Source organism: Bactrocera tryoni, unplaced genomic scaffold (assembly GCF_016617805.1).
Source record: "Bactrocera tryoni isolate S06 unplaced genomic scaffold, CSIRO_BtryS06_freeze2 scaffold_101, whole genome shotgun sequence".
In the NCBI taxonomy this organism is placed as follows: Eukaryota; Metazoa; Arthropoda; class Insecta; order Diptera; family Tephritidae; genus Bactrocera; species Bactrocera tryoni.
In genome coordinates this window covers 734-131,982 of record NW_024395815.1, presented here as the reverse complement: position 1 = coordinate 131,982, position 131,249 = coordinate 734, and the positions used below count along the sequence as shown (strand labels likewise).

At 37.0% G+C, this 131,249-nt stretch overlaps 8 protein-coding genes across 8 annotated transcripts; 7 read left to right on the top strand and 1 right to left on the bottom strand.

The window, feature by feature from the left end:
* Positions 1-31,778: 31,778 nt before the first annotated feature.
* Positions 31,779-48,739, bottom strand: LOC120779400 (flotillin-2-like). Its single transcript, XM_040111597.1, has 3 exons — positions 48,706-48,739; positions 41,189-41,376; positions 31,779-31,931 (listed from the first exon to the last, which is right to left on the bottom strand). Exons 1-3 carry the CDS (start codon positions 48,737-48,739, stop codon positions 31,779-31,781), a joined length of 375 nt encoding a protein of 124 aa, XP_039967531.1.
* Positions 48,740-60,706: 11,967 nt separating this feature from the next.
* On the top strand, positions 60,707-62,672 carry LOC120779405 (glucose dehydrogenase [FAD, quinone]). Its single transcript, XM_040111603.1, has 2 exons — positions 60,707-61,085; positions 61,149-62,672. Exons 1-2 carry the CDS (start codon positions 60,707-60,709, stop codon positions 62,645-62,647), a joined length of 1,878 nt encoding a protein of 625 aa, XP_039967537.1. The 3' UTR covers positions 62,648-62,672.
* A 7,203-nt stretch (positions 62,673-69,875) lies between these two features.
* Positions 69,876-73,020, top strand: LOC120779404 (glucose dehydrogenase [FAD, quinone]). The gene is made up of 3 exons (XM_040111602.1): positions 69,876-69,934; positions 70,005-70,390; positions 71,413-73,020. Exons 1-3 carry the CDS (start codon positions 69,886-69,888, stop codon positions 72,976-72,978), a joined length of 2,001 nt encoding a protein of 666 aa, XP_039967536.1. The 5' UTR covers positions 69,876-69,885; the 3' UTR covers positions 72,979-73,020.
* A 4,087-nt stretch (positions 73,021-77,107) lies between these two features.
* LOC120779402 (glucose dehydrogenase [FAD, quinone]) lies at positions 77,108-79,318 on the top strand. Its single transcript, XM_040111600.1, has 3 exons — positions 77,108-77,959; positions 78,017-78,859; positions 78,927-79,318. Exons 1-3 carry the CDS (start codon positions 77,282-77,284, stop codon positions 79,305-79,307), a joined length of 1,902 nt encoding a protein of 633 aa, XP_039967534.1. The 5' UTR covers positions 77,108-77,281; the 3' UTR covers positions 79,308-79,318.
* Positions 79,319-86,221: 6,903 nt separating this feature from the next.
* Positions 86,222-86,685, top strand: LOC120779401. The gene is made up of 2 exons (XM_040111598.1): positions 86,222-86,510; positions 86,579-86,685. Exons 1-2 carry the CDS (start codon positions 86,222-86,224, stop codon positions 86,683-86,685), a joined length of 396 nt encoding a protein of 131 aa, XP_039967532.1.
* A 5,307-nt stretch (positions 86,686-91,992) lies between these two features.
* LOC120779399 (glucose dehydrogenase [FAD, quinone]-like) lies at positions 91,993-93,930 on the top strand. Its single transcript, XM_040111596.1, has 2 exons — positions 91,993-92,283; positions 92,350-93,930. The coding sequence occupies exons 1-2, from the start codon at positions 91,993-91,995 to the stop codon at positions 93,928-93,930; spliced, it is 1,872 nt and encodes a 623-aa protein (XP_039967530.1).
* Positions 93,931-100,262: 6,332 nt separating this feature from the next.
* On the top strand, positions 100,263-102,189 carry LOC120779406 (glucose dehydrogenase [FAD, quinone]-like). The gene is made up of 2 exons (XM_040111604.1): positions 100,263-100,559; positions 100,621-102,189. The coding sequence occupies exons 1-2, from the start codon at positions 100,263-100,265 to the stop codon at positions 102,187-102,189; spliced, it is 1,866 nt and encodes a 621-aa protein (XP_039967538.1).
* A 16,416-nt stretch (positions 102,190-118,605) lies between these two features.
* On the top strand, positions 118,606-125,858 carry LOC120779403 (glucose dehydrogenase [FAD, quinone]-like). The gene is made up of 4 exons (XM_040111601.1): positions 118,606-118,803; positions 123,921-124,054; positions 124,128-124,806; positions 124,874-125,858. Exons 1-4 carry the CDS (start codon positions 118,650-118,652, stop codon positions 125,767-125,769), a joined length of 1,863 nt encoding a protein of 620 aa, XP_039967535.1. The 5' UTR covers positions 118,606-118,649; the 3' UTR covers positions 125,770-125,858.
* The last annotated feature ends 5,391 nt before the right edge of the window (positions 125,859-131,249 follow it).

Sequence of the window (131,249 nt, the reverse complement as noted above, 5' to 3'; positions counted from 1 at the left end):
AAATACAGTTAAATTAAAAAAAAATGTTTTTAATTGTTGTAATAGTAATATTTATTACTAGATATTAAAATATATGCTTAAGGTATACTCAATTACCTGGACACAACAAAATATGTACCGCCAATAATCAGCGAAAGTTTCAGCACTCCCATCAACAGAAAAGTCATTGCACAGTTTGGTGTGGGTTTGTTGTCGTTGTTATTTTGGATCAACACTTTTAACAATGTAATGTAACTTTTCCAAACACAAAACTTATTAATAATTATTGCACAAAATAATTTATAAAAATTTTCTGCAACAGAGTTAGCAAATCTTCTTCGAGTTCAAACACCGACTATTTTCGCTTTTCCTCAATTATCATCGGGTGTCGCAGTAGTGACGAATCTCGAACTCGTCTGAATTAAAAATTTACACTTTGTTCACAACGCTTATATAAATCAATTGACTCCCAACGGTGAGTGATGAGCGTTTAATAGGGTGATCTTGGTTATATTATATTACTATGGACAATTATTTAGATGCTTTTTCCGTGAGTTTACAAGGCAAATCATTTGTCTTACTTCTTCCTTATACAATTGGGACAGTTGGAATGCAATAGTTTAAGGAATGCAACTCCTAATTGATCTGTCCATTATCAATTAATAGTGTTTAAACACCAATTTTTTTAATATCAATTAATAGTAAAAAATAGGGATATCTATAAACATTACCGCAAGTTCTAGCAGAATCAAAAAATGAGAGAAAAATTGTTATTTATAACTAACTACCCTTTGCAATGCATACAACATTTCACCACCCTAATAATAATTCAGAAGAGCTAAAAAGCTACACAGTGATAAGTTTGTGGCGAACTTGCAGAAATTATACGCTAATTGCGGTTCATTGAGTTTCATTGATTAGACAGTGACGTCAGATTGCGGTACGTACGATTAGGAATTGTGATAAAAATATAATACTAATTTACTACTTTAAAATATTTTGCTTTGGAGATAACGCAACTATCTCTGTGACGATTTTGTATGGAGTAAAATACATATACGAGTACATAAGTTTTGTATATCAAGACAATTTGTTATTATGAGCATTACATGAAGAAAATAATGGGTGCTTTTTTAGACGTGTGAGGCAAAATTTTTCGGAATTGGCCTTTTTGACAGCTGTTATTTGACTTGTACAGAGTTTGGTTTGTCATTTTATCATGAATAAAATGATCCGAAACTCCTCTCTTTGCTTGTTGAGAGAGCCTATATCTTCGTAGTTTTCTTTGGCAGCACTGAAAGTTTATGGTCTACTGAACAGATGGCAAGCAAAACAAGGAAGTACCATTAAGGGGGTATTCTACTCTAGAATTTTGAAAAATTCGATATTTCAAGTTTAGACCCTTAAGAACATATCCTCCAAAGGATTTTTAAAAATTAAAATTATTTTAAGAGCTACAGTTAATTTAGTACAGCAGTACCTAGCCCGGTTCGGCCGTATCGAATTTTTTAAACGCGTTTTTCTCGAAACTACTTTTTTCCACACGGCACCGGCATTATTTCAAGTTCTATACAACCGATTTACTTGAAATTTTGTGTGCACCTTCTTTATATACATAATCTTTTATCGTTCCTACCTGCATCGTGTCAAAATTTTTGTTTTTAATATTTTAAAAAAATTCAGGAATTTCAAAAAAAAAAAACGTAAAAAATGATTTTTATTTTCAGGCAGTCGCCATTTTTCAAAAATTTTTTTTTTCATGTTCCCTGGAATAGGGACTATAACAGCATCCTTACTGATTAAGAATTTCTTTTGATTTTTGTTTTCAGACCACCAGGAGAGTCAGGCTCAATGTCACCAGGATGCGCCATTTTTTTTACACCTGTCTTTCCCCCCTCTAATTATTTTAATTTTTAATATGTTTTTGTAAATTTTTTTTTTTTGTATTTTTAAGATATCAATAAAAACACTATAAAAAATGGATAGTAAAAATATGAATTGCCTTTTTTTACGACACTTTAAAAATTACCTGAAATTCATGCTTCTAGAGTAGAATACCCCCTTAAGAACCGCGCACAAATTAATTGCGATATCAGTGGGTAATTGGTCAAATCACGTATTACTATGAGTAAGTAAGACTTTCTTCATAATTTTGAAATTCTTATTTTATTCTTCAAAATTTATTGTCATCCCCCTCAAAGTAATCTCTCTTGGCCCCAATACACTTGTTTTCAATCCTCGAGACAATTGTTAAAGCAATTGCAGGAATAGCCTTCAATGCGAGTAGCGATTAATTTTTGTAGTCTTCAATTGACTCAAAACGAAGCGGTCGCTTGAGTACCGATTCCTTTATTTTATGTGTTGATCATCAGTTGATGTTGATGGCCGTCCTGGACGTGGTTCGTCGTCAACACGTTCATCGAGAACTTTTTCTTTTTCGAATAATTGGTACCAAACAAAAACACTTGCTCGCGACAAACAATAATCATCGAAGGCCTTTTCCAACATTCTGAACGTTTCGGCACCAGAAATTTGATTCCGCGCACAAAATTTAAAGGAACTTCCCTTGTCGAATAATTTCAATCATCGTAAAAATCACTGAATGCGCTTTATGTGCTTCAGAAAGACAAGCGTATTCTAAGCACTAATTATTATTTGACATTTGGCACAGATGTCGCTAACAGTCATACCAACCAGGAAAAAATTTCGACAAAGGGATTTTCGCGCGAAATTTCAATTGAAAAGTCTTACTATTTTAGCCCACTTACTTAGAAGGGGATGAAAATGATTTGGAAGAATAAATAAAGAATTTTCAAAATAAATACAATATCACCTTATTTTTTGGGCACATTAGTATATAATAATAATTTATTGTCTATACAGGGTTTGTCCGGAAAGTAATAGGACTGATTTTCTTCCGCTGCGACTGTACTTCGGAGAGTGCCCGGACTGGATTCTGTAGAAATTCTGTGTGAAACTCGGTAAATCTGCGAGCGAGACGTTTGATAAGATTAAGCAGGCTGTTGCTTTAGTAAGAAGTGGTGTGTTTCTTGCCTGAAAAGACCAATGAAAGGCAAGCATTTTGAGTCGACAGAGGCGATCCAAGCTGCATGGAGCTCGTGTCTCAAGGCTATTACGGAGAATGCCTTCCGTGACGCCTTCAATGCTTCAAAATCGCGCTGGCAGCGCAGCATCGACGCAGAAGAAGCCTATTTTGAAAGTTTTTAATGAATTGTACCGATTGTGTGAATAATTTTTTTAAATCGACTCAGTCCTATTACTTTGTGGACAAACCCTGTATGTATATGTATATTTCTCATTGCCATCATAGTCCTTATACTCAAACTGTACACCTGTTTTATTAGATTTTATTTGTCAACAACTTTAATTATTAAAATGATATATTTCCATGATAAATCACGTTCAGTTGAATTAACATCATTGAGAGGCTGACATTGGTCTCTGCAGTTGGTTGTAACTTACTTAAATGCTAGAAAACCTTGTAGATAGAAGTTAACAGCGGCTGGAACGCAACAAGATATATATAAGGCGACTATTTTTGAAGGAATTGAATTGCATTAGTAAATCCGGCCACTGTTTTTTCTATATTTATGTTCACACGAAAAGTGGAAATTACTTGGGACTTCTATAAAAATATTTATAAATGTTGTCCTGTATTTCTCTTTACAATTGCATTTTTGTGCACGATTAGTATTTGATGTGGACTCTGTTACATCGCGTAATACATCCTGGCATGGATGCTATCGCGAGTGTATTTTAAACATGTTTTCAAAAGATTGTTTTTATTATTTTCATTATTACATTTTATTTTTTTTTCCCTCATTCGTTCGCAGAAAATATTTATTTTGTAATTTACCCCCTCCTTGTCCCTTCAGGCTACTCCACTGTTTGGCGCCCATCGGAAAAGCGAAATTATTGCATGCGTGTGAATGTTGTTAAAATTTAATTTGACACATAAAATGTTTCATTAACGTCAGCGGTTGAGAAAACACCTCGCAGTTTAACTGAGTTCTCGTGTTGTTTATTTACAAACAAATACATACATACATATTACACATTTACATACGTGTGCGCAAATTATGTTCCTGCATGTGCCTTTCACCAACTTCCGAACTTCTGCGGAAACCTGATAAGATATAACTAGATGGCAATTGGCGCCCTTGAGTGGAGTGGGAAACAACTTTACAAATCTTACAGTGATTGTTTTAGTGTAAGTATGTTCGTATTAGTATTGCTTACCGTCGGTATGACGGTAAGGCGAACGTGCTGTAACATATTGGTTTTCAACAATGTCTGGCTTAGATTTGCATGCGGTAATTCGCGATCGAGTTAGAAAGGATGAAGAAGTGCCTAAGTATAAATTTGATACTGGTGTCGGTAAAATTAATAGCACTACGGTTAGTATTTGTTAAGGTGTCCTTCAAGTATATGTATAAAACAATTTTTAGGAGTCTGTGTAGGTAATTTGTTGAAATTTCTCACTTTGAGCACGTTCTTGAAAGACTCCAATTGAAGAGACAAAAATAATAGTACTGACTGAAAATTTCATTTGAGAAGCTACATACACATTTATCCCTTATTATTGAATGACAATTTTAGGGAACCTTTATAGGATGCTGAATGAAAAAATAATACAGTTCTACGAAACAAAAAAAATGCTGCAGGATATGTTAGCAAATTTTGATGTTTTCAAATGCCGAAATTACAAATTTGCTTATGAAAGTGTTGAATATGCTCCTGTTTTTATGATTATTTGATATCTTATATTTTTATTAATTTTCGTCTTGTTAGTACTAAACTTTAGTACTTTCCTCCAGTAATGATCAGATTAAATATGCGAAAAGTACTGCGAAAGGTTTTAATAAAAATCAAAAATGCAGATATCGAGACTTATAGTCCATAAAATGTTTTGTTTAACTTAATGAAAATTTTTCTTTCGTTTCAAAAATTATCTCCACCTCCACAGAAACAATGATGATGATGGCGTCAAATTCCAAGCAATCGGTACAGTGTACCAAAGTTATTTTCTCAAAATTAAGGATATTTTTCGGGCTCGAGTTTCGCGAGAATCGAAAGTGACCCTTGCGCAGCTTCGTTCTGGAAACTGTAGCAGGTTGAATTCCTACTTATCCAGAATCGACACCGACATATCAAATATGTATGTATATGTGCCCGCATGATTCTAATTCTAACCCTGCACATCTGACACTCTTCTCCCTATGTTGTGACCCCGTCAAAACATCACGTTTCCTGGGCCAACCGTTGGATGGCCTCGATAATATCCACACTAACGGCTACTAGTTAACCGTTACAACAACAAGCAAAATCTAAAAGTGATTGAAGAAAAATATCAAAGTTGATGGGATTGACACAGGATGAGATTACTGATGATCCTTAAAAAAGATTATCGACTTCAAAATAATAAAAGAAAATTTATTAAAAAACATCTTTTTTACCACGATACCACGATAAATGCGAAAGTTTTCCATACAAGCCCTTGATTACGATCGTTCGGTTTGTATGGCAGCTATACGCTATAGTTAACCGATCTGAATGATTTTTTCGGAAATTACATTGACGTTTGCAAAATTTCAAAACGATATCTTAAAAACTGAGGGACTAGTTCGTATATATACAGACAGATAGACGGACGGACAGGTAGACGGACATGGCTAAATCGACTGAGCTCAACATACTGATCATTTATATATGTATGTATATACTTTATAGGGTCTCCAATGCTTCCTTCTGGGTGTTACAAACTTCGAGACCAACTTAATATACCCTGTTCAGGGTATAAATATATAAATATTAGACTTGTTAGTTAAAAACTTTATAAATAAAAATAGGCTGCTTCAAAATACTCCCACACAGAAAAGTTCGCTCCTTGAGGCATAAGCATATAGAAAAGGCAAGATCTGTAATAAAAGAGAGCAACACAAAGATAGTAACGCTGATGCTGTCTACTCAAAAATTTTAACAAAAAAACCCTCAATATAAAAAAACGTTTAAATATGGATGTAATTATAGAAAAGAATGGATCGGTTTTTTACCGATCCTTGAGGTAGGTTTTTTAAAAGAAACAATGAAAATAAGAAGAAATAAAAAAATGATTGTTGAAAAACGAAAAATTGTAGTAAAATATGAAAGCGTTTGCGAGTATGTTTGAAAGTGTGAATTGCAGAAAAGACGATTCAACAACGTCAAGAAAATGAAAGTGCTGTTTTACAATGTTAACTCACTCACAATGAAGCGTAATCACAGAGGCTGAGACGTAGTATTTTAGAGTAAAGACAATTTCTTACTACAATTTTATCGATAGTCAATCTATCGTATGACTACTGCCATATTTAGTAATAAAATATAATCTTACCACAAAATGTGTTTTTCCTTAAATCGTTACGCCTTTTTAGTCCGCCCATTAAATTCTCTTTAGTTTTTGTTGTACTGTATATAAGCGTCACAGCAAAAGCTGTCAGTGAAATTTTATATTTTTGAATTCAGAATCTAAAATTAATTGAACGCAAATGACTTAATTACTTTGTGGAACTCAGAAATAAAAAAATAATAGCCACTGTCAGCATAATACCAAAACTTTTCGAACACATTCAAAAGCGCGTTCGCATGAATCACAGACTTATCAGACAATGACACTCGCATTTAATTTTGCTCGACTGACTTGTCAATTTGATGGAAAATGAACTTATGCGCACGTGTATGCTTAATTAATAGTTTACTCCATTCAACTTTATGGCAACCACAATAGCAACCGGCACTAACTTTTATTGCTCATGCGCCATGGGCGCTCACTGTGGCAAGAACATTTAATCTTTTATAGGTCAAGGGTTTCATGTGAGTAAAGGAGTGTATAAAATTATTTCAAATATAATCCTTGGAGTCGGACGTCTGCATCATTTCAAATATCATTTTATGGTCGCAAAAATTAAATTACTATGGCCGCATAATTGCATATACACACATATACATGCATACATATGTTTCTCGTTACATGCTACGTACTTCAATATTGCACTTTATTAGAACATTCGTAGTGCGCGCACATCATTGCTAAGCATCTATGTGCGCCAAGTTTCGGAAGTTTCTAAAGCTTCTCGCACAAATAATTACAGAAGCCAACTATTTTTGTTATTAAAAATAGCACGCGAGACGCAGTTTTCATAATAACTAAGAAATTGCACCAGCACTTACTAAATGCGATAGAAAAATATAACATTCGTATACACTAAATACGTAACAAAAACAAAAAAAAAACAAAAAAAAAAACAAAAAAAAAACGTCAACTTCGGCTGCACCGAAGCTAATATACCCTTCACAGGTGCATTTCTTTTAGTAACTAAGTGTTCAGTTCAGCTATATGCTATAGTTAACCGATCTAAACAATTTCTTCGGAGATTACATTGTTGCCTTAGAAAATAATATATACCAAATTTGGTGAAGATGCATTGTCAAATGTGAAAGTTTTCCATACAAGAACTTGACTCCGATCGTTCAGTTTGTATGGTAGCTATATGCTATAGTAATCTGAGCTGACCAATTTCTTCGGAGATTACATTGTTGCCTTAGAAAATAATCTATACCAAATTTGGTGAAGATAAATTGTCAAATGTGAAAGTTTTCCATACAAGAACTTGATTCCGATAGTTCAGTTTATATGGCAGCTATATGTTATATTGGTCCGATATCGGCCGTTCCGACAAATGAGCAGCTTCTTAAAGAGAAAATGATGTTTGCAAAATTTCAAAAGGATATCTTAAAAACTGAGGGACTAGTTCGTATATATACAGACGGACGGGCGGACGGACGGACAGACAGACAGACGGACATGGTTAAATCGACTCAGCTCAACATACTGATCATTTATATGTATACTTTATAGGGTCTCCGACGCTTCCTTCTGGGTGTTACAAACTTCGTGACAAACTTTATATACCCTGTTCAGGGTATAATAATATGAAAGCACGAGGGAGGTAGGATAATAATAATACAAGAGAAAGAAAAATTGTATACATATATGTATACAGTTCACATCTGTGAACTTCCTTACAAGAACTTACAAGACAGCTACATACATATATGCTGTAGAGGCCCGATCTGAACAATTTTGTTTTTTGGATTTTGTCTTGTTGCCTTGGAAAGTATTCCATGCCCAATTTCGTGAACATATCTTGTCAAATAAAAATGTTTTCTATACAAGGACATGATTTGGATCGTTCAGTTTGTATGGCAGCAGTAGTCCGATATGGGTGGTTCCGGAAAGTACATGTACGAAACTTCAGATCAATATCTCAAAAATTGAGAGACATGGTCAAATCGACTCAGCTCGTCGCGCTGACAATTTATATTTATGTATTTAATAGGGTCTCCTACGTTTCCTTTTGCCTGTTGCAAACTTAACGTTGTTAATGTTCCCTGTTTTGTTTACAAAAGGGCAAAAGACTGCAAATAAATACAGTTGCTCTGAAAATTAATCATGATTCACGTTTGACTTAATATTTTGAAAATCTTGAGGAGGCTTTAATAATACTTTTACTTTTTTAAATGCATTTTATAATTAGTTATTCTTGGACAAGCCGTGAAAACAATTTTTGAAATCATTCAGTTTGAATGATCCGTTGTGCTTTTGGAAACTATTAAAGCTGGTAAGACATCGACAGTAAGATATATTGTACACCATAACATTACCAGTATCTAAGTTGTATGGCTTAAAGTGTTTGAATAGAATTTCGGTCCTATAACCTTCGCTCATACTTTTGAGAAAATCATCCCATCTTGGTGGCCCTATTTTGTATTACATTTCCGACTGTTGCATTTTATATTCTGGGATTAGAGAATGCATACTTATATTAATGAGCAAAAATAGTTGTATTGTTTTCTAAAATATTCTCCATTAAGATTTTGCTTGAAAGTGCTTAGTGTGCGAACAACTTTTGTTCGGATCATCTAGAAGCCCTCATACAACATCCGGTGTGTTTAACGTGGGTACCTGCTGACGACAGCCTTACTCCACGGTGCTCAAAAGCACAACGGATAAAAATAATAAGTTGATCAGCGCCCTGAGAATGCTACGCATTTTCAGTACCAATTGGCAGTGTGGCATGGACACACTAACCACCTTGGTAGGGTTCGAGGCCCATCTAAAACCTCTGCTGTACTTTGGCTCCGGCACCCGGTTGCAATGCAACTCCACATTCAACTGACAAGAACAGTTCTTCCCGCATTTGGGTTTTAACCACAGCCACCACGAATCTCCACAAAGGACCAAGCCCAATGAGTAGATTGGAGTTACCTCCAAGGGCTACTGCTCCCCGTGGTACCAGGTTAAAGTCTTTGGTATGACCTTGTAGCCGAAGCTACGACCAGTTAAGCTTCCATACTGCTCTGGACTGGTGGCCAGGATCTTAGTCGCTTCTTACGACAGGCATGTCTTATCACGAATATATTTGGTTTCCCCCCCGAACCCAAGGGGGTCCCCCTACCCGCAGGGGGAAGAAACACCCATACAGTCGACTGGTGTTTACTTTCGGGTTCACACGCGTAAATCCACGATTCATCCCCTTTCAGATGTACTAGATGTGTTTCGAAGCACCGCTATCGTATTTTTGTAAGATTTATTTATTTTTGTAAGATTTATTTATTTAAGATTGACAAATTCAAATCAAAATTCAGTCAAATGTTCATGCAATATTGAATGTATGCACAGCATCAATTGCTTCCGGAACAACAACTGATTTTGGACGACCTAAATTTTTTAAGTTGTATTTATGTAAAGAAATAGCGTTCGTATGTCAAAACCTTCTAAGTATGCATAACATCGAAAATGCTAAAATCTGCAATAAAGCTGTGAGTTGCCAAATTGAAACAATAGGGTTGTCAATTCCCGAAATAATAAATAGTCCAGTCATTATAGTAAGTTCACCTCGGAATCCGATATACCCATTTATATGTCTGTAAATACTTGTATATTGACACCCTAAAGTTGTCTCAAAACCTACATGTGGTAGGGTATACAAGTCAAGTATTTATAGACATATCAATGGGTATATTGAATTCCGAGATTCTTACCTAATTTAAGCTTAAATGACTGGACTAAAATGCACCCTACGTACCAACATCACCGGCTTCGTCGCCTAAAGCCCGCTGATAGATTTTCAATTGAAAGAATGTTTGATAAGCATAGATCGTTGACCATAAAAATTAATCCAATGTGAATCCAAAACGTTGAATTATGTGCCTTTAGAGTTCATCATTCACGGCTCCATAAATTTCAAAACCATTTGTTTATTGCGACAACTGATTTGAAAGATAATTTTCAAAGTTGTCGAACTTCTAACTTTGGTTTGGGTCTTATATAATGGTTAGTTGGCCTGAAAGCGCGTAGTTCTAGTTTTGAGCGTCGCATCGGGTCATGCTATACCTTTTTGGAAAGCTCATTTCACGCGCTAACACCTGTTTGATTGATTGTCGTTTCTTTTAAGTCGTTTGTGAGTTATATAAAGAGAAAATACGGCATATTTTACAGTACTACTACGATAAAGGCAAAAATGCATCTCAAGCCGCCAATAAAATGTGTGCAGTTTATGGACCCGATACAGTTTCCATTTCCACCGCACAACGATGGTTTCAACGTTTTCGTTCTGGTGTGGAGGTGGTCGAAGATGCGCCACGCTCCGGAAGGCCTGTCGTCGAAAATTGCGATAAAATCGCTGAATTGGTCGAAAGAGACCGGCATATCATCAAAAATTCATTTCAATTTCAAAAAAAAAAAAAAATTCAATAAAAATACCGCAAGACTTTTTTGACAACCCATTATATAACTTTTCCTTTATCGCTCATATAACTTTTCAAATTTCAAATTTATTATTTTTATTTTTATTATTTTTCCGCAAACACCAAACCAAGGTTTCAATGTTAGGATGTGTGTATTAGTGTGTGACATTTCATTCGCTTTGATGTGCTGTTTAGAGTCACTGATTTTTTGAATTTGCTGTTTATTATTAGCAAATCGAAATGTTTCGGAGAATTTCGCTAACTTGCCATGGAGACTTCCAACTTTGACTTTTTTACATGCGGAACTGTTAAAAGCGCTAGAGAGCGTTGTTTCTCATTCGCCTTTCATTAGAAAGCATTTCATGTCCAACAAAATACTTCACAGATTTCAATCAAATTTGATCCTTGTCATTTTCGTTACGTTCTCTTCGCATAATATCTTAAACTACGCCACTCTCCCATAGAACGTCATTCTGACATTCGTCGGCCACTTTTATGATTCAATAGAAAGAAAACTTTAGCACTAATGAAGATGTAAACAGAAACTTAGTATAGCTTAAGCAATTCTGAACTAAACATAGTCATAGTAGATCGAAATTGTTCCTGCCCTCAAATACAGAAAATTACAGTTTTCATATTTATTTTTGCCTTTTTAGTTGTTGTGTTAAGACAAAATCACAAAATTGCAAAGCAATATACATTTCAATCAAGTTTATTATTATTAATTGCTAAAATTTTATGATGATAAGTATAGTAAAATGGAATTTCCCTAAGCAGTATAAATAGATTTGATTACAAAATAGCGCATCAGCGTAATATATTATATATCTGTATTTACATTTGCATGTAAATATACATAGTACAGAGATGCATTTATATTTTTGCATGAGTATAAGACATGCGATTTTGCGTTTTTACATCCAATTAAAAATATCCGATATTTTTGTGGGAATGTTAATTACACGTCTAATAATTTTGAATTAAGTAGTTAGATGGAAGCATGGCCGTTATTGTAGTGTATTGGCAGCTTTGCGAGCACATGCTGACAGTGTTACGATTTAGCCATGTCCATTTGTGAGTTTTTTCGAAATTCGCACGGATTATTGTCTATCGCCCCTGCCAAAGGAACAACATAGTACTTGTATTATGACGTATGACTGTCAGTGACATCTGTGCCATATTTTACATTAAAAATAATCGTTAGTGTTTAGTATACGCTTGTCTTTCTGAAGTACATAAAGTGATCGGCAATTTAACGATGAGTGAAATTATTCAACAAAGAAGTTCAATTAAATTTTGTGTGCGGAAACAAATTTCTGATGCTGGGGTCAAGGTGGATTCCTTTGAGGAGGGCGACATACATTTTGAATGTTAAAATTATGAGCAAGATCTTAATATTTTTTACTCATAGTAACAGTTCTCCAAAATGGAAAATTGTTTTTCTTTAAAACGTTACGAATTTATTACACGATATTTCGAGAAGGCGTTGGCATAAGCTATAGTTATTTGCTTTATAAATCTAATGAAATATAATATATTATCAATTAAATGAAAAAAAATTATTTTTTTTAATGGACATTCGCGAACTTTTGCTTAAATTGCTTTGATGTTAAGTTTCCAAATCATTATATTTATCGGCTACATTTTTCTTTACTTAATTTGTTATAGTGGATTACTTTTTATACCCTGAACAGTTTATATTAAGTGTGTCACGAAGTTTGTAACGCCCAGAAAAAAGCGTCCGAGACCCTATAAAGTATATACATATATAAATGATCAGTATGTTGAGCTGAGTCGATTTAGCTGCCATACAAACTGAACGATCGGAATCAAGTTCTTGCATGGAAAGCTTTCACATTTGACAATGTATCTTCACAAAAGTTGGCACAGGTTATTTTCTAAGGCAACAATGTAATATCCCACGAAATTGTTTAGATCGGTTAACTATAGCATATAGCTGCTATACAAACTGAACGATCGGAAAAAGTTCTTGTATGGAAAACTTTTGCATTTGACAAGATATATTCACGAAATTTGGTATAGATTATTTTCTAAGGCAACAATCTCCGAAAAAATTGTTCAGATCGGTCAACTATAGCATATAGCTGCCATATAAACTGAACACATAGCTACTAAAAGAAATGCACATGTAAAAGGTATATTAGCTTCGGTGCAGCCGAAGTTAACTTTTTTTCTTGTTTTGTTTATTAAAATTAACCCAAATGCATTACAAGAAAAAAATCTGGGAGTATCACTGACCAAATGACTTGATGCATGAAAAATGCGACACGCCTTGAAATTATTTTAAAAATTTGCATACATAAATTGCAAACTAATGGAGACAAGTACTCGTAATACACCCGCAACTAAAAACACGAGAATGCAACGTGCGGTATTTAGCAGAAGGCGAGACGTAGTGGTAATTTATTGATTGAATCCCGAAGTGAATTCAAAGTCTTAAAAGCGAAAATTATATTTTAACTTGCATACCAACTGATCAAAAGCATACAAATACTTTATGCTTTTCAAATAGCATTAATTGAGATTTCAGGAGTGTTAAGCCTTACGGGTGGCAATTGTTAATATTAGCATATTGTTTACCTATGTAATTATTTTTTCACATGCCTTGTCACAGAATATTTAATGTGACAAAATGAATGTGAACACATACACACAAAACTTATATAGATTTTGGAATCTCAATTATTAATACTTTTTTACTATAAGTGAAAATCCAGATTTATCATATACCGCTATGTAAAAGATTGTTTACACTCTAGATGCCAGCTTTAATAGTCACATTTATTTATTTCTTTGACACAAATGACTGAATCAATTAAAAAAGTATTATGATTATTTTGTTTTTACAAAAGTGATTAGATCATTAGTCAGATGACAAAAGAAAATGGTTATACTCTACTGTCAATCAACGAGATCTATCACTAGATATATTCAGTTTTAAGAATACGAACTGATCATAAGCTTGGAAAATGTTTCAAATACATAAATTTACATTTACATTAACCGAAAATATATAAAGTGCCATAACTAAGCACTTACTTTGTGCCACAAAATAAGGTGGCATTGTATTTATTTTGAAAATTCTTTATTTATTCTTCCAAATCAATTTAATCCCCTTCAAAGTAATCCCCTCCCGATGCAATGCACTTATGCCAACGGATTTTCCAATCTTCGAAACACTGGTTGTAGTCACTTTCGGGGATGGACTTCAGTCCCTAAAATCGTATAAAAACGGTGTCCCCGGAGCGTTCTTTTTTGAGCTTGGTGAACAGCCAAGAAGTCGCACGGCGCCAGATCAGGTGAATACGGTGGTTGCGGAACGATATGGGTTGAGTTTTTGGCGAAATGATCACGAATTACGAGGGCAGTATGGGATGGTGCATTATCGTGGTGTAAAAACCAAGAATTGTCTTTCCACAATTCCGGCCTTTTTAGGCGGAAAGCGTTACGCAAACGACGCATAACGTTCAAATAATATTCCTTGTTGACTGTTTGACCGGTTGGAACGAATTCATAATGCACAACACCACGATGATCGAAGAAAACAGTTAACATGACCTTGATTTTTGAGCGACTTTGGCGCGATTTTTTTGGTCTCGGCTCTCTTTTGGCACGATATTCGCTCGATTGATCGGTTGTTTCGAGGTCGTAAGCTTAGATTCAAGTCTCATCGCCAGTTATAATACGTTTCATGACACCCTGGTGGGCGGAAAGCATCAAAAATTCAATGTTTTCGGTACCAGTCGAGATTTGACGCGCTTGAGGCCCAAAACACCCTTCAAAATGGTATTGGCTGAGCATTTCGATATGCCAACTTCATCAGCAAGGTCTCTAAATGTTAATCGACGGTTTTTCAACACCAAATCTTTGATTTGTTGAACGTGAGCTTCGTCGGTTAAGGTTGATGGTCGCCCTGGACGCTCTTCGTCTTTGACACGTTCGTGGTTGGCTTGGAACTCACTATACCACTTGTAAACATTTTTCTTAGACATAGCCTCATCACCAAAGGCTTTCTGCACCATCCTCAACGTATCCGCAGCAGAAAATTAATTCCGTAAACAAAATTTAATGCAAATTTTTTGCTCAACAAATTTCGGCATCGCAAAAAACGAAAAATTCACTTGTAGCAGCTCACAAAACGACACGTATCTCAAACACTTATGAATATTTTGACATGAAATTTGAAATAAATATTACTGACAGTACTACCAACCTAAAAAAAAAATAATTCTCCAAATCGTTCGACGCGCGCAGTTTAAATTCAATTATTTTTTGGGCACAGATTAAGATATAAAGCTGTAATTTGGTACAGAGGATCGCAGTAGCAAGGGGCACCTGTGTGAAATCATTTTGAAAAAGTGGATGTGGCCTCGCCGTCTAACAAGTTTAATGTACATATGTACATATCTCCTAAACCACTTAAGCTACAACAATTAAATTTGCCAAGTACAAATCTTATAAGAACTTGTACCGACAGGTGAAGATGGAAGAAAGAGGATAACTCCATTCACTTCCAATATAACGGTACTATTAAAAACTAATAAGAGCGCGCTAAATCAATAACTAAATATGCCAGAGACATTAAATTTTACCATCGAGATGACATGAGTAAGCTCTATGGGAGGCGGTGTGAAAATTGAACGATGAGCCTGGTACCGTCCACTTTTTAGTGAAATCACATATATCGGGACCCGAACAACCGATTTCGATTAATTTTAGCACAAGGCACTCTCACACAGTGTGGGCGAAATCGGGCTACAAACACGCCTACTTCCAATATAACACAATTTGAAATTTCACTTGATTCGTTCAGTTTCCAGTACACAAATCAAGAAGCAATTATTGTAACGGGAAAAATTTTGCTCAAATAGTGTCTTTAGTATGTGCCACCTGATGACCAAAAATTGTTCAAATCCAATGAAAACTATTTAAGGGGGTATTCTACTCTAGAATTTTGAAAAATTCGATGTTTTTTCATATATTTAAAGTTTAGACCCTTAAGAACATATCCTCCAAAGGATTTTTAAAAATTAAAATTATTTTAAGAGCTACAGTTACTTTAGTGACGCAGTATTTTGCCCGGTTCGGCAGTATCGCATTTTTTAAACGCGTTTTTATCGAAATTACTTTTTTCCACTCGGTACCGGCATTATCTCAAGTTCTATACAACCGATTTACTTGAAATTTTGTGTGAACCTTCTTTATATAATCCTTTATCGTTCCTACGAGCATCCTGTCAAAATTTTTGTTTTTAATATTTAAAAAAAAATTCAGGAATTTCAAAAAAAAGCGTAAAAAATGATTTTTATTTTCAGGCAGTCGCCATTTTTCAAAAAAATTTTTTTTTTTGTTGTGAAATAGGAACTATAACAGCATCCTTACTGATTAAGAATTTCTTTTGATTTTGTTTTCAGACCACCAGGAGAGTCAGGATCAATGTCACCAGCATGCGCCATTTTTTTTCCACCTGTCTCTCCAATATATTTTTACGCGTTTTCATTAATTTCTTCAGTTATAATTACTTTATCATGTTTGTTACCTTATAAAAGTAAACTTTTATATTTATATAAAAAAATTTCTAATATTTCATTTGCAGCAGAAAACTTTTAGCCCATACTTCCCGACTTATACAAGTATGACAACACACAGAAGGTCGCTTATTAAATCAATAGTGAGTAAATAATTCAACTATTTTTCATAGATCTGCACATACTTGTGAGTATATGTTTTATTTTAATTCATTTATTTTGTCACACAACTTCCGTATTTGCCTCGTTATTCCAAACAAAACAATATTTAAATTCCTATAATACTCTAATTTAAGAATGGCGAACACGTTTGTAACTAATTGGAGGGAAATAACGCGCACGGGACAAAACAAACCACGTCTTCTAACGCCAAATGTAAACCGCAGACTGAAAACGGCGCGCAAATGTCAGCAACATTGCAGTGTACGGTTCATTGCTAATCAGCTGTGTGCTGGTTATTGTCGTCAGCAAGTGAATTTTGTTTACATACCCGTACACACATATATTACATCAATTGAATTTGTTTTTGTATGGTTTTATTCATTCAAATACTAAAAACACTGTGGGAAAAGTCGCTAAACATTGCGGGTGGCGCTTGCAACATGTTGCCGTTGGCAAAGCACGAAGCGCTGACTAAACAAAATGTGTGTTCGCTTTAAAAATAAACCTCGTGTCGTTAGTGGGGTATGGTCTGCCGCTAAAACAGATATTCTTCCCACTAAGCAGGGCTTATAATTCAAGTGAAAAGCTTTATGAACTAGTTTATGTGCATACTTTGTAAGAGAATACTTTTTTGTTCAGGAGACAGCTTTTGTGTACCGTCAACAATATACGATTTTATACGATTCTTCCAATAGTTGCCGCAAGTATGCGAGTACAGCTGTGTGTAATGATATCATATAGATATGTATATGAAAATGATGCGCTTTAGCTAATAACGAGCGCAAACGATGGCGCACTTCAAATGCATACACACGCGCATATACCCGTATAAGCATGTACACACACGTATGTATGTATTTGAATTAGGATTTTCGCAGTTGTATTTAACGTCACTATTTCTCCACTATTCTTTCATTGTTTCCTTTCGCAGCTGCAGGCAAATGAGCTGCAATAAAGAATCTCTTTCTTTGCCTGTAGCTTTCTTTTCAGGGTGTACAAGTTGTGGTCCCTTCGTGAAGGATGCTGTTATTCTGTTTGTTGTTGATGCTGGTTGATAGTGGTGTATGCTGTGGCGTTCATCTAGAGGTTAATGGTGTGCAATAAAATTGCGGTTCAGCCCACATTTTGCCTTTTAAGCTCACATATTTCTTGGTTGACGCAGCAGAGTGAATGCCTGGTCAAATACGTTCTTATTTATGTTTTTCAGAATTTGCGTTCTTATAATATATACATATGTATGTATGTACTAAGCTTTTGGTACAAAGAATACTTTGTTTGAGGTTGCGCATACGTCCCGTAGAGCTGTCGGGCAGTAGCCTTAAGAATCAACAAATTTTTATACTCACGCAACATGTTGTAACAAAGAGTTTTAGTAACACCTAAAACTAAACGAGATAGATGTAGTGATATACATATATGTACATACATATATGTATAAATGATCAGACTGACGAGACGAAATCCGGGTGACTGTTGTCCGCCCGTCCGTGAAAGCGATAGCTTGAGTAAAAATTGAGATATCGTAATAAAACTAGGTATAGCATTCTTTGGTTCTCAAGAGAGGTTTGTATTGCAAATAAGTGTGATAGGATCTTTTCCATGCCTACAAAATATCATTAATCGAAAGTGTAATGACCAAGCTCCAAATATAAAACTGTTATTCGGTACAGTTTCCCTTCGATAAATCGGATACAAGTCTTTCTCCAGGACCGCAACAAGTACCTTGGGTAGTCTTGGACAGCAAACTGCTGAGGAAGCACAATGTGGTAGAAAGAGTGGGCAAGGCTATTTGTAAGACCAATTTTGCTCTACGGTGCAGTGGTATGGTGGACAGGCGTAACGGGAGCTTTAAGAACCAAATTCCAACGGCGGCTCTTGAACTGGTACTAAACCTGCCCCTATAAATCTTTTCGCTGATAACTGCGCAGCAAAATCTAACTTTTCAATTGGGAAAAGAGGTTCAAAGTAAACATAGAAAAGTATGGTTGACGTTAAGGTATGTTAGCTGCGCGCAACACTGCAAACATTTATACCGTTGGTTCGAAATAAAGGATGGAGTTAGTGGAATATATTGTCACCAGGCATAAGACAGCCTTTCAAGTTACCGGACCACTGAAGTATGTATATTTCAAAACAAAAAACAATAGTGGACGAGATTGCCAAGAATGGTGTACGGCTAATATCCGTAGCACGGTAAAGAAAATCAAAACACGATAGAACGAGCTACCTGGGTGTAAAACTGCAAAAGTTGTGTACACAAAATTCCTATTGGCACTCGATAGAAGGTCACTGGTCACTGCCTGGTGGCGACACCAGCGCGCAGAATGGTGCTAACAGATCGCTGAGACTGCAAGAAATGTCTAGAGCAAGGCACTAGGGAAACATTGGAGCATCTCTTTTGCACTTGTTCCGCATTGACAAGACTATGCTAAAACCTTCTGGGATTCCCATCCTATGATACACTGGAGGAATCTGTTAAAATTTGCGTCAAACGCAGGTATCCTAAAGGATGACTGCTCCTCGTTGACCTATCAACTGAACTCCATCTGGTCTCGTAAAGGACTAAAACTGATCTATGTGTGGTTTATTGGCCTACCAGACTAACCTAAACTATTCTAAGTACTAATCAGAGACTTTATCTCGACAACCCCAATGCTTTAAAATGGAAAATACACAGAAACGAGACTAAAGAATATCAAACGTTTCTGTTTTCACTTCCTCATTTTTTCTATATTCTATTTAATCAACAATAATAGTGTAGAGAGAGCAATAAACGCGGCGGCGGTCACGGTCAAACGCAGATGTACTCAATTACAATCCCTCCAGCTGCTAACCTCACAACCGCTGGCAATGATAAAGTAATTTCCATCGTTGTACTGTCTCGTATCTTTTGGTTTGTGAACAAATTGTCTGCGATTCTGATGATGATAATATGTAACTATTACCGGGAGCAATCAGTAAATATTTTTACGAGTCTCTTTATGAACTAAGTTTTGTTTTATTCGAATTGAGTAGCGAGGTCACAATAATAAAAATATAAAAAATTTAACTAACAGTGTGCTTTTTTGGTCAACAACACTATTCAGTTTGGGGTTATTAAACGTGATCAATTAAGACTGAAGAAAATACGTCTTTTAGCTTTAATTGAATACCTACAGATAAATGGAAGCACGATCTTCGTAAGTAAAATTTGCAAAAACACTATGTACATTGCGCCTCAGTGAAAAAATTAAAGCTTAAATGAATTCTTGGATGGAGGATGGAGTCATGTGTAGAAGTTCACGCAAGTGAGGAAAGTTCTCTGATCGCCATTCACTTGGGAGTGGCCAGAAACGATTCTTTTACATATGACTCAAACAGCTCACGACTTCCGGTCTTTGACCAAGTATCCTCTGGGTAGCCCAAGAACATCCGTTTGAAGGCGAGCTAAAGTGAGAAGGCGAAATATTCCCTACATAGGGTTGTGCGCTGGGTTTGGGACCCGCCACGTAAAAAACAGTACCAATAAAAACTAAACGAACTCTTGCCAACAGGTGCTACTTCGGACTGAATAGGCAATTGAGAAGTAAAGTCCTCTCTCGACGAACAAAAACCAAACTTTATAAGTCACTCATAATTCCCGTGCTGCTAAATGGTGCAGAAGGCTTGGACGATGACAACAACTGATGAGTCGACGTTGCGAGTTTTCGAGAGAAAAGTTCTGCGAAAGATTTACGGTCCTTTGCGCGTTGGCCACGGCGAATATCGCATTCGATGGAACGAAGAACTGTACGAGATATATGACGACATTGACATAGTTCGGCGAATTAAAAGACAGCGGCTGCGCTGGCTAGGTCATGTTGTCCGGATGGATGAAAACACTCCAGCTCTGAAAGTATTCGACGCAGTACCCGCCGGGGGAAGCAGAGGAAGGGGAAGACCTCCACTCCGTTGGAAGGACCAGGTGGAGAAGGACCTGGCTACGCTTGGAATATCCAATTGGCGCCACGTAGCGAAAAGAAGAAACGACTGGCGCGCTGTTGTTAACTCGGCTATAATCGCGTAAGCGGTGTTTACGCCAATTAAGAAGAAAAAGAAATGAATTCTTGAATGTTCTTTTGGCAGTTACAGCTAAAGAACAGAATTTTGAGCAATGTTGGCTGAGGTCCTTTGAATATGCCATATCAGAATGCTAATGTTTTAAGAGAAAGAAAGAAAGAGTTTCAAAATTGAACCACCCGAACCAACTTCATGGAGAAACAATACTACTCTAATGTATTCCAAAACCGTTTTCAAAGTTGTATTATATGTCTTCATGGAGAAACAATACTACTCTAATGTATTCCAAAACCGTTTTCAAAGTTGTATTATATGTCTAGCCGTCATTCATATCAAATATTTGCAATTAGGGAAAACTCGGTTCGGGTGTTGCCGAACATTTAATACTCTCACAATTTTCAAAAGTCAAAGCCGTGGGAATATTTTCAGGTATTGGCGAAACTTTATATCTAGAAATGTGTCGAAAGAATTAAATATTGTATTTATTATTCGAGGAAAGCGTGAAAGGATTATAATCATATTTGATATTTAACCGAAGTTATAGGTCCTATAATCACTTAGTCCGATAAGGTTACTTTTATTAAAATTAATCTCACTAACACAACTTTTTGCTTAATTTAACTGAGATATCTTCTATTGAGATGGAGGATGGAGTGATTAAATTTAAAATATTGAGTATAAGAGGAAAAAGTAAGTTCACGTGCAGATAGTATGTTTACATTAGCGAATCGATGACTCCTTCGAGCAATCGAAACGGCATAGATTTTATACTTTTCATATCTCCTCAGGAAAAATATAACGTAATATCACACGATCTTGGTGGCCAATCGACTGACCCAAAACGTGAAATTTCTATATCGGGAATTTAAAAATAAAACGAACATTTTTCAATCATCATACAAATTTATTTTATCGCCTTCAAAGTGACATCAATTTGAAGCGATGCCCACGTGCCAACGCTTCTCATAATCGTTCAACATCCTTCAACTCTCGCGTCGAAATTGTGTTGATGTCTTCAATTGAGTCGAAGCGTATTTCCCGAAGTGGATATTTCAGTGTGAAGAAAGGTAAAAGTCAGATGGAGCTAAAACAGGGAGATTCGGTACTTGTTCAATGAGATTTGTTGAGTGTTTGGCCAAAATTTAACACAAACAGGTTAAAAAATTTTGTAAAATTCGACAAACACTACTGAGGTCGACTGACATAAACAGCTGCTGTAAACACACTGGTTGACAGATCGCGCTAATTTTTGGCATTATAATTAAGGACAGTTATACCAACCCAGAAAAAAAATTTACCTGTCTTCCATATAAGCGGGAGTTGAGAGGGGGAAATGCGATGTGTGGGAAGTGGCGTCGTATTGTTAAAACCAAATATCGCTGAGATCACGAGCCTCAATTTCAGGCATCAAATAGGCGGTTATCAAGGCGCGATAACGGTTGCCATTGAGGGTTATGTTCTTATCGGCTTAATTTTTCACGAAATATGGATCGATGATTCCACCGGCCCATAAATCCCACCAAACCGTTGTTTTTTCTGGATGAAGCTCTTGAATATCTACAGGTTGCTCTCTGTCGCAAATATCGCAAATGCGGCATTTTGCATGTTTACATAACCAATGCGCCAGAAATGGGTCTCATCCCTGAACAAAATTTTGCTCGAAAACGTCGGATCTTCTTGGAACTTTTCAAGAACACATAGGTGAAGCAATGTGGCTTGGCAAGGTCAAGTGGCATCAGTTCTTGCACAAGTTGTATTTTGTACGCTTTCAATTTAAGATCTTAAGATAGGCTTTCTTAGAGGTGTCTAGGAACCTATTTTTCAGAGTACCAAACAAAAAAAAATTTTTTTGTTGATCCACCTTAATATGCATTGATGTTTGACGATGAATATTTCGTAAACGCTTAACTTAATCGAAAAATCATATGAGACCATTTTTATAGAGCAGTAAATTTCCTACAAAACTATGAGTTTCATCATTCATAATAATTTTTTTTTCATTGAGTTATAAAATTCATAAGAAATAAAAAATGTTCCCAAAAATAATCAAACTTTAACTGTTAATATCTTTTAAACGTTTCGGTTTACGAAAAAATCATAATAGACCTTTTTTGTAGAGCATTCAATTTCCTACAAAATCTAAGGAACAAGATATTTTTTCAAGTAGTTGGAAGTGAGATATAAATTTTTCTATCTGATAATAAGAAAAAATAGAAAACTGTATGTGATGTTTGGAGAGGCTTTCTTAGAGGTGTCTAGGAACCTATTTTTCCGAGTACCAAACGAAAAAAAAAAAAAATTTTGAATCACTCTAATATGTATGTATGTATATACTGTAAAGTATACGATTGTAAAATTGTGATGTGTGGGAAGCAGGATTGTAAATAATGCAAAATAATTTAACATTTGCATTAATTTCTTTGTATTTCCAAATAAGAGATCAAAAATAAATAAAATATTTAATACCACATAGCGAATTGACAAAACAAACAATTAATGCCAAATATTGGATTCAAAAATAATAAACTCAATTCCATAAAAAATAAAAATTTTAACCTAGAGCATAAAATTTAAGAATTTTAAGAAAGAAAAACTTTTTTCGCGTTTGGTTACTTTATTCAAATTAAGAATTAAATTTAAAATTTTTAAACTCATAAAAATAATGTTTAATCCCAATATTGGATTGAAAATCTAATTTTTAAAGTAAAATTCTGTTTTCAATGTAAAACTTTTCAACTAAAAAATTCGGAAAGTATGCAAGATTTTGTTGAATTTGATCGAGTAGTTCCTGGGATATGAAATCTCATCTAAAAGTGGGCGTTACCCACGTTACGTTACGTTTTTTCAACGAATCCTTTTCGTATTTTGTTGGATGTGAAATTTAGTGTTTCCGAAGTGTTTATATTAGTAAGTAGTCGTACTTTTAATAAGTGGACGTGGTCATCATCTGATTTCACTCATTATTCAGAGTGTATGGGAAGGAGCTAGAAGCATTTATAAATGCTTATCAAGTTTTGTTGATTTAACTTTAGGTTTGATTTAACTTTAGTAGTTTGTGAGATTTGCGCTTTGTACATATTAGTGGCCCACTTTTTGAAACTGTGTCAACTAATTTCTATTCAATTCAATTTTTAAACCAGTACGCAAGTTATCGCTTGCATCGACAGACAGAGTCCCATACGCACGTTCATACAGTCACTTGGAATTCAACTCGTCTAGTCATCCTGATCATTTATATAGATACATACATTTATGCATATCTATCTGTATTTAACTCGATTATTTTGGAGGATTACTAACAACCTTCTAATGAATACCCTAGAAAAGCTTTAGTTTACCTAACCGCGGTTAAATGTCAGCTAGTCAGTAATTATATCATGCACACCTGGCGAGTTACCACAATAACTAGCATTGTCATTCTGTTATTCAGTGACAACTTAGCACACTGGCGACCTACTCCTTCCTTAAGCAATGAAGAAAATCAATAGCAGTTTTTCTTAAGGGTGCCGCCGGTTAGATCTATATATGACATTGATTTTTGTTTTGTTGTTTTGTAGGTGTATAAATTATAAACTTCTAAAAGCATTATAAATGATGATAATATAGTATATATAGGTATTTACAAATAACAAACAAAGTAACAGTAAGGGTACAGTTCTCATATAAAATATAATAAATATTTATGTTTTGAAATATGTACATATATTCTAAGAAAAATAAGATAGAATAACAAAAATAATCAAACCTCAACCGATTTTTTATAATTTTTTTCATTAATGGAAATATTAAAAGGGTTCCATAAAAATTACGCTAGTTTAGAATAGTAGAAATATAGACTATATAAACCGAATTTTTTTTCACTAAACTATTTATATCGTCCTACGAGTTACATTGTAAGTAATGGTCGCGACTTTATACTTTCCTTATCCCTATGTACACAACAATTTGTCTAGCTTGTGACATGTGAGTTGGCGTCATCGTCATGTTTACTTTTCAATCGATACTATTCTATTAGACTTATCGTAGCACAACGAGAAGACACAAAACAAAATTTCTAACAATTTATTTATTAATGTACGTCAATGACTTGACAATAAAACTAATCACCTTTTGGATACACAAAGGTACTTATGTTCTTTAAGGACATTTATGGCTGAAATTTATAGCAAACGGTTAATGTAAAGGTCACTTCCGGAAACTTTTAGCTATGTATAGCATGATACGGTCTGTATTTTCTTCTCTATTGGCGTAGACACAGCTTATAGCATTGAAAGACGGCAGCGTTAAACCAGATTAATTGCATTTTTCGGGATTAATTCAGGAGTTACCACAGCTAACTCCGTTGCTGAATCCAAAAATAACTCTCAAAATTTTAGGGAGTTTGTGAGATTTTCGTTGGCAGCGTTGTTAAAAATGGCCAATTTCCATCTATTGTGAATGAAATACAAGCAACCCTGACAGCTGTTTGTCAAATTCTCAATATAATATTAATAAAACTTCTATGTTATGATGCAGTTTTAAAAATAATGTGTTGATATGCTTTTGTAATAAAAAATGGTTTGGTAAAATTGGTCGGCTAACAACCGCAATGTTTATCTTCTATCAATTTTCATTGAAAATATTATAAAAAGGACAATGAGCTGTTTATGAGAGTTTCAAACTCGCATAGCTGCAGTCTGTCACCTACAAATTTGGATCTGATTAAGTGCGCAGTTAATCCGGATTAACGCTGCCGTCTGTCAAGGCTATTACGCGGTTATAGCCGAGTTTACAACAGCGCACCAGTCTTTCTTCCTTTTCGCTGTTTGGCATTGTTCTTCTATACGAGTGAACAGCTGCTGGCATACGCCAATGATATTGATTTCATTGGCCTCAACAACCGCGCCGTTAGTTTTGCTTTCTCCGGAGTGGATAAGGAAACCAAGTAAATGGGTCTGGCAGTGAACGAGGTCAAGATGAAATATCTCCTGTTAGCCAACAAACAGTCTCGCATTCGCCACTTGGCTCCTACGTCAATGTTGACAGTCATAACTTCGAAATCGTAGATAATTTCGTCTATCTTGGAACCAGCAGTAACACTAACAACAACGTCAGCCTCGAAATTCAACGCAGAATAACTTTTGTCAACGGGTGCTACTTCGGACTGAGTAGGCAATTCAGAACAAACTCGACGAACAAAGAACAAACTCTACAAGTCACTCATCACCCACGGCTAATCGGCGTAACGAGTTTTTGAGGGAAAGTTTCTGCGAAAAATTTATGGTCCTTTGCGCATTGGCAAGGACGAATACCGCAGTCGACGGAACAATGAGCTGTACGGGATATACGAGGACAATAGCATAGTTCAGCGAATTAAGAGACAGCGGCTACGCCAAATGGAATGAAAACACTCCAGTTCTGAGAGTATTCGACCCAGTACCCGCAGGGGGGAAACAGAGGCAGAGAAAGACCTCCACTCCGTTGGAAAGACTAGGTGGAGGAGGACCTGACTGAGCCACAATAGTTAAATCTCTTAAGCACTCCTACCGATACTGAAAAAATTGTTGAAATCAGAAGATAACGCCGCTCACTCCGCATATAAAAATACCGTTACTGTTAAAAAGTACTAAAAGTGCGATAAAAATGGACGACAGGGACATCAAATTTTACACCCGAGATGGTTTATGGAAGCACGGTAAAAATGGACGTTGGGCGCCCTGAAATCATACATCTCGGGACCCGACCGACCAATTTCGACTACACTTAGTACTTGGTATTCTTCTCATATTCCTATATGACAGTGCCAAAATGGTCGAAATCGGACTAAAACCTCGCCTGCTTTTGACATAACACAATTTTAAAATCCACTTGATTCTTTCACTTTCCACACATAGCAATAAGCAATTGATATAACCAGATAAAACTTTGCACTAATAATTCTTTTGAAGTGTCTCACCTTGTGACTAAAACTTGTCCACATCCAAACAAGCCTATTCAAGCCCTCAAATAAAATGGATAAAATCAAGGCAATATTGCCGCTAGTCCCCATATATCAACTTTGTGGATTTACAAACATTCCCTTGTCTTTCCTTCTTATATATTGGTCAATGTAAGAGTTTTCTTCCTAAGCTTGCTCATAAATAAGAGACATCGTAGCGGCTTCACTTCTTATATTATGACTAATAATAGGTTGTCAAAAAAGTCTTGCGGTATTTTCGCTAGATGGCGCTGAAATCGCGTAGTTCTAGTTTTATTCGTCGCATCGGGTCATGCTATACCTTTTTGGAAAGCTCATTTCACGCGCTAAGGCGTGTTTGATTGATTGTCGTTTCTTGTAAGTCATTCGTGAGTTATAGCTTCGCAAACATGGAGCAAAATAAAGAGAAAATATGGCATATTTTACAGTACTACTACGATAAAGGCAAAAATGCATCTCAAACCGCCAATAAAATTTGTGCAGTTTATGGACCCAATACAGTTTCCATTTCCACCGCACAACGATGGTTTCAACGTTTTCGTTCTGGTGTAGAGGTGATCGAAGATGCGCCACGCTCCGGAAGGCCTGTCGTCGAAAATTGCGATAAAATCACTGAATTGGTCGAAAGAGACCGGCATAGTAGCAGCCGTAGCATCGGTCAAGAGCTGGGCATGAGTCATCAAAAATTCATTTCAATTTCATTAAAAAAAAATTCAATAAAAATACCGCAAAACTTTTTTGACAACCCACTATAAATCTTCTACATTCCATTCCCTTGTCATTTAAATGTGTGGCACTAAAAATAAAACCTTATTATTAAGGAAATTAAATACTTCTGAACTCATTTACTTTCCTCAAGCACTTGTCCATTTAGCTAAATTCCTTTTCGCTCCCGTTCTCTAACGCCATTATTGTATGTCAGCGCTGCTCAAATCAAACCTTAGCATTGTAATTAAATTCCATTGTCTTGCGGGAAGACTTGGTTCATTCGCCTGGATAGCATGAAATCGCTTTGGGTTGCTCGTGCAATAACACGAGAACAAGCAAGGAAAAAATAATAAAAGTACTTATATTCGTATATTCAGTCTTTTCTAACTTTGCCTTCCTTCATTGACTGTGCGTCCTTTCTACTTTTATTCTTCGCAATTTTTGTCATCGTCTTGTACGTATACCAATGCGTATTCATATCACCTAACACTCGAATTACATGTATGACCTCCACGCTTTTATCGCCCGTTTTGTTTCTTTTAATGTTACCCATTTACTTATGGTATGTGGCTCTTCAACGCGAGTGCCCTTATTCGCAAGTAGTATGTATCTGCTATATCTGTGCAGTCGTCTCCACCTCCGTCTTCTCTGCTCACACTTTGGTAGGTGGTTATCCTACTTGTATGAATATTGGTCAATCCCGCTTCATTAGTAAGCGTTAATAAATAGTTTCTTAGCGCTACCAGACATTTTGCGGCATTTCATTTAAATGTCTTCTGAAGTTTTAATTAACTTTTGGAACGCATAGAAAAACTCATTTTTGATTTTGTCTAGGTTATGAGTATAAATACGTAAGAATATGGTAAAAACATTAAACAATCCTCATAAAAAAAAAATGAAACTACAGTTATTTTTGTGATTCGTTTTTTGTGAGGCTATTATTTTAATCCAGTTTTATAAGACCTGATCTTTACGTAATAATCACTTGTCTGGTCTAAAAAGCCAGACTAGTGATGGAATCTTCTAGGGTCAACGATCTCGTAACAAATATGATGAATGAAGCTTATTTTGGTTGATGAAAGAGAATTTGTCGTCAACAGTATAAGTGATGTTGCATCTGCACGCATTTTGCGGAAAGTAAAAAATAATGACTTACATACTACAAGACTCTAAAATTGTTAAATGAAGCGGCTTTTCAAAGTTGAACCCTTCTGTATTTACGCTGAGTTCTAGGGGAACACGGAAATTGTTAATACGTTTAGGTTAGACTATGATGTCGAATAGATAGCTAACTTGAACAGCTTAGAACGCCGGTTTATTATGGTACCTAAAACGCCTAAACAAGAGATCATAATACCCTCATAAATCGACAAAGCGCTTTGAGTCTTGCGGCCGAAATCCAACTCGGTCCCATTCTGATGTGAGTGGGGCAAGTGTAAACATTCTGGGCAGCACATCGGCTTTTGGGTGGGAAAGAAATAATTGATTCAAGCGAAATGGCTAGGGTTTATAGTTAAATATGTATTTCAACATCTTTCACAAATTTTTTGGACACGAAATCTTTGATATTCTGCCTTTGGGAAGCAATTGCCCGATGCAGTCGCATGTGCATTTTTCGGACAGCGGGCAGGATGCAGGTCACAATTTCTATCGGAAACAAAAAATGTTTGATTCATATTTTTTAATAATTTATCTTTTAGTCAAACTAAGAAAATTCCAAAAAAGTTTAAAATTTAAAAAATTTTGTTTAAATTGAAAAAAAGTGCTTTTTGACCAAAAAAATTTTACTTTTTGTTGTTAAAAATGTGTTCAACCTTAACTTTTTTTAGTTTAAGGGGGTATTCTCATGTAATCACTTCGAAAAATCGATTTTTTTTATATTTTGACTGTAAAATCTATTGAAAACATGCTGTGAAAAATTCAGACCGAAATTCATAGTATTTGATAAGTTACAGCTCATATTCGCCGACGTGTCGTAAGCGACTGTCTACCAGGCGCCATGACAAGTCTGCAGCTGCTACGTTTCTAAACGCATTTTTCTCGAATCATCATTTTCTGAAACTGTCATGGTCCTAAAAAAAAAGTATTCCACCGATTGCTTTAAAATTTACATATGTTCATTTATAGTTATCAGTTTTAACGAAAAAAAACAAGATTTTCGTGACTTTTTCTGATCTTCGACATTATTTTTTAATGAAATTGATTATATTTGGAAGGGACGATAACCGCAGAACTACTGAATAATAAACCATTAGATCTTTTTATTTCAGATAACATGAACAGCCGCTATCACCATGACCAGTGAACTCCTTTTTTTGGTTGGGGACTACTTTGATTAAAAAAAAAATATATGTTAAAAATGTAGAAAACGAAAAAAAAAAATTTTTTGTACATTTCAAAATACAAATAAAAATATATTAAAAAATTAAAATGATTGAATTTTGTTGTCGCATAAAAAAAATTTTCCTAAAATTGGTAAAATGTATGCGTTCACGTGAGAGTACTCCCTTAAATAGAAGATAATTTAATGCCAAAGATAATAAACTTTGCCCCAATTCCATACGACGTTTAGTTTTTTTTTTCATCCTCCCCGCCAATTAAGAAAAATCATAAAAATGAAAAACCGAGAAATCGCGCTTGAAAGTTTTCGCTTTTTGCCCAAGCGCTCATATATCTGCTAGACGCTCAGTCACCATTTCCCTACCAGCTTCGATAATATTTCGAATTCCCATCTATAACTTTGGGGACATATTTTTAGATAATTTTTAAAGAGATTTAAGCAAAAAAACGGTTTTTTGAAGCTTCTAAAGCAGGCTCTCTTAAAAACACTGCAGTGGTAAGCCGATAGTTTCTTTATAATTGCCGAGGATTATGTTGTTAGGGTTAAAAAATATTAGTTTCAAGCATATAAAAAGGGAACGGAAAAGCAGGAAATGTACTTAATTGAAGCATCAAAATGACCGTCGATGTATTAAGGGTATATAAAATAGGTCTCACTATTGAAATATATTGCATTCCATATTTCTTGATGGTACACTTTCCGAGAACTTTTTGTTTGCCTCCAATTTTTCTTTTGAAATTACATGAAAATACCAGTTCAATTGATGAGGGGAAAAGTGCTTCGATACCTTCGAAAAGTTACTAATGCCCGGTTTTACAGTTCATACTTAAGTTATGCTTAAGTACTGAAAATGGGAGACTTAAGTAGTGCGTAAGTAACAGCTGATTTTTGTTTTGAATTGTTTTGAATTTGTTGTTTGTCAAAAGAAGAATAATAAGAAATTATTTTTTGTGAAAAAATATGGAATCGGATTGGGATTTCCACCCGTTCCAATAGGTACGCCCGACTCGCTAGCGGTGAAATTCCAGGTTCTTTTGTTGTGTTCATCCATTTTCGATATAACTTTCTTCGCAAATTTATGTATTGTCTGTTATAATTTAAATATTTCAAACATATTTTTATGGATGACATTTGTAAAACATACAAGGTTTGTTCCAAAGTAAACAGGACTTAAAAGAAAAACAGAACAAATATTTTTTTCGGCAAAATCAATTTATTTTATTGAAAATAGTCTGCTTCTGCTTCAATACAACTTTTTGCACGATCCATAAGCATCTCGAACGAGTGTTTTAGCTCGTTGGCCGGTATGACCGCCAGTATGCCGGTGCAAGCCTCTTGAATGGCTCTCTACGTCTGCATAACGCTTTCCTTTCATGTGCAAATGCATTTTTCTGAAAAGGAAGAAATCGCACGGTGCCATATAAGGTTAATGGTTAAAATGTGATTTTTGGTCAAATAATCGGTCACAAGCGTCGATCGATGAGACGGCGCATTATCGTGCCACAAACGCCAACACTCATCTTCGCGATATTCGGGCCGAACACGTCGACCAAATGCGATAAAACGATGTTTTGGGGATGTTCAATTCCATTTCCAATTTCAATGATGATTTCGGCTGATTTTTGATGAATGCAAGCACAGTTTCGATGGAATTTCCGGCAAGGAATGTGTTTTGCAGTCTTCGCTCAACTTATAGTCAACAAAATCAGTGAGAACATAACCCTCAATGGCAACAGTTATCGCGCCTTGATAACCGCCTATTTGATGCCTGAAATTGAAGCTTGCGATCTCGGCGACACTTGTATTTTTCCAGTGGGGATATGTAAAGTCTAAAGTCTAAGCGGATTGAGGCCTTGGAGCAAAACATCACCCGTGTCATTCGCCAGTTACCAGTCGAAATGCTCCAACAAGTCGTGGAATTTGAGACGTAGCAACGGCCAACATTTGAAAGCGATAATCTTCAAAAAATAAATGCCAAAGAATGTTCTTTCGAATGATAATAAACATTCCCCAATAAATTTTAAGTTTATGTGTTTTTTCTTTAAAAAAGTAGGGAATCTCGAAATGGATCACCCTCTATATGCAAACTTTTTCTAATATAAGTACGTATCGTTAGCAATATTTATTGAAAGTACCAATTTCGAGTACCATTATCCACATAAATTTGGCTTTTAAAAATTTATGAAAATGAGAGAATAATCAACACTTTTTGATATATGAGTATGTACCGTTATCGTTACGTGTTATTTTCAAAATAAGAATTGTTTAATGTAAACTCACCGAGAATGGCACGCAAATGTCCCTCCAATGTTTGCAATATCGTCTGCTTGATCTCCTTAACGCTCTTGCCCAGAAACTGTTCGCTGGCGGTGCCCAATAATTCGTCAGCCTGATGGTGAAAATAATACACGTTCATCATCTGCGCGCAGGCAGAATGTTGTTGTTGTTGATGTTGAAAGGAGATATGTGGATGAGTAAGGGTGTTGGTTGGTTTTTGGTTGTTTGATTGATTGGTATTTGTTGTTGGTTTTGTTGGTTGGTGGTGGTTTATGATGAAGTTTTTTGATGGTTGAATACGTTTTGTTTTGTTTTTTGTTTTTTTTTTTTTATTTTTGATTATAATTTTGTTGGTAACAGCAAAAGAGAGAGAAGAAAAAAGAAAGGAACATTTAAAAGCTGAACAACGGTAATTTTAAAAGTAAAACAACAAATTACTATACAACAATTTATTACTATAAGATTAATATAGAACTATAAATACATAAAATTTGATGGATTACGTAACAATTTTAGTATCGAATGACAAATGTGAGTATTTTTTTGTAAATGAGAAGCACCAATTGAACGACGCAATGAGACTTTTACAAATGAACTTTATGGATGGATATACAAAAAAGGAGTGAAACACAGTCATTTCGTCATAAATGACAACAATAACAATTTATTGTTACCATTTTTACATACAATAACAACAATACATAGATTTATATGAATTAGATTAAATGTGATTTGGATTTTTACAAATGCAGATGAGATTGCCAATCATTTTCGATGCAGTTGGCGGCAAGCAACCTTACAGCATATACATCCATAAGTATGTACATATATAGAGGCATATGAATAGAACACTTCACTTGCTTAGACATAGCATGTTTGCAATTCTCAGCGACCAATGCGCAATGTTTGCTAAAGAGATTCGGGCTGTTTGAAATTTAACCCTCCTTAGGTTCCCGCATTAAAAAATCGCGTGGCACGAGGTTTTAAAGACGAATATTCTTTGGACTGATTAGTTGTAAATTATTTTCTATGTAGGGAAGAAGTGTAAAACGCTCCTCTAATACAGAGGCGTTGGCCGGTTCTGCTACAATGGTACTGCTCAATTCAATCTGCTGACCTCAATCCTATTGAAAACCGTTGGACTCATATAAAAAAATGTAGAATGGTCCACCCAATGGAACTGTGAGCATAAGATAGTCAGACTTTTTAATTTAATTTTGTCGACATATTTTTTTTAGGTTGGTATGACTGTCAGTGACATCTGTGCTAAATGTCACATCAAAATAATGTCAGTGACAAAATGTCACATCAAAGCAATCATTAGTGTTTAGTATTGGCCTTCGTGTATAATGTTTTGTCGCGAACAAGTGTTGATTGGTATACATTTTTCAAAGAGCATCGAGAACGCTTTGAAGATGAAACACGACCAGGACGGTCATCAACATCAACTGAAGATCAACACGTCAATAAAATAAAGGAATTGGTGCTGGAAAATCGACGATTAACAGGACAGAGATCTTACTGGCATCGTTGGAATAACGGCAGGATCAAAGAAAACCATTTTGAAAGATCATTTGGGACTAAGAAAAAAGTGAAACCACGATTGGTTCCAAAATCACGAAATTTTTTCGAAAAACAACGTCGTGTTAACGTCTGTGAAACAATGCTTTCCGATTACCTGTATGCCATGAAATAACCGATGTCGCTTTGGAAGTTCGAGCGGCCCCAGTTCTTGCATTAGCTGTATTTTGTACGCTTTGAACTTGAGATCTCGACATACAATACGCCAAGTCGTTCCATAATTTAGTGCGAATTGCTGCGAACGGCGCCGAATCCACTCTGCCCTGTGTTCTTGCACACTCTCAGCTACGGCTGCTATTTCTATTTGCTGCACCGCGTGCTAGACGTGGACTATTCGGTCGAATATTATCCAATAGTTAATTTTGGGCCTCAAGATGGGTGATGCTGTTGCGAATAGTCCACTTAGTAGACCGATTATGTTGACCATAAGTGGAGCAAAGCGCTCGAAACACTTTTTTTACAAAACGTGAATAAAGTTGAATGTTTTGTTAACGTTGTTCAGACGAAGTACCAAAGAATACTGAACAAAAGTAACATGACAGCTCGACACGACTCACGTGATATACTCTAAAAAGGCTTTTGAAAAAAAGTACATCTACTTAGATCAACCATTATCTTTTTATACCTTCTTTTGCTATTAGAAATGCACCTGTGAACGGTATTATAGCTTCCGAAAATAAAGTGTTTTCTTTTTATTAAGTAATTATGTATTCGTTTGAATAATTTTTCTAGTTTCTTTGTCCGGTTTGTTTAATAAATTTTCTGAAGATTCATTTAATAAGTCGTTGGTATGCCCTTAAAATCAAAGGTTTTGTTTAAAAATTGTTTTGTGGGGTCTGTTATGTGGGCATTCGCCTTCCCCTACTGAAATCTAGTTTTTCGTTTGATCTCTAGCCATAAACTTGAAAGAGTTGAACTATGACTTAGATATTTTTAAATTTGCGCTTAAAGTACAAATTGAGCCCTATAGTAGTGGAATTCAGCGCAGTAGGCGGATTTTGTTTTGTTCTAAGCTAAATTGTAAATCTTCAAACACACAAGTTTCATACTCCGATTTTTGTTCAATTTCCCAGACGGGACAGGTTTACTTAAATATCGATTTAGCTACTCGTATGTGAAACATCGTTAAATTTATGTCATTATTTTGTATTGAAATTGTGTAAGCTAACTTGGATGTGAAGCGAAAGCATTTGAAAAATTATCCACCATACCATATTCTTCTACAGGCAGCGCTAAAATAACAGCGGCTTTTTAATATACCGAAATGTTGAACTTTGAAATGGCGCTCTGTGCATGAAATAGTTTTGTATGAGCGTAATCTTATGGTTCCTTCAATTTTCTTCTTCTTCTTCTTTAAGATTAAGTAATAAAATAATGCATTATGAATGTGAAAATGTTTATGCGATGATCTCAGCATAATTTACAACATTTTAATACAAAAATGTGCACAAATACATACAGAGCACGCAAGGATAACAAAAACAAAAAACGTTTCCTTCCACTTTCACATTAAAGTTTTAAAGCTGCATGAGTTAGAAAACACACATATATATATATATATACATAATATGTTCAAAATAAATTATTAGAATAAAAATAAAATTGAAAAGAAAAGAAAATAGACATACCTTAATCAATTGAATTTTCATTAGCGCTCATTTGCTTTATACTTGGAAATCATAACACTCCAACGCTCATTTACCGATATGAAAATTAAAAATATAAATAAAATTAAAGTAAAAACTCTTTACTTGGAATGTGTATTTATTTAACGCAAAACAGATTAAGTAATTAATTTAAATATAAAATAAATATTTAGTGATAAACAAAATATCGTATTAAATAACTTGGACTTTTAAATAAAGTAGTATGAGTAGAAAAAAATATTTATCTAAAAAATATTAAAGTTGAAATAAAATATATGCTGCAATAATATTTTTATGAAATCCTACCTTAAGTATACGGTTATTGGCGGACTGTTCATTTATGGTAACTAATTTTAGAAATTTACTTATTCTGTGATCAAGAAAACCGTTAACATTTATGTTGCCAACCAACATTTCAAAATTTGTGATTTACTGGTACTGTGTGTAATAAGGTGACATTTGAATTTAAACTGCGCGCGTCGAAGGATTTAGAGAATTATTTTTTTTTAGGTTGGTAGTGCTGTCAGTCACATTTATGTCAAATTTCATGTCAAAATATTCATTAGTGTTTGAGATACGTGTCGTTTTGTGAGCTGCTAAAAGTGAGTTTTTCGTTTTTTGCGATGTCGAAATTTGTTGAGCAAAGAATTTGCATTAAATTTTGTTTACGGAATCAATTTTCTGCTGCGGATACGTTGAGGATGGTGCAGAAAGCCTTCGGTGATGAGGCTATGTCTAAAAAACATATTTACAAGTGGTATAGTGAGTTCCAAGCCGGCCGTGAACGTGTCGAAGACGGAGAGCGTCCAGGGCGACCATCAACCTCAACCGACGAAGCTCACGTTCAACAAATCAAAGATTTGGTGTTGAAAAACCGTCGATTAACAATTAGAGACCTTGCTGATGAAGTTGGCATATTGAAAGACTCAGCCAATACCATTTTGAAGTATGTTTTGAGCCTCAAGCGCGTCAAATCTCGACTGGTACCGAAAATATTGAATTTTTTGGAAAAAAAGGCGTCGCGTTGAAGTGTGTGAAACGATGCTTTCCGACTACCAGGGTGTCATGAAACGCATTATAACTGGCGATGAGACTTGGATCTATGCTTACGACCCCGAACCAACCGATCAATCGAGCGAATATCGTGCCAAAAGAGAGCCGAGACCAAACAAATCGCGCCAAAGTCGCTCAAAAATCAAGGTCATGTTGACTGTTTTCTTCGATTATCGTGGTGTTGTGCATTATGAATTCCTTCCAACCGGTCAAACAGTCAACAAGGAATATTATTTGAACGTTATGCGTCGTTTGCGTAACGCTATCCGCCCAAAAAGACCGGAATTGTGGAAAGAAAATTCTTGGTTTTTACACCACGATAATGCACCATCCCATACTGCCCTCGTAATTCGTGATCATTTCGCCAAAAACTCAACCAATATCGTTCCGCAACCACCGTATTCACCTGATCTGGCGCCGTGCGACCTCTGGCTGTTCACCAAGCTCAAAAGACCGCTCCGGGAACACCGTTTTTATACGATAGAGGAGATTCAAGCCACAGCGAAGACGGAACTGTAGGCCATCCCAGAAAGTGACTACAACCAGTGTTTCGAAGATTGGAAAATCCGTTGGCATAAGTGCATTGCATCGGGAGGGGATTACTTTAAAGGGAATGAAATTGATTTGGAAGAATAAATAATGAATTTTCAAAATAAATACAATGTCACCTTATTTTTTGGGCACAGTAGTTGATTTTTTCAGAAGATGAGATTGATATTAGAAAAATGTACTTTGAGAAAGATATGGGAAAGTTGCGAGCTACTTTTCAGTTCAAATGTGTACCCTCATAAAGCGGAACAGCTGATCTTAGTACGAAAATTCGAAATTACTTTGACCTTATTTACTTCATTGTTGGAGACTCTGAGAGTGAAGTTCTAGAAATATTTTATAATGGTATGAAAGATCTAATTTATATAACTTACCAAAAAGCTATACGACTTACATTGAAAAAGAAAAATAAATCAACTTTTGGATCATAACAATGAAAGATTTAATGAACATTATAATGGTATAATACTGAGCATTCTCGGCGCTTTATACAATTTTAGGCACACTTTGCCTTGATGAATAGCAATACATAAACATGTACATAAAGTAGCGGTCAGGGAAATGCTACCAATAAATATAAACTTTTTATAAAATAATATTGTTATAACTGATGATATTCACGAATAAAACTAAAATACCCCAATTTCATCTTCCCTCACTTAGTGGTACAACAATTTCTCTGTTCCTATAGCAATATATCTACTGGTTTCGAAAATTGAACTGGAAAATAAATATTCAAGTGAATTAAAGAGTAAAGCTATCAAACATTAATGCCAGGAATGTAGGAAGGCTTTAAGCTCACTAGCAGGTCAACTTCAATTGTTCACAAATACGGTTTCCGGTCGCAGGAACATTTTCAGCACAGAAAAAGCAGACGAGTTCGCCAAGGAGTCTCTCTATATAAATTCGAGGCAGAAATGAAAAAGTGCTTGTTGAGAACGATTAGGAAACTAAATGCAAGAAGCAAAGCAGATAAGCTCAAAATATGACAAGACAAAAATTAAAGACTCATTAACCAGGTACAGGAAAAGTATGTACAGGCTTATAGTTACCATAACGAGACAGGTAATTTGCAGAACATGCGTTAAAAATTAGAATGTCTTCTAGCCAAATTTGTCGCAGCTAACTCGAAGGGTGTAAATAAACGGTTCAACACTTCTACCGTGAGTGCGCAGCTCTATCACAAACTGTCTCTAGAAAATCATAACGGATATAAGTGGTTTCTTTGAGGGCACCACATGATTTGAACGCAATGGTGAAACAAGATAGTAACATTTAAAAGTCTTACGTTACGTTGGTGTGTCAAAGTGCCGTATCTAACCCTAATGGGGTCCGTAGGGGCGGCACTCTTACCCACCTACTTGGTGAAAATAAGTACCAAATCAGAATGATGATGAGTGTGGAAGAAGCGTACATAGGATGCAATAAACTCAGACTAGATTATTAGAGCAAAAATGTGGTTTGAAGCATGAGACATAAAACTAGCTACTGAAAAAACCGAGCTGATATTGTTAGCAAAAAAGCATATTCCGATTTTAGTAGATATGAGGACTATAACAGAGACTCTAAAAACACAAACGATTATCAGTTACTGTAAGCTTTGACACCAGGCTTACCTACTGGGCATAAGTTCATAATTCGATATTTAAGATATATAAAAATATCAGCCTACAAATATTTTTCAAATTCAAATTATTTTCGAAGTTATAGCCGTTTTAGTGTCGTGGCAATTGGACTGGTTTAACAGAAGACGAATTTTCAAAAATTCTTTTCTCGAAACTACTTCTTTGATGTGGTGACATGATATCTTTAGTTCTACTTATCTGATTCCTTTGATCTTTGATAAAAATCTTTGTTATACACCTCTTTATTTTTGCATCTCAAAAAATGGAGTACATTTTTTTCAAGTCGACGCCATTTTCTGAATTTGTTTTTCTTTAGCAAAGTCCAATCCGAAAGCGACGTCTTTAAAAACTGGATGGTATAAATGTTTTTAACTTTTCCTCATAGTTCGAAAAATGTATAAAATATAGATGTCTAGACCAGAAAACCCCATTGAGGAAGAATAAAAGACGTCCAACGGCTTACAAGTATTCGAAAGAAAGAAAATGTGGAATATTGAGGAAACAAGGAACAAGGAAAGAATGAATGAAAGCTTGGAGCGGTGGCGAACTCGTTGGGAGCAGTTAGGTCATATCACCTGTACATCAAAAATATAAAAGAGTAGTTCAGCGGGAATATTCTTCAAAGCCGTCATGTATAGACAACGACGCAGTGAGGACGACGCTGACATCACGTTTTTCAAATGCAACAGGGCGAAATAGACTGCACACTTTGGTCGGCCCCCTCAATGCTGACAACTTTCAGGCTTCAAAATTAGAAAAACTGGAAGAACGTGAAAAATTAGATTGAAAATGTTGTACGGTTAAAAAATCGAGAACTGGTTGCAGGTAATGAAGGTAAGTCTCAAGCCGCCAGATATGGTACGCCAGTCAGAAGAAATGTGGAAGCATACCATTGCTGTGACAACATACAAGGTCTGTCGCAAAAGAAACATAACTTTTTAAATATAACTGTTTCTAGTGACGCCACCTATTAGTGGGTATATGAAATGAAAAGTTTGATCTCCTGTTGACATTTCGTAAAAATTTTAAGACAATTGGATTACTACAATTGATGTTATCGATCAAAAAGTGACAGCAGCTTTTGGTCATCGGTCGTAAAATACATTTTGAACAAAGAACAAATATTAAATTTTGTTTTAAACTTGGGAAAACGTTTACTGAAACATTTCAAATTATGAAAAAAGTTTATGGTGATCAGTGCCTATTCCGTAGTAATGTGCATGAGTGGTTTAAGCGATTCCAAGAAGGTCGTGGAGACCTCTGTGACGATCAGAAGTCGGTCGTCTTCAGAAGTAAAAAATAAAGACAATGCTGATTTGTTTTTACTATTCCGAGGGTGTTGTACACCGAGAGTTCGTCCCACCTGGCCAAACGATTAATGCTGTGTTTTACCTTGGTGTTATGAAGCGTCTTTTGTCACGCATTCGTCGTGCTCGACCACAATACCGTGAGACAGGGTCCTGGCGCCTGTTGCACGATAATGCGCCGTGTCATCGGTCGACGCTTCTCACTGATTTTTTGACAAAAAACTCCATATTAACCATTAATCACTCACCCTACTCACCTGATCTGGCACCCTGTGATTTTTAACTATTTGGAAAACTTCATTTGCCCATGAAAGGACACTGGTTTCAGGACATTTCAGCTATCCAAAAGGCGACGAACGATATTCTCAAGAGCATTCCGAAAAATGACCTTGAACACTCATTTGAAATGCTAATTGATCGGGCTAAACGCTGTATCGAAGCACAAGGAAACTACTTTGAATAAAAAAATATAACTTTTGAAAAATATTAATTTTTTGTTGTTTTTTTAACAGTCCTGCTTCTTTTGCGACAGACCTTGTATGATGACGCGAAAGGCATTTTTCGATTTCTCATTTGGAAGAAATATAAAAAAAATTAGCTAATGGTAACTTTGATTTGACCACTACTGTGTACACGATAGAGGAACAGTTTAGAAAAAAGCAATTATTAAGCTTGAAACAATATCAGTCCTACTATTATTTGTTTTTTAGAAAATGATTTCAATCTGACGACTTAGGAAAAATACACAAAAAGTAAATGATAGTGTAATAATTATATAATTTTAATAATAATAATAATAATAAAAATTAAATAAATATAAAATTGTAATAGGGTTTATAGCCATCACACTTCAACTCATCAACTTCTAAGCAAAAGCATAGTTAGCTATACTTAGTAACTAGTACAGTAATTTAACAAAGTACGAATCATGATGAGAAAATTTAGACTTGCGTGAGTGAGACACAATGAACCGTAAATTTACTGAAACATTTAATAAATATGTATATTAAATAGAAAATTAAATAAAAAAATTTCAACTTACTTTGTAATTTCTATTTTTTCTAGGCTTTTTACGCTACATAGATTTAAATTTTTAATCATTACATTTTATTGTTGTTGTACAAATAATAATGAAGAAGAATTTGTTAATAAAATACGGGATAAATTAATAAGATTTTATTAAATATACACAAATATGTGTTTTTAGCTAAAGTAAATAAATTCGTAAGAAAATTAATACACGCTCATTTTTGATAATTTACGATACTTAGAAGATATGCATATGTTTAGATTAATTCTAGCATGCCGTTCTCTGTACCAAGCCTCTCAGTTATATAATACCCAGCAGACGACTAGAGAAAACATTATATATGTATAAAGTAATTATTTCACTAAGTTCTCAGCTTAACAGTAAATCAAAACAAGTTCAATTTCATTTACCAAATCGGAAATCTAAGCTAAAAAGCGCTACATATCTTTAACAAATTATACAAAAATAATATTAAAACGAAATCATGTAAATTAATATAATTCTTATTTGCTTCGAAGCATACTCGAATTGTTGTTGGCAAATTAGAGCGAGCGATGCGTGATATTTCTTCAACATACCTTCATGATTTTGCACTGAGCGACACCGGTTACAGTTAATGGCACACCCTGTGCCGTCTCGACATTCTCGCACATGGGATTGAGTGTCATCACCTCGAGCGACAGGCGTTGCACGTCTGTCACCAGCCACCAGGCCCATGCCCAACCACCGACAATAGTGCGCTTTTTGGTGGAACCACAGCAACCACCTGCGGGGAGAAAATTTGTTAGTATAGCAATTGTATTCTGTTATCGATAAATTATAATAAATTTGGAAAACTTAACTAACTTAAATATAACTTAAATATTCAAAGTTAATGATTTCAAGCAACTCGATATGCATTGCTAAATGTGTACATATATATACAAGGAGATTTCCAAAGTAAACAGGGCTTAAAAAATTGTTATATGTTTGTTATATGGGGGCTAGATTAAGCTGTCGCCATTTTGATTCATTTTAAGCACAAAAATACACTGTTACCAGTAAAACACGCTCTCTCATTTTCATTGAGATAACTCATATATTGGCCAATATATGTGGTATAAAGTTACCTGAAATTTCGAAAATCGTTGTATTAGGTGTATCATAGTAACCAAAAGTAACTTGTCTAGTTTCAAAGTTTACAACGTAACTTACCGTTCGAAATACACACGAATAGAGTTGGCGTGATTTTAGATAAAACGCTGATGGCATTACAGCTGTTTTAAAAACATCTCTCGCTTTCTTACTACGTCCAGGGGCACGGCCAAGGATTATTGGTACCGAAATGGAGAGAAAAATCCAAAGCGAAATAGATAAGCCACGGATATTTTGAGCTAAAGAATTGTGTTACGTTTCCTAGAATTTATAAATAAAAATATACTTTAACAGCCAGCAAGAAAATATGCAGAAAATAGCCTGCATTGCCAGCTTGAATTATACTTCCAAGTATAATTTGTATGCTCCATTGGAAATAAAAGGTTTGGCACCTGTAAGAGTGCGTACAATACAAGGTGCTTTCCAAAGTAAACAGCGCTTAAGAAAAACAGAACAAATGGTTTTTTCGGCAAAATCAATTTATTTTATTCAAAATAGTCGCCTTCTGCCTCAATACAGCTTTTTGCACGGTCCAAATGCATGTCGAACGAGTGTTTCAGTTTTTTGGCCGATATGGCCGCCAGTATGCCGGTGCAAGCCTTATGAATGGCCTCTACGTCGCACGGTGGCATATCAGGTGAATACGGGGAGTGGTTAATGGTTAAAATGTGATTTTTGGTCAAATAATCGGTCACAATGATGTCCTTCGAATTTTGGATTCTGAGCAGTTTTTGGTCGCCAGTCAATTTGTGCGGAACAAACCGTGCACACACCTTTCGTAAGCCCAAATGTTCGGTCAAAATGCGATAAATCGATGTTTTGGCAATTCATTTCCATGAATTTCAATAATGATGTCGGCTGATTTTTGATGAATTCACGCACAGTTTCGATGGAATTTCCGGTAATCACGGATTTTGATTGCCCAACATGTTGATCGCTATTTGTGCTCTCACGACCACTTTGAAAATGTTGAAGCCCTTTATTTTCGAAGCTCATTTTCGCACCGATAACACAAACATACTGGCACCTAAAACGCAATAACTTCACTTGCAATCAATGAAATGTCTTGAAATTCTCGCTGTACAAGCGATAAAGTCGACTATAGATGGCGCCACCAGGGTGCGCTAGATTTAAAAAGTCCTGTTTACTTTCGAAAGCACCTTGTAAATTAGAAATTTACTCACTCAACAAGAAAGTACTCATCGGAAAAAATTAATCGATAAATATGACAACTTATGGTTTTTTCCAATAAATAAATAATACAATGGACTCATAGGCATAAACTTTAATTTGTTATCGACAAAGTAGTTGAAAATTATTCATTGATGGAAAATTTATTCTCCCGAGGAAAAAGTATTCATAGAAAAACATTTATAATAAAAATGGAAAAATTGACGAAAAATTAATCGATAAATATGCCAACTTATCGTTTTTTCAAACATAGATTACGAAATTAATCAATAGACCCGGATTTATCTATTATTTTTGAAATGCTGTTGATTATTGAATTTATTATGTAGTTATTATCATATATTACATATCAATTTTCTAATCCTTCAACATTATACATAGTTTCAATCACACATTAAATTTAGTATTTTTTTATTACAATACGTACGTATAATAAGAGAGAAATACCGCTATTTTGGGTGAAACTCAAGTTCAAAAGGCTCAAACAACATCGACAATCTTTTGAAGCTCTTTTTAAAGCATAAAATCGGCTCTAACCACGCCTACTTATCACATTTCACACGAAATGCTTACGATCAGGATAATTCTAATATGGAACTATTTCCGGTTTACAATTAAGACGAGGTCTGCAGTTTGCTTGACTATATTGAAAAAAAAATATCGATAATTTTTTAAGTTATTAATCGATTTATTTTATTACTACTACTCATTAATTTTATCGGTTAATGTTTGTTGTTGTGGTCTGAAATATTTACGAATCGCAAATGAGAATTGATCGATAATTTTTAATTCGCTTACTTCGATTATGTGATGACGAATTAATTTTATCGGTTATATCATCATATTTAACTAAAATTAAAGTAATACCATGTTCAGACCGAAAATTTAAAAGATTAGATTATATTTAAGCATTTCATAACCCATCAGTGTTCTCACTGCCGTTAGAAAGATCAAAAAACAGCTGTTATTGTCATTCAAGAATTCACATCGCTTAATATTTATCAAAAGAAAAGATTGTCATATAGAGTTTTGAAATAAAAAGACGGCTTTTTTTAATATTTTCCATATAATAGAAATAACGGATGCATTTTTTCATTTGTTAAGTCGATTTCAGATGAAATTAGATTCATTGTTTTAAAAAAAAATTGTTTGCTTACATTTTTTCCCTTTGTAGTGTCTAAATCAGCTGTGATAATGTAACAGATTTCCAGTGCTGACAAGTAGATTGCGCAAAATCAGAGTCGCACAGAGAGATTTAGCGTGGATCAGTTTGAAATCATTTCAATGAAGTGATTTGGAACTGTCATTTTTGTATGGCGAAATCTTGATAAATTTTTATCAATTTTATTTTTGGGATAATCCATTCAACAGCCGAAATCGTGTGATTAAGTGTCGGTCTGAACATGGTATAAGATATCTGGGATTAACCTCACTATATCGAAAATAATTCGCTATATATGGCTGTGATTAATAGCATTCTAACATTTTTTTATGAAGTGTTTTGTACCTAACATTTTTTACAGACTATCTAAGTAATAAACCAACAAACAAGTCTCTCTTTCGAACTTAAGTCGTTGAAATTTTATTTTCGGTATTATTAAGAAATATTATTTGGCTACGAAAAGGTTCTGTAAAAGCAATCAACTCAGAGTAACCAGTATTTCTACAAGTTGCGAAACAGAAAATTTCATTTAAGCAGAGCACAATTCGATTGAGAGCGTATGACAGCAGCACGAATGCGAGCCACTTGTCGACACTGATACAATTTTTCAACTATCGACACTTGACAATTGTAAACCAAATGTCATGATCAAGCAGACGTTCAACAATAATGGACAATGAAAACAGAAATGGATATGAAAGAACGTGATTATGATTGATGGAGAAAGCGATGAAAAACGCAAAACCAAATTTGTGGCTTTTCGCACACGACCTGCAAACATACTATACGTGCGCGCCACCACGTCGGGTGGCGCTCGTTATTTATGCATAGAAAAATAGTAAATTGTGAAAGATCTGATATGAAGGCAAAAGTGTTGAAATTCATAACGGAGGAAGTGTGTACTCGTATGAGTAGTAGAAAAATGGTTATCACGAGTAGGCTCACAAATGATTGGGCAATTACTGGCATGATTAGGAAATTTCAGACTTGATAATTAAATAATTTGAACGAATGTCAGTTTTTCTAAGAAAGCGTCAAAGTTGGACAAGCGCTTAAATAAATTAACCGAAAAATGACAGAGAGCGCCGGCGGAAAAATTGCTAAGACTGAAGAGTGACTTCTTTGCTGCTCATTTCGCCTCTAAGCTCGGCTTTATTTGGTCGTTGTGTACTTACGTTGTTAAGAAAGAATGTGTAAAGAGAAATTGGAAAGCAAAGGTAGCTTTGGTGGCAATGAAGGTATGAACTTAGCGAACGTACCAGCAGTCGTCGCGCATGCGTCAAGCGGCCTAGAAAGACTTGTGTTGTGAATTGTAAATGCTCGAAGCGAAAGGCATAGTACAGCGAATGCGCAGCAGAAAAGAAAGTGCACAAGATCTGTGGTGGCTTTGTTAAAGGCGAAAAGCAATACAAATCAAGCGATTTATTAAATTTATTTCATTTAAGTTTATTTGTTCCAAAAAAGTAAGCAGAATATTATAGTAGATTTGTGGTTTAAAGTGTTAACTACGCTTGTGTCTTTATAAGTGAGAGGTTTCTGAAAGCAGCTCACAACTAGAACTACTCATTGCAGCTAAAAGCGTAAAAAAAAAGATACGACAGCCAAGAGTTACTTTTGAAACAGTTCAACGAACGAAAAGATCGGAAGTGTAAGTACCTGTCTACTGTAGTTATGGTAAAATGATAACAAAAAGTGTAGAGAATCTAAAATATAGAAACTCAGAGGTGTAGTGTAATAAAATATAAAATGCTCATAAAATATACTTAAAAGAAATTAATAACCAAATGAAAGCAAAATACTATTGTGGTTCAGCATGCCTGAGCGCTTCATGATTACATGAAGTTCTCTTCACTCGATATGTGAAAGAGGCTTTTTTTTGGAGCGTTCACTGCTTGCATCGTCCAAGGTGCTTATTTCCTCGGGCTTAAATTTAGTAAACCACTTCTCACCGGTTGATTTTTCTGGTGCAGAGTATGACTAATGATCATCAAGTCGAGCCTTGGCTTCAACAGATCTTTTTTCGTCCAAAAAACATGCATTGTTAACACACAAAATTACTTCTTTACAGCCCACCTGTTAATTGTACTTATAAGTTCTAAAATTTTTAGCAGACATTTTGTATTTTAGGGTCAGTAGCGTGGACTTAGTAGTGATATAAATTCTGTTACAAATGACCAGAAAAAAGTACCGTTATTTCTATTATAATTTATGTGCAGTGTTACTCATTCATAATTGGTCAACTGGTCGTCTTTTGATAACTCTCTTGAAGTAAATTAGGCTCAACAGATGGAAATGTGTTCAACGGCACGCGCTAAACTACCATAAAAGTTACCATTTTATAAATGAAAAAATGCCATTATTGAAGAAGGTTTTAATAAGCAACATGATAAGATCTACTCAAAAACGCAATAGCTGTTATTCCAAGGGTTCAACGTGGTCACCATCCAGCTGCTGTAATGGTTTAGTATAGAATCTCCTATAAAGACGTTCAGCTTTTTCACTTCTGTGAAAAATGATATAAAACTCTGGCAAAAGTGTACTAACGGGATGTTTTCGAAGGCGTGGTCATGGAGTAAAACAATTCTTTCTTCAATGGAGAGAATGGTATCTTCCAGAAAGATTTTGACCCAGAACACCACACAAAAACCACACAGCAGTGGCTTAAAAGTAGTATTCCTGCTTTCAAAACTAGAGAATAGCCGTCTGGAAGTCCAAATTTGAAGCCAATAAATCTCCATCAGGCCATCAGAATATGGCCTGTCGAAGAACGCACAGAAAGTGTCAAAAAATCGTTGATTCGTGCAGCGTAGTCTATCCCAATAGAAACTGTGCATGCTGCTATTGGTTTCACGGTAAAAAACAAATACTGTTTTTGTGAATTTATTTCTCAAATCTGGATTGAGTAATTTTATTCGGACCTTTTGTACATTATAAGGCACACTTTTGACAATGTAAGGTAATTTTTTCATGCAGAAATATTGAGGCATAAGCCGGTAACAGTGCTTTCCCCAGAACGTCTTGAGAAAAAAGGCCTTTGCGGTGTTCAACATAACTCGGCTGTCAATTATGCGAGAATAAAAACTAAAGAACAATTAGTTAAACGATAATCAAATCTTCCCCCCCAACGTTCTCTGATATTTTTTTTTTGCATTCAAATTTTTTTGGCGGCCATCTAAAGTGTGAACTGTTATTTTCCACTAAAAATTCCGCCATTTTGTGTGTGGAAAACACGCTTAATGAAAAAAAAATATTTAATAAACGTTGGGGGGAGGCATTTTATATGTTAAAAGTATGTTCAAAGCTTGAAATCGATCAAGTAGTTTTGAAATGACAGTGAACACGGACTTTGAAAAAGTAGTTTTGAGAAAAACACGCCTAAAGCTGCACTTCCATCCCGACCGCCCTCAGCTGTTAGAGTTAGAGCGTCAAAGGCCAGGATACTGATAAGACGATAACTTTAAGAATGTTACTTCTATCGACTTAAAATTTTAAGGACATATTCTTGAAATGTTAAACAATAAGATAAGACAAAAAAAATCGAATTTTCGAAAGTGAAAAACCCTAACCCCCCTTAATGAAACTACATAAGTATGCAGGTTCTTTAGTACAAAAAAAATTTCGAGTTCGTAGATGGGACTAATCGGACTACTGCCACGCCCACAAATCGTCATTAACCGAAAACATATAAAGTGCAATAACTAAGCACCAAATTACGCTATAAAGCTGTAATTTGGTACAAGGGATCGCAAGGGGCACCTGTGCGATTTTTTTTTTTGAAAAAGTGGGCGTGACCCCAGCCCTCTAACAAGTTTAATGTACATATCTCCTAAGCCACTTTAGCTACAACAACCAAGGTGAAATCGGAGGATAACCCCGCTCACTCCTCATATAACGGTGCTGTTAAAAACTACTAAAAGCGCGATGAATCAATAATTAAATACGCCAAAGACACTAAATTTTACCCATAAGATGGTATGAGAGTGTTTTATGGGAGACAGTGTGAAAATTGGATGATGGGCGTAGTACCGTACACTTTTTGGTGAAATCCTATATCTCGTGACCCGATCAACCGATTTCGGGTCTAAAAAATTTAGTACGTGGCATTATTCTTATATTCTTATGTCACAGTGTGAAAATGGACGAAGTTGGACAACAACTACCCCTACTTCCCATTTAGCAAAAATTTAATTTCCACTAATTCTTTCACTTTCCACTATACAAATCAGAAAGCAATTGGTATGACCAAAAATAGTTTAAGTCCAATAAAAAATTTTCAAGGCTCTAGGTACCGGATATTTAGACTCCGGCACCTAAGTTGACTTCTTATCGAAAATGTCAGTCAATGTCAGACATATGTAACTAAAATTGAGAGATAATCCATCTCATATAATGTAATGTCTGTATATCAAAAATGGGTTGAATCGGACCAATGAAGTAATGAAGCCCCCATATACTTAATATAATGATTTTCGTACTTCGGGCTGACTTTGTACCGCATATATCGGCCAATATGTGAGTTATTCCAGTGAAAATAAGAAAGCGTATTTTACTTATGACAGTGTATCTTTGTGCCTAAAATAGATAAAATTGAGCGAAAACTTGACTTACCCCCGATATAGCCAATATCAGGATTTTCGAACATCCGGTTGACTTTGGTTTTACACCTTAAAGTATTTCCCTGGCTTCGTTTTTTACAAGTTGCAAGAGTATAAAATGTTTGGTTGCACACGAACATAGCGCTTCCTTACTTGTTTCGTTTAAAATTCTTAAAGTGACACCAGTTTTCAATTATCTTTTTTTATTTGGAAAAATGTGGCAAGAAAGAGCTTTAATTGGGTCGCACCACCCATTGATGCAACAAAATTGTATTGTTGTTTCTGTAAAATTACAGTTAATTTACAGTTACTACACAGCGGGGGAGATGGAGCCTTGAACTTGACTCGCTACTTAGTTTGTTGTAGCTTCACGGTAGCATAGCCGCTATTCGCATGACAGCTGGTTGGTTGGTTATTGTGTGCAGTCGAGATAATCCAACAACGGTACGTTGCTCATACAAAGCCAAACAGAAGCACCGATAAAAACAAAACACGAGTTAGAAATATGAGTTGAAATGTGGAAACCAGTTATATTGTTTGTTTGCCTGTGCTGCAAGCAAATGCAGTATGTTTTGCAACAAAGTAAAACGTCAAAATGAACGTTTAAAGCAAGTGGAAATGACAGCAAGACGCGAAATATGTAAGAAAGGCAGAGAAATTAATAATGAAATGAAGAGAAAACTAGAGAGATTGCAATGTTGCATATTGCATGCCGTTACTTAAGTAACTAATATGCACATATGCATATATGTATGCACAGCAATGCAAGCATATGTACAAACGTAGACAAATACTACCACACATAAAAGCTCTCACATTTGCTTAGATCAATTTGTGTTATTTGCTCTTGTTGTGAATCAATTTTATTCATTCGTCGAAATTGCGCTAAATTTCACTTTCAGATATTAATTCACCTGCGCTACATATGTATGTATATAGGGGTATGACTTGCATAAAAAGTATTTTTTTATTAAAAAAATTTAAAAATTTTAGTAAATAATCACAGAACGAAAATGAGTTTTATATTAAATTTATTATAATGCATAACGTTCTGCTGTGTTGATAATTTTGAACTAAATTTTTACTAATTTCGAACAGCAATGCGTTTGAATCAAATAATTTTCGGTCATATCCTTTTCATTTTCATCAATCATGGAAATCATTTTCATCAAATCAAAATATGTTTGATATTTTTAAATTTCGATATTGATTTGTTTTAATTTTGAATTTTGTTTTAAATTTCGATATTGATTTTTTTAATTTTTAATTGATATTTTTAAATTGGTAGCTGAATGTACTATAATTGTTAAAAAAAGGTTTACATTTTAAAGTTTTGGCAAATTATTATAGAAGTTGTAAGCCTCTCCTATTATAATGTTCCGATATCATATGTTTGAAAGCTTTACTATCTTGTGTGCTTATTATGATAATAAGAGTGACTAATTTGTGAATAATTATAAGTACGTTTTTATTTTATTTCGATTGTATGTGCTGTCAGTCAAATAGAGGTGTTTTTACTAAAAATACAGGATTCAAACCAAATATTTTATTTTCCGATATACTACTGTGCCCAAAAAATAAGGTGACATTGTATTTTTTTGAAAATTAGTTATTTATTCTACCAAATCAATTTCATCCCCTTCAAAGTAATCCCCTCCCGATGCAATGCACTTATGCCAACGGATTTTCCAATCTTCGAAACACTGGTTGTAGTCACTTTCCGGGATGGCCTGCAGTTCCGTCTTCGCAGCGGCTTGAATCTCCTCTATCGTATAAAAACGGTATCCTCGGAGCGGTCTTTTGAGCTTGGTGAACAGCCAGAAGTCGCACGGCGCCAGATCAGGTGAATACGGTGGTTGCGGAACGATATATGGGTTGAGTTTTGGCGAAATGATCACGAATTACGAGGGCAGTATGGGATGGTGCATTATCGTGGTGTAAAACCAAGAATTGTCTTTCCACAATTCCGCCCTTTTTGGGCGGATAGCGTTACGCAAACGACGCATAACCTTCAAATAATATTCCTTGTTGACTGTTTGACCGGTTGGAAGGAATTCATAATGCACAACACCACGATAATCGAAGAAAACAGTCAACATGACCTTGATTTTTGAGCGACTTTGGCGCGATTTGTTTGGTCTCGGCTCTCTTTTGGCACGATATTCGCTCGATTGATCGGTTGTTTCGAGGTCGTAAGCATAAATCCAAGTCTCATTGCCAGTTATAATGCGTTTCATGACACCCTGGTAGTCGGAAGTCATCGTTTCACACACTTCAACGCGACGCCTTTTTTCCAAAAAATTCAATGTTTTCGGTACCAGTCGTGATTTGACGCGCTTGAGGCCCAAAACATCCTTCAAAATGGTATTGGCTGAGCCTTTCCATATGCCAACTTCATCAGCAAGATCTCTAATTGTTAATCAACGGTTTGTCAGCACCATATCTTTGATTTGTTGAACGTGAGCTTCGTCGGTTGAGGTTGATGGTCGCCCTGGACGCTCTTCGTCTTCGTCTTCGACACGTTCACGGCCGGCTTGGAACTCACTATACCACTTGTAAACATTTTTTTTAGACATAGCCTCATCACCAAAGGCTTTCTGCACCATCCTCAACGTATCCGCAGCAGAAAATTGATTCCGTAAACAAAATTTAATGCAAATTCTTTGCTCAACAATTTTCGACATCGCAAAAAACGAAAAGTTCACTTTTAGCAGCTCACAAAACGACACGTATCTCAAACACTAATGCATATTTTGACATGAAATTTGACATAAATGTGACTGACAGTACTACCAACCTAAAAGAAAATAATAAGATAGAAGAAAACATTTTAAACAAAAACTAATTTTACACCACTATTTTTTCGGATGTTCAGGTTCTTCGAAAAAATACCCATTTATGAAACCTGGCATTTAGTAGTACACAATCAACTGAAGATAAATTTGATACAAAAAACTACGTTGTGCTCTAAATCGAAAAAACTATATTAGTGAAGCTAGTTTTTTATCCCAAATTACTTTTACACATTTTTTTTTTTAATTTGGCAATATGTAAATTTTCATATTGTAAAGCAAATAATATACTTATTTCAGCTGACCTGGAAACAGGATACATTTTCATGTTCTTCAACCTTATTTTATATTCAGCTTGTACATATAATGTAATATAACTGCTGTAAAACATAATTTATTTCGGTTTTGTTGATATTATATATTATCAGTATATACATATATTTAAATATTTACGTGCATACATAAGTATATAACTAGTTTAACTTTTTAGCTCTTCTCATAGATATTTATTGATTGTATTATATGTATAATATGTGTAATATTTGTATATATTTATTAGGGTGTTTTTTTTTTTGAACTATTAATTTTTTTCAGTCCCGTCACGAAATTGCCTTGAAAATACCCTAAAAAAAATTCCCTGAAAATTTTAGCCCTTAATATTAACATTAAGAACTGGACCAAGGCCTGTAAAAATTTTCCATAGAAAATACCCTACAACCATGAATTTTTATCTTTAAATTCCTGAAGATCAGAGGTATTTTTTGGCATCGCTTTGACTTTAGACGTATATTTCTCAGAATTATTCATTCTACAAAAGTCGTAGCTTAGACCGGCGAGGTAGTACGGGGCTCTAAACCCGATTTTTCCAAGAATTTCGCATTTTTTTGTATATATCTCGTAAAGACCAGGAGCAATAGAAAAAATGTACATAACAAATTTGTAGGAAATTTTATTTGCTATAAAAAAGGTTAGAGGTCAAAATCGCTATCATTAATACTTCTCGAGATATTCGGCTTTTTAAGAAAGGCTTTATAGAATTTTTATAGATACTACATATGTATGTATTAAAAAATCTATGAAGATTGCATGCAGCCTTACTTAAAAAGCTGAATATCTCGAGATGTATTAATGATGGCGATTTTGACCTCGGACCTTTTTTATAGCAAACAAAATTTCCTACAATTTTGTCATTTAAATTTTTTACGAGATGTATACAAAAAAATGAGAATTTCATGGAAAAATCAGGTTTAGAGCTCGGAACTACCTCGCCGGTCTAAGCTACGACTTTGTTGCACTGGGCACTTTTGTAGAATGAACAATTCTGAGAAATATGCGTCTGAAGTCAAAGCGATGCCATACAATACCTCTGATCTGTAGGAATTTAAAGATAAAAACTCACGATTGTAGTGTATTTTCTATGGAAAATTGTTACAGGCCTTGCTCCAGTTCTTAATGTTAATATTAAGGGCTAAAATTTTCAGGGATTTTTTAAAAAAAAAAAATTAATAGTTCAAAAAAAAACACCCCAATATTTATATTTTTAATATACATTCTTCCAAACAAGTAAACATTTTTACTTTTCCATATTTTATTTTATTATTTTTTAAATTTAAAAGTCATACCCCTAATTTTTGTCCATATACCCATTTATATGTGAATGTGTTATGTGCGAGAGCAAGTATAACGTAACAAATCTTTACGCGTCATTTGTTTGGGTGCATTGTCCGCCAGATAAACGGAAGTATTAGTGTTAATTACATAATTATGATTGCGCTAAAATTTTATTTTAACACGAAAAATTTTGTCGATTTAAGAAAAAAGAAAAAGTTGTAAAAAGCTTGATAAAAAATCGCATTTATGTTCACATATAATTATACCCTTAGTAGTTTTAGCCATGTTCGTGTGTCCGTCTGTTTTTATATACGCCAACCAGTCCCTCAGTTTTTGAGATATTGCGCTGAAATTTTGTACACGTTCTTTTTCCCCTAAAGAGATGCTAATTTTTCGGAACCACAGATATCGAACAACTATGGCATATAGCTGCCATACAAATTGTGCTATCAAAATTAAGTTCTTGTATTAATGACAAAGACACCGCTAAAAGATCTGAGAAAATATTTCTGATCGGACCACTATAGCATATATCTTTCATACAAAGAGAACGATCAAAGTCAAGTTCTTGTATGGTCTTTGTTTGTAAAGTTGTTTTTTCTTGTTTTCATATAAAATTTCGGTTCAAAGCTAAGTTCCTACGTTTTACTCGTACCAATAGGTGCCATTGCTTTACTTTGATTTGACTCTTTTAAGCAAGGTCTTTTTGGCACGCTATTTATTTGCATATAATTAACCCATTTTCAGTTATTTTTCTTTGTTTGGTTTCAACTTTATTTGCGCTTAACATTTTTTGTTGACTTTTCATATACTTCTGCGTTCCAGATTTACTGTTTTTGTCTTCAACTACTTCCTTTGAGACACTATTGAAAAGTGAAACTTGGTAAAATTTACACACTCGCACATACATATACACTTTCTTATAAGATGTGTCAGATGGAGAATGGTGGACTATTCAAAGAAAACAACCAAAACTGAACAAAGTTAGGTTTACGGGATTATATGAAACTGAAGTTGCTGAAAGAGTGGATGATATGTCAAGCCTTGCTACGCTCACAGAAAGTACGACCGGAATTTGGAAATATTTGGAAATATTTTGCTTTTTACGAAATATATTTGTCAATCGACAAAAATATTCATGAAATTTACAACGATTTCGATCTTTCATCCATCCTGTGCCATTTCTAAACAATATCCAAAGCCAGTTAATCAAAACGACTAACTGACAGTCGGGGTTAACGCCAACACTAGCACCTTTCATTTTGAATATCACCCATATGAAAATTAGGTCTTTGTTGAACCGGTACCGGTACCGGTTAATAAACGCTGTGTAGAGTCAAAAAGAGTTAAATGAACTAGAAGCTGAATATCAAAGGGGGGTTTTTCATCCGAGGCTGTTGGTAGTTTTTCATTGGGGTGGGCTTTTTACGTGGCGGGTCCCAAACCCAGCGCACAACTTTATGGGAATGTTTCGCCTTCTCACTTTTGCTCGCCTTCGAACGGATGTTCTTAGGCTACCCAGAGGATATTTGGTCAAAGACCGGAAGTCGTGAGCTGCTTGAGTCATATGTAAAAGAATTGTTTCTGTCCACTCCCAACTGAATGGCGATCAGCGAACTTTCCGCACTTGCGTGAACTTCTAGACATGACTCCATCCTTTTCGACGTTGCGAGTTTTCGAGCGAAAAGTTCTGCGAAAGATTTATGGTCCTTTGCGCGTTGGCCACGGCGAATATCCCATTCGATGGAATGATGAGCTGTACGAGATATACGACGACATTGACATATGTAGCTCAGCGAATTAAAAGACAGCGGCTACGCTGGCTGGGTCATGCTGTCCGAATGGACGAAAACACTCCAGCTCTGAAAGTATTCGACGCAGTACCCGCCGGGGGAAGCAGAGGAAGAGGAAGACCTCCACTCCGTTGGAAGGATCCGGTGGAGAAGGACCTGGCTACGCTTGGAATATCCAATTGGCGCCACGTAGCGAAAAGAAGAAACGACTGGCGCGCTGTTGTTAACTCGGCTATAATCGCGTAAGCGGTGTCTACGCCAATTAAGAAGAAGAAGCTGAATATCCCTAGTCTATATCTAGTGGATCTCTTAGAAATTAATGCAGTTAAAGTTTTATTTCTGGTTTATTACAAAAATTTGGAAGTGATAGATTGAAATATTGCGGTAACCTTGGTACAGCAAATGCTTTGAAGTTCCCATTAGTGGCAAATTGAAGGTTTCTAGTGTTTTCACGTAATGAAGTTCATATTACTTTATGCTCCATAAATTGTGCCTGTCAAATTGCAATCTGCAATTCGAAAAAATTAGAAGCGATAAATTAATACTTTTGAAAGAGCTTTTCGATGTATCTTATGTGGTATTCGTTGGTTGGCAACGAGTAGAAGTTCAATAACGTGTCTCTTAAATACCTAAGATTGGCCTTAAACAATGTTGTTAAAGAGTTCGGATCTCAACAATTTCTTCGGAGATTGCAATATTGTCTCAGGAAATAATATAAGCCGGATATTTTGAAGATATCGCGATAAGTGAAGTCAACGAGGTCATGCTGTGCTGTTTCGACGGGGTCGGACTATGGTGAGAGAATTGTCAGATGTGATGAATTGGCCTGGATTTTATCTGTCCAAGGGCTGTGCTGTCGGAGATCTAACCTGTTTCGGATCGCTAAGTTTTAGATTGCTATAGTGGTTTGATTTCGGTGGTTCCAGGTAGCTTCTTGAGGAGAAAAGAATCTGTGCAAAATTTCAGCTCGATATCTCAGAAACTCAGCGACTTGTTCGCGTATATGCAGACAGACGGACGGATGAACAGTCAGACATAGCTAAATCAACTCAGCTCGTCTCAATGATCATTTATGTATATCTACAACGTTTCCTTCTTAGTATTACAAACTTTATGGCAAACTTAATATACAATGGTCAGGGTATAAAGGAGGAGAAACTTAATTGCACATCCAGGTGCAGCTGTATTGCACTGTATTTCTAAATCAAATTATTTTAATAATTAAACACCTGCAACATGACACAAAAAGAGTGTTACAGCCCCCCTCCATTCAAAAACATTTACGCTTGTATATACTACTGTGCCCACTAAGGCGACATTTGAATTTAAACTGCGCGCGTCGAAGGATTTGGAGAATTATTTTTTTTTTAGGTTGGTAGTACTGTCAGTCACATTTATGTCAAATTTCATGTCAAAATATTCATTAGTGTTTGAGACACGTGTCGTTTTGTGAGCTGCTAAAAGTGAGTTTTTCGTTTTTTGCGATGTCGAAATTTGTTGAGCAAAGAATTTGCATTAAATTTTGTTTACGGAATCAATTTTCTGCTGCGGATACGTTGAGGATGGTGCAGAAAGCCTTTGGTGAAGGCTTTGGCGATGAGGCTATATAGTGAGTTCCAAGCCGGCCGTGAACGTGTCGAAGACGAAGAGCGTCCAGGGCGACCATCAACCTCAACCGAACAAAGCTCACGTTCAACAAATCAAAGATTTGGTGTTGAAAAACCGTCGATTAACAATTAGAGACCTTGCTGATGAAGTTGGCATATCGAAAGGCTCAGCCAATACCATTTTGAAGGATGTTTTGAGCCTCAAGCGCGTCAAATCTCGACTGGTACCGAAAACATTGAATTTTTTGGAAACAAGGCGTCGCGTTGAAGTGTGTGAAACGATGACTTCCGACTAACAGGGTGTCATGAAACGCATTATAACTAGCGTTGAGACTTGGATCTATGCTTATGACCCCGAAACAACCGATCAATCGAGCGAATATCGTGCTAAAAGAGAGCCGAGACCAAAAAAATCGCGCCAAAGTCGCTCAAAAATCAAGGTCATGTTGACCGTTTTCTTCGATTATCGTGGTGTTGTGCATTATAAATTCCTTCCAACCGGTCAAACAGTCAACAAGGAATGTTATTTGAACGTCATGCGTCGTTTGCGTAACGCTATCCGCCTAAAAAGGCCGGAATTGTGGAAAGACAATTCTTGGTTTTTACACCACGATAATGTACCATCCCATACTGCCCTCGTAATTCGTGATCATTTCGCCAAAAACACAACCCATATCGTTCCGCAACCACCGTATTCACCTGATCTGGCGCCGTGCGACTTCTGGATGTTCGCCAAGCTCAAAAGACCGCTCCGGGGACACCGTTTTTATACGATAGAGGAGATTCAAGCCGCAGCGAAGACGGAACTGAAGGCCATCGCGGAAAGTGACTACAACCAGTGTTTCGAAGATTGGAAAATCCGTTGGCATAAGTGCATTGCATCGGGAGGGGATTACTTTGAAGGGGATGAAATTGATTTGAAAGAATAAATAAAGCATTTTTAAAATAAATACAATGTCACCTTCTTTTTTGGGCACAGTAGTATGTATGCTATAAACAAAACACCCAAATAGCTATACCCTACAGAAGCATTTTTACCCATTTTCTGCTTGCCAAATTTTATGTCGGCCTCCATCGGCCTCCTTTACGAGTATAATTATATCTATATGCACATATATACTAATATATAGGTAGTTATTTGCCCTCTTCGCGGAAGCATTTTGGGAGCACGCAGTCATCGCGGACACTATGCGCATAGCAATTAACTGACGAATCTTGGCATGGTGGCCGATATTGCACGCAAACCCTCGCATTTCGATTTCAATGCGGTGTTTTTCAAAATTTGGCTTTAGTTTATATGTATGTATGTATATGTATGTATATGTATAAATTTATATTTTTGAGCTTCTCAGTATTTTGGACTTTAACACCATTGTTCGTATTGATCGGATCGTTAAATGAAAATTCGTGGAGCTGCAATTGGCAAATGAAATCGAAAGAAATTAAAGCTGCGCTTGATATCTGACTCGCAGTAAATTTCTTTGTGCAGGTGTGCACCCAGGGAGTTGTGCACGCAATACGTGTACATGTATCATGAACTATTACGAAATTTGATTGTAAATACGTATTGAATGTATGTATTTAAAATTCACAAAGCAATTCGGTAGTGTATTGTCCAACCTTACTTCGTTAACTAATAATTTAGGTATACATTTGACTATTTTCTATGACCATAACAAATCCAACAAAGTATCTGAAATTGGTATTAGCAGAACAAACCACATTCTTTTGATATTCTCATGAATTTCGAATGTATTTAATTATAGAAAGTAAAAAACAAAAAAGTCAGAATGCTCTTCGAGTTAGCCCACGTTTTATGCAGCCTGGATAATGCATTTTTCGATTCAACGCTTCGGTTTAAAATTTGAAATAACGAAGCAAGTATATAAAACTATAATTCTTTCGCTTTTCTGATGTTTGATTCAAGCAGAGGTTCTTTTTTCAATAGCCTTTTTTTGACAGAACGCGCGTGAGTCGTGTTAATTTGTCATATAATATTTGAGTTTTGTTTTGACTTATACCTGAATAACGTTTACAAATGGTTCAACTTTATTACGAAAATTCACGTTCTGTGAAGAATATGTTTCGCGCGCCTCGCTCAACTTATGGTCAACATAATCGGCCTACTGAGCGTACTATTCGCAAACCCATCACCATCTGTAGACCCAGTATTTATTATTGGATAATATTCGACCTTATAGGCAAAGTCCAGCACGCAGTGAAGAAAATTTAGTAGCAGCCGTAGCTGAGGGTGTATACGAAGACCGTGGAGAGTCGATTCGGCGCCGTTCGCTACAACTTCGACTGACATATGGAGCGACTTGGCCATTTTACGCCGACATCCTAAATTCAAAGCGTACAGAATACAGTTACTGCAAGAACTGAAGCCGTTCGACCTTTCCAAGTGACATCTCGCCACTCTATGGGCTCTCTAAGTTCCTAGAAGATCCGAAGTTTTCGAGCCAAATTTTATTCAGCGATAAGGCCCATTTTTGGCTCAATGGGTATGCGAGCAAGCAAAATTGCCCAGTTAGGACGAAGAGCAACTTTAAGAGATTTAATATCTGTCATTTCATTCAGAAAAAACCACGGTTTGGTGCGTGTTTCTCCAACAATGCTGCCAGTGAGAGCGTAAACGACAATGGCGACCGCTGTCGAGCCATGATAACCGACTATTTGATGTCTGGAATTGAAGCTCGTGATCACGACAAGCTTTGATTTCCACAAGACGGCGCCATTTCCCAGACATCGCATCAATAAATAGATTTTTTGAGAGAACACTTTGGCGTGCAGATAATTTCACATTTTGGGCCGGTCGATTGGCCATCAAGATCGTGTGATATCACACCGTCAAACTTTTTCCTGTAGGGATATGTGAAGTCTAAGGTCCTGCTTCGACTCAAGCCTGTCATTCTCCAGTTGCCAGTCGAAATGCTAGAAGGAGTCATCTAAAATTGGACTCAACGGATGGACCACTTGAGCCGTTGGCGCGACCAACATTTGGAAGAGATAATCTTCAAAAAAATAAATGTAAAAGAATGTTCTTTCGAATTATAATAAACATTCAACATTAAATTTGAAGTTTCTGTGTTTCTTTAAAAAAAAAAGAAGTAGGGAAATGGATCACCCTTTATTATATATATAAAAAGCACCAGCTTTTATTTTTTTAAATACAGTACTGTACGTGATTATTATCAAATCACAGCAGCACTTTTTTATTTTTACTGGCAACCTTTAATTTTTTTGCAGGTATGCTAAGATACGTATACGCAATATATTTGAACGAGTTGACCCAGTCATTCTAGAAACATAATAATAATCCCACTATAAATTGATACTGAGGGATCATAAATCTATTTAGATTATACTGATATGATTATTAGATGTCTAACTTTGTTACTTCATTTAATCCGTTGAGCCGAGAAGTTCCTAGCTGTCTAAGAGGACTTCTAGGTAAAGCTAGACAAAATCATAGGAGGTATTCTAGCATCTCTACCATGCCCAGCTTCCTGCACGTTCTGAAGGTATCATCACCGGCTCGCACGTGATGCCACTAGGTTGTGTGACCTGCCAATTGGCTAATAGCCGTCCTGCAGTACTTTCGAGATCGCATGAGTAAAAAGTAAAAGTCATGCGTGTTTTTCGTACAAATCATCTTGGCGATCCTGCGTGCCCTTAGGACATTCGAACTCACCCTGACCCGTTCGTTCCTTTCGGAAATTTCATTGGGTTATGACTTATGTTTTTCCTATACTTGACGGATGGCCCTTTTCGCAATATCTTCAGGAATTTCGTTTCCCGGTATTCCTTTGTACCCAAGTTTATCTGAATATATATTTTTCGAGCTTGCAGAAACTATCCATGAAACACGAATTATAGAATACAAGATTGATAAACCTGGCGTTATAGAGATAAAAATCTCACGAATTTGACATCGTAAAGGAGTTATTGAAGTTATAGGCGATGAAACTAAGTAGTGCAAATATGTAGTGAGGATGCATTTCTGAATTTATTAAAGCATGAATAGTAAGTTTACAAAGTCCATTTTAATAAGAAAATGAATTTATTCATAATGTTCCAGTCTTCATTTAAATTATGACATTTATGCATTTTCATATAATTTTGCTTTTACTTTTTGCAGTTAACTTCGCCGATGCTCTTGGGAAGAATAATTTACACCAAAAACGTAGTTTCCTTCTAATTTCCTCAAAATGAGCGCAATTGTGGGCGCAGCCACGGCGATAGGTGGCGCAGTGACAGCCGCTACCAGCAATAGCTGGTTTATACCGATGTTGGTGGCCGCTATTGCCTACTTTCAGTACGAAGAGATTATGGATCCAGAATCTCGGGCAGAAGATTTGTCCACCGATGACATATTAGAACGATATGATTTTATAGTGATAGGGGCGGGGTCAGCGGGTGCAGTTGTGGCTAATCGACTGACAGAGGTGGAAAATTGGAATGTCCTGTTGTTGGAGGCTGGCGGCGATGAGACTGAAATATCGGACGTGCCACTCATGGCGGGCTATCTACAGTTAAGCAAAATGGATTGGAAATATAAGACGGAACCGTCAGGCAAATTCTGTTTGGGTGAGCATGTGAATGTAACTTTTTGTTTTTTATGAAAGTAATGACATAGTTTTTCTTTCAAAGCTATGAACAATGGACGTTGTAACTGGCCGCGCGGTAAGGTGCTCGGCGGCTCAAGTGTGCTAAACTATATGTTGTATTTACGAGGCAGTAAAATCGACTATGATAATTGGGAGGCCGCCGGCAATCCGGGTTGGGGTTATCGCGATGCTTTGTACTATTTCAAAAAATCAGAGGATAACACAAACCCATATTTATCCAGTACACCTTATCACTCCACTGGCGGCTATCTGACAGTCGGTGAGGCGCCTTATCACACACCGTTAGCGGCAAGCTTCGTTGAAGCGGGAGTTGAAATGGGCTACGATAACCGCGATCTGAATGGCGAGAAACAAGCTGGGTTTATGATCGCGCAAGGCACAACGCGACGTGGTAGTCGCTGCAGCAGCGCGAAAGCTTTTCTGCGGCCGGCCCGTTTGCGTCCTAATCTGCACATATCTATGCACTCGCATGTTACACGTATAATGATCGACCCAGTGACGAAATTGGCTTTCGGTGTTGAATTTGTAAAGAATCAACGCATATATCGTATACGCGCGACAAAAGAGGTCATTCTCTCGGGTGGCTCGGTCAATTCGCCACAATTATTGATGTTATCCGGCATTGGACCACGTAAAGAGCTAGCTAAACATCGTATACCGGTTATCAAAGAGCTCAACGTTGGCGAGAATATGCAAGATCACATTGGCTTAGGCGGTCTCACGTTTCTGGTTAATCAACCGGTTTCTATTGTGGAGAGTCGCTTCCACTCCATGTCGACAGTGCTGCAGTACGCTGTTTTCGGACAAGGTCCACTCACCATACTTGGCGGCGTTGAGGGTCTCGCTTTCGTGAATACAAAATATGCGAATACTTCGCTCGATTGGCCCGATATTGAATTTCATTTTGTTTCCGGCTCTACGAATTCCGATGGCGGTTCTCAATTGCGCAAAGCACATGGACTTACAGATGCCTTCTATCGAGCAGTATTCGAGAAGATTAACAATCGCGATGCCTGGAGCATAATACCGATGTTGTTGCGTCCTCGTAGTATTGGCTCGATTAAGTTGCGCAGCAATAATCCATTCGATTATCCGTATATTTACCCGAACTATTTAAGTGACGAACTCGATACAAAGACACTGATTGAGGGCGCCAAGATCGCTGTAGCGCTTTCTCGCACGAAAGCTATGCAACGCTTCGGCTCACGCATCTCATCTATCAAATGGCCCGGCTGTCAGCATCTGCAGATGTTCACCGATCCCTACTGGGAGTGTATGATACGTCATTACACCGTGACGATCTATCATCCGGTGGGCACATGCAAAATGGGTCCCTATTGGGATCCCGAAGCGGTGGTCGATCCGCAATTACGTGTGTATGGCATACGCGGCCTGCGTGTGATAGACGCGAGTATTATGCCCAAGTTGGTGAGCGCTAATACAAATGCACCGGTGATAATGATCGCGGAGAAGGGTTCAGACATGATCAAGGAGTTCTGGATAAAGAACACGATAATCTAGTTATGCGGTTTGCGGCGGTTGGGTTGGGGTCTACGCTGCTAGGTGGGGTATATGCTTTCTTCAGTTTTATGCATGGAAAAACTTAGCAATTTTGTTATTTATTTATTTTTCTGTATTTAATCCAAAACAGCAAAGTTTATGTGTCATGTAAATAGAAATTAAGTGGAAATACGAATTTTTAAATTATACAAAATATTATTTGTAATGTGTGTAAGATCGAAAAAATATATAATTTTTAAACCATAATTAAAAAGCAATTTTCATAGCAGGCTTCCACAAAATTGATCAATGCGCCCTATCAACCACTCCAAATGATTAGGAAAGTTCATTATAAAAAAAAATATATCTACATATATTATTGAAAAATTTAAGTTAAATGGTTAGGGCATTGAAATCAGAGTTTAAAATGGGTCTGAATTTTAACAGTTCAATTATATTTATTGATGAATAGATCCCAACGGAAACGGGAGCCTTTTTCGAAACTAGCACGTTGAAAACTCTTTGTTATCGGTTATGCTTTGTTAAAAATTTTACATATTTCAGGATTCCGATTTGTAAGAACACAATAATTAATGGTCTAACTTCAGGGCTTTTACTGGACACTATTTTAGTGAAATATTTGCGAAAATCATTTATATGAAAATCCACCTAAAATCACTATAGGAAAGATTCTTTGTTGATTACTCATCCTTTTCAGAGCATGTGCCATATTTATTTTTTTTAAACAATAATTTTTGAATAAGTTAATGCGAAGGTATTGTTCCCGCTCTGCCTGTATGATAAAATTGTTATATTTCAGATCCTAAGAGCTTCAAAATAAGTAAAAAGAATAATTAGCGAGTTTTGGTCTAAAATTACTAAGCGAAAGCGATTAGCTATTGTTGCTGTCATCAGTTCTAAAAATTTCGGCTGTAAGATTGATTTCCGCTAAAGTTGAAATTTTTTGCAAGAAATATTAACCCCGGAAATTTCAAGCAGCGAAGAACCCTTGTTAAAAGATTTTCAAAATTTAATATCTGCAGCTGTATTGCGTGAATGGTATCAATTGGGGAAATTTCGAATTCTAGCAAAGTAAAAAAAATCTCAATATTCAATACTTATAGGCACATTTATATATTTTTATAATATATTTACCACAACAACGAATAATCCTATATTTACTCATAATACAAGGTGGGTTCCAAAGTAAACAGGACTTTTTGAATCTAGCGCCTCCTGGTGACACTATCTATATGTCGACTGGTGCCTTAGAATCTGCTATCTTTATCGATTGACCAGTGAGAATTTCATGGCATTTCATTGATTGCAAGTGAAAGTGCTCGGTGCGAAAATGAGCTTCGAACAAAGAGCCAACATTAAATTTTGTTTTCAAATTGGTAAAACTTTTACCGAAACGTTTCAATTGGTGAAACAAGTTTATGGCAATGATTGCCTATCCGGTAGCATAGCGCACGAGTGGTTTCAACGTTTTCAAAGTGGTCGTGAGGACATAAATGACGATCAACATGTGCGCCAATCAAAATCCGTGATCACCGGAAATTCCATCGAAACTGTACGTGAATTCATCAAAAATCAGCCGAAATCATCACTGAAATTCAAGGAAAAGGAATTGAACCATCTCCAAAACATCGATTTATCGCATTTTGACCGAACAGTTGGGCTTACGAAAGGCCTTTGTTCCGCACAATTTGACTGACGACCAAAAATTACTCAGAATCCGACATTCGAAGGACGGTTATTTGACCAAAAATCACATTTTAACCATTAACCACTCCCCATATTCACCTGACATGGCACTGTGCGACTTCTTGCTTTTCGGAAAAATGCATTTGCCCATGAAAGGAAAGCGTTAGACGTAGAGGCCATTAAAAAGACTTGCACCGGCATACTGGCGGCCATATCGGCCAACGAGCTAAAACACTCGTTCGACATGCTTTTGTACCGTGCAAAAAGCTGTATCGAAGCAGAAGGAGACTTTTTTGAATAAAATAAATTGATTTTGCGAAAAAAACATTTGTTCTGTTTTTTTTAAGTCCTGTTTGCTTTGGAACACACCTTGTAGTTTTTGACAATCACTAGGTTTTCGTATCACAGGTTGACAACCACTGTTATGCGTTGCGCTCTCGCTCTTTCAATACGCGCTGAGCTTGAAGTGGTGAGTTTATTATGTAAAAAGTTCGTTAACTGTCAAATGAAATGCTGGAAGTTTCAATAGCACAGAGCGAATAAACATTTAAATTTTGAAAGCAGCTTCAAACAAATACAAATGAAGCTGGCAGCTTTTACTCACAAAAACAAGTGGAAAAAATATTGGAACTATGGATTAATATTAATATATATTTTATAATGAGAATATGAATACAGTGACCAAATAATCAAAATAAAAATGGCTTACAACCTGACAACCGTAATCTGTTTAAAGACAAAGTAAAGATTGAAGGTTTCATTGTTATAACCATTGCTATAATAAAGGTAAATTCTGTAAATTAAATATTCGAGTTTAACGCATTCCACTGACTTTAAAAAACGAGCTGAAAATCTAATGTTTGTAGTAGAATCACAGCTTACCGACAAGTTAAGTTCGATATCTTACACAGCTGTTCCGCGTTCACGCAACCCTTTTTCGTTCGGGCAAAGAAAGAAAATTTTCACATAATGGTGAATTATATTTCTTCTAAAATACTTTCTCTTCTACAGCAACGGTTGCATCAACAATCGTCGTGATTGCAGTGATCAGCGACACAACGCTCCTGACAGCTTTTCTACCAATTCCAGAAAAATTGAGTTTACGTTACCCGAATGAATCTAAATTTGAAACCATGAAGTACAAGGTCTGTCGCAAAAGAAACAGGACTGTTAAAAAAAACAACAAAAAATTAATATTTTTCAAAAGTTTTTTTTTTTTATTCAAAGTAGTTTCCTTGTGCTTCGATACAGCGTTTAGCCCGATCAATTAGCATTTCAAATGAGTGTTTAAGGTTATTTTTCGGAATGCTCTTGAGAATATCGGTCGTCGCCTTTTGGATAGCTGAAATGTCCTGATACCAGTGTCCTTTCATGGGCAAATGAAGTTTTCCAAATAGGTAAAAATCACAGGGTGCCAGATCAGGTGAGTAGGATGAGTGATTAATGGTTAGTATGGAGTTTTTTGTCAAAAAAATCAGTGACAAGCGTAGACCGATGACACGGCGCATTATCGTGCAACAAGCGCCAGGACCCTGTCTCACGGTACGGCTTTCCGTAGACCCAATTTATCTATCAAAATGTGATGAATGGAATCTTTGGTGATATCTAACTCCATTTCCATGTAACGGCTCATTCTTAAAAAATTCCTGCACTTTTTCAATATTGTTTTGGGTAATCACTGATTTTGGCCGGCCCGACTTCTGATCGTCACAGAGGTCCTCACGACCTTCTTGGAATCGCTTAAACCACTCATGCATTTCATCATTTGAAATGTTTCAGTAAACGTTCTCCCAAGTTTAAAACAAAATTTAATATTTGCTCTTCGTTCAAAAAGCATTTTACGACCGATGACCAAAAGCTGCTGTCACTTTTTGATCGATAACATCAATTGTAGTTATCCAATTGTCTTAAAATTTTTACCAAATATCAACAAGAGATCAAACTTTTTGTTTCATACACACACCAATACGTGGCGCCACCAGAAACAGTTATATTAAAAAAGTTCTGTTTTTTTTGCGACGGATCTTGTATAGCTACTTTATCTTGATTTCGATCGATCACTTTGAATGCCAGTACAGTAGAGGCCCGATAATCCGGATCAATTAAAACCGGCCCCTATCCGGAATATAAGGAAATCCGGATTACCAAAGACATATCAGAACTATGTATTATGAAAAAATATTTATAAATTTCTGTTTGTTTATTATAACAAATAATACACATATTCCAAAAAAACAAAAAAACTTAAACCAATAAAGCATAAAAGCGAATGTAGTGAATAATAAACATGTGATCCGGATTAGAGAATACGGATAGAGAATGTCGGTCCGGATTACAAGGGACATAATAGAAATTTAGAGTTTTTTAATCCTGTCCGGATTACAGTGGAATCCGGATTAGGCCATGTCCGGATTAGCGGGCCTCTACTGTAAATGATTTAGTGGTCCAATCTGAAAAATTTGTTCGTAGCTTGTATCGTTGTCCTTGGGCAAACATTTATGTCCAAAAGTTCTTTTACGCTGCTTTGAACTATAAAAAGTTCATCTATATTCACTATGGGTATGGCTTCTGTGAAGAGAAGTTTACATATTTTCTTATTCAAATACATATGTATATGATTTGCACATTACATGGAAATTTTTTTTAATTTTGTTAACTGTAAACTGTTTAAAATATGTTTGATAGACATAAGAAATAATACTTATTTTTATCAAAAGACGCCGTTTTTTAAGTTTTGATGCTTTTTGAAATTTAAAAGTTGACAACCATGGCCATCATTTCCAATTTACTTGCTCTCTATCTCTCTCTCTCCCTCTCTCTCACTCTCTCTCTCTCTCTCTCTCTCTCTTAATAAACGCTGAGCATGAAGTGGTGAATTTATTTTGTTTACAAAAGTTCGTTAACTGTTGAACTGGAATGCTGGAAATATGTTACCAACAACACACTGCGAGATAATATTTAAATTTTGAAAACTGCCTTAACCAAATATAAATGAGCAGCTTTTACTCACTACAATATGTGCTATAAAATATAATACGAGTGGTATAATGCGAATGCACTCACGAAACAAAGATGTACTGTTATTCAGCACGTTAAAAAGCAACAACAATATATATAAAGGTATATATATGTATGTGCATGTGTCTTAGAGACTTACTGAGCTGTTAATCTGTTTAAAAACAAAGTGGAGAATTGCGACGAAAACAAATAAAAGGAGTAAGGAAACGCTAACTTCGAGTGCAATATTTATACTCCTGAAACTGGCTGGAATCAAAGCAGGGAAATACTTTAATGTGCAAAACGCCAACAAGAGGACATGCTAATAAAATGTACACAAAAATACACCGTTTAGAGTAAAACATGTTTATCCTGTTATATTGGCTGCAGTCCGATTTCGCACATTTTCGCACCGTTACATAGAATATCAAAACAATCGGTCCCGCGATACGTGATTTCACCTAAAAGGGTTATGTCTTTACCGCAGCTCCTGTTGACTCCTGTCATGCCATCTCGAGTGTAAAATTTTATGTCTCTGGCGTATTTATTATTGATTTATCGCAGTGTTTAACAGTACCGTTATATGGGGAGACTATCGATAGGACTTCTTATAAGATTTAGAGATTTTCGCTATTTTGGCTTGAACAGTTTCGAGATATATGTATGTACTCTAAACCTATTAGAGAGCGGGTCAGGTGCCCCTTGCTCAGGGCGGACTATATAATTTTGTAGTTTATTTTACAGCCTAAAATCCATGCGGTGTTTGCTCATTTTACTAAAATGCAATTCAATAAATCTATTTTCCGGGAGTTCTCAAGTATCTACAGAGTAGCAAGTTAATTAGAGGCGTAAATCGTCTAGATAGTCTTACTAAGGTTGCGACAGTCCCCAAAAACAGCTTTGCAGTGCAAACGTGTCACCCTTTGGTCGCCATTAGTGCCTAGGCGGGTATCTTGGATAACTGCGCCTTGCATTGTTGCCAAGGAACATGTGTGCCAAGTTTCACGCATTTTTATACCCTGAACAGGGTATATTAAGTTTGTCACGAAGTTTGTAACACCCAGAAGGAAGCGTCGGAGACCCCATAAAGTATATATATAAATGATCAGTATGTTGAGCTGAGTCGATTTAGCCATGTCCGTCTGTCTGTCTGTCCGTCTGTCCGTCCGTCTGTATATATACGAACTAGTCCCTCAGTTTTTAAGATATCCTTTTGAAACTTTCACATTTGACAATGTATCTTCACCAAATTTGGTATAAATTATTCTCTAAGGCAACAATGTAATCTCCGAAGAAATTGTTCAGATCGGCTTACTATAGCATATAGCTGCCATACAAACTGAATGATCGGAATCAAATGCTGGTATGGAAAACTTTTGCATTTGACAAGATATATTTACGAAATTTGGTATAAATTATTTTCTAAGGCACCAATGTAATCTGTGAAGGGTATATTAGCTTCGGTGCAGCCGAAGTTAACGTTTTTTCTTGTTTAAACTAAGATAAAAAAATGAAAAAGATTTTTACTATCCATTTTTTTATATGTTTTGTATTGACATTTTAATAATATAAAAAAAATTGCAAGAAAAAAAAAACCAAAATTCTTCGAGATACGGGCCGGTGGAGTGGGGGCTTCAAAAAAAACGGTGCGTCCTGGTTGACGTGATTTCAACCCTTGTAGAGATCTAAAACACAAAAAAGAGAGATCTAACACAAAAAACAAGAAGATTCTTCATTAGTAAGGATGTCGTTATCGGGTTGACTATTTTCAAAAAAAAAAAAATAACAAAATGGCGTCGACTTGGAAAAAAAAATTTTTTTTACCCGATTTTTTCGACCTTTTCGAATTTTTTAAAAATACTTCAAATCAAAATTTTGGGAAATTCAAGGCAGACACGATAGAGCATTGTATAAAGAAGATATATACCAAATTTCAAAGGAATCGGTTCAGTAGAACTTGAGATATTATGTCAATCACCTCAAAAAAAGTAGCTTCGAGAAAAACGCTTTCAAAGTTTAGGAGACAATTCTAGTAAACATGGACGCCACGTCACAAAATCGGCTGTATCTCCGAAAATAAGTGGAATATTGAAAAATCCTGCCAAGGTCATATTTTCGAAAATCTAAACTTTCAAAATATGCAAAAAAAACAAAAACGATTTTTTTAAAATCCTAGACCAGAGTACCCCCTCAAGTTGCAGCTTGTACGGGCGGACGGACAGACAGACAGTCACTCGGATTTAAAATCGTCTCGTCATCCTGATCATTTATATATGTATATACTCGTATAACCCTATATCTATCTCGCTTAGTTTTAGGTGATACATACAACCGTTAGGTGCACAAAGCCATTATACTCTGTAGCAACATGTTGCAAGAGTATAAAAATTAAGGGTATTATTGTTATCACAATTGCCATAAAATACCGAGATAAAAGTAAACGCATATAATATAATTTAAATTTAAGATTTAATGCATTTCACACACTTTCAATTTCGCGCTGAAAAAGGTAAGCTTTTTAGTAGCAGTTCAGCGCCCTCGATAAGCACACTGCGATGTTCAATAGCTACTTGACGTGCACGAAATTCAGGTTTTTCATTTGGGGTAAACAAAATAGAATTATACATATAACGTAAAATTGTATTTTATTTCTAAGGCTTTTCCTCTTCCACAGCAACAGTTGCCCTGACGCTCGTTGTGATTGCAGTGATCAGCGGCACAACGCTCGCGAACGTAATCAGCGACGCTAGCAAGCCTTTGACAGCAGCTAATGACACTGCGGCGCACGCCAGCTGCGCGGCCTCGTCTGTTGGCAGCGCTGAGGCTCTTGTCAGCAATCTTTTCGCCGCAATAAATACAGCAAAGTGTGAGTTGACAAATGCTAGCCAATGGCCTGCTGATTTTGCTGACGAAGCGCTGAGAGAAGGTCTGGGGAAGTATGATTTCGTCATTGTGGGCGCCGGTACGGCTGGTTCGGTGGTTGCCAGTCGTTTAACCGAAAACCCGCGTATCAAAGTGCTGCTGCTGGAGGCGGGCGACGATCCGCCTATAGAATCTGAGGTGAGTTTTTAGTTTCTCTATGAGGTGCCGAAAGCTACTGTTGCATTTCTTTTGGGACTTCTCAGTATTAAAAGCCAATTGGGAAGCCATGATTCATAAGTGCAGTGCTCAACCAAAAGAATAAATAATGATTAGTACATACATATGTATATACGAATTTTTATATCGGTAACGGATAGTTGTATGCAGAACGGCTATATTAAGCACTGCACAAATCGGACGTAGAGAGCTTCTGGATTCTTCTATCTAACGAATTGAGAGATAATCAGTCTACTCTACCTGGATAAAAAACAGGCAACTGAAGATATAAATGTTCTTACTAAACGGTATTCCGACAGCATTAAGCATTCTCGGTTTTTGAGATAATTCACTACAACTTGAGGAATACTTAAAAACGCTTAATTACCCTTTACCTTTCAAATTAAGTGGACCCAAATTTAAGCACTGGAATCCAGAGGTATAGCTCGGAGCGTAAGATAGAAAAACTCATTCAGTAGAGGCCGTACGGACCAAATCTTTTATCCTCTGTGGATCATATATAAATGCTACTCCTTAATCAAAAGCCATAAATACTTATAATAGTTTATCAGATTGCTGTCAATTCTCCATTTAGTCTTCTTCTTAATTGGCGTAGACACCGCTTACGCGATTATAGCCGAGTTAACAACAGCGCGCCAGTCGTTTCTTCTTTTCGCTACGTGGCGCTAATTGGATATTCCAAGCGTAGCCAGGTCCTTCTCCACCTGGTCCTTCCAACGGAGTGGAGGTCTTCCTCTTCCTCTGCTACCCCCGGCATATAAGCATTAAAAATGCTAAAATTCTCTGCTAAGGAAAAATAAAGATTTCCGGCAAAACAATCCGGCAAAACAATCCGGTTAACTGTTGTTCACAATATTATATACAATTCTATGAATATCATTTTGACCATAGAACGCCCTAATTGAACGGATTATCCAAGTACCCCCTTGTTCGTTTGCGATACCAACCTTTTTGTTGTCTAACCTTTCCTTTATTCTTTTTAGATCTTCACACTGAGTTCTACGCTACATCACAGCCCCTATACCTGGACTGACTTTGGTGAACCGAATCCGAACTGTTGTCAAGGCATGCAGCAGCGTCGCTGTTATTGGCCGCGCGGTAAAATGGTAGGTGGCTCAAGCTCTATGAGTGGAAGTATTTTTTTGCTTGGTAATAAAGACGATTTCGATCGATGGCGTCTATTGGGTTGCGATAAGTGGTCGTGGGAGGAAATGAAATTTTTGTATGAAAAAGCGCTAAAATCTTCGCAGCACGAAGTCGTCGATAAACCGGTTGGTACCGTAGTACTGAACCAGTTCGACCAGCTGGAGGAGCACAAAGAACTAGCGCAACTTGTGCTCAATGCTAGCAGCGAGCTAAAGTTGCGCTATATAACCGATTTATCAGATGGCACTATCGTTGGTTATACAGACGCAATACCCGCGAATATAGAAAAGGGAAGGCGCATGAGCGTTGCGAAAACTTATTTGGGGCGGGTATCACGTAGCCGACCTAATCTACATGTCATTAAAAGGGCAATGGTTACGAAAATACTCTTTTCTTCAGACCACAGTCGCGCTGTGGGCGTTGAATTCATCTTACGCAATCGCCATCGCTTAAAAGTTGCCGCTATGAGCGAGGTGCTTCTTGCGGCAGGCGCCATAAATTCGCCAAAATTACTGTTACAGTCGGGCATTGGCCCAAGTGAGCATTTGAAGGCGCTGCGCATAAAACAAATCGCAGATTTGCCTGTAGGCAATAATCTACATGATCACGGCATGCTGCCTTTGATACTCAGGTTTGGGCGCGAAATTAACCTGCCACGCAGTATGGACGAACCACAAAGCGTTGCCGATTATTTTTTGCGCCAAACGGGTCCACTTGCAGCCAGTATCAGCATTATGGGTTTCATTAACACCAATGCGAGCAGCAGCAGTCAGTATCCCGATCTGCACTTGGTGTCGCACACGATTGTACCGGCGGGTACTGCCGACAGCTTCAAATTTCTGCAGCTTCGCGATGAAATAGTCGCTGGAATTTCACGCGCGGCCGGCAATAAAAGCCTCTTACAAATCTATGGATCGTTACTACGTCCGCTTTCGAGAGGCAAAGTGCGTCTCCGCTCAGCCGATCCGCAAGCGCCGCCGCTCATATACAACAACTATGCCAGCGAGCCCGCTGATCAGCGCACATTGCTAAGAAATGTGCGCTTCGTGCAGCGCTTGTGCATCACTGCGGCGTTTAAAAACTATGGTTTAGAGCTGTTGCATGTGCCCATTGAGGAATGCGATCGGCTGCCGTACGATTCAGATGACTATTGGTTGTGTTACATAAAATACTTGTATATCGGTGCTTGGCATCCGGTGGGCACGTGCCGCATGGGCGCAGACACCGATTCGCACGCTGTAGTAGATCAGCGTCTACGTGTGCGCGGCGTGAACGGCTTGCGTCTGGTTGATGCGAGCATAATGCCAGAAATAACAAGCGGCAATACGAATGGCCCAACAACGCTAATTGCCGAAAAAGCAGCTGTGATGATTGAGGACGACTGGCAGGAGGAACTAACGTGATTGTTCTCCTTACTGGTGTATATACTTGCTTTCGAAACGTAAGCCATGTCTTAGTATTAATTTATTCAATTATATTTATTTTTGAAAAAAATATATAAAAAATAACTGTATGCACTATCGTTAATTTGGCAAAATTCGTTTGTTTTTATTCTACATAATTGCTCTCAAATGCAATACAGTGATTATAGTGACCCTCCAACTTTTCGATACCATTTTTGTAGTACGATTTGTCGTTTGCTTCAAAACGATCAGCTCTTCATTCGACGAAAATTTCTTTCCAACGAGCATTATTTTGAGATCTGAGTACGGGAAATAGTCGCTGGAGATCTGGAGAATACGGTGGATGCGAAACCAATTCGAATTCCCAATATATGTATTTTTACCAACGTTTTCACTGACTCGTGTCGCGGTGCATTGCGTCCATCAAGCGGTCCAGTGACGCTATGTATTATATTCCCTCCTGACGGTTCTTCCTTTTTTAAGGTAGTCAATAAAAATTATTCTAGGCGCAACCCAAAATACAAACGCCATAACTTTGCCAGCCGACTGTTGCGTTATTCCAAGCTTGGTACCGGGCTTAACGTGGGCAGTACACTCGGATAGCTGTCGATTGGACTTCGGAGTGAAATGATGGAGCTATGTTTCACCCATTGTCACATATCGACGCAAAAACTCGTGTTTATTACACTTCAACATTTCAAACACGGCATCGAGTCATCAACTGGTCGTTGTTTTTCGTCAAATCTGAGCTCACGCGGCACCCGCTTTGCACAGAGCTTTCTCATGCCCAAATATTTGTGAATGATATGATGTACGTGGTCAGTTGATATTTTTAGAGTGCCTGCTATCTCGAACCACTTCAATTTAAGTTCATCCGAAATTATTTTGTGGACTTTTTTGATGTTTTCGTCGGTAACAACCTCTTTTGGGCGCCCACTGCCTTCGAGTGTCCTCGGTGCTCATTTCGGTTCGTTCAAAGTTAGCAAACTACTTTTCAACGGTCGATTTCCCTGGCTCAGAGTCAAAATAATGTTAATCGAACCAAACCTTGGCTTCAACAGCATTTTTCTCACAAAACACAATGTTCTATTAACACGCGAAATTCATTTTTATCCATTTTTTTACAATAAAGAAAGTTTTTGCACTTAAATAGATATACATAATTCACAAACCAAACATCCGACAGCTGTCAAATTTATACGTGTGCCTTTTGATGTTTAAGGTTAACTAAAAATCATGTGGATTTAATTCTAGTAGCGCCATCTATTTGTCAGGCCGGGCACTTTTCAGTTGAGTTCAGTTTCTCAAACCGTTAACAGTGTGAGCCAATTTTTTCAAGTAAACAATGTACATCTAAACGTAGAGTGATTTTTCGTCGAAAAAAGGCATGTTTTTGAGCTTTTTTGTTAACGATACAGTATAAATCTCTTTTTCAGCATGACAATCGCATTATTTGCATACTTAACAAGTTTTGATTTAAAACGCATCCAAAGAAAGTCCGAGACGTACCTTACTGACGAGGAAATAATGAATAATAATCGGAATATAGTAGCGAGTGGTGTGAGTCATAATGACATACATGTTGATTATTGCATAGCTTAGCTCACCTAGAATAGAAGAAAAAAGAAAAGGAAAATGTTAGTTTCATATTAAGTTTGTATTTATTTTAAGAACGAATAAAGGAATTATAAAATAAAAGCCAATTTATGCGATAATTGCTTGTTGAAAGACTTATAACTAACGCATTAACATTATAAATTATTCACAATTTATTTGAACAACTGTTTAGGTTTAGGCGCTTAGTATATCTAATTGTTCAAATATAATATAACAGGCGTTTCGACCAGTCACTTGATGAAGTCAATTAGCAATTTGGCCAAAGCGTATCATTTGTTAATTTATTAAATTAAGTGGCTGTCTGAAAAGCTGGAGGAAAATTTGTATATAGTAGTTGTAGTACTTATCCGTTTTTCTCTTTCCATAATTAGTCGAATAGTCGTATCTGAGGCTAAACTAAAGCTTATCTTATTATTTGTTATGACACCGTTCCCACCACAGTTGGTTTAAGTAAACGAAATGAACACGGATTTATAGTCGGCTAAAATTATTCTACCTCTACAAGTAAACACTTTGCTATAGACTAAACTCCAGGGTCCAAGTGATCAAACTTTCTAGTTTTTCACTGCTGTCATAATCAGGGGTGTTGTGGAATCTGATAGTTGTCGGAATCAGAATTGAAACCGATCAAAAAACGTAGAAGGTGTCATGAATTCAGATATTATTGGTTTGATATTCGAAACAGAATTTGTATCGGTTATGGGTGTAACGGAAACCAATTTTATCGGTTTTGCTATCAGAAACAAAGCAAGAAGATAGTCGCTCACAGATTTGAAATGTAAGCTATGAAATCAAGTCATTTTATTATTTCGAATTAATTTACCTTTATTTCTATAGGGAAAACATACAAGGTTTGTCGCAAAAGAAACAGGACTGTTAAAAAAAACAACAAAAAATTAATATTTTTCAAAAGCTATATTTTTTTATTCAAAGTAGTTTAGTTGTGCTTCGATACAGCGTTTAGTTCGGTCAATTAGCATTTCAAATGAGTGTTTAAGGTAATTTTTCGGAATGCTTTTGAGAATATCGGTTGTCGCCTTTTGGATAGCTGAAATGTCCTGAAACCAGTGTCCTTTCATGGGCAAATGAAGTTTACCAAATATGTAGGTAAAAATCACAGCGTGCCAGATCAGGTGAGTAGGTTGAGTGATTAATGGTTAATAAGGAGTTTTTTGTCAAAAAATCAGTGACAAGCGTCGACCGATGACACGGCGCATTATCGTGCAACAGGCGCCAGGACCCTGTCTCACGGTATTGTGGTCGAGCACGACGAATGCGTGACAAAAGACGCTTCATAACACCAAGGTAAAACACAGCATTAATCGTTTGGCCAGGTGGGACGAACTCTCGGTGTACAATACCCTCGGAATCGTAAAAACAAATCAGCATTGTCTTTATTTTTGACTTCTGAAGACGACCGACTTCTGATCGTCACAGCGGTCCTCACGACCTTCTTAGAATCGCTTAAACCACTCATGCACATTACTACGGGATAGGCACTGATCACCATAAACTTTTTTCATCATTTGAAAAGTTTCAGTAAACGTTTTCCCAAGTTTAAAACAAAATTTAATATTCGCTCTTTGCATTTTACGACCGATGACCAAAAGCTGCTGTCACTTTTTGATCGATAACATCGATTGTAGTTATCCAATTGTCTTAAAGTTTTTACGAAATGTCAACAAGAGATCAAACTTTTAATTTGATATACCCACCAATAGGTGGCGCCACCAGAAACAGTTATATTTAAAAAGTTCTGTTTCTTTTGCGACAGACCTTGTAAGTATAAAACATGAAATGTCTTAATTATTGAGTTTTTGGAAAATCCGGATATTTAAAGATATTAGATTTAAAAAATGTAATAAATGTAATTTAACACCCAAATGCGTCTTTATTCATTCGATAAATGTTATCTCTTAAAATCTTTCTTTAATTCAGAACTCATTAAAAACTTTAATAGGATTGCTTCCAAATGTATTCATTTGCAAGTTTTGTCACATTAGTACACAGCTGATTCGAATATTGGTTTTGCGTATGTTCGAAAAGACGAAAATCCAATCAGATTCTGTGACACCAATGAAAATCAGAATTGGTTTGCAATTCTGACAGCTAAACAATTCTGTCTTGGATTCCACAGCACCCCTGAATAAAGACTATATTTCTGTTAAAGAAAGTCATGAGTTCATATTCAAGCGATCGTCGAAAGACCTCTGGATTAGTGGTATTTTATTAAGTAAGTATATCTTGCTTGTTATATGAATATACATATGTACATACTTATATTGTTTATCATACACATGTACTTATGTACCAAGAGCAATAAGCATTATGAAAAAAGAACATTGAACCCAAAACTTAAATGAGTATTTAATACTTTACCTCAGCCTTTTGATTTTAGGCCTCATTAGTTTCTATAAAGCTCAAACTTTTGAGCAGTTTTGGTCGATTATACTTATGATTCGTTTTTATTATTTTGTCTCGTTATTGGAAGAATTCTGCTAGCGCAGCAAATTGTGATTTTTGGGTCAACAAAGCACCGTCTGCCGAAGAAGCATAACACCAAGCTTAATGGCCTAGTCTATTTGCAATCACAGTGAAATTTTGAAAACGGTTCGAAACAGTTGAGTGCGCGTGAAATTTAACAACCAACAAAAAGAAGTCTTCCCGTTGCTGTCAGTTTTGTGAAATGTTGGGTGGAGCTGGTTTTGTAACGCTGTGGCGCTTCGTGCTCACGGCTCTACCAAGCGCGACAATAATTATCATGCTCATCGATGGCATAAATATTTACCGACCGGACATAGTTGACGAGGATAACCGACTGCGCGCAACGAATATTTTGAATTTACGTGACTCGTATGACTTTGTTATTATCGGTGGCGGTTCGGCAGGTTGTGTGCTCGCATCGCGTTTGTCGGAGGTGCGTAACTGGAGTGTGTTGCTGCTGGAAGCCGGCGGTGATGAACCCATGATATCGGAATTGCCAATGTTGTATCCAGTATTCCAGCGCACTCCATTTGATTGGGGTTACCGCACAGAGCCATCCGATCGCTACTGCCTCGCCATGCAAGGACAGAGTTGTTTCTGGCCGCGCGGCAAATTATTAGGCGGCTGCAGCTCAATAAATGCAATGATGCATATACGCGGTAATAGACGTGACTACGATCACTGGGCGGAATTGGGTAACGTTGGTTGGAATTATGACAGCATTTTGCATTATTTTAGAAAAATGGAGGATATGCGCGTGCCAGGCTTCGAGAACGATCGTTTCTATCACGGTTTCGGTGGACCGGTTACAATTGAAAATTATAGGTTTCCATCTCCGTTATTGGACGTCTTCATGGAAGCAGCCACGGAGCTGAACTTGGTGTGTTGTTGCTATAAATATTTATCATAACTGTTTGACTAATTTTCTATTTTTCAGCTCAATCCATTTAACGACTTCAATGGGCGCAGTCAAACCGGCTTCGCTGTGCCGCATGGCACCATCCGCGATGGACTACGTTGTAGTGCGAATAAAGCATATATAAGGGCAGCTTGGAAACGTCCGAACCTCGATATAGTGCTGCGCGCTTTTGTCAATCGCATAGTCGTCGATAAGGAGTCGAAAGTAGCGCGTGGTGTGCACTTTGAGCATTTAGGCTTCATGCATAAGGTTAGCGCACGTCGGGAAGTTATACTCTCAGCTGGCGCCATAGCCAGCCCACAATTGCTGATGACTTCGGGTATCGGGCCAGAGCGACAACTAATTCAACATGGCATACCAGTTATACAGCATTTGCCTGGCGTTGGTATCAATTTACAAGATCATATATCTACTGCAGGAACACAGTATCTCGTTGACAACAGCGTTACGGGGCATCGCCTTTCGTTTATAGTGCCGGAAATGTTGAATGCACGGTCGGTGGACTCCTTTCTACATCATGCCGATGGATTTTTCTATGCCATGCCCATCAGCGAAGTTATGGGTTTCACGAGCACCAAATATCAGGACCCCAAACTGGATTGGCCTGACATACAAATCTTTATGGGCAGTTACGGTTATGGCGCTGACGGTGGCCTGATTGGCAGACGTGGTAGTGGAATATCTTTTGCTAATTACGAAAATATTTTTGAACACATGATTTACAAGGATGCCTTCACATTGACAATCTTATTAATGCGGCCCAAGAGTCGCGGCCGTCTCGAGTTAAGATCAAGTGATCCGCGTGTGCATCCACGTATCTATGCTAATTATTTCGACCATCCGTTGGATATGGCAGTACTGGTAAGTTCAGAATCATACACTAACAATACATATGATTGAGTGCGACCCTTTAAATATTTCACCACAGGTGGAAGGCGTAAAATTTGCGCACAGCTTGACACAAACCGCCATCATGCGGCGACTCAATGCCACGCTGAACATTTTCGAATGGCGCAATTGCCCCGAAGTGGAGTACCTGAGCGACGCTTTTTGGGAATGCATTGCCCGTTTCTACTCACAGACAATATACCATCCGGTGGGCACTTGTAAAATGGGCGTTTATGACGATCCTTTTGCGGTAGTGGATCCACGTTTGCGCGTTTATGGCGTGCGTGGTTTGCGTGTGATCGATGCTAGTATTATGCCGACCATACCGACGGGCAATACGAATACGCCGACGATAATGATCGCCGAAAAGGCCGCGGATATGATTAAAGAGGACTGGCTCCGTTATGGAGCTGGGCAGTAAATGAAAAGAATATTCACATTTTTTAGTTTTTATATTTTTAAATAATTTAATTTATTCGAATTTCATTATAAATTTGTTGTAAGATTTGGAGTTAAAACAAAATATAATACGAGATTGCGTTTTTATATTTTAAATATTTTACGTATAAAAAAACACGATTACGTTGAATAATTAGCTTTTTAGATGACTTTATTGAACGTGTAAATTGTTTTTGTTTTTTTATCGTAAAATTGCTTACTAGCCGTTTTTGTTCCTTTCTCGAGCGCTGACCCACTTTAATTCAAGCAAATATGTCGATTTTGCTATTTCGTTACACTGGTTGACTACTGTTTTGATTTAAGGGGGGATCAAAGTTTAACTATACAAGAATATGTGTACAAGAGGATTTTTCAAAATTCAAATTATTTTCGGAGATATAGGCATTTTTCTGACCCGGCAACCAAACTGGTTCGGCCTTAGACTTAGACTGCAAAAAACTATATGCGAAACTTTAAACGCGTTTTTCTCAAAACTGACTTTTTCGGAACGACACACACAATTTCTCAGGTTCTACTGGACCGATTTACTTGAAATTTTTATAGAGTCTTCTTTATAGGCTTGTCTATGGTTGGAACTAGCCCCATCCCCAAATTTTTATTTTTATTATTTTTAAAAAATTCGAAATAGTCAGAAAAAGTTATCCAAAAAAATTTTTTTTCAGGCAGTCGCCATTTTGTGAAAAAAATTGTTTCCCACTTTTCCGTAGTTCTGGCCATTGCAACATTATTCTAGATTAATAATCTTTTTTTTTGGTTTCAGATAACTAGGAGGGTTGAAAGTATGGGTAAGGTCACGCAGAAATTTTTATAGACCCCTCACTTCGTCAGCTCATAATTTTTGAAATTTTTTACTATTTTTAGTTTTTATTTTTTTTCTGTACTCTTCTAAAATTAACAAATAACTAATAAAAAAATGGATAGTAAAAATATTAATTGCCTTTTTTTTACGACACTTTAAAAATTACCTGAAATTCATGCTTCTAGACCAGAATACCCCCTTAATTAAACATATTTATTTTTGAAGTATTCTTATATAGGATAAATTAAACACTCGTTGTGCAATGAGAAGTCTTTTGGAAGCCGTTAATCTATTCCTGTCGACATTCTATTAAATTGCAGAATAGTTAAGTTAGAGAAATAAAGAGAGAGAGAGAGAACACTCGCATGTATTTATATACAGCGAGTCGCAGTGAAAGTGAGAAACCTCTAAAAAAATATATCCTCAAATTGTTAACTTCAAAACTTTGTGGTTTTATTTTTTTTTTGGTTTGTAAGGCAGGCCTATTTGTTCTATCTAACTGTGAATTGTTGCTTGCATTAATTGTATTTTGGAAAAAAATTGGTGAAGATGGGTTGACAAACAAGTGTGGAAATTAGACAGCGAATGATTGAACTGTACCAAGATGGTAAATCTCAAAGGGATGTAGAAGAATATGTTAATAAAAGTCGGGGAACTGTGCAGCACATAATTCACCGTTTTGTTAGAGAAGAAAGAATTGCAACAGACAGAAAGAGAGCAAAAGGAAAGCAAATCCTCGTTTTAGTGCTCCAAAACTGGCCCATATAGTCTTCAGGAAGAACTGTTTTAATGGGCATATATCCCGAAACAAACCATTTATTAATCAGAAAAACTGTATGGCAGGTGGTGATACTCGGCCGAGCTATTCAAACACGGCGGCGAAGAACTAATAGGGAGCATGCATCAGCTTCTTTGTAAAATATGGTCGGACGAAAGCATGCCCAACGATTGGAATTTAAGTGTGCTTTGCCCAATCCATAAAAAGGAGACCCCACAATTTGCGCCAACTACCGTGGGATCAGCCTCCTCAACATCGCATATAAGGTTCTATCGAGCGTATTGTGTGAAAGATTAAAGCCCACCGTCAACAAACTGATTGGACCTTATCAGTGTGGCTTCAGACCTGGAAAATCAACAACCGACCAGATATGCACCATGCGCCAAATCTTTGAAAAGACCCGTGAAAGGAGAATCGACACACACCACCTCTTCGTCGATTTCAAAGCTGCCTTTATGCCGTGATGTCTGAATTTGGTATCCCCGAAAAACTAATACGGCTGTGTAAACTGACGTTGAGCAACACGAAAAGCTCCGTCAGGATCGGGAAGGACCTCTCCGAGCCGTTCGATACCAAACGAGGTTTCAGACAAGGCGACTCCCTATCGTGCGACTTCTTCAACCTGCTTCTGGAGAAAATAGTTCGAGCTGCAGAACTAAACAGAGAAGGTACCATCTTCTATAAGAGTGTACAGCTGCTGGCGTATGCCGACGATATTGATATCATCGGCCTCAACACCTGCGCCGTTAGTTCTGCTTTCTCCAGGCTGGAAAAGGAAGCACAGAAAATGGGTCTGGCAGTGAACAAGGGCAAAACGAAATATCTCCTGTCATCAAACAAGCAGTCGTCGCACTCGCGACTTGGCTCTCACGTCACTGTTGACAGTCATAACTTTGAAGTTGCAGATAATTTCGTCTATTTAGGAACCAGCATTAACACCACCAACAATGTCAGCCTGGAAATCCAACGCAGGATTGTTCTTGCCAACAGGTGCTACTTCGGACTGAGTAGGCAATTGAAAAGTAAAGTCCTCTCTCGACGAACAAAAGCTAAACTCTATAAGTCGCTCATAATTCCCGTCCTGCTATATGGTGCAGAGGCTTGGGCGATGACAGCAACCGATGAGTCGACGTTACGAGTTTTCGAGAGAAAAATTCTGCGAAAGATTTATGGTCCGTTGCGCATTGGCCACGGCGAATATCGCATTCGATGGAACGATGAGCTGTACGAGATATACGACGACATTGACATAGTTCAGCGAATTAAAAGGCAGCGGCTACGCTGGCTAGATCATGTTGTCCGGATGGATGAAAACACTCCAGCTCTGAAAGTATTCGACGCAGTACCCGCCGGGGGAAGCAGAGGAAGAGGAAGACCTCCACTTCGTTGGAAGGACCAAGTGGAGAAGGACCTGGCTTCGCTTGGAATATCCAACTGGCGCCACGTAGCGAAAAGAAGAAACGACTGGCGCGCTGTTGTTAACTCGGCTATAATCGCGTAAACGGTGTCTACGCCAATTAAGAAGAAGAAGGTGGTGATACTGGAGATCTACATCATATTCCAGGCACAATGAACAAATTTGTTTATATAGACATTGTACGTCAAAACAACAACCCGAGTGTTGAAAAACTGGGGATCGAAGAAGATTTTTATTTGTTTTATTTATGTTATTTGTTTATACTCAAATAGGCGCTGTTTAGATGCACAATGAATTACTACAAATGAAAATTCAGATGATAAAAGAATAAAAAAAGTTTTTTTTTAATAGCAGTTGGGTTTTAGTGTTAAATGTTAAGTTTCCGATACCAATATTATGTGGCTCTATTTCACTGTGACTCACTGTAAGTCGTCAAACAGCAGGTAGCAGATTATAACGCTTAAAATGCTAATACTATACATACTTATGTAAACAGGGTTGTGCCGAATTTGCGAGCAAGTATTTGGTAATCTCCCATATAAACACATTTCTAATATTATTTATGAAGAAGTTTCCTCAGTTTCCTCAGTTTCAAAACCGAATGTTTGACCCACAAAATCATTTCAACTTTAGTTGCTCAGACAGAAGTTGTTATGTAATTTTTGTGAAACCCAATAGATTAGTGCAAAAGCCTTTGAAAAAGATAAAAATTAAAGAAACATATAGTATACTGAATCCCATTGGAAACGAAAGAAAGAAAAAATAACACGCCCGAGAAAAATTATTCATGTGCAATCTGAGGTCGGGAAAAGAAGAGGGAGGAGCGTGGTTCAATTTTTAAGGGTTAAGAATGGATTATTTCGATTTCCGACAAAACTACGAGTACTATGGAAAAAAGTTATATGGTAAATTTGTAGGTAATGATCTATAAATTTCGACTACAGATTTTTTTCACATAACCTAAATTTTTTTCTGATAACTTCGCATAAGTTTTCTCCTTATCTTGTATAAAAATATCAAAAACATTTTTGTTTTCACGAAATTTGGTGTAAACTTACTTTCTTATGTCCCAAACATACATTGTAACCTGTTGTACAGTGTATTATATAGAACTGTTCACCTAACTAAACGAGATAGGTAAAGGGTTATATACTATATATGTATATAAATGATCAGGATGACGAGAAAAGTTGAAATCCGGGTGACTGTCTGTTTGTCCGTGCAAGCTGAAACTTGAGTAAAACATGAGATATCTTAATGAAACATGGTACACAGGTTCCTCAGGACAAAAAAAATTACAAGTTCGTAGATGGGCCCACCAATCGCCATTAACCGAAAACATATAAAGTGCCATAATTAAGCACTAAATTAAGATATAAAACTGTAATTTGGTACAGGGGATCGCAGTAGCAAGGGGCAGCTGTTGGTACAAAATTTTGAAAAAGGCGGCGTGGCCCCGTTTTTTAATAAGTTTAATGTATAGTATATATGTATCTCCAAAACCGCTTAAGCTACAACAACCAAATTTGCTATTATGAGAACTTCTACCGACAGTGTTAAAATGGATGAAATCGAAACGGTCGCTTCAAATATAATGGTACTGTTAAAAACTACTAAAAGCGCAGTAACTCAATAACTAATTTCGCCAGAAACATTAAATTTTACCACCGAGATGGTATGAGAGGGCTTTTTGAGAGCCGGTGTGAAAGTTGGACAATGGGCGTGGCACCGCCCACTTTTTGGTGAAATCACATATCTCGCGTACGTACGTAGCATTCTCCTCACATTCCTATATTATATTGTGAACTGCAATCACGCCTACTTCCCCATATAACACAATTTAAAATTATACTTGATTCTTTCACTTTCCACTACACAAATGACGAAGTAATTAGTATAACGGGACAAAATTTTCCAGCAACAATTCTTTTAAAGTATGCCATCTTGTTAACAAAAATTGTCCAAGTTCCACCAAAACCTTTTCAAGGCTCTTGGTACCGAATATGTGGACCTCCTTATCTATACTTGACTTTTGACCGAAAATATCGAGCATAGTGTGAGACATACAATTAAACTTCAGAGGGTATCCTGTTCTGAAAATAGCAATGCTGTTTATCAAAAATGTGTTGAACCGGGTATATACTTCACTGAGTCCACATATATCTAATATAAAGGTGACTTTATGCTGGATATATCGGCCAATATTTCCTCATAACAGTATATCCTAGTGCCTAAAATAGATACAATTTGGCGAAAACTTGAAATTTGTCGGCCAGCGTATGAGTTGTATAGAGTATCTTTATATATATAAATTTTCTGGCCGTGTGTTTGTAATTGAACTGCTCCTAAACGGCTGGACCGATTTCGATGAAATTTTTTGTGTGTGTTCAAGGAGATTCGAGAATGGTTTAGATTCACAATTAGATCCACTGGAAATTGTTTTTTTAAATTAATTTTTCATTTGAAATTAATTGCTAATTTTGGAATGTTTGACCGATAGATTGCGCTAACATCGCAGTATCCAATATTCAAACCTTAAATTGGCGTAAATGTGCAATAAACAAAATGATGCCAAAGTAAAAGGCGACATCTGTAGACAAGTTTTCATAACGTGGACAGAGTTGTTCGTTCTTAAGTAATAAATTGGGTGATTCAATACATCTATGGGTAGCTATAACATTTTTTTCATATCTGCTAACTATTGGCATAAAAAAATAGCGGCATAACTGAAGTGTTGATAAAAAGGTCTATTAAAATTTGAGATATACGAGTACAGAAATCTTTTCGAAGCATTGCAAGACTGATGGCATAACCTTGCCAGCCGATTTTTTTGTCTTTCCACCGTTTCTTAATATGCAGTCCGTCAGGCTGACAATCGATTGGATTCGAATGATTTCACTGATGCACAGCCCAATTCAATAGTATTTTTACCCCAAAAACCAATTCTTTTTTAACGCAGGAAATGCTTTTTGATTCATTTTTTTTTTGCTTCATTAAAGATGCGATTATTAACTAATACTTATAATCTGACTAACAGAAATCATATAGATGATAATAGTAGTACTACCTATGTATCTGCCACAGTAAAACGTGGGCGGGTCCTCTAAACTGAACAATCAATATTAAGTTCTTGTATCGAGATGTCTTTACGAAATTTGGCAGAGATTGTTTTCCAAGGCAAAACTATAACACTGAAGAAATTTTTCTTTTTAAAAGCTGATTCTAGAAACGCCGTTCATATTGAGTGAGTCCGATCTAAAACACAAACAAACTTGCTAGTATACTCTCATTTCACATTTACAAGTACAAGTATATTTGAATAGTTTTGCAACTCCTTCAATAGCTGTTTAGGTTGTCTAGGACCAAAGAATGTCAAAATTGAGTCACAATGTTATCAAGTTGCAGCTCAAACGATCTACTTTGAGTCTCCCTATACTCTTTCAAGAGCTATATAAACATACTAGGACCACAGAATATCGAAATTGAGCCATAATCTTATGAAGTTGCAACTCAATTGATCTATTCAGAGCCTCACACAAAGCTCCTGAGTGTAAATGAAATAGTTTTCGTCTGGGCATTTGTTACACAATTTGAGAGCATATGTTACAAAGGAGTATGTTGTTGGTGAGTCGTTGCGCATGCGCTAAATAGTGTACGCCACCAGTGCCTGAGTGACATGTTGCAGGTGCAAGTTTTGAGCAAGCATAGCCTTAAACGAGTACGTATTATGTTAATAAATATTTGCACATAACATAACACAGCATGCAAGTGTATTTGAGCGTTTACATTTAATCGCCGAGCGTCACACACCGCACAACATCGCAAATAATATAAAGAATGAAGCACTTGCGCGATCAGTAGTCAGTCGAATGTATAACGAGAATGTCGCCGTTAGCAAACAGTTTGTACTCTAAGCGCACGCTTTGCTACTTAATGCTTGGCTGGATGTTGCTCGTAACGGTCGTGAGTGCGCAGGGTCAACGCGATCAGTTCATCATACGCGTTGCCGAACTACCCAATGACTTGCCCAACGAAGCGGACAGCACTGCAAGTATGGGCGGTGGGTTCAATTTCAATTTAGGCGATTTCTCAAGCAGTGCAGGTTTGGGTGGTTTGACGATTGGCGATGCGACGGCGCAACAGCTGCAGGCGCCCGATGTGGTAGTGGAGGGTGAGTGCGCTCAAACGCAGACTTAATACTTGAAGTGGTTTGAAATGCATTTTAACCGTTTTTCATAGGTCTGAACTTGCTGCAGCGCAACAATTTGGTGGCCGCAGCAGGCAATGCGCAGGCGCCTGGACCACAACAACGCATACGTCTGAATAGCTATTTGCGGCGACGTTGAGTCGACCGCACAAACAATAGCAGAATTAACAAATAATGAACTAAAAATCAAATATTCTTATTATTATTATTATCCAGCAACCATGCGAATAACATAATTATTACTTGCCTTCAGAAGTTGCACTAACTATGCGCGCCAATTCAATGCAAACTTATTTTTTCATATTCTATAGCTAAACTTAAGTGCGGCGCGCAATTGTGAATCAGTTGAAATTGATTTTTTGTACCTGAACGCGGTTAATTAATTGTATATTATCACAGGTGAATGCCGTTTTGTGCGAATAATTTGCTTGAAAGTGTGATTGTTTCAATTATTCTGACTTCATAGCACAAAATCCGCAATTGTGCGGTTGCCATGACAGCCTTGAGTTTTTTTTAGTAAAATAAAAGTGAGCATACTTTAATTGGCATTTTCTACCTTATAATCGCACATAATTATTTACTTAGGGTACCATAGTACTTCTGCTTACACTGAAAAAAATTCCGAATAAGTGTGGAAAATATACATAGAGCTGCATTTGTCAGATGACGAATAACTAACGCCATGATTGGTGCGATATATAAAAATAAATATATATAAAAAGGTATCAATATTTTATTGCAATATGTACACATATGTATTCTAAGTAGGGTGTTTATGGAAAATATATTGGACTACAACTTTGCTTCCGCTTCCGTTTTTTTTGTAAATTTAAGGCTTTATTGTAAAAAAACGGTTACAAAAATGTTATTCAAAATATTGGCCGTGGCTAGCTACTACTTTTGACCATCTCTTTGGCAGCATGCGCATCCAAGTATCAATCCAATTTTTGACTTCTTCATAAGAACTGAAGTGCTCGTTAGCTAGACTGTGTGCCATCGATCGGAAAAAGTGGTAGTCAGATGGTACAACGTCTGGAGAATACGGCGGGTGGGGTAAGATCTCCCATTTCAGCGTCTCCAAAGATTTTTTGACCACCTTTGCGACGTGAGGCCGAGCATTGTCATGCTGGAGAATGACTTTATCGTGTCTTTCCTCGTACTGTGGCCGTTTTTCTTTTAGTGCTTGGCTCAAACGTATCAATTGCGTTCGGTATCGACCTCTTGTGATGGTTTCACTTGGCTTTAGCAGCTCATAATATATCACCCCAAGCTGGTTCCACCAAATGCAGAGCATGACCCTGGCGCCGTGAATGTTCAGTTTTGCCGTCGACGTGCAGGCATGTCCAAGCTTTCCCCATGACTTTCTTCGCTTAAGATTACCGTAGTGGAGCCATTTTTCGCCGCCAGTTGCGATGTAAAAATCCCTTTCGGTTGTGCCTTTGAAGCAGCTGTTACCAAGCAAAGAAGCGCTGTTCGACATCTCTTGGTTTCAAGTCGTAAGGAACCCAGTTTCCTTGTTTCTGAATCATCCCCATGGCTTTGAGGCATTTTGATACGGCTTGCTGTGTCACTTGCGACGATTCGGCCAATTCCTATTGGGTTTGAAACGCATCTTGTCGAGTAATGCTTCCAATTCAGCATCTTCGAAAATCTTCTCCCTTCCACCACCATGCCGGTCTTCGACTTCATAATCACCATTCTTAAAACGTTGAAACCACTCGCGACATGTTCTTTCACTTAGGACAGCCTCACCGTACGTATCCGAAAGCATTCGATGAGCCTCAGCCGCACTTTTCTTGGAATTAAAAAAGAAAAGCAAAATTTCCCGCAAATGTGGAGAATTCGGCTCAAAAAGTGACATTTTCAGTTGAGAATAAGTTTGGGATGCAAACAGATCTCTACAAATATTTTGTTGGGTTAATGTTGACACAAATGTCCAAGATCGATATAAAACGATTTAATCGACCAGTACTTGACCCTAGAGACATCCATTGGAAAACGGCGGAAGCAAAGTTGTAGACCTAATAGTATAAAGTATATGATCATATTTGTCAACTAATTTTATTCTCAACATTGTCAACCATTCCACATTTTTTATAAAAAAAAAAAGAAAAACAAGAAAACACGTTAGCTCCGTTGGCATTAACAAAAAAGTACCGGAAATTGTAAATAAAACGCAAAATATTTAATTATTCATCAATTTTGTCGCCTTCAAAGTACAATAAAATTTTCAAAACAAGCTTTAGGGGGGGAGGGGGCGGTAAGGTTTTTAAGAGAAAAGAAATGACTTTTTGCGAATTTATTTCTTAAATATGGAGTGAGTAATTTTATTCGGACCTTTTGTATATTATTAAGCATACTTTTGAGATTCTAAGATAATTTTTTCAGACTAATTTTTTCTCCCAGAAAAAACACTTTGCGGTGTTCACCATTACTAGAACTATACGAAATTATCCGAAAATAAAAACCAAGAAAAATTAGTCAAATTATAATCAAATCCTAAACCTTTCAAAACTTAATAAGACGCTTTTAGACAGCATTTGCTGGAAACATCTTTTTTTATTCAACGTGTATCAGTCATACGCATAATTATCAATGAAATATCAACGATATTAACGCTAAAGGCGCATTGAAAAATCGTGAAAAACCAAATTTTTACCACCTTAGATAATGGATAATAAAAGGATGGTCTCTATGACCAGCCCAGTTAGTATTTCATTGAACTGTTGCAGGTTTAACACATAAAACTTTCAGTAAAAGCTACAAAAACAATTATCAACAAGGATCAATAAAGTCCTCAATTCATTTCATATAAAATATAGATATTACATTAAATATATATGAAATATACTATATACGTATTACATATGAAGGCAGTGATGAGCACACATTACTTTTTGAGAGTTAATTCATCATAATGTCCAGGCACTGTTGGTCGCACAGTGTGAAATGCCATCGCCCGAGCTGTGGCCAAAAGACTACGCAGTTCATGCATTGGAACATGGTTTGGACACGTATGATTTTGTGGTGGTAGGTGCGGGCTCAGCGGGTTCAGTGATGGCCAGTCGGCTGAGCGAGAAGCCAAACCGGAAAGTTTTGGTGTAGGAGGCAGGTGGTGATCCGGCACAAGAATCTGAGGTGGGCATGTCAACTAAATAGAATAAAACGACTCCTTGACAAGGTGCTTTCAAAAGTAAACAGGACTTTTTGAATCTAGCGCACCCTGGTGGCGCCATCTATATGTCTGGTGCGTTAGAATCTGCTATCTTTATCGATTGTCCAGTGAGAATTTCATGACATTTCATTGATTGCAAGTGAAGTTATTGCGTTTTAAGTGTCAGCATGATTATGTTATCGGTGCGAAAATGAGCTTCGAACAAAGAACCAACATTAAATTTTGTTTTAAAATTGGTACAACTTTTACGGAAACGTTTCAATTGATGAAACAAGTTTATGGCGATGTTTGCCTATTCCGTAGCATAGAGCACGAGTGGTTTCAACGTCTTCAAAGTGGTCGTGAGGACATAAATGACGATCAACATGTGCGCCAATCAAAATCGGTGATCACCAGCAATTCCACCGAAACTGTGCGAGAATTCATCAAAAATCAGCCGAAATCATAATTGAAATTCATTGAAAAGGAATTGAACATCTCCAAAACATCGATTTATTGCATTTAGACCGCACATTTGGGTTTACGAAAAGTGTGTGCACGGCTTGTTCCGCACAAATTGACTGACGACCAAAAATTGCTCAGAATCCAACATTCGATCGACGCTTGTGACAGATTATTTGACAAAAAATCACATTTTAACCATTAACCACTTCCCGTATTTACTGAGATGGCACCGTGCGGCGTCTTCCTTTTCAGAAAAATGCATTTGCGCATGAAAGGAAAGCGTTATGCAGACGTAGAGGCCATTCATAAGGCTTGCACCGGCATACTGGCGGCCATATCGGCCAAAAAACTGAAAAACTCGTTCGACATGCGTTTGGACCGTGCAAAAAGCTGTATTGAAGCAGAAGGAGACTATTTTGAATAAAATAAATTGATTTTGCCGAAAAAAACATTTTTTCTGTTTTTTTAAAGTCCTGTTTACTTTGGAAAGCACCTTGTATTGTACGCACTTTTACAGTTGCCAAACTTTTTATTTGCAATGGAGCATACAAAGTATACTTGGAAGTATAATTCGAGCTGGCAAAGCCTGCATTTCTGCATATTTTTGCTGGCTGTTAAAGTATATTTTTATTTATAAATTCTAGGAAACGTAACACAATTCTTTAGCTCAAAATATCCGTGGCTTATCTATTTCACTTTGGATTTTTCTCTCCATTTCGGTACCAATAATTCTTGGCCGTGCCCCTGGACGTAGTAAGAAAGGGAGAGATGTTTTTAAAACAGCTGTAATGCCATCAGCGTTTTATCTAAAATCACGCCACCTCTATTCTCATTTCAAGAAAATTTCGAAGGGTAAGTTACGTTGAAAACTTTGAAACTAGACAAGCTACTTTTGATTACTATGATACACCTAATACAACGATTTTCGAAATTTCAGGTAACTTTATACCACATATGTACATATATTGGCGAATATGTGAGTTATTTCAATGAAAATGAGTGAGCGTGTTTTACTGGTAACAGTGTATTTTTGTACTTAAAATGGATAAAAATGGCGACGGCTTAATCCAGCCGCCATATACCAAACATACAACATCCGGGTGATTGTACTCCATATGATTGGTGAATATATGTGAGAAACCTTAATGACTCTGAGGGAACACTTTATTAGTGCTATGTATGTAATGCAAAAATAGATAAAATCGGGTCGATACCACAGCCATCTCCATAACACCACATATGTATAATGAATTTTGTTGTTCTATTCTGTTTTTCTTATCAAACGACAAAACTTATTGAACAACCTGGTAATTATTATTATTATGAGTTGTATTTTTGTATTGCGTGTTGCGTTCTCCTCAATTACATAATTCTAATGAGATGCTGTGACCTTTAGGCAGCATTCGCTGAAAACACCATTGAAGTTCACCGTTCTTAGATCATAATTGTAGAACTTATGTTCATGTCTACGCCTTCTCTATTCATCGCCAGTCAGTTACACGCATAATTATCAATGAAATGTTAACAATATTATTACTAAATGCATTAATTTGCATTGAAGCAAGCATGAGAAGCGCACTTACTCTAACCACTATTATAAAAATATGGTTCTTATGATCAGCTCAGTCAGTACTTAATACTGTGGCAAGTTTAACAAATCAATTCCTGAGACAGGCGCTACGTAAGCAATTTACAACAAGGACCAATATAATCCCCGATTCACTGCATATAAAATATAGATATTATATAAAAGGGTAAAGGTAAAAAGATGTTATATTTAAAGGAAGTGATGAGCACACACTACTTTTTCAGAGTTATCTCATCACAATGTCAAATCCACTTAGCAACCAATGCGCTGCACAAAGCGTCGGCACTTTCAACAACGTGGTGACCACGCTAATCCAGGCTCTGTTGGTCGCACAGTGTGAAATCTCATCGCCCGAGCTGTGGCCAAAAGACTATGCAGTTCATGCATTGGAACATGGTTTGGACACGTATGATTTTGTGGTGGTAGGTGCGGGCACAGCGGGTTCAGTGATGGCCAGTCGGCTGAGCGAGAATCCAAACTGGAAAGTTTTGGTGTTGGAGGCAGGTGGTGATCCGCCACAAGAGTCAGAGGTTTGTGGGTGGATGTCAACTTATTAGAATGAAACAATTCTCATACCAATTCTCGCATTTCTACAGGTGCCAAACTTTTCCTTAGCCTTGCAGCATACAAAGTATACTTGGAATTATTTGACTGAGTATAGCGACAATGCCTGCTGGGGATTTGTTGATCGGCGTTGCTATTTGCCACGCGGTAAAATGATTGGCGGCACAGGTGCTATTAATGCCATGCTTTATGTGCGTGGCAACCGCCGTGATTACGACCGTTGGGCTCAAGCTGGCAATGCAGGCTGGGGTTGGGACGATGTGTTACCGTACTTTGAACGTTCCGTACACAAAGTGGGTACTGACAAACATCCCCAGGGTTATGTAACAGTCAATACCTTTCCAGTCACCGATCCGGAGTTAGAACAAATGATCTATGCAGGTAGTGCAGAGTTGGGCTTACCCCGTGTTCACGTATTCACCGAAGGCAGTGAGACCGGGTATTCCAACATACCGGGCAATACGCGGAATGGACGTCGCACGAGCACCGGAAAGGGACATCTCGCTCAAGTTGCAAACCGACCCAACTTGCAAGTGATTAAAAATGCGCACGTGACGAGACTAAATTTCGATGAGACCGGGAAAAATGTACACTCAGTGAGCTTCATACTGCAAGATAAATACAAACTGAAAGTTAACGTTAGCAAGGAGTTGGTGTTGTCAGCAGGTGCAATAGATTCACCAAAGCTGCTGATGTTGTCTGGTGTCGGACCCGCAAAACATTTGGCTGACTTGAATATAACGCTTATACATGATTTGCCCATTGGTGATAATCTGCAAGATCATGTTCATATTTTGACTTTCTTAAAATTAAATGAGAACAAATCGAGTGCGTGGACAAAGGAAGATTCCTTAAATAGCACTTTTAATTATCTCATTTATCGGAAAGGCCCGTTAAGCGCTCAGGGCAGCGCCTCGCTAACAGGTTTCGTAAATACGCTGAAAAATAGTCCGTATCCAGATATATCAGTCCACCACTATTTTTATAGACGTGGTAATTTTGCTGAACTACAGCTTTTCCTAAATGGCCCGGATTTTAACGACGTTTTCAAAAACACACTACTCAAGGCGTTAGAAACTGCTGACATTTTGATCATGCTCAATATACTCTCCCATCCAAAGTCCAAGGGACAGATACGTCTGCGCAGCACCGATTACAAGGATCCGCCTAAGCTGACACCAAACTATTTCAGCGAACCTGAAGATATGAATACCTTACTGCGCGCTATGCGTTTCCAAGAGCAACTGTTGAAGACTTCAGCCTATAGGGCAATGAATGCCACTCTACTACTTCCGCCCATAGATGAATGTGATACTCAGGAACCTCAAAGCGATGATTACTGGCGTTGCTATATGAAGTATTTCTCCTCTACTACTTATCACGTATCTGGTACGGTAAAAATGGCACCCGAAACGGATGAGACGAGTTGTGTGAATCCACGTTTGCTTTTAGACGGTTGTGGTAATGTGCGCGTAACCGATGCCAGCATCATACCACAGATTCCCAGCGCCAACATAAATGCCGCTACAATAATGATAGCTGAAAAGGCAGTTGATTTCATTCGAGAAGATTGGTTGGAAGAGGACTCAGTAGAGGACTATTTCTGGTATTAGTAAAGTTCAGTAAAGCTTTGTTTTGCATTTTCACTTACAGATTTTGAAGTATTTGTTGTTTGTGCATTCAACGATACGTAGTAAATATCCTGTATTTAAGTTGGCTGTAGTGCGATAAGTTACGTTGAAAACCTTGAGTTCGTTTTGTTTACTATGATTTTTTATTTATGTATGTTAGGAAACCGTTGCTGGTCTCTTAAAATAAGGACTATGTTTACTAATTATATCATAAAATACACACTAGTTGACATATAGATGTCAAATTTCGTACACACATTAAAAATGGCTGCGCCAATCTAGGAGAAAATTGTGAAATACCTACACTAGTCGAAGAAACCGAATAGAATAAAATCAAATTTCTATATTATTAGCTATATGTAGTCTCATTACTACATTTTACTTCGTGTCCGTATGTGATATAGGAAAATTTAACCAAGAAGGCTAAAACTAATATAGTGGGTATAAGAGAAAAAAGCCAAGCCAAATCTGAAATCATTATATCTAAATTTTAGATCAAAGCCTGAACCGATTTCACTCATATTCAGTGCCAGACCACATTATGGTTATGATATGCGCTTAATTTTATTAAAGCAAATAAATGGTTTAAAGTCAGATGTATATGTTCGGTATATTGTTGCTAGTAGAAAATCTAGTAGCCCTATACCCTTTAAGCATATTATTAACAGAAACAGATGATCTCCGAGCTTCATTAAGATATCTTATAGATTGATCGATATAAATTCATTAAATTCTACACACCTTCTTTTGTAACGGCTCGACTTACTTTAAGCCAGTTTTTCTTAATTCGTTGACGTTTTCGGTAATTCGATGATACTTTTTCAAATTCCGTTTGACAATTGCCAAATACTTCTCAATCGGGCGAAATTCTGGAGCGTTTGGAGTGTTCTCCTCTTTTTTAACAAAATTGACATTGTTATCCTTCAACAAAGCCAAAGTAGAATGAGCGTAGTGCACTGTGGCTAAATCGAGCCAAAATATTGTTGACACGATGTGTTTCTTATAAAATGGTATTAGGGGACGGTTTAGACAGTCCTTCTTATAATTGTCGGCCGATGTAGTACCCTTTGTGAAAAATGGAGTGGTCTTAAGGCCGCAAGTGCAAATAGCCTGCCAGATGAGTATTTGCTCGCCAAATTTTTCTATTTCATTTATTGACACTGACTGGTCGACAGTACCATCTTTTTGTTTTATATACTAGAAATTGGGACCTGGTATTGTTCTTGAGTCCATTTTTACGTATGTTTCATTGTCCATTATAACACACTCAACAGCATCTTTTAGCAAACGTTCGTACAACTTCCGTAGTCCTGTTTTCCCTATTTTTATTTGTCGTTGACTTTTTTTGGGAATCTTTTGTTTTTTTATAAGTTTTTTAGTTATTCCGTTGCTTCACTCTTTGAATCATAGTAGCACTGGGGCCCAATTCTGTATCTCGATTCGGAAATGTATTCTATTCGAAATTCGGATCTACTTTATAATTATGCGAAAGTTGTACCACCCTATGCCAGATACGTACAATTTTCGTTTTTGCTTTCTACAACTCAAAAGCTAAGGAATAATTTTTTCGAAAATTGGCTTGAAAATGCGAAAATCGAGTTACAGAATATAAAAAATCCGAATTCGAGTAAATTTTTTTCTAATCGAGTTACAGAATAGGGCCCCTGGTTTAAAGTTTTTTTTGCCAATTCACGCACAGACATTGATTTGTTTTGGTCTATTAAGGCCAACAACTTTGTTTCAAGATTTGGATCACTAGGGCCTTTTTTTCGCCCACTTTTGGGTAAATCCTTAGGAGAACAGGTTTCACTGAACTTTATTATAATATTTTTTACACCATTTACACTGACTTTAAACCATTTTGCAAGCTTTCTGTATGAAATGCTTTCTTCAGTGCAGTAATTGTGCCCAAATTGCTTATGCACGCGCTCTTTGATTCGACCCATCGCAAAAATGACATAACAAATTACGGGGAAAGAAAAAAACAATAGAAGCAGAACTGATCACGCTTTCTAACGGTACTTACCGCAATGTGATCAAACGGCTACTTCGTGAGAAATATTGAATTGAAAGTGTGCAGTTTCTTTTCGGTACAGTCCTTATAATACTGTATGCAAAAAAATAGTAAGACCTTTTAATTTAAATTTCGAGCTAAACACTGTTCATCGAAGTACCTTTTTCGAGGTTGGTATGACTGCCAATGAGATCTCTGCCAAATGTCATATAAAAATAATCATTTGTGTTTAGTATACGTTTGTCTTTCTGAAGTACATAAGGTGCTTTTGGAGATTTTTACGTTTGTCGCGAGCAAGTGTTTCTGAAATTATTCAAAGAGGCTCAAGAAGGCGTTGACGACGAACCACGTCCAGGACGGCTATCAACATCAACTGATGATCAATACGTCAATAAAATAAAGGAAATGGTGCTTGAGAATTGACGATTAAAAGTCTGAGATCTTACTGCCAACGTTAGAATATCGGAAGGATAAGTGAAAACCATTTTGAAAGATCATTTGAGCCTCAGCAAAGTGAAAGGTTTCAAAATCACCAATTTTTTTCGAAAAATAGCGTCGCGTTAATGTCTGCGAAACCATGCTTTCCGATTACCAGGATATAATGAAACGTATTTTAGTATTCAAAGATATTTGCACAGTTATGCTGACAGTTTTCTTCCATTGTGCGGTGCAATCCGAATTCCTTTCGACCAGCCAAACTGTCAACAAGCTATTCGAAAAAGAGCTCGGAATTATGGGGCCACAACTATTGGTTTTTGCACCACGATAATGCACCGTAGCATACAGCATTGATTCTTCGTGAGTTTTTCGCCAAATTTTAAACCACCGTGTACCTCATTCGCCAAATTTAGCTCCGTGTGACTTCTGGCTATTCAGCAAACTCAAATGACCACTATCGCTACGCGCATTGAAGGCAATGCCGATAATTGACTTTAACAACTGTTTCGAGGATTGGAAAAACGTTGCCACAAGTGTATTTGGGTCAAGGGGGATTACTTTGAAGGGGACGACATAGATTTTGAAGAATAAATTACATGTTATTATTAATAGAGAGCGTTATTACACAATGTTGTCCAACTTTTTTTCCTGGCATTTGATGAAATCGACGAGGACGATCTCTCTCTTCAACAAGACGATGTTTCACGTCTAAACATGGACACATTGTATTCAAAGTTCAGCTACTCGTTAATTTCGATAAATGGCCCAATGAAATGGCCGCCAAGATTTTTAGTTGATTTTAAGAACACGTCGTTTTTGTTGGAAGACTCTTTATGCTGACTTCACAAATTGAACGGTATTTTTGGTAAAAAGTCAGCTACAGACACTGTGGTCCACCTATTCGTTACCTGGGTTATGTCTAAAGTTATGAAATATGATGCTCCGATTTCGACAATTAGAAAACCTTAAAAAAATTATCTGTGCAGTGTGCGCAGTACCGATTACAGGGAAACGCCTAAATTGACTCCAAACTATTTCAGCGAACCTGAAGACATGAACACCTTACTTCGGGCTATGCGTTTCCAAGAGCATCTGTTGAAGACTTCAGCCTATAGGGCAATGAATGCCACTCTAATGAATGTGATACCCATGAACCTCAAAGCGATGATTACTGGCGTTGCTATATGAAGTATTTCTCCTCTACTATTTGTCAACCAGCATAATACCACAGATTCCAAGTGCCAACATAAATGCCGCTACCAAAATGATAGCTGAAAAGGCAGTAGATTTCATTCGAGAAGATTGGGTGGAAGAGGACTCAGTAGAGAAGCATATATGGCACTGTTAAAGCTCAAGTAGGATACTGTGTCTACATATAAACATACTTATGATTTTGGTTTTGAATAATTGTTTGGAAAGGAGTCTGTTTCTGTTGTTTATGAACACAAAAGTTTTTCTATATTAACTCTCATTTATTTGACCGTTGCTTCTTCTGGCTGTTTTGAAACGTAATACTTTCAATCGAAAAATTCTGGCCATGTTCGAAGACTTATACAGAAGGTAAGTAAGTTGTTGAGTTTCTCCAAAAAACATTTTCTGCGATCCTGCTCTTTACTTGCATTTGTCTATTAGCTCAATTATATCGCGGGGCTGTAATCTAAGGTCTACCAGTTCAAGACTGTGCACTTTTGTTACGTTATCCTCCGTGGTTTACGTTTTCTAGGTGAGTGTCGTAACCAAAAAACGACGTTGAACTCACCGCGCGATTTCATTGTTCACAACAATTATTGTGTCATCGACAGATATTAGCACAAAACCGCATTTCTCAAAGCTAGATGGGGAATTTAGACACGATAGTCGATTACTGCTACTTTTGCATTATAGTATCAGATAGTCCTCCATCCCAATGGTAGTGAATTCGGACTAGTGTATATATTATGGCATACAAAGTCTGTCGCAAAAGAAACAGAACTTTTTAAATATAACTGTTTCTGGTGGCGCCACCTATTGGTGTGTATATGAAATAAAAAGTTTGATCTCTTGTTGACATTTCGTAAAAATTTTAAGACAATTGGATAACTACAATCGATGTTATGGATCAAAAAGTGGCAGCAGCTTTTGGTCATCGGTCGTAAAATGCAAAGAGCGAATATTAAATTTTGTTTTAAACTTGGGGGAACGTTTACTGAAACATTTTAAATGATGAAATGCATGAATGGTTTAAGCGATTCCAAGAAGGTCGTGAGGACCTCTGTGACGATTAGAAGTCGGACCGTCCAAAATCAGTGATTATCCAAAACAATATTGAAAAAGTGCAGGAATTTATTAGGAATGAGCCGAAATCTTCTTTGCGTTACATGGAAATGGTGTTAAATATCACCAAAGACTCCATTCATCGCATTTTGATAGATAAATTGGGTCTACGGAAGCTGTGCTCCAAGTTTGTTCCGCACAAATTGACCGAAGAGCAAAAATTGCTACGAATACAACATTGTAAGGATTTGATTAAGGAGTCGAGAAAGGACATAAACTACAAATATTCCATTGTGACTGGTGATGAAACGTGGTGCTTTCAATATGACCCCGAAACCAAACGTCATAGTGCTGAATGGAAGCATCCCGACGAGCCATCAGCGAAAAAAAGTCGTCTTCAGAAGTCAAAAATAAAGACAATGCTGATTTGTTTTTACGATGTCGAGGGTATTGTACACCGAGAGTTCGTCCCACCTGGCCAAACGATTAATGCTGTGTTTGACATTGGTGTTATGAAGCGTCTTTTGTCACGCATTCGTCGTGCTCGACCACAATACCGCGAGGCAGGGTCCTGGCGCTTGTTGCACGATAATGCGCCGTGTCATCGGTCGACGCTTGTCACTGATTTTTTGACAAAAAACTCCGTATTAATCAGTAATCACTCACCCTACTCACCTGATCTGACACCCTGTGATTTTTACCTATTTGGAAAGCTTCATTTGTCCATGAAAGGACACTGGTTTCAGGACATTTCAGCTATCCAAAAGGCGACGACCGATATTCTCGAAGAGATTTCCAAAAAAAATGTTTTGGGAATCTGGCCTTTTTCTATTAGTGTACTACCTCACTTGAAGACAAAAGAGGACAATTTTAGCACTAACCGCGGAGATCTTCTCAGCCATAAAAATAATTACTCACATATGTATCTAAAAAATTTTCAGTAGCTTTCGTTATCGAGAGAAACTCTAATAATATTGAAACATCAACAATGCTTCCTTTTTTATTTTTAGCACTTACGTGTATTTATTACTAATAATAACACCAAAAGACTTACATACAAAGATCTGAAGGCACTTGGAGATAAATGGTTTTAATGAATGTGCGCTCCTTTTTTCAACTGCAACTCAACAAGCATTGTTTCAGTGCAAAGTTTTGTGCAAAAAATCTTAAAAAGAAAATTAATTAATGTAAGTAAGCAGGCATTGACACAAATTGCATTAAAGCATTAAAGCAATGACATGAAAAAGAGCAATTAAAAGCTTGCGCACGGGTCTGTTATATAAAGCGAAACGCCTGTGATGCGCTCCGCCAGTTTCCAAGCAAAATTGCCGCTGGATTAAAGGAAACTATCTAAGAGTGTTTGAATACCAGCATAAGAAACTCATTTACGTATACAATTTTCACGCTTTAGCGTGTTTAAACAGCATCATTTAAGGCCGTTGCACTGCGGTGCCCCTCAGTAGTCTTCGGGTCAATGTGAGTGGGAAGATACGGTTGATAACTTAATTAATTACGCAGCAACAAGTGTCTCAGAAGTGCTATTTATAAATCATTATTACGAATTACTTTGCATATCAATCGTCTTAGTAAAACCGGCTGCTAGCGAAGGATGCCGCTGCCGCTGTTGGAAGCTCAGTGCGCCGCACAGAGCATTGGTCCCTTCAATACTATGGTCAGCGCGTTAATACAAGCGCTGCTCGCGGCCCAATGCGCTATCTCGCCACCCGAGTTGTGGCCACCGGACTACGCGAATGCATTGCTGGGACGCACTCAGGTAGATGAGTATGATTTTGTGGTGGTTGGCGCAGGTTCGGCGGGTTCAGTAATAGCCAGTCGGTTAAGCGAGAATCCAGCGTGGAAAGTGTTGGTGTTGGAGGCAGGCGGTGATCCGCCGCAAGAATCTGAGGTGCGCATATACAAAAATTAGAATAGAACAGCTCTCTTATCGCCCACATTCTCATACATAGGTGCCCGGCGTTTTATTTTCTTTGGAGCACACAAATGCCACTTGGAATTACTTGACTGAGTATAGCAACAAGGCCTGCTGGGGTTTGGTTGATCGGCGCTGTTATTGGCCGCGTGGTAAAATGATTGGTGGTTCGGGTGGTGTTAATGGTATGCTATATGTGCGTGGGCATCGCGGTGATTACGACAGCTGGGCTCAGGCCGGTAATACAGGTTGGGGTTGGAACGATGTGCTGCCGTATTTTGAACGTTCCGTGCAACCAGTGGGCAATAATACGCACCCACGGGGCTATGTAACACTCAATGCATTTCCAGTTAACGATCCGGATATAGAACAAATGATCTATGCAGGCACCGCAGAACTGGGCATACCACGTGTGCACTTATTCACCGACGGCAGTGAGACCGGGTACTCCAACTTACCGGGTACAATAATGAATGGGCGTCGCATGAGTGCAAGCAAGGGGCATTTGGCGAGTGTTGCTAAGCGCCCAAACTTGCAAGTGATTAAAAACGCACACGTGACTAAACTGAATTTCGACAAGAGTGGTAGAAATGTACGCTCCGTTAGCTTCACTGTGCGAAATGAGAGAAAAATGCGCGTGAGTGTTGGTAAAGAGCTGGTTTTGTCGGCGGGTGCAATTGAATCGCCAAAACTTTTAATGCTGTCTGGCGTTGGACCGGCAGCGCACTTGAAGACAATGCAGATACCACTTGTGCATGATTTGCCAATCGGTGATAATTTGAATGATCACGCGCAGGTTGTGACTTTCTTAAAACTGAACGAAGGTCTAGCATATAAACTTACGCCTCAAGATAGCTTCGATAGCACATACAATTATCTCATACATCGTAGCGGACCGCTAACATCACACGGCACAGCCTCACTCACCGGTTTCGTCAACACGCTTAAAAACAGCCCTTATCCTGACGTAGAATTTCATCATTTCATTGTGCGTCGTGGCGATTTCGCTGGCCTGGAAATATTTCTCCACGGTCTTAGCATCAACGATTACTTTAAAGCACAAATACGCAGCGCTATTGAGCTTTCCGATATTTTGGGCATGTTTAATATACTCTCAACACCAAAATCCAGCGGAAATTTACGGCTGCGCAGCGCGGATTACAAGGATACTCCAAAATTAACACACAACTACTTCAATGATGCGGAAGATGTGGCCACGTTACTGCGCGCCATACGCTTCCAAGAGCAACTATTGAAGACCGCAGCCTATAGAGCCATGAATGCTACCCTAGTACTGCCCACAATCGCTGAGTGCGACGCTTTTGGCTTGCAGAGCGATGCCTATTGGCGTTGTTACATAAAATATTTCTCTTCCACCACCTATCATCAGTCGGGCACGGTGAAAATGGCGCCCGCAACCGATGACACTAGCTGTGTGGATCCACGTCTAAGTCTACGCGGTGTGAACAATTTGCGTGTGGTCGATGCTAGCATAATGCCCAAAGTGCCCAGCGCAAATACAAATGCGGCTACGATTATGATTGCCGAAAAGGCAGCCGACTTCATTCGACAGGATTGGCGTGATGTGTGGCAGCCCTTCTACTAATCCCGTATTTTTATTGAAATAACAGGTGAGATGTGAATATACCATATAAACGTTGAGAAAAGGGGAATGAAGACCATAGATACAGCAAGGCATACAAAGCATTACTCTAAATGATGTTATATAATCTTTTTCGGGAGAAAAATATGTGTAATATCAGATCTATTTAATAAATGACGAAATGAAAGTTGAGTTTTACAAAAAAAGATAATTTGATGGATTTAAGTGAAACGTAGTTAAGCACTACTAATTCTAAAATATATTTACTATAAGAAAAAGTGTTTGAAAAATTTAGAAAAAGGAAATTAAAAAGATAAATTTACCAAATTATAAATAGACGGTTAGATAGATTGGGAGGGTACGCAGCGCGACCATCGGTGTACTGTGACCTCTAATTCTTTCATAGGTTTTCGTTTAATCCTACAGCCCTTGGAAAATTTAGGAGGTTTGAAGGGTTGATGTATTTAATGTGACTTTTCTTAGGCTGCATGACTCCTCGAGGCGGCAGCCTACTTTTAGCCTCAGCATCCCATTCTAACAATAAGTATGTGCGCTTTTCCGCACAGCTTACAGAACCGACAAGTTTCGTCAAAGCTCATCCCTAAACTTTGCATAAATAGATAATAAATGAGGTTTGCATGGAGACTTAAGGTCTATTGTGCACTCCCCTAAGGCACAAAGACTCCCATAGCCCCAGAACATTGATGGATTCCAATACACGGCTAAATGGTATTAAGGCGATCTGATCACTATTAAGAAACATGGTTCCAAGGGCCTTAATCCTGTGCATTCTATCACCAGGTATTCGATTCTATCACCAGGTATTCGGGAGTTTCCGACACCATGTCGCAGAACCGGCAGTTTGCGGAATATATTAAGCCCATGTTAAATAAGTGCTTCTTGAGCTTACAATTTGTTGCTTGGGAGGTTGATTACGTTTTTAAGCCGGCTGAGGCTGTAACCACCCAATAGCACTTCTGTGGAATGTTTGCGTAGTCTGCAATGTACTGTAAAAAGTTCTGTTACTTAATAATATTTTTTAATCTTTTGGTGTTGTATATCATTACCTCTTTCTTATTTTCTTTTCTTCATGTTTCTCTCGTGCGCAAGTTCGCACGTTTGTCTGCTATTTTCTTCAATATCTCTATGTCAACAAATCCAAAATAGCGGAACCTTATTTTGTTCGCCTACACGTCGTCCGAAGGCACGAAAACGCGCCAGCTCTGAAAGTATTCGACGCAGTACCCGGCGGCGAAAGCAGTGGAAGAGGAAGATTTCTACTCCGTTCAAAAGACCAGATGCAGAAGGAACTGGGTAGGCTTGGAATCTCAAATTGGCGCCAAGCAGCGAAAAAGAAGAAAGCGCGCTGTTGAAAACTCGGCTATAACCGCGTAGACACCGCTTACGCCAATAAATAAGAAGATATTCGTTTGCCTACTGTAGACACATTTACATACCAAGTGCGATTTGATTGTGCATGATAATCTTGCTACCAGGGCAGCTTGGCTGTCACTGCAAATTTCTATAGGCTGATTTGTGGTCATTCGATTAACCTCTGTGCGATGGCGAATAGTTCTGCTTGGAAAATGGTATATCAATCCTAACACCTGTGTGGTTTTATTTCTCTCTCTATCTGTAATCAATTTCCCAAAGTAACGCTGAATTTGAAATCAAAATTTATTGTCTCCGGTATTGCATCTTTATTGAAATTGGATAGATGAGATTATTCTCCTATTTTGAAGGGGGCCGTCGCCCCGGGTACAACGTCTTGGGGGCGGCAAAACGATCTTCGCTGTTTTTTAATATTCAGAAAAATACTTCAAAAATTTTTTTTACAAAATTTATTATAAAAGATAAAGAGTTGTACACTCACAATGTAATAATCTGAATAACAATGAAAAATATTAATTTTTACTCGAATACTCTTCAGTCTTTGAATTTGTCTTATATCTTTTGGCTTATATCTTTCTTAAAAATAGTGATAGAACTTAAAGATGCACTTTTCTAGCTTTGATCGCTGCAAAATCACATATCATATCATTGTAATTTAAAGTTGAAGCAGTTTCACATTCTATTGAGAGAATCGCAAGATTGGACAGTCTACTCTGACTCATGGTCGATCTCAAGTAAGATTTGATCAATTTAAGTTTGCTAAAAGATCTTTCACAAGATGCAACTGATACAGGTATACTGAGTAGTATTCTTAAAGCTGTCGCTAACGTCTTGTAGGCTTCCAGTCCCATTGAAGAAATGTATAATAAAACTTTTTCTGGCGAAAATCCAATTTGTTCTTCGTTTTTCTTCGCTCTCTTTAATAAAAGTAGGACGTCTTGGATGTCACTGTATAAATCTTCGTTATCCAAGTCATCTGGATAGGATTCGGCAAATTGCTGGCATTTTTCTTTAATTTCGACGAGTTTGTCGTTGTATGAGTCTCTGGTTAGTTCTATAATTTGTTCAAAATCCCAAAGAAAAACAAAACGGTCATTAAGCTTTTCCAAATTTGTGAAACGGGTGGATATTTCCATTGATAGCTTATCCAGAATTTCGATCATACAGCGACGTATTTCTTCTTCTGAATTGAAACCAGCATCTTCAGATATTTCCCCAGACATATTTCGCTTCTTCCGAATTCTCTTGATAATAGTAACACCCCACTGTTCACACTTATTTTTGGCTTTGACTTCTAGTTCCTAAATTTTATATACTTAATATCGAAGATATTTTGTAAAAATTCACTTTTGTTCCAACCACCTCATGAAACTTGTAGGTAGGTAGATAAAGGGGGCGGCAGAACATCCTTGGCCCCGGGCGCCCGAAGTTGTAGCTACGCCATTGCTTTCATTACATGCATTCATCGGTTAAACTATCTTATGCTATTGGTGTAAGCTAGAATGAAGTTAAAACTAAATAAATGAACTTTCCTAGGCATTATTTAGTAAATAAATAAAATTAAGAAAGAGTTGAGTGAAGTGTAAACGTTGAAACTAAGGAAAAAATTCACAGATTGACAGTAGCTGTCCATTCAAAATATAGTTGTTTATTTGGTAAAAATGCCCTTCAAGTCGGTACATGGATGAAATCACTGAAATAACTGAAGGCTTTCCCAAATATCGAGTTTGAGAAGGTTTCGAAGTTTAGAAGAAGTGCAAGCAGGTCGTATTATCGATTGTGGACTATTGACTTATGAAGGCGACAACATCAACGCAAAAGAATGAATAATTATTTTTACAAAAACGACACAACTGGTGTGTGTTAAATGGGGAAAAGTCACTTTCCACGATTAAGAATGCAGAATGCTTGGAGAATCCTTAAAAGAAGCCTTTAGAAGTATGGGCACTAGCAATCGTTGGCAATAAAACAAATCTCTTTGAGCTACTTGAGTTTGGAGTTGAATTAAATGATTAAGTATACGATACAAAGAATATGCTAATTTATTCCCGCTAAATAAATTTATTTATATTATTTGCAATGAAACACAAAAACAAATTTCACAGATATACATCTTCTTATATATAAAAATAAGTTGGGTTTTTGTCAGTGCGCTATAGCTGACTAAACCGTTGCGTGAAATGAGAAATGGCCTGAACCACTTTGAAGGCAAACCAATGAGGTTGTAGAAAAAAATTCAAAAGTTGTTCATTTTTAAACGACTTACGAGCGTAAATAAAAAAAAAATTATTACTTAGTTGTACGAGTAACAGATAATATTATTTATCTAAGCTACAACACACTGATAAGGGCGAGTCTGAAAGGTTCGAGCAAAATGTACAATACCAAGTGAAACATGACTCTCTTTGTTTACATTTATTGCCGTCCCGTTCGTACAGATTTGGTACTTAATATGGATTTCTCGTTACATTTGTGTTAAACGCACAGATAATTAGATAATTTACGTAAATTTCAATATGACGCGCACTGTAAATACGAATTAGGTGTAGCGATTTGACAAAAATGAAGCTCAACAGAACCCTAAAAGGTAGTAAAATGAGTTTGAGGCTGCTGTGAAGCAAAACATTTTGTTACCAAATTGTACAAACTGAAAAATAGAGTAGAGAAATAATATGCATGAATATTTTTAAAGTTTCGAATTTTGTTTAGAAAGAAAAAAGATAATTTAAAAGTGGTTTATACCTGCAACGCAGCCTCGCTACCAAGCAAAAGCCTCTTGTTCAGCATAATAATTAAAACTTCGCATATTTGTAAAAATAATTAAAAAGCTGAATATCTCGAGAAGTATTACAGATAGCGATTTTGACCTCGAAACTGTTTTATAGCAAATAAAATTTCCTACAAGTTTGGCATGTACATTTTTTCTATAGCTCTTGTCATTTACGAGATATATACAAAAAAATGCGAATTTCATGGAAAAATCAGGTTTAGAGCCCTGTACTACCTCGCCGGTGTGAGTTTCGACTTTGTTGCCCGGGGTACTTTTGTAAAGTGAACAATTCTGAGAAACATGCGTCTAAAGTCAAAGCGATGCCATAAAATACCTCTGATCTGTAGGAATTTAAAGACAGAAAATCACGATCGTAGTGTATTTTCAATGGAAAATTTTTACAGGCCTTGGTCCAGTCCTTAATGTTAATATTCAGGGCAAAAATTTTCAGGGAATTTTTTTTGGGGTATTTCCAAGGAAATTTCGTGACGGGACTGAAAAAAATTAATAATTCAAAAAAAAAACACCCTAATGTGTATATTAGGTTGTAATTAGTGCAAATTTAGTGTGTAATTGAAGTAATATTTTTAAAAATTTTCTTTACAATGTTCACAAGTGTTGATTAATTTCGCACAGGAGTTACTTGAACAATTACAGGCTTATCTTTAATCGAGCAGCCAGCTGTGCGGAAGGCAAAAACTGGTTTCTCAATTATAATCTTAATAAACTAAATTGATTTGGCTATACGTCATTAATGCTTCATAGTATAATTGTTTTTGATTTATAATAAGCATGCGTGGGTTCGTGAACGAGCTGTTTTAGCTGCAAAAAATATTGATATTCACGCTTCTAAATACAACGGTTATTGCCCGGCAATGAGAAATTGTTCAAATCGAACAATATTGTTACCGATCCTGACGAAGCAGTCAAATATTCTGTTGAATTTTTTGAAGTCGCTGGATTAGCCAACGAATGCCACCACATAACTTGCGATTAAATATTGGCTCACCTATTGATTCCAAAAAATTGAAGTTATTTCGCATTAAAGAATAAGGAAATTGATTTATTATTTGTGATTAAATAATTTGTTTAATATCCTAATAGCTTAAAATATCATGCAGAGCAACGTATATGTATATACTATATACAAGGTCTGTCGCAAAAGAAACAGAACTTTTTAAACATAACTGTTTCTGGTGGCGCCACCTATTGGTGGGTATATGAAGTAAAAAGTTTGATCTCTTGTTGACATTTCGTAAAAATTTTGAGACAATTGGATAACTACAATCGATGTTATCGATCAAAAAGTGACAGCAGCTTTTGGTCATCGGTCGTAAAATGCATTTTGAACAAAGAGTAAATATTAAATTTTGTTTTAAACTTGGGAAAACGTTACTGAAAAATTTCAAATAATGAAAAAAGTTTATGGTGATCAGTGCCTATTCCGTAGTGATGTGCTTGAGTGGTTTAAGCGATTCCAAGAAGGTTGTGAGGACCTCTGTGACGATCAGAAATCGGTCGTCTTCAGAAGTCAAAAATAAAGACAATGCTGATTTATTTTTACTATTCTGAGGGTATTGTACACCGAGAGTTCGTCCCACCTGGCCAAACGATTAATGCTGTGTTTTACCTTGGTGTTATGAAGCGTCTTTTGTCACGCATTCGTCGTGCTCGACCACAATACCGTGAGGCAGGGTCCTGGCGCCTGTTGCACGATAATGCGCCGTGTCATCGGTCGACGCTTGTCACTGATTTTTTGAGAAAAAACTCCATACTAACCATTAATCACTCACCCTACTCACCTGATCTGGCACCCTGTGATTTTTACATATTTGGAAAACTTCATTTTCCCATGAAAGGACACTGGTTTCAGGACATTTCAGCTATCCAAAAGGCGACGACCGATATTCTCAAGAGCATTCCGAAAAATGACCTTAAACACTCATTTGAAATGCTAATTGACCGGGCTAAACGCTGTATCGAAGCACAAGAAAACTACTTTGAATAAAAAAATATAACTTTTGAAGAATATTAAGTTTTTGTTGTTTTTTTAACAGTCCTGTTTCTTTTGCGACATACCTTGTATATATACATACATATATTTTTTTTTGTAAACAGTGATAAGATTAGTTTAGTTCGTGAGATTGTTTGGAATTTTCCATTAAGTCCCAGCATACCTGACGTTTTTATGACTATTTAGATTAGATTAACCTAGGTTAGTACCAGTACTACATTTTACTTTTAAACTACACTGGTCCGCCGAGAAACCCTTCTACAAAAAATTGCGCATACATATGGGCATAGGTACATATATTTAAGCGAAGTTTACTCTGAAGTAAAATCCAAAACCTATGAACAAAGAGGAGCATTCCTTCAATATCCACGGATGAGGTTTTTAATTTAAAGTTGAATAAAACAGAAAAAAGTAGCATGGCTTTAATGAAAGTGATACTTTCCTCGGAAATGCGAAAGCTGAAAACTGTCATGTAAACATTTCTCTCTGCTTTTAAATATTGAAAAAGCTTAATCTTACTTTTTTGCGTTTGCACGCAAATTAAAAATGTTGGAGTCCATATTATGCAAATTAAAGCAGTCTACAATGGGAAATGGTCAGCAGGAAAGCTTCTTGATTTTTGATGGTCGAAAAACTTGAGTAACAATTATGATATCTTGATGAAACTTGGTGCTTTGGCACTATTTAGATTAGATTAACCTAGGTTAGTACCAGTACTTTTAAGACATTTTACTTTTAAACTACACTGGTCCGCCGAGAAACCCTTCTACAAAAAATTATATTGCATATGGGCATAGGTACATACATATGTATATTTAAGTGAAGTTTACTCTGAAGTAAAACGACTATTTCCAAAACCTATGAACAAAGTCGATTGCATTCCTTCATTATCTGACAGACGATCTTTTAATTTCTTTTGAATAAAACAGAAAAAAATTTTTCAGCATTTCTTAAATCCACACGATACTTTTTGAGCGATTGTCAAATTGTGCGGGATCCAACGAGAACAAACCTTTTTTTTTAAAGGTGTTCAAAAGCTTATCGAATGTTTGCTGGTGGGAGAAATGCATAGGCATCCATATCTGAAGGTATGCTACATGACGGTCTTGCATTATCAGTTCACGTACGGCATCGATGTTTTCTGGCACAACGGCTGTTTTGGACGACCTTCACGGAATTCGTCTTTGATAGCGTCGGAAACGATTGAATTCTTGTTGTACCAGTTTTCACAGTGCTATAGGATGGTGCTTCATACCATGCAAAGATTTTAGTTCATCGATGCACTCTTGTCGTGATAATCCACGTCGAAAGTTGGGAAAAATGATCGCACGAAAATGTTCACGAGTTAATTCCATTTTTTGGCCGAGATGAATTTTTTAATTCCCTGTAAATAAAACAATTCAATATTGAATGACAAAACGTTCTGAGTGATGTTATGCTAAAAAATGTCAAACTTTACAATGGAAATGTCAGATTGCACCTGGCAACACTTAGTGTTGCCCTAGGCCAGAATACATATAGCAGCCTCGTATTGGGAACTTTTTATTGAAAGTATAGCTTAAGCTATAAGACATATTATAGAAGTTCGGTGAGAATCCTTTTCTGATAGTATTATGCCTGTATGTCATAAATGTGTTGAATCGGATCAATAATTCATTTATTTAACAAAAATATTTTTAAATTTTGTATGGACTTCACGCTATACATATGTATATCGGCAATTATGTGAGTACTTAATCTTAATTAAATTGAGAGAGCGTGCCTTTCTAATAACCGGTGCAGCTTAATGTCTAAAATGGATAAATATACCATAGCATACGTATAACTAATATCATCATTTCCAATATATTCTATATAGTAATCTCCGTGTTTCCAATACTTCCTTAAACTGATGTTTTGGTAAAATTAAGTAGACAAGCTTTCTTGAAAATAATTTGGTTTAGCGTTTTATATGATTAGAATTGGTTTAGACCTTGGTCTATACCTCATATTCCTAATGAGTTTCGATCCTTTGTCTGACGTTTTTTGCATCTGGTCAATATAATAAATTTAGCCTCTTCGGTGAAGTTTATGTCAGATATGGCTTATTAAGGGTTGATTTTAATACTATAATGTTCGCTGACGGGAAGTAAAATATAGTCATAGAACTAATTGCGTCTATGAACTACATTAGAACTCATTTAATACCAAACTTGATTGACATGCCTTTTCGACTTTGTCGGTTGGACTTTGAAGGTTGAATTCTTTCGTAACATTTTTTTATAAAAAGTTTTATCAACGCCTGAAGGTATTTACCCGGCTTAGATACTTGCAAGCTGCAAGAGTTCAAAAAGAGCGGTTTAAGTCGAAATTAGTCCTACCTTGTTTGTTTTCAATTCGTACACGGAGCGTTCCAAAGTAAACAGGACTTTTTGAATCTAGTGCCCCCTGATGGCGCCATTTTTATGTCGACTGAAATGAAGTTATTGCGTTTTAAGTGTCAGTATGTTTTTGTTATCGGTGCGAAAATGAGCTTCGAACAAAGAGCTTCGAGCAAAGAGCCAACATTAAGTTTTGTTTTAAAATTGGTAAAACTTTTACCGAAACGTTTCAATTGATGAAACAAGTTTATGGCGATGATTGCCTAACCCGTAGCAGAGTACACGAGTGGTTTCAACGTTTTCAAAATGGTCGTGAGGACATAAATGACGATCAACATGTGGGCCAGTCAAAATCCGTGTTCACCGGAAATTCCATCGAAAAATCAGCTGAAATCATCATTGAAATTCAAGGAAAAGGAATTGAACATCTCCATAACATCGATTTATCGCATTTTGACCGAACATTTAGGCTTACGAAAGGTGTGTGCACGGTTTGTTCCGCACAAATTGACTGACGACCAAAAATTACTCAGAATCCAACATTCGAGAGACTCATTAAACCGATTATTTGACCAAAAATCACATTTTAACCATTAACCACTTCCCGTATTCACCTGATGTGGCACCGTGCGAGTTTTTCCTTTTCGGAAAAATGCATCTGCCCATGAAAGGAAAGCGTTATGCAGACATAGAGGCCATTCAAAAGGCTTGCACCGACATACTGGCGGCCATATCGGCCAACGAGCTAAAACACTCGTTCGACATGCTTTTGGACCGTGCAAAAACCTGTATTGAAGCAGAAGGAGACTATTTTGAATAAAATAAATTGATTTTGCCGAAAAAACCATTTGTTCTGTTTTACTTTGGAACGCTCCTTGTATAATGAGGTACGTCAAGTATATTTTCAACATTTACTTCGAAAATTAGTAGTCCACCTCTCCTCTTTAGTACGGTTCCTACTTTTTCTGGTGAATGCACAATTAACGAAGTATTGCGCACTAATACAATATAATATATAAAAGATATTTTTTGTTTAAACACATGAATATGAATGCGAAAGTTATTGTTTGAGAGCAATAAAATGCAATTGATAAGCGCGTCAAAGTTCAGCGTGATTGCATAACTACGTCAATAACAAGCAAACGAAAAACTCAGTGAGAGGTGTGAGCTGACATATCAGCAACACCTTAAATATTTCAAAATAATGCTTAATTATTTTTTATTATAATGACTTAATAAAATTAAGGTGAAAAGATTCAATTCTTAACTTATATTTATAGGCAGTCAGGGCGTTCTATAGAGTTTAATAACTATAAGACGATGAGTGAGCTAATTTAATAATATTATAATAGTTTGATCTCAACAGGGTTGCGAATTTTTATAAATTTTTAATTCCGACTTTGATACGATGTTCCAAATATTTATATAAATATATATTCCCGTAATTCCTTGGGGGAACGTTCCAAATATTTGGCAGTATAAAATTTTTGGGTATAATCATGTTTCTGGGTAAGCCGTTACAGTCTTAGGGCTGTACTCAACTCCCACTCCGACATATTCGGTTTATGGCTTCGCTGAAGTCACCGTCTGTTCACCAGAGGTGCGGCTGCGAGCGGGCGTCGGCCTTGAAGCAAGTGGGTCTCTTTATAAATGTGTATAAAACACTATATTACTCGCCTAGCGAGGTTGTGCGCTGGATTTGGAATTCGTCACGTAGAAAAAACACTCAATGAAAAGAAACAACAGCCTCGGAAGAAAGACCGCATTTTGATGACGACCACAGCAAACGTAATAAGGGCTATAATTTAAGGGCATGCAACTGAATGTCCGATCACTAAATTGGGAAGGTGCCGCAGCTCCGCTGGTTGATGAACAAGGACTCGTCTACGTAGGTCTTTGTGACATTTATTCGTGATTCGTGGAGGGAGAAAGACTCAGTCGTCGAATTCTTGCATTCACTCCGGTGAATGACCTGTGTAAAACTGTGCTTGGCGATTTTAACACCAGGTTGGGCAAAGAAGACATGTTTGGTCCAACAGTCGCAAAACTCAGTCTCCATGGCGAAACCTTTTCGAATGGGTTGAGGTTGACTGACTTTGTAGGAGCCCGATATATGGTTATACTAGATTACAGCACAAAAAATTTCATCAAGTTACTTGGTTGTCTCCGGATGAAGAGTTCGAATCGAGATCGATCATGTTGTGATAGACGGCCGACATGTCTCCAGTGTATTTGTCATGCGTGCGTTCCGAGGACCTAACATCGACTCGGTCCACTATCATGTGTAGCGAAGATACGCGCCCGCCTCTGTACAGCAAAGCACTCCCGTCAACATTAACAGGGAACGCAAGACGTCGAGAAGCTACTATCACAGCCGACAGCGAAACAGTTTTCTACTCAACCTGCACTCCCGCTCTCTGAGAATACTCATCAGCAACTCGGTATAAGCGAACTGTGGGACGGCATTTCAAACTCCTCCCAGCCTACCTCAGGTTATTTCGATTAATTATGAGTATAACGGCTTGGAGTAAAAGTTACGGAAACACATAGAACGAAATAATATTCAAAACGAAATAGGAAAGCAATAAAAAGGTATAGTCAGCTAAGAATGAGGTTTCTTTTAAGCCCAATTGCTTGAAAATAGTCCCAAACTCTCCATATCACATTTCACTGTTTATTTTCTTATAGGTGTATCCACTTCATTATAAAATTAGAATTAATCATTGTAAAAAAGTCTTGCGGTATTTTCGCTAGTTGGCGGTGAAAGCGCGTAGTTCTAGTTTTAGTCGCATCGGGTCATGTTATATCTTTTTGGAAAGCTCATTTCACGCGCTAACACGTGTTTGATTGATTGTCGTTTCTTTTAAGTCGTTCGTGAGTTATAGCGTCGCAAACATGGAGCAAAACAAAGAGAAAATACGGCATATTTTACAGTACTACTACGATAAAGGCAAACATGCATCTCAAGCCGCCAATAAAATTTCTGTGGTTTATGGACCCGATACAGTTTCCATTTCCACCGCACAATGATGGTTTCAACGTTTTCGTTCTGGTGTAGAGGTGGTCGAAGATGCGCCACGCTCCGGAAGGCGTGCCGTCGAAAATTGCGATAAAATCGCTGAATTGGTCGAAAGAGACCGGCCTAGTAGCAGCCGTAGCATCGATCAAGAGCTGGGCATGAGTCATCAAAAATTCATTTCAATTTCAATAAAAAAAAGTCAATAAAAATACCGCAAGACTTTTTTGACAACCCATTAATAGATAAAAAAAACATATGGGATTGATTTAAAAAAATACTTTTTTTCTCTGATTTTTCGATTTAAAAGTTGGAACGCAGAGATAAACTCACTGTGTCGTTATCGTGTCTAGTGAAAACCATAACGGCAAAATGAAAATATAGCATAAAAGTGTATGAAAAGATATTTTTTCTTGATTTTGGTCGGCCAGTTTGTATAGTAGTTATTTACAGAATAGTGAATCTGAAAATGTCTTCGGATATTGTAGCGTATTCTGAGAAATATACCAAATTTCGCGAAGATTCCTTGTCAGATAAAAAAAGTTTTGTATACAATGACTCGACTTTGATCGGACAGTTTGTATGACAGCTACATATATATGTACTATAGTTGTCCAATATCGTCGGTGGCTACAAATGAGCAGCATTTTATGCAAAATTTCAGGTCAACATCTCAATAACCGAGGAACTAATTCTCGTCTACTCAGCTCGTCACTATGATTATTGATTTAATAATTTTTTTTTCTAATTCAAGCAGTTCGGTATGGTATGGTTTAGGCAAATAGCAGAAAACATCGGGTTTTCGGTTCATAACTGGTTCCAGTTCAATACATTTTCGATCAATACGTTGACTAACTGTATTCCAAATGGAAAAGTACAGAAAGATTAAGTATGCGACCGGTTAACCAGGTATACAAATGATAACAAATCGCTCGTGCAACAACATGTATACATATAAATATGACTTATATATACATATGTAAGCTTGTAGAGTAATACCCACCATGTATGTATTATGTATGATACACAACGTGCCATAAAATGCATTTGTACATATGTCAACACGTATGAATTTTAGATTAGAATTTCGCATAACGATCAGCAAATATTATTTTCTTCTATCACTCTCTGGCTCCCCTTTATCGCTGTATGTGCAATAATTCAAAATTATATCGATCTAATTGAGATAGCGCCGCTATGATCGCTTAGCATGAATTAACTAACATTTTCATATACGCGTGTAGACATATGTATGTTTCCGTAGATAAGCAATGTCATTCTTTCCCCACAGGAAAAAATTGGAAAGAAGGAAACGAGTGTCTTCATAGTTCAAAAAAACCTCATACGGAGGCTGCTATATATACTTCTGGCCTAGGCAACACTAAGTGTTGCCAGGTGCAATCTGACATTTCCATTGGAAAGTTTGACATTTTCTAGCATAACATCACTCAGAACGTTTTGTCATTTAAAAGTGAATTGTTTTATTTACAGGAAATTAAAAAACTCATCTCGGCCAAAAAATGGAATTAACTCGTGAACATTTTCGTGCGATCATTTTCACAACTTTCGACGTGGATTATCACGACAAGAGTGCATCGATGAACTAAAATCTTTGTATGGCTATGAAGCACCATCCTATAGCACTAGCACTGTGAAAAACTGGTACAACGAATTCAATCGTGGCCGCCGCTCGCTCAAAGACGAATTCCGTGATGGTCGTCCAAAAACAGCCGTTGTGCCAGAAAACATCGATGCCGTACGTGAACTGATAATGCAAGACCGTCATGTAACATACCTTCAGATAGAGGCATGCCTATGCATTTCTCCCACCAGCATACATTCGATATTGCATGAACACCTGGCCGTAAAAAGGTTTGTTCTCGTTGGATCCCGCACAATTTGACAATCGCTCAAAAAAGGCTCGTGTGGATTGGTGTAAAGAAATGCTGAAAAAATACGATCGCGGTGCTTCAAAAGACGTTTATAAGATCGTCACAGGTGACGAATCATGGATCTATGCGTATGAGCCCGAAACAAAACAGCAATCGACCGTGTGGGTCTTCCAAGACGAGCCAAATCCAACGAAAGTTGTTCGTGGAAGAAGCACTTTGAAGCAAATGGTCGCCTGTTTCTTCGGCAAAACTGGTCATGTGGCGACTGTTCCGCTTGAGCAACGTAGGACGGTCAATTCTGAGTGGTACACCACCATTTGTTTGCCTGAAGTCTTCGGAGAAATTCGAAAAACGAACAAGAGGAGACGAATCATTGTGCACCATGACAATGCGAGCTCTCACACTTCGGCTCAAACCATCGCCTTTTTGACCGGCCAAAACGTCGAATTGATGGGTCATCCGCCGTACAGCCCTGACTTGGCACCCAATAACTTCTTTTTATTCCCACACATCAAGAAAATAATGCGTGGTCAACGATTTTCGTCGCCAGAAGATGCTGTTGAAGCATTCAAAACCCATGTTTTGGAGGTGTCTCAATCGGAGTGGAAAAAGTGCTTCGAAAATTGGTTTGATTGGCAAAAGTGTATAAATCTTGATGGAGAATATTTTCGTTGATAAATATTCCTATTTTCATTATTAGGCCAGAAATATATATAGCAGCCCTCGTATATATGAGAAAGCATCAATCCGTTGGTTTGCTGGAAAAACGTTGAGGTTAAAGGGTTTCTGGACAACATTTCAGAGGTTGCAAAAACGATACTTCCTGTATTTATGTACATACTTCAACAGCAGCGGTTCAGCGAGGAGACAATAAAGTGAGGGAATATTAGTCCCGGTGGTATCACCATGGGTCACCTCTCGCTACCTACCTAAGTTTATATCACTCGGCATTTTTAACTACTTCTTTCAATGTTTTTAAACTCGAATGTATCATGAAAAAATCAAAACTGAGTAACTTCTTTGTCTTAAATATTAAAAAAGTACTAGTACTAAAAAAAAAATATAAAAAATTCTCACCAACTTTTATTCCATAACAGCTCAATTTAGAAGCCTACATATTTTTTTTATCCGAAGTAGCTGTGGTGCCCATATCATATGGGTGATTACTTTTTTCCCTCTTAATAATAACTTAAACAAATATAAATATTAAACCGAATCATGATTCCTACAGGGTAGCGCCATATGCACGCATGCATACACACTATAATGAAAAATGAAAACAAAAGTTGCCCATGAGCACCACTTATCAGCACTGGTACTATCAAGTGTGTGCTCTCAAATGTTTACCTGAGATGTCAAGTGTGAAAGCATAACATAAATACATACTTATATACATGTCTGTAATAATGTCTATATCTATGCATGCTTGAGAGCACCTTATCAAACACTCTAGATTCTACAGCTACCGGTGTGGTAAAGCCACAGAGCATTTAATCACTTAATAGTTCTCACTGTTGAGAACAAAAAATTCAAAACAAAAGTTAGCATGCACTACATGGATGCGCTGACGTTGCTTAGCGATAGAGGGGTGTGACTATTTATAACAAGTAAGGAAGGGCTAAGTTCGGGTGCAACGGAACATTTTATACTCTTGCAACTTGCAAGAATTGAAGCCATGGAAATACCTTAAGATGTAAAACGTCAAATAGAGGATAGGAACCTAAGAAATTGTATATATACATATACTTTTACTCTGTATAACTCATGCACTGTCCGACAAATTCGGTATAAGATTTCTTACAAAAAAGAAGAAAATCGTTGAATTGGTAGAAAGAGACCGTCATAGTAGCAGCCGTAGCATCCGTCAAGAGCTGGGCATGAGTCATCAAAAATTCATTTCAATTTCAATAAAAAAAAAATCCAATAAAAATACCGCAAGACTTTTTTGACAACCCATTATTTAGCATAAAGTCACCTGGAAGTTCGAAAATTTTTATACTAGGTATATGGAGGCTCAGGGGCATATTGGCCCGATTCGACCAATTTTTGACATACAGACATAGCATTGTCAGAGAAGGATTATCCCTGAATTTGTATTCTATATTTCACACATTGACCGATATTTTCGGTCAAAAGTCAACTATAGATACTGGGGTCCACGTATTCGGTATCTAGAGTCTGGAACAGTTTTGGTTGGATTTGGGCAAATTTTTGGTCAAAAGATGCCATACTTTAAGGGTATTATTACTGCCAAATTTTATTCCGTTGTATTACTTCTTGATTTGTGTACTGTAAAGTGAATAAATCAAATGGAATTTTAAATTGTGTTAGATGGGAAGTAGGCGCGGTTGTAGTCCGATTTTGGCTTTTTCACAATGTAACTTAGGAATGTTCTAAGAATGATACGTACTAAATTTAGTCGAAATCGGTTGGTCGGGTCCCGAGAGATGGGAAAAAGTGGGCGGTGCCACTCAAATTTGGTTTTTGTAGCTTAAGTAGTATAGGAGATATATACATTAAACTTGTTAGAGGGCGTGGCCACGCCCACCTTTTAAAAATTGTTTACCCACAGGTGCCCCTTGCTGCTGTGATGCCCTATGCCAAATTAAAATTTTATATCTTAATTTAGTTCTTAGTTATGGCACTTTATATGTTTTAATGCCGATTTGTGGGCGTGGCAGTGGTCCGATTATGCCCATCTACGAACTCGAAAGACAGACAGTCAACCGGATTTCAACTTTTCTCGTCATACTGATCATTTATATATATATTTATAACCCTATATCTATCTCGCTTAGTTTTAGGTGATAGATACAACCGTTAGGTGAACAAAACTATAATACTCTGTAGCAACTTTTTGCAAGAGTATAAAAATGCAAACTTTTCATTTAACTATTTCATCGTTATGTACTTCGCGCGGCATCTTAAACGCCCAATGCAATAAATACTGCGACTTAAGTCCGACACATTCTAACAGTTAGTCGCAAAACAGCCGGCGTAGTGGTCACACGGTTTAGCAATGGAGTTCCTGAGCACAGAATGTGCTGCGCGGTCGGCAGGACCTGCGAATACCCTAATGACTTTGCTGTTACAGACTTTGATAGCGAAATTTTGTGGATTAAGTGATCACAATCGATGGCCAGAGGATTATGGCGCGCGCATTGAGAGAGAAGGTGAGTAGCTGTTTTAAAAACTGAATATTCCGGTCAGGTAAAAATTGAAAAAGTGCACAAATAGCTTAAAGGAGTTGAAGAGTGGTAGAGTACTTGTGAGAACAAAAAAATTCGCAAACTTGTGCGACGAAAATAAGAAACGGTTGTTAGTGTAACACATGAACTCATAATTACTGAAAAATTTCAGTTCTTGGCGAATTATTTGATGATTAACATTGAAATGTATATTAGCAAATATCCTTGAGGTTTTAGGGAAGAAATTTACAACGCTTCGTGCAAATACTTGTGATAAAGTAAATGTTATAAGAACATAAACATGAAAAAAATTGGTTTAGATACTAAGAAATTATGAAGTCATGGTAATAAGCTTTCATTTTGAGAAGAAGATAGAGATCACTTAGAGGCCTTAAGTAGAAAGCATACCATTAATAAAAGAGCAGAAATTTGTACGAAATTATTTGATTTCGAAAAAAGAAAAGCTGGTCTAAATGGAGAGCCTAAAAAAAGGCCTTTTTCCACTAAACAACAAATAAGTAGAAACCTCTCAAAGAGTAAAGAAGTTAAGGGATTCAGAGCTTATATTAGAGATATATTATAAATAGTTTCGACGAAAGAGAAAAACAAAACAATTCTGGCTGCGGATAGTTCGGCTAAAGTTGTGCTTCAAATTTGGAATTAAATAGTTTGGAGTAGAAAAGCCTATAAAGAAACACCAACAAAAAATGAGCATTAAAAAATTCTATGTAGTTACATAAGTATTTCCGAAAAAAGTAAACGAATTAATTCGCACAAAAACAACTTCTCCGAAAGCCTTTAGGAATACTCGTGCATACTGTACAGATTTAGTCTTCAATAAGAGATGTTGTAAAGTCAAAGTTTATCAGTTTTTCTTATCCTGAACAGGGTAACATGAAGCTTGTATGATCCACAAGTAAACGTCGGAGATCCTGTAAAATCGAGCTGAGGCAATTTGGCTACATATATTGTTTGTCTGAACGATCGAAATCAAGTGCTTTATTTCTAAAACGCATTATACTTCCTTCTTTCTTGTTCTAGTAAATATAACTATTTTTTTTATAAAAACTTTGTTTATGAATGTGTTTGCATTATGGCACGTAGTTTGCTAATATATTGCAAAAAATGCGTCATTACGGCTTGTTTTTCCTAATACTTTCCATTGTAAATATTCTCCTATGAGGAAATGCAATATACCTATTTGCATATTAATTTATTTATATATAATGCATAGTTATACATACATACATAAGTATGTGCTCAACTCTGTGTGATAATATTGACAGCTTGTAATCAATGCCAACAAATAAGCCCAGCTATAAATCGCATACAGTGTGCAAGATAAGTCAGAGTGCGAAAGGCTTCACGCAAAACATTGTCAGATTAAAAAGGATGTAGAAAATGTTATAAGTACATATGTGCGAATATTCAGGATACATATATTGAAAGTAGTTTTCATTCATTTAGAGAAGGGTAGGGCTTCTTTTTTGCAATTTCTGAGAAAAATTTCCTTATAAATATTTACATTTTTTAGAGATTTCAACGAACATAAATCTGGTTATTTTAAAAAATTTGTCAATATTAAGTCAAAAGAAAGGGAATAAACAAATAAACTTATCTAAAACAAATATAGAAGGGATAAGTTCGGGTGCAACCGAACATTTTATACTCTTGCAATTTGCAAGAATCAAAATTTCAGTTATACATATATGTATATACACGCAGTGACTGACATTTTCAATCAAAAGTCAACTATAGGTACAGGGGTCTAAATATTCGGAGCCTAGGGACTTAAACAGTTTTTTATTAGATTTAAACTATTTTTAGTCATAAGGTGACACACACTAAAGACATTATTGGTGCAAAGTTGTTACCCGCTATAATAATTGCTTCTTGATTTATGTGCTGGAAACTGAACGAATCTAGTGGAATTTAAAATTGTGCTATATGGGAAGTAGGAGTGGTTGTTATCCGAAAATAAAGTGTTGAACACATTGAAAAGATCTAAAAACTGTGCCCAAAAAATAAGGTGGACATTGTATATATTTTGAAAATTCTTATTTATTCTTCCAAATCAATTTCATCCTTCAAAGTAGTCACCTCCCGAAGCAATGCACTTATGCAACGGATTTTCCAATCTTCGAAACACTGGTTGTAGTCACTTTCTGGGATGGCCTTCAGTTCCGTCTTCGCTGCGGCTTGAATCTCCTCTATTTATTTTGAAAATTCTTTATTTATTCTTCCAAATCAATTTCATCCCCTTCAAAATAATCCCCTCCCGATGCAATGCAAAAAGTCGCGATGAACAGCCAAAAGTCGCACGGCGCCAGATCAGGTGAATACGGTGGTTGCGGAACGATCTGGGTTGAGTTTTTGGCGAAATGATCACGAATTATGAGGGCAGTATGGGATGGTGCATTATCGTGGTGTAAAAACCAAGAATTGTCTTTCCACAATTCCGGCCTTTTTAGGCGGATAGCGTTACGCAAACGACGCATAACGTTCAAATAATATTTTTTGTTGACTGTTTGACCGGTTAGAAGGAATTCATAATGCACAAACCACCATAATCGAGGAAAACAGTCAACATGACCTGGATTTTTGAGCGACTTTGGCGCGATTTTTTTGGTCTCGGCTCTTTTTTGGCACGATATTCGCTCGATTGATCGGTTGTTTCGGGGTCGTAAGCATAGATCCAAGTCTCATCGCCAGTTATAATGCGTTTCATGACACCCTGGTAGTCGGAAAGCATCGTTTTACACACTTCAACGCGACGCCTTTTTTCCAAAAAATTCAATGTTTTCGGTACCAGTCGAGATTTCCACGCGCTTGAGGCCCAAAACATCCTTCAAATGGTATTGGCTGAGCTCGATATGCCAACTTCATCAGCAAGGTTTCTAATTGTTAATCGCCTATTTTTCAACACCAAATCTTTGATTTGTTGAAGGTGAGCTTCGTCGGTTGAGGTTGATGGTCGCCCTGGACGCTCTTCGTCTTCGACACGTTCACGGCCGGCTTGGAACTCACTATACCACTTGTAAACATTTTTTTTAGACATAGCCTTATCACCAAAGGCTTTCTGCACCATCCTCAACGTATCCGCAGCAGAAAATTGACTCCGTAAACAAAATTTAATGCAAATTCTTTGCTCAATAAACTTCGACATCGCAAAAAACGAAAACTCACCTTTAGCAGCTCACAAAACGACACGTGTCTCAAACACTAATGAATGTTTTGACATGAAATTTGACATAAATGTGACTGACAGTACTACCAACCTAAAAAAAAATAATTCTCCAAATCCTTCGACGCGCGCAGTTTAAATTCAAATGTAACCTTATTCTTTGAGCACATTCACAGTTATGTCTATCTCTTGTAGATTTCCAACAATACAATTTTTTTGTCTGTTACCGTTTACGACAAATTAAGGCATATTTTAGAATCAATTTTAACCAATACAGCATTAATCCTTATCCAATTAAATACCTACATTGTTGATTTAATATAGATGAACATGGTCCTTTACAGCATATGATTTAAATTAATATTTTTGAAGATATTACAGATTTAAAAATTGCGGGACGTAACGTTTGCGGCGCCCGGGGCGGCGGGAGCATGCCTATGAAAAGCGTGTCGGAGGCCGCGGTTCTCCCTTTAGCACTTTGACTTTAACAGCGATCGGACGCGTTTATTATCGGAGCTCTTCAACGAGCAATGTTTAAACGGAACCGATCAAGTACTATATGCGTACAATTTCAAACTGATTCCTCCTCAAAAATAATACAATTGCTAAATATTTGGAATAGTAGAAAATAACTGCAACCAAATACGCAGCGCAATGTATTATAACTGGCTCAGTGCATATTATACCACATGCATTCCAAAAGACTGATGTCTTAACCTTACCAGCCAACTTTTTCGTCTTCCCACGCTTGAAGACCGGTTCATCATATGCAGTCCACTATAATGTCTGTCGATTGGACTCCAGTGTGAAATGATGGAGCCGTGTTTCTATTGTCCCACACCGATGCGGTTTTATTCGGTTTTATTACGATTAAAGAGCACTCAAACACTTCTCAGAATCAGTTATTCGTTGTTTTTGTTGGATTATGAACTTGCGAGGCACCCACTTTGCAAATTATTATAATAGCAAATGTATCTGCAAAGATTAAACGTCTTGTGTGCTTTTTTCCATCATTCATTACCGACAGGACAGTTTACAACTTGGAAATTAGTCAGATATATGGACCCATCTCCATATATGGATCCAACTCCCTCTGAAAAACAATCCACTATATGAATATATAACACAATTATGGTGCATTTGAATTTTTTTAGAATTTCTGCCCACTCTCAAGTTACTCTGTTATGTGTACAATCTAAGATTTGTGGCTATGATACTCAGATGAAGAGAGAAATTTTATCAGACTATGATGAATTTCCGCAATATTGATAATACGAATTTTTGAAGTTTTAGACTACCGATAGTCTAAAGACGTCTGGGTGTGTAAAGACATCTAGGAGTCTTTAGACTATCATACATCTATGTAAAGACATCTAGGAGACTTTAGACTATCATACCTTACTAACTTTCTTCCTCAAATTCTTTTAAGATTTAGTGCTGAACGACAAGTTGGGTATTCCGAACCCCGTGAAGGAAATATTTGTATTTGTGTTGATTTGGACTCTCCAACAAAATAATAAGTATTTATAAATATGTGGACTACTTTGTTCGAACGGTTGCTACATATTTTTATATGCAATGTTCTGTACACCTAGTATAGATAAGAAAGTAGCAGTAATCTTACTTTTTATACTAACTAAAATCTTAATTAGCTGAGATAAAGACCGACAATAGTTACACAAGTAAACAACAAAATAAGCTGATGGCTTAACCGCTAGTGCTATATATATAAATTGTAATTGTAATTAAATTACCTTTTTCAATTTAAAAAAAAAAAAAAATAATTTATTATTGAAAATGCTATAACAAAAACAAATGATAACCTCTGCGCTGAACTTGAAAGTCATTTAAGGCATAAACTCATTAAAATAGCTGTGAACTTTCGACTACTTATTACAGTATACGCCCTTTCATGCAGGTCTTGATGATTATGACTTCATTGTGGTGGGTTCAGGCTCCGCAGGCGCGGTTGTTGCCGGCAGACTTAGTGAAAACCCTAACTGGAAGGTGCTTTTGCTAGAGGCGGGTGGCGATCCTCCCATTGAAACGGAGGTAATTTACAATATTAATATTAAAATGGTCTCAACCTCGGCTTGCATAGATACTTATTTGTGTTTGATTACAGTTTGTTGGCTGGCATATTACCACGCAGTTCACGAACTGGGATTGGCAGTATCATGCGGAACCGAATGGCAAGTCCTGCATGGCGATGGAGGGCGGCAAATGTCATTGGCCGCGTGGAAAGATGCTTGGCGGCACTAACGGCATGAATGCGATGATTTATGCGCGCGGCACGCGCGCTGATTTCGACGACTGGCGCAATCGTGGCAATCCAACTTGGGGCTATGATGATGTCTTGCCATATTTCCGCAAAGCGGAAGATCTACGCTCAACCAGCGCTGACTTCAAAGAGGGTGATTTCGGTAAAGGTGGACCCATGGGCTTGAACCGTTATGTGTCGGACAACGAGTTCCGTAGTACGATACGTGAGGGTATGGCGGAAATGGGTTACGGCAGTTCGCCGGCTTTTACCGAGGGTTCTTGGGTAGGTCAGATTGATATTTTGGGCACACAAGATGGCGGACGTCGCATAACGACGGCACATTCACATTTACCGAAAGATCGTAAAAATCTACATGTCGTGCGGTATGCGCATGTTAAACGCGTCAACTTTGATGAAAATTTGCGTGCAACCGGCGTAACTTTTGTCCTAAACGGAACGACAGAGCATGTTGCAAGGGCTAAGAAGGAAGTAGTGCTGTCTGCTGGCTCGATCGGCACACCACAAATACTAATGCTTTCAGGTGAATCGTAAAATATAATAACGGCGGCAAGTTGGATGTATAAAAACTTCATTTGTATTTCTTACAGGTGTTGGACCCAAGGAGCACTTGAAGCAATTAGGTATACCGGTACTTTTGGATTTGCCGGTAGGTCAAAATCTTAAGGATCACGCCAGTTTGCCGGTGGTTTTCCAAATTGACAAGTCCGTTGCACGCAAACCAACTGATGAAGAGCTCGTCGACGCCATGTACAATTTATTGATGGGGCGTTACAGCAAGCTGCTGCATCATGAAGCCACAGCGCTGACCGGTTTCATTAACACTACTTCATTGCATGGTCCCAACCCCGATATTCAAACCACAAACTTCTTCAGTTTAATGCAAAGTCCGGAACTTAAAGGTTATGTAGCTGCGACAGGATTCAATGAGCGCGTAGCGAAGTCTATACTTGCAGCTAATGAATTCACCAACACCTACATCACATATTTGTTGCACTTGAAACCTTACTCAGTGGGTCATCTGGAACTGCGCAGTGCCGACTATTTGGACAAACCGAAAATCTATCCAAATTATATGTCCGATGAGCGCGACGTCCATACATATATACGCGCATTGAACATCTACTCCAAACTACCAGAGACCGAAGCTTTCAAGAAGCGCGAAACTGCGCTACATAAAATCGATTTGGATGCTTGCAACAAGTTCGTCTACCAATCGGATGAATATTGGCGTTGCTATATTAATCACATGACCACAACAGTCTATCATCCAGTGGGCACGGCAAAAATGGGTGCTGAGGGAGATGCCACAGCGGTGGTGGACTGGCGCCTCCGTGTGCATGGTGCTAAGGGTTTGCGCGTGGTCGACGCCAGTATTATGCCAGACATCGTGGCCGCTAATACGAATGCGGCCATAATTATGATTGGCGAGAAGGCTGCCGACATGATCAAAGAAGACTGGACGGAAAAACACACTGAGTTGTAATGAGTTCTAATGGTGCGATTTAGTATATTTCTTATCTGTTAAGATTATTTTTTTTATGTTTGTTTGTATGCCGTAAACATTTTTGTTAAATAAAGTAATTATGAAAAAAAAAATGTTTCAGTGTCGGATTTCTCTACTTAAGAGAACGCATTTCAAGATACCTGCATCATTAAGATTGATGACATGCTGACATGACATAATACTTAATTGCAGTTTAAAGTCAGTTGATGTTGGTCCGATAATGAATTTTTTCACAAACCAGTTTCAAAAATCCCTTTTTCAGAGATATACTTTTATTTGAACCGGTAATGACGTTTTATAGAACACTGGAATTTCTGCCACATATCGACACACTTATTGTCTTTATGAAATACTATATTTATGTTTCTATGAACTGATAATATGAAACAAGGGTGGCGTAAACTGTTAGCACATTCTAAAGACCTCAAATCGCTAATAAAATATAATAATGAAAGAAGAATAAAAGAAGAAACGAAAATCTCAAAACGTTCTTGTTATTGCGGTTTTCAGTACGCAAGACACCGAAATGCTTATATTATTTCAGGGATTGAGTGTTCCCAGAACTGTCGACATACGAATTTTATTTTAGTTAAGGACAACGTCGATCTTGGAGGTAGAACTTTAAGCTCTTATAATAAAAATATTTAAAACGGAAATGTTTGATGATTGAAGTATGTTGCTTTTAATTCCAAAAGGGATACGAAGATATCAAAGTTCAAAACATTATCAGTGACCAAAATACTTTACTGCCTACACAAAATAGTAAAAGAAAATAAATGTCTAATAAGTGTCATAGACTTATATGTATGATTATTAGAGTGATTCAAAAAAATTTTTTTTTTCGTTTCGTACTCGGAAAAATAGGTTTCTAGACACCTCTAAGAAAGCCTCTCCAAACATGAGTTTTTAATTGTAACGGGTAGGTCCTCCTACATACTGTTTACTATTTTTTCTTATTATCGGATAGAAAAATTTATATCTTGCTTCCAACTACTTGAAAAAATATCTTGTTCCTTAGATTTTGTAGTAAATTGAATGCTCTACAAAAAAGGTCTACGGAGGCTGCTAAATATATTTCTGGCCTAGGCAACACTAACTGTTGCCAGGTGCAATCTGACATTTCCATTGGAGAGCTTGACACATTTTAGCATAACATCACGCAGAACATTTTGTCATTTAATAGTGAATTGTTTTATTTACAGGGAATTAAAAAATTCATCTCGGCCAAAAAATGGAATTAACTCGTGAACATTTTCGTGCGATCATTTTTCACAACTTTCGACGTGTATTATCACGACAAGAATGCATCGATGAACTAAAACCTTTGTATGGCTATGAAGCACCATCCTATGGCACTCTGAAAAACTGGTACAACGAATTCAATCATGGCCGACACTCGCTCAAAGACGAATTCCGTGAAGGTCGTCCAAAAACAGCCGTTGTGCCAGAAAACATTGATGCCGTACGTGAACTGATAATGCAAGACCGTCATGTAACATACCTTCAGATAGAGGCATGCCTATGCATTATTCGATATTGCATGAACACCTGGCTGTAAAAAAGGTTTGTTCTCGTTGGATCCCGCACAATTTGACAATCGCTCAAAAAAAGGCTCGTGTGGATTGGTGTAAATAAATGCTGAAAAACTACGATCGCGGTGCTTCAAAAGACGTTTATAAGATCGTCACAGGTGACGAATCATAGATCTATGTGTATGAGCCCGAAACAAAACAGCAATCGACCGTGTGGGTCTTCCAAGACGAGCCAAATCCAACGAAAGTTGCTCGTGGAAGAAGCACTTCGAAGCAAATGGTCGCCTGTTTCTTCGGCAAAACTGGTCATGTGGCGACTGTTCCGGTTGAGCAACGTAGGACGGTCAATTCTGAATGGTACACCACCATTTGTTTGCCTGAAGTCTTCGGAGAAATTCGAAAAACGAACAAGAGAAGACGAATTATTGTGCACCATGACAATGCGAGCTCTCACACATCGGCTCAAACCAGCGCCTTTTTAACCGGTCGAATTGATGGGTCATCCGCCGTACAGCACTGACTTGGCACCCAATTACTTCTTTTTATTCCCACACATCAAGAAAATAATGCGTGGTCAACGACTTTCGTCGCCAGAAGATGCTGTTGAAGCACTCAAAAACCATGTTTTGGAGGTGTCTCAATCGGAGTGGAAAAAGTGCTTCGAAAATTGGTTTGAGCGCATGCAAAAGTGTATAAATCTTGATGGAGAATATTTTGAAAAACAATAAAACCATTTTCGTTGATAAATATTCCTATTTTCATTATTAGGCTAGAAATATATATAGCAGCCGTCGTATTATGATTTTTTCGTAAACCCAAACGTATAAAAGATATTAACAGTTAAAGTTTGATTATTTTTGGGAAAGTTTTTTATTTCTTATGAATTTTATAACTGAATGAAAAAAAATTGTTATGAATGATGAAACTTATAGGCTTTTTAGAGATGTCTAGGAACCTATTTTTCAGAGTATCAAACGAAAAAAAAAATTTTTCTTTTTTGATCCACCTTAATATGCATTGATGTTTGACGATGAATATCTCGTAAACGCTTAACTTAATCGAAAAATCATATCAGACCATTTTTATAGAGCAGTAAATTTCCTACAAAATCTAAGGAACAAGATATTTTTTCAAGTAGTTGGAAGCGAGACGTCTTGAATTTGCTGATTTTGCTTTGGAGTAACTTGAAAATGAAAACGATTTTTTTATGAAAATTAACTTCTCCGATGAGGCTCACTCTCATCTGAGTGGTGCAATAAATAAACAAAATTGTCGATTCTGGTGGGAAGAAAATCCACAAATTATTCATGAACAACAATTACTTTCACCTAAATTCACAGTTTGATGTGGCATTTGGACTGATGGAATTATCGCTGCGTACTTCTTTCCAAATAAAGCAGGTGACAATGGAAAACGAAAGAGTATAGAGCGGTGATAACCAATTTTTTATAGCCGCAATTGGAAGAAGTTGATCTTGACAACATTTAGTTCCAACAAGATGGAGCTCCGTGCCACACAGCGCGTGCAACAACCGAATTATTATAAGAAAACTTTGGAGATTCGATTATTTTTAGAAATTGTGACACTGAATGGCCACCACGAAATTGTGATTTCATTTGATGTCATTGGTCTGTAGAAATAAACTAGACTTTATTCAAGCATTACAAGTCAATAATGTGCTATTAAATAAAAAAAACATTTGAATTTTCTTAACAATAGGTGTGTGTTTGTTTTTTGTTTTTGAAAGATATAATATCACTCTTATTGGAAAACTTGATATTTAGAAAAATGTCCGCCAAAAAGACAGTTTTCCCTTATTTATTTTAACCTTCGTCCAATACCTAGGTTGCGGTTTTAGTTAAAATATGTAATTTTTGCTTTTAATTCAAACGATGCTGTTGGAAGTTCTATTGCCAAGACGGAGCCACCGGTTTTTGGAAGGACTGCCGCAAGTGACGTCGTAATGGCCGAGTTTTGTATATTCTCCTATGAAAATTTCACAAAAGTCTTTGTAAAATATGAGTGCTTAGAAAAATAAAAAGTTGAATAAAATATTTAAACTTTTATATGAAACAAAAATTATAGAAGATAAGCCGATTTCTGCTCGATGAAACTCATAAACCCTGAATAAGTACATTTACACATTTTCAATCACTGTAACGAAATATATTTTGGTGAAAATGTTCATGCAAGTGGAAAATGCACCTAAGCGAATATGCAGTTAAGTAGAATAAACACATATAAGTACATACTATAATATACATATGTACACATGCAATCTGAGTACAAATGATTTGATTACTAATTTGAACAGCTACCGAAGAGGTTTTAACTTGTTTATCACTTGTTTTAACCAAAGCAAATTTACTGATTTTTGTTCATAATTAATTTGCATCTGCAAATGTCGATTATTGCATTCAAATTCCATCTCCATTCAAGTGTTCTACATGTTATGTTTGAAAGCCACCGAATTAAAAACCAAAACGGTTTGCGTCTGAGCTATCAGTACAGCTTTTAACAAACGATACACTGGCTATCAAAATATATAGCTGAGCTTCATATATGGTTAGCAAGCTTATATGTATGTAAATTATAAATATATAGAACAGTTACGAGTGTTGTTTAAAAAAATTACAATAGTATAGTACATTTAAATCAAAAATTAACGAAAATATAAAATTATAATCGGCAAAATCAAGGTTAACCATTGTGTTTTTCCCCGGCCCCGGAGTACTCCGAAGGGCCCGTTTTTTCGTATTAAATTTGGCTGGATGTTGTCTTCAAGCACACAACGCTGGGGAGTTCCGACATCCAAAATACCCAATTCACTTCATTGTCTTTCTAATACAAGGTGGTCTGACAGAATCGGTGTCGTCAGCCTTTTGCGAAAAGTCTTTCCGGATTGACACACGCTTTGAAATAAGTTAAAAAACACAACCTTAGTTCAAAAACCTTAGAATCACTCAATGAAAAAAAAAAAAGACTTGGTTCTTCAATGCCACCATAGAAGTTAGAAATATAGAAGCCTTCTTGTGGATTGCAATTGCTTCGCGGCCAGTGGAAAAAAGCAATTTATAATGAATGCAAACTTGTTGTAGAGAATTTGCAGAGATTGTCGAGGCGATATTATCATCATCAAGAAAAAAACGGAAACGACCTACATGAAGAAGTTGAATGAACCCTTTGCCATTAATTAACGGGTTTTTGAATAGGGGTGCTACAAAAGTAGACCGATAGGGAGCAAAATTTAAAATAAAAGCACAACAAAAGTTTTTTTTAATACAACAGAAACGGTTTGGGATATCAATAAAATTCTTTACTCCTGTGAAAATATATTCGCAGGTACTCCATGAGTCACCATTGCATTACGGTTTGGCCGGTGGTGTCATTGGGCCATACTTCTTTCGTGATGATCAAGACCGGCATGTTACTGTGAATGGGAATCGCTACCGCTCAATGAAAGCCGAATATTTTTGGCCCGAATTCGATGATGTGGACTTGGACAATATGTGGTTCCAACAGAACGGCGCCACAAACCACACAGCGAATGTCACAATCGATTTATTGAAAACCAAGTTTGGTGCAAGTGTTATTTCACGAACTGGTCTAGTAAATTGACGACCGCCTCGGTCTATTTTCTGTGGGGTTCGTCAAGTCTATGGTCAACAAGCCAACGACGATTGACAAACTTCGTACGAATATCAAACATGAAATTGCAGCAGTATTGCTGGACTTCTGCAAGCGTGCTGGTGATGGTCATGCATCGCATCGAATGTACTTTCACAGGAATAAAGAATTTCATTGCAATATCAATCGTTTTTATTTTATAAAAAAAAAAACTTTTGCAGCGCTCTTATTGAAAAATGCGTTACATCGATGAATAGATATTTGAATGTGTTCCTATTGACCTAAGCACCTCTTCAAGTG

Excerpts from the sequence above, each read along its gene's own strand:
- LOC120779400 (XM_040111597.1), bottom strand. The coding sequence starts at position 48,739 with ATGTTCGAAAATCCTGATATTGGCTATATCGGGG. Across the intron at positions 41,377-48,705 it reads TGATATTGGCTATATCGGGG|GTGGTTGCTGTGGTTCCACC; the intron begins GTAAGTCAAGTT and ends TTCTCCCCGCAG. Across the intron at positions 31,932-41,188 it reads CTCAGTGCAAAATCATGAAG|GCTGACGAATTATTGGGCAC; the intron begins GTATGTTGAAGA and ends TTTCACCATCAG.
- LOC120779405 (XM_040111603.1), top strand. The coding sequence starts at position 60,707 with ATGAGCGCAATTGTGGGCGCAGCCACGGCGATAGGTGGCGCAGTGACA. Across the intron at positions 61,086-61,148 it reads GTCAGGCAAATTCTGTTTGG|CTATGAACAATGGACGTTGT; the intron begins GTGAGCATGTGA and ends TTTCTTTCAAAG.
- LOC120779404 (XM_040111602.1), top strand. The coding sequence starts at position 69,886 with ATGTTCAATAGCTACTTGACGTGCACGAAATTCAGGTTTTTCATTTGG. Across the intron at positions 69,935-70,004 it reads ATTCAGGTTTTTCATTTGGG|CAACAGTTGCCCTGACGCTC; the intron begins GTAAACAAAATA and ends CCTCTTCCACAG. Across the intron at positions 70,391-71,412 it reads ATCCGCCTATAGAATCTGAG|ATCTTCACACTGAGTTCTAC; the intron begins GTGAGTTTTTAG and ends TATTCTTTTTAG.
- LOC120779402 (XM_040111600.1), top strand. The coding sequence starts at position 77,282 with ATGTTGGGTGGAGCTGGTTTTGTAACGCTGTGGCGCTTCGTGCTCACG. Across the intron at positions 77,960-78,016 it reads CAGCCACGGAGCTGAACTTG|CTCAATCCATTTAACGACTT; the intron begins GTGTGTTGTTGC and ends TCTATTTTTCAG. Across the intron at positions 78,860-78,926 it reads CGTTGGATATGGCAGTACTG|GTGGAAGGCGTAAAATTTGC; the intron begins GTAAGTTCAGAA and ends ATTTCACCACAG.
- LOC120779401 (XM_040111598.1), top strand. The coding sequence starts at position 86,222 with ATGTCGCCGTTAGCAAACAGTTTGTACTCTAAGCGCACGCTTTGCTAC. Across the intron at positions 86,511-86,578 it reads GCCCGATGTGGTAGTGGAGG|GTCTGAACTTGCTGCAGCGC; the intron begins GTGAGTGCGCTC and ends CGTTTTTCATAG.
- LOC120779399 (XM_040111596.1), top strand. The coding sequence starts at position 91,993 with ATGTCAAATCCACTTAGCAACCAATGCGCTGCACAAAGCGTCGGCACT. Across the intron at positions 92,284-92,349 it reads ATCCGCCACAAGAGTCAGAG|GTGCCAAACTTTTCCTTAGC; the intron begins GTTTGTGGGTGG and ends GCATTTCTACAG.
- LOC120779406 (XM_040111604.1), top strand. The coding sequence starts at position 100,263 with ATGCCGCTGCCGCTGTTGGAAGCTCAGTGCGCCGCACAGAGCATTGGT. Across the intron at positions 100,560-100,620 it reads ATCCGCCGCAAGAATCTGAG|GTGCCCGGCGTTTTATTTTC; the intron begins GTGCGCATATAC and ends TCTCATACATAG.
- LOC120779403 (XM_040111601.1), top strand. The coding sequence starts at position 118,650 with ATGGAGTTCCTGAGCACAGAATGTGCTGCGCGGTCGGCAGGACCTGCG. Across the intron at positions 118,804-123,920 it reads CGCGCGCATTGAGAGAGAAG|GTCTTGATGATTATGACTTC; the intron begins GTGAGTAGCTGT and ends CCTTTCATGCAG. Across the intron at positions 124,807-124,873 it reads ACAAATACTAATGCTTTCAG|GTGTTGGACCCAAGGAGCAC; the intron begins GTGAATCGTAAA and ends TATTTCTTACAG.